We start from the raw sequence: 143,267 nt of genomic DNA, 5'->3' as shown, positions 1-143,267 counted from the left end.
ATATGACTCATCAAGATAACTATTATAGCGAATTCACAATGATCATGACAACAGATGGAGAAACTTTAGACATTAATATACAAGGCTACACATTGCCGATCGGTATGAAATATACTCTCAAGTCTCAACCTTGGTTTTGTCAAAGTAAACCAGGTTCCATGTTTCAGAAAATACGTACAATAACTAATCATATGTTGTGCTTACTGCTTAAAACCATATTCCCGGGGTTTCTCTCAATATTAGATAGATTAAATGAAACAGAAACAAAACTGTAGTGGAGTGAGTGGGTAGGGTAGGATTTGGATTTAGGGTTTTTCTAGTGAACACATATGGCTCATTGTTTCATGTAATGCAAGATATTCGAATGGCGGAGCAGTGTGGTCCAAAGCATGAAATAATAGTACAGTCTGACATATACAGAAATAGAGTTTTTTTTTTTTTTTTTTTTTTTTTGAACCAAACAGAAATAGAGTTAATTACACGATTGCCCATGGATTTAATTCACAAAGGTGACCCAGTGAGTGATGACGACCCTCCGCCCGCCCTTCAAAGTTGTGAATTTTTTGTGATGTCCAAAATTTGTCTAGTGCTGCTCAACTCCTCCTCATTTAGGGTGCCTCTGGGAGGGACCACTGCCCCAAAATTTACTTGTCCGTTGTCTCTAGGCCCCGTGGGGTACCCTACAGCAATGCAACAATCCTTATTCTTAAAGCTCTCCACTCGATTCGGTTTGGACAGGGTATACCTTAAAGATTATTGTTAGCACTAACATTACACCGACCCAGATGCTTAATATCGCTATATCAGCAGATATTTTTAATTCTGAGTTGTATAATTATATTTTGTGTTGCATTTTGGAGGATAAAGTGACACGGAGGTTCCTAAGATTAGCTGCAAAATTAAAGCAGCATTATATTCTTATACGGATATATGCACCGACTTGCTATTTGAGCCTATTTTCTTTCAAGAATATATCTGCCAACCTACTTTGACATCCTGTATTGGGTCTCAGTGTCTCTTTTCGTCTAATATCCACAGGAGCACAGGCATGCACTCCATGCCATAATCAGAGTTGTCATGTTTTTGAACAAAAATAGAGAATAAGAAAAGAGTTGTCTAAGTTTAAACATGAGAAACGGACTTCTGTACGTGTTTCTTTTTTTGGGGCACTAATCAGAGTTGAATGCAATAGTTTCTTTTTCTTTGGTATATATTCATGACATTTTGTTACGTGATACTTTCTAATTGTTATGAGTATGAATTCTTTATCAAAAGAGAACATAAAATCCTCAACTTTGTTCAATGATCATGTAATTACAAGCGTCATACAATATGGTAAGCATCACCTTGAGGAATATATGAGCACATATAATTAAGAGAGGTTAAAAATAAGCTACAAATAGACTCCTTTTCTCTCTCAGCTCTCCTCGACTCACCCTCCCCAAAACCAAACCTAGGTTCCCTCCTCAACCCTCTGCCAACCCATTCACCTCTTTTACTCCCTTCAATCCCTCCCCCTTCTCGGCGCCGCCCCCTCCCCCACGTCCCCCCCTCATCTCCCCCCGCCTCCCCGCCTCCCCTACCCTCTCTTAGCTTCTATAGCGCCTCTCATCCTCCCCTCCATAGCTCTTTCCCACCATTTTGTGAGTAACTCGTCCTTGGCTATGCCCCTACCCAGATCCGAGCCATCCCCGTTACAAGGTTCCTCGATTTTGGGTTGGTTTGTGGTTTGGGAAGGTTTCGTGGTTGGTTCCACTTCCAACAGCTTGTTTCCATGGTGGTAACGCTCCCCTCGACCGATTTGGTGGCTACGCATCCTTGCACTTTCAGATCCGGCGGATTTACTGCCTGGGTGTTCAAAACTGACGACGCTGCTGGCTTAAGTGTGGTCTTGGTTTGTGACCTGCTCACTGAGATGAGCTGACGGATGGTCCTTTCTCGGAGTAGTGTTTGACTCCATTGCCTCACCCTATGAATGTTGTGGTTGCGTGTTTGCGGTGGTTAGATGTTGTCTTCGCTTTATGCGTTGAGTTTGTGGTCTCGTTCTATTATGATGGTTTTATGTGGCCTCGCATTTATGCGTTGACCTATGCGGTCGTTGGTATAAGTTCGTTGCGTCTATCGTGTTTTTGTAACATATTTGCATTGATGACGTTTGTAGTGTTAGGACAATGTTTGTGGTAGGTGTATAAGGGTTGTTTGTTTTACTGTGCAAATTTACTCCATATCAGCACACTGGAGCTTATGTATCCAATTGACAACCTCTGTAATTGTTTGTGAAGTTTAATGAAATACCACTCTATTGTTTCATGTCAGAAAAATAAATAAATAAATAAAAGCTATAGAAGTAGCATGATAAAAGAGAAGAAAATCAAACAATAACCTTATAAAATCCATCAGAAAGTGAAAAATCTGAGAGTTTATCGAATGATAAATGATGTCGTAGGAATCCAAATATGAATTTACACATTTTCACTTGATCTTTTATACATTACACCATCTGATTTAAATATTATCATTCTTTTGGTTAAACTCATAATTGAAAACTAAGACGCTTTGAAAAATAGAAATATTTAAGCAATTTCTAGGCAATTTGTGGTGTGATATGTTGGCTGTAGCAATTACAGCTCATAAGGATATGAAGTAGGGTTACGTTTTGAAATAATAGTCAAGAAAAAACATAGCATGCAGGAAACATATATATCAATGCTTCATATCCAAATCTCATGCAATATGCCAGCACCACCACACGTCTGATTTCTTGGATGCCAAACATTAATTAGAATCTTTGTGCGCCACGAATGCAAATCCATAGTGGTCCATGCCACCCTATACAATTGGTCAAGGACGACATTGCATGTCCATCTGGAAATCTCCATTTCCATTTAACTAGTTCTGCATGCAATCTCCTGATTAGTCATATCATGTCCAACCTGAAGTTTGAATCGGTCCGATCAAAAACACAAAATGTATACCTAATTTTATTAAATATAATTATTAAGTAGTTGTGTATCGTTTTCTATCTTAATTCCTTGAGTTTTATGAAAGAGCAAGTGGCCAAGCTTACAATTCAGGCACCACAAGTGCAAGCAGCTGAAGTACGTACTGATCGATCTGAATCACTGAATGCCATGTTCATCGCTTGTCTGCCACAACTTTCAGCTAACTTTGTGGATTGCATGAATTGTGTTGCTATTGGTGTCTTGATAAAGCAATAATGACAGAATTCCCGACGAGGCCAGTAATGTGAAATAGCTTAACGTTCGTACTATGCTCGTCCTGTTCCTTGATAGTAATGCTTCAAAGTTCCCCAAAAAGAAAATTCTGGAAACAAAGTACGAATTTGGACTATAATATGCAACATTTGATATTCCTTTGCTTATATTATGTGTTAATAGATAGTGGCAGTAAAAAACATACTAAGAGTATGCACAAATGCCTTTCAAACTAAAAATCTTGTGAATTTACCATCCAGATACCCATGTTTAAGTGCGAAGGTATTTCCATTAGTTTAGACGTATCATTTGCAACTCATTTGAACCATATTTTAAGTACTTTTTTTCCACTGATTAGAGACCCCAATAAATGAATTTAGTTGACTAAAGTTTGTGAGACATATCTTCTACTTATTTGAAGATAAGATGTACATCTTTGAAAGCATAAGTTCTTCTTTTTTTTTTTTTTTTTTGAACAAACAATATTATCTATACTAAAAGGAAGGGGGTAGGCTTAGACTCAGAATGGGCTAGCAATAATGTGGTTCAAATTCGCCCTTGGCGAGAATCGAACATAAGACCTCTCACTTACAAGTGAAGAGAAACATCACTAGGCCGTTGTACTAAGTAGCAAAGCACAAGCTTTTTTAGTTGGCTAATTTCCTAGATTGTACACAATACGTATCCATAAATTCGTATTAGTGCTGAGTTTATTTATTTATTTTTTTTTTTTTTTTGAAAGAGGATTCGATAGTTTTATTGAAATTATCAAATAGAATACAAGTCTTGGTTCAGCACCTCCCAAATAGAATTCGGAGGTTCCTCAAACCAAACAACTGAGTCACTACGAGATAAACTTAGCTTGGCAAGGCGTGGCTTGCATAGCATCTCAATGAAGGCCAGAATTTATGGAACTCCAATTGGTAAGTAATGTTGCATTCATATAGGAAATCATGTATGAGAAGTTTGGGAAATGTGAGATCAAATATATATGCATAGTGTTTAGGAATCAGTTTGGTTTGGGTTGTAGGTTTCATAGAAAATCAGTTTAGTATATTTAATTGTGTTGGGTAAGTGGTCATTTACCATAGTGATGGAAATGTGTCAAGTCCTTATATGACGGCATGGGTTCAGACCTCGTTGGTGGCTAATCTAACATCTAATCTAACAAAATCTATCGTTTGACAAAAAAAAATTATGTTGGAAATAAAATAGATTGGAGAATGACGACAGATTGATTGTTGGGAAAAATCAAAGTGTATACTTTTATTATCGTTAGACCTCTTTATGTAGGGTGAAAGTAATTTGGAAAGAACCCCAAGTTTCTCTAATTTAAATCAATGATTTATGAGTAATTAACTAACAGTTTTATGCATTAGTTAAGAATACTGATAGCCACATAGACATAAGTATTTAGAACACTACTTTTTGGATGTCTGTGCATTAATGAAGTTTTGTGCACTGTCAATGATAGTTGCCTTGATAAAATCATGCTTGGAAAACCCATTAGGACAAAACCTAAGTAAGCCTTGAACCGAGTAGTCATCGTTGTCAAGTTTGAAGTAATGTGACTTCGATCTTCAAGAAATTGAACTTTGAGTAGAATATGACCCTGGAAACTGCAGAAGTTTATCAGGAGTTGACAATAGCTGTTTGTATTTCCGCTAAGAAAAAATAAACAAAATAAAATCTAGATTTAAAATAAACGAAATATTTTAAACTCCATGATAAATATAAATCATATATACAAGTAGTCTCATATGGCTTTCAATAGTCCTACAAAATGTGAACTTTTTTCGAGTATGATGTAACAATACAATTTCATTTGAAAAGTGGAGTTGCCTTTTTCAATTTGGCCAACCTTTTTACAATTTTTCGACATTAAGGGAAAAATATGACTAAATAACCCTTGATGATACGAGTTGCTACTATAATTCAAAATTATCGATTACCATCTATCTGTGATTCAATAATTCTCACTTGCATGCACATGCTTAATTTATAAATATCTCATTGCTTGTTTATCAATGCCTCCTCTGGACTTCCTTTGTCATGAAATGAATTACTATAGAGAATTAGATCATAATATCCAATAGAGTGTTATTTTCAATAGGGCTTGAACTGTATTAATCTCTACTTCTGGGAGTCCAAAACTTGGGACCTATTTATATATTTGTCATACTTCAGACATACAACATATATTAATTTACGTAACTTGTGAGACAAAAGAAGATGTATCAACACGCATTCATGATGTTCTTGAAACTATCTACCCCTAATGAGACAATCAACAAAATTGCAATAAATATCAGCACAGCTAAAATAAAACAACTTGAATCCCATTTCTATGAATGAATCATCTTTGTGTACACAATTAATTAATTGGTTGAAAAATAATCTCATCCGAACTGATCATGATGATGATGATGCATGTGATCAAGATGCATCTTCCAAGTAGAAATTAGCAATGAATAAAATGCTTAAAGCTTTTGGTAGGCCAGGATAAGTTATGTGCTCAAAATCAATCAGAAGTAGCATGAAATAGCCTATAAAATTTGAGAATTACGCTGGTAATAGCAAACGAATAATATAATGACCGTCATGTAGATACATCTAGGTCATTGGTCAAATAGTCCACAATTTGCTGTTGATTACCTAAAGGGTCAAAAAAAGTATATACATACAGATGAAGAACATGACCACAAGAGGAGTTTACCTGAAAGAAAAGTAGAATCCATAGACACCAAGGCATCCAATGCTCCAAAATCATGTGATAAATGGAAACTCTCAACAATTGTAGGATAGGAAACATGTGCTCTAAATGACCTTATGATCCTAAAACACCATCAAAACAAGAAATCATAGACAAACAAACACAATGTAATATTTTTAACCCTAAAAGCATCAAAGGGTTTCCTGATTTCCAAGCCTATATCCTAAAGGCTAATGCTACCATTAGAATGACAAACGTTTTCAAACGAAGTTACTGCTCGGAATTTGACCAAGTAATCTGGTTAGTAAGTAGTTGTTTTGAGATTAATTGCTAATGTGAACATGAACATAAGAAGTTGATATTTGAGTTGGTTCTCGACAATAATTGATCTTCTTTTTAGGGGTGTGTGGTGTGCTGTCCACACACCTTATTTTACTTTTCACACATCTTTTAATAATTTATGTCCGTTGATCTTCTTTAATTCATCAGATCCGATGACCAAAAATTAAAAAAATATGTAAGAAGTAAAATAGGATGTGTGGATATCACATTTTTTTTTTAATGCGCACGAGTGCGACATGGAAGGGATGGACTAAAATGCATCATAACAAATGGGTTGCGATGCATTGAACAAGCATACTCGCCCTTTAAGGACATGCCCTATAAAGTCATTAATTAATTGATCAACCTTCACTTTCGAACACCCCCCCCCCCGGCCCAAAAAAAATAAAGAGTAAATAATAATTAATTAGAAAATCTAGCTTTGCTAATGCATGCCCCATCTAAACCATACCACTAACTCAGAATGATAGTACTTGCGTTTAAATAATCATAACTCCATAATCTTCTCCTATAACAGATCTAGATCTTCGCTTTTAAAAGCACAATATTGATGTGATCAAGCAATAATAGTTTTTTATTTTTTAGTTTACTTTTTGTTATAGTTTTACATTTAGATTATTAAAATGTCCACTCATCTTGTATTTGATTTCAAATGCTTATCAATGAAGGGTTATTTTTTCTTATAATAAGTAAACCGTCTTACCTGCAATATTCAGTCAAACAATATATATAGGATAGTGCTACTAACACACTTATTTTTACCTCTTTGTTATTAACTTTTTATTTAAGTGTGATTGTATAAATCTTATATTAGATTTTATTCTAGTTATTCTTCCCTATTAGGACTTGTATTCCTTGGAGGAGAATGATTTCTTCATTCCCTTATTACTATAAATAAAGGCACTGCGTAGGGGCAATAACACATCCTCTACACAACCCTACAAACACATCTCTCTCTCTCTATTCTCTCTCTGTGCCGCCGACCCTCTCTCCCTATCAGTTAAATATAGGCCACAACATGTTATCAACACGCTCCTACCACTGCGCTTAGGAATCTGACGTGGAAGTTTTTTGCATCAAACTAGTTCATTAATATCATCATGCAATCAGGTTTTTTTAAAACAACAATTTTTATCTCGATATTTTTGCAGCCCTGATAGCATGAACATTCACTATAATGCATGACCCAACTTTACATTTTTCGAAATTTAGATTTCTATATAAATTGTGTATGCATTATATTGATAATTATTGAATTATGTGAATTTGATATTACCATGAATTGCATCAAATATATGTCCATGCATTAAAGTATTTATATGAATATGCATTGAATTAATCTGGAAATTGAAAAAATTATTAAAATATGGATCAGGGTTTCGTTCTAAGCCCCTCCATCATGTGAACCACAGCTGGCAAGCTGGCAAGCCGTCGAGCCATCAGCCCTAGGCCTGCAGCCTGAATGGCAGAGCCGAGCCGCGAGACCATAGAACCGAAGCCGAGGGCTACTGGTTTTGAAATCCAGGAAAAAAAAAAAAAACCAATGCCTTCAATGACATCTTTATCAACACAAGTGGACCTGCAGCCCAACCTCGACCTTAGGTCACCGTCACAACGGCCTGAAGCTCGTTCATCGACAAAGATTAACCGAAATTCCTTTGACTCTCGTCGGATTTTTTTTTGAGATTCCAATTTGAATTTCTAGGGTTTTTTTGTTGAAATGTTGAGATATCAAAATCTCCGTTTGTAATCAAGGTAAAAAAAAAAACCCAAAAATGGTACCCCCGAGTTTTCCCGTCCAAGATTTGGCCACCTGCAGTGGCAGCGCCTGTCATCTTCTCCGATGAAAACCCTTAGCTCTGCTAGGACTTCTTGGTCTAAGCTCGATACCAATTTTTGGGCCTGGCATCGACTTGGGCTGAAAGAAAAAAAAAAAAAAAAAAAACCTTTTTTTTTTTTGTTTGGGCTCACTATTGCAAGCCCAAACCATCATCTTGGCCCACTCATAACACCAACCCAATTGGGCCTCGGTGTCCCCGCTGCTGTGGAACCCAGCCAACGCGGCTGTTGTGGATTTCCTGCGCTGCGACACACCGGATCCTAGCCTCGCTGGTGCATCCGTGCTCTCTACTGCACACAATCAGTGCCCTCATAAGGGCCTATTTTAAGCCTAGCTTTCCTTGGTAGCCCTTTTGTTGCCTTGGGGTTGAAGCCTTTTGGCTTGATCAGCCTATTCTAGCCCAAATTTGGGCCTGGATCCCACGATATTAATTTGCTCAGCCTATATTTTTAGGCCATGAGCTTAATTGTTTATTTTTTTTAGACAATTTGGTTTTTATAATTTTTCACCCACACTCTAATTTTGGCTCGCAGTTCAAATAATTAATTCAATTATTATAATTCTAATACCTGAAGTTATATTTGCATATTTTCTTGTTGCATATTTTTGTATATGTTTGTGTTTGTCTGCAGGAACATATGAACCTGAAGTTTCTAGAAACATGCCTTGCTTGAAAACTTGAAGTTTTCTTTAAAAACATCACCCATGAAAACCCGAAGTTTTTTTTATGAAAATTTAAACCAATACGAATTTGAACAAACTCGACTTGACTGCTTTAGAGGTCTCTGGAAGAAACTACCTCCAGTGGGTCAAAGATGTGAAGCTCCACCTCACGGCAAATAATTTGCATCCTGCCATTGAAGATGAGATGGACAACATGGTTGGCAAAGTTGAGAAAGCCACTGCAATGATCTTCATCTGAAGACACGTTCATGATGCACTGCACACTGAGTACCTTGCTAGGGAAAATCCACGAGCAGTTTGGATCGCTTTGGCTGATCACTTTGATCACCAAAAGGACTTCTTCTTGCCTAAAGTAAGACATGACTCGCAGCATTTGCGCTTCCAAGATTTTAAGTCTGTGAATGAATATGATTCTGAAGTTTGTCGAATCCGATCACTTCTCAAGTTCTGTAACGAGGCCTTGACCGAAGAGGATCTCCTAGAGAAGACCTATTCGACCTTCTTTGCTATTAATATTATCTTGCAGCAACAATATAGGGCTCAGAAGTTTACTAAGTTTTCGAATTTAATCTCTATTTTACTTCTCGTCGAAAAGCAGAATTAGCTGTTGATGAAAAATCATCAAGCTCGACATACTAAGGTGACTGTTGTGCCTGAAGCATATTATAGCACAAACCAACGCCCAAAATGCCAACATAGGCGTGGTTGGGGTGGCCAGAAACCACCCCATTAAGGACAACAGAGCCAAGGCCCATCTAAGGGAGGAAACTAAGCCGAGAAGCGCTTTAACCTCGTTCCCAAGGCCCTAAACTTCAAGAATAAAGGCAAAGCACCTGAAACCATAGATGCAGACATGTGTTATTGTTGTCGTTCAAAGGATCATTGGTCCCGTGTTTGCCGTGCTCCCCAAAAGGTTGTAGCTGAATATCATTCTTGTCGTAAGAAGTTTGAATAAACTTTATGCAAATGGATGAACCAGAGAGTACTAAGATGGAGGTTTCTAACTTTCAAGATGTTGTTACCCCTATGGAAGGTTAGAATCTTAGACATAAACTATTTTCAGTTGCATTTAAAAATAATGGGGCCACATTCCACTATGTGGCCGAACCCATCCCTTGTTTTTTGGTTTAATTTTGAACATTTTTCCTTTATATTTGGATTATTTGTTGGTGATTTATTTTTGGATATTAAGTTTTTAATTAATTACTACCCTTGAATACTTAAATTATTTTGAATGGATATTTGTTTTAAGAACTTTTATGCATGTCACCGATTCAAATTAATTTTATTCTAGGTATGACTAGTGGAAAAGTTAGTTGTTTGGCAGATAGTGCAACCACACACACTGTTTTGCATGAACGCATCTATTTCACTAACTTCATACCTAAGAATGCACCTCTGACAACCTTCTCAGGCCCATTCAACTTGATCGAAGGATACGGTAAGGCACATATAATGTTGTCCAATGGTACAATCTTGACCATTGATGAGGCACTCTATTCTCCATGTTCCGGAAGAACGCTGTTGAGTTTCAAGGACATTAAAAACCTATGTAAAAATGGAGTTGAATTTCTGTGCATAACTTTCTACAAATATGGCTAAAAGCGTATTCTAGAGAAGATGGAGAGTATCCCGAGTGATCTGTATACTACGAGCTATAGAAAGCCACCATATGGCTGGCCCTACCTCAAGGACTGCGTACAAAATTACACTTTGGCATGATCATTTGGGACACCCTGGACGAACAACGATGCGCCCTATTCTCAAATCTTCACACGGGAATCCACTAACCCGAAGTTTAGGTTCAATTCAAGGAATCGCATGTCAAACATGCTCTATGGGAAAACTTATTATTAAGCCTTCTTATGACAAGATTCATACGAATCCTCCTATTTTTCTACAAAGGATTCAGGCGGACATTTGTGGATCGATTTACCTTACTTGCGGACCATTTAGATATTTTATAGTTTTGGTTGATGCCTCCACACATTGGTCACACGTGTGCTTGTTGTCCACAAGGAATGCTGCATTCTCTAAACTATTGGCTCAGGTTATCAAGCTTAGGGCTCACCACTTTAATTATCCGATCAAATTCATTCGATTGGGTAATGTTGGAAAATTCACGTCTAAAACTTTTGATGACTATTGCATGTCGGTTGGGGTTTCAGTTGAACATCTAGTACCCCACGTTCACACCAATAACGGCCTGGCAAAGGCATTCATTAAGTGCTTACAAATGATTGCTTGATCGTTGGTCATACATACCAAGCTCCTGATCGTTTCTTAAGGCCATGCAATATTGCATGCATCCATATTGGTTCACCTGAGGCTTGTTGCGACCCAACCACATAATGCCCTTCAGTTGCTTATCGGATACGAACCCGACATATCGTATCTGTGCATTTTTGGTTGTGTGGTCTATGTACCGTCCTTGCATACAAAAATGGGGCCTTAACAAAAGATGGGAATCTATGTTGGATATGATTCCCCTTCGATCATTCGTTACTTAGAACCTTTGACAAGCGATTTGTTTACCGCTCGTTTCACGGATTGTCACTTCTATGAAATAGCCTTTCCGTCGTTAGGGGGAAATAAGAACGTCAACATTCCTGAAGAACAACACAAATGATCATGGACAACTCCCATTTTGTCTCATTTAGATCCTCGCACCGCTTAGTCTAAAACTAAAGTGCAGTGCATATTAGATCTCCAGAGCATGCCAGAGATTTCACCAATCTAGCGCGAGTTACAAGATCACATATTTCAGCTGGGAATGTGCCTACAATGATGGATGTACCAAATGTACGACAAACTTCCCTCCTAGAGGCCTGGGACGCCACTTTGACCGATCCACGTACATTAACGGTTAGCCAATCATTTGCCCCTATACAAAAGTGTGGCAGACCACTCGATTCAAAGGATTCACACCCACGGTACAGGCCCCTGAAAAGCCTACTATGAATATGACTGTCGCCAACTCATGAGAAAATTCTAGATTAAGGAAACGTCCTTGAAGAGACGAATTGACCTCCCGAGAATCATGAGATTTTGGTCCATTATGCTAGCTTAGATGATGTTTGGTGTAGAAATGAAATGATCATCAACGATGCATTGGCATATGTAGTAGCTACTGGCTACTGAGATCATGCTAAGCGATTACATTGAACCCCGTTCCGTTGATGAATGTCGCGACATAAAACTGATTGGTTAAACTGGAAATAAGCAATCCAAGTCAAACTCGATTCGCTTGTGAAACATAAAGTGTTTGGACCTGTAGCTTCTACTCCTCCACATGTGAAGCCGGTTGGCTACAAGTGGATTTTCAATCGGAAGCATAATAAGAAGAACGAAATTGTGCATTACAAAGCTCGTCTTGTTGCGCAAGGCTTCTCACAACACCCCGAGATTTACTATGACGAAACTTATTCACCCATTATGGATGTGATTACTTTTCGCTACCTTATCAGTTTGGTAGTTTTCGAAAAACTGAGTATGCAGCTGATGGACGTAGTAACTACGTATCTCTATAGGGATCTTAATACGAAAATTTATATGAACGTTCTCGAATGACTTACATTGACTAAATCAAATATTTCTAAACCCCGGAACACAATCTCAATTCGGTTGAGGCATTCACTCTATGGTTTGAAGTAATCTAGAAGAATGTGATATAACCGTCTAAGTGAGTATTGGACTAGTCAAGGATATGTGAACAACGAACTATGCCCTTATGTGTTCATTAAGAAGTCACATTCTAGTTTTACGATTATTGCAGTATATGTCAATGACATAAATCTAATCAGAACTCTTCAAGAGCTCCAAAGAACTGCCATGCACTTGAAGTCGGAATTTGAGATGAAAGATCTAGGAACGACTTGATACAATCTCAGTATCGAGATAAAGCACCATTTGGATGGAATCTTAGTACATCAATCAAACTACACCCGAAAGGTGTTGCATCACTTTAACAAGGATAAAGCGAAGCCTTCGAGTACTCATATGGTCGTTCGATCGCTAGATGCAAAACAATATCCTTTCCATCCGAATGAGGATGATGAAGAGATTTTGGAGCCTGAAGTTCCTTATCTAAGTGCGATAGGCACTTTATTATACTTAGCTCAATGCACTAAACTCGACATCTCCTGTGTTGTTAATCTTTTGACAAAATACAATAATGCACCAAAACGCAGACACTGGACTGGTGTTAAAGACATCTTCTACTACCTTAAGGGTACCACAGATCTGGGCTTGTTTTATCCCTACAGATTCTCGAGTGATGTTGCACCCCCTTATCTCGAGTTAATTCTCTCCTTGTTGGTTATGCCAACACAGGATACTTATCTAATCAGCACAAGGCGCGCTCTCAAACAGGTTATGTCTTTACTGTTGGAGGCACCGCAATCTCTTAGAGGTCAACTAAACAGACCTTAGTTGCCACTTCGTCTAACCATGATCAAATTCTCGCCTTACACGAAGCAACTCGGGAATGCTTTTGGTTGAGAGCAATTGCGAGCCATATTCGAAACTCATGCAATCTTTACCTCGTTGTTGACATTCCAACGACGATCTATGAAGACAACACACCATGCATCGAACAGCTCAAGAAAGGTTACATCAAAGGAGACAACTTCAAGCACATTTCGCTGAAGTTCTTCTTCTCACATCAACAATAAGAGTATCAGAAGATTGAAATCACTCAAATCCATTCACAAGACAATCTAGCCGGCCTCTTCACTAAATCACTACTAAAGGCGACGTTTCATAAGCTTGTTCAAGGCATTGATATGCGTAAACTTTCTGAGTTGTAATATTGTTAGTTCTCTTTGGAATTATGTCAAACTCAGGATGGGTATCCTGAAGTATACTTGCTTGATCTTAATATACTATTTTTCCCTACGATTAGGAGCATATTTACCACTGGGTTTTTGCTATCTAACAAGGTTTTGACGAGGCACCCACCTTGTGTTGATCATTTCCCTGGTGACGTCCCGTAGACATTTCATTTGACTTTGCATTTCTCACGCATTTTTCCTTAGCCTATGGGTTTTGTCCCTACTCGGGTTTTTACCATAGCCATTGGGTTATTTGTGAGACTTACTTCCTTATGCAAGTTCCTACCTTACCTGAGACTAGTGTGTTCCCAAAATCAGTGTCGATGAGTCAACTTCCTTGACCCTACATGATGTCGAATCTACTTAAGTATTTACACATTCAAAGGGGAGTGTTAGAAACTTCTTATTTAAGTGTGATTGTGTAAATCCTAAATTAGATTTGACTCTAGTTATTCTTCCTTATTAGGACTTGTATTCCTTAGAGGAAAAGGATTTCTTCCTTCCCTTGTTACTATAAATAAAGACAGTGTGTAGGGGGAAAAACATATCCTCTACACAATCCTACAAACACATCTCTCTCTATTCTCTCTATGTGTCGCCGGCTTTCTGTCCTTGTCAGTTAAATATAGGCCACAACACTCTCATTTATGTTTGTTAATTTTTGGCCAGTAATTTCTTCAATTCATTCGATTTGAAGGTCGAAAATTGAAAGGGGTGTGTGGGAAGCAAAATGAGCGTGTGGATAACACCACCCTATAGATACACTGATAAAGAATAAAATTGCATGTCACTAGGTCAGTCAAGTCAACCAGTTTTAGAATTTTTGAGTTACCAGACAATCAACATCAAGTTTTGCCTGGTCAAGAAACAAAAATGTTACTTTTACCTTATTTTTATACCACATTTGTGCTATCATTCTAATATAGATATGATCTACATGTATTGGTGAGCTCTAACTCTATTAGAGATATTGTATATCTAATATGAAAAATGTAATAAGTGTAGCATTACTCATAAACAAAAAAGAAAATTTATTTCTCTGAACAAACTAGATATATATTTTTTTTAACAAACGATATTATCTACACTAAATATTTTTTTGGGTCAAGCGATAGCGTTAGTAAGTTAGATGTTGGATTAACCATCGACAGTGTTCAAACTCACACCGTCATGCAATGACACAATACATTTCCACTACTGTGATAAAGAGCCACTTACTTATCTACACTAAATATTGAATACAATGAAATTACAGAAAAAAACAAAAAAAACAAAAAACAAAAAAAGACCAAGCAGAATAATCTTTTGTAGATAGAAATAAAAATTGGGAAGGATAAAGTCTACGCAAAGTGAAGAACTAGTTGTGATGTGATTTATCGTAAGAGTAGAGTTAGACTTTTTAACTCAATTTATTCAGGTTTAGATAAATTAGTTAGAGCAGTGTATTTTTCTGTGTTTTTTCTTTACATTGCAGTTTGAATGTTCTTTCCCGTAAGTTATATCAGGTCATATATAATATTTTTTTTAATTTTTTAATTATATAAATAAAGAAATAAACTCAAATTTTATTATAAAAAAAAATTAAAAAAGGAAAGTGCCAAAGTTTAGACTCACATGGTGATGCAAATGCTCTTGCCAAACATCCATGTGGTCCCATTTCACATGGGAATGCTCCCCCCAACTCTTCCCTTACCATTAAAAGTCCAGATTGCATCCCACGATCCCCCAACGCACCTTGACCGTCCTTTTGAGTTCATAATTTTGCATAGGGGTTGGCTGAGCTTGTCCAACTCTTGTCGCCCAAACGCCGAGGCAAAATGCCTCAAAGGTGCTGCTATTGCTACCGACAGCTTAGCTTTCCTTTGTCCGTAATTCATGCAAATGAGAGAGAGAGAGAGAGAGAGAGAGAGTAACAAATTAAACAAAAACAAATTTAAGGCATACTGCACAACTCCCGCTTCTTCCTTCAATCATATCTATAAAGTACAACACACACCTTGCATTCCCACATCCCACAAATCATACACATTTCTCAAACCTCTCCGTAGCAGAAAGAGAGAAAAAAAAAAAAAAAAAAAAAAAAAAGAAGGGGGAAGAAAAAAAGAAAGGGAAAATTTTGCCTCAACCAGAAAGAAGAACTTGGTTCTTTTGGGTTTTGCTAGAGCAGATTACCGGATTTTGTTTCTTGAGGTTCAAGAATTCGTTTTTTCTTTTCAGTCGAAGATTGTTGGGAAAAATGGAAGGCAAGGCTCATGAGAATGATCTCAACCTCAAGGCAACAGAGCTGACACTAGGGTTGCCAGGGAGAGATGAAATTAGTGACCTTCCTAATCAAACCAAGAAGAGATCACCGCCAGCTGATTTAAAAAATGAAGAAGGAAACCCTGATGCTAAAAATGCCCAAAAGGGAACTGCTCCTCCTGCAAAGTAAGCCATTTTATCGATTGATCTTGTTGAAATGAATTTATATTATAAGAAATATATAGTATGAACTACATATTTGAGTTGTACTCATAAGTTTTGATGTGTTGGTATGACAGGGAACAAATAGTGGGGTGGCCACCAATCAGATCTTATAGGAAGAACAGCCTCCAGGTAAATAAGAATACTGAGGCTGAAACTGTTGCTGGGATTTATGTGAAAGTAAGCATGGATGGAGCACCTTACCTCAGAAAGATTGACCTTAGGGTTTACAAATGCTACCCAGAACTCCTCAAGGCCTTAGAAGTCATGTTTAAGTTTACTATAGGCCAATACTCAGAGAGGGAAGGCTACAAAGGATCAGAATATGCACCTACTTATGAGGACAAAGATGGTGATTGGATGCTGGTTGGAGATGTTCCATGGGAGTAAGTTCTCTCTCTTTCTCTCTCTCACTATATATATCTTTCTGTATATCGATATACGTACTCACAAGTCTTCTGTTGCTATTACAGTATGTTCATGTCATCCTGCAAGAAGTTGAGAATCATGAAAGGGTCAGAAGCCAGAGGCTTGGGGTGTGGTGTATGAAAAAGACAGGTCAACCCATAAGAGCAAGGGAGAAGAAAAGATAGATCATCTCTCTCTAGATCTCATGATATGGAGAGAAAATTAATCTCACAGCTTGGGTTATCGACAAACTAAAGATATTCAGATCTTATTGTCCTCAATTACTGACATTTCTTCTCTGGATTTGATTGGGATTGTAGACAGAAGCAGAAGATAATCTACTGAAGTAATTACAGATTTATTCCACAAAGTTTGGGTAGCAAGATTTGTTTGCGGTATGAGTGCATCTTTGGTCGATGCTATATCGTGTTGTTTCTGATGATTCAGTCAAACCAAACTGCATACAGAGAGGGATTTTGGTTCCAAATAGATTGTTCAAAAATGAACAAAATATGGCATGTTTCATGTTTGGGTTATGAATTATGTACTTTTGATATTTGGTATGGATATATAATAAAAAGCTACATTTTGAGTGTATATGTGGGTAGACTGCATGCAGATTTTGTACTCTTTTCTTGTAATACAAGTTGAAAAAGATTTCTAGATATGTGCAATAGTTTCACTGTTCGATTCCATTCCACTCCTTAAACATGATCAAATTGACAACTGCGTAAAGATTTTGCCGTTATAACAGATTTGGATGTTCGGGATAGCTAGGGTGCAGCAAAATCTTTGAAGGGCTATTGATGCATCTTATCCTATCTATTAATTATATTTTGATCACAAGCAACCATAAATTTCAATCTACCAAGAACTTCCTGGACATGATCAAGCAGATTTTAAGGCTGTATAGAAGAACAAATTTTTTAATTTGTTCGGTAGATATTCTCGTAATATTGATCCATAAGACTTGGGATGCAAATCATTTAAGAGAATGGAAAAGCAGTCAGCTCAATAAGAGTTTGAATAACCACAAATTGCTCCTTGTTTGGTCATCCAAAGATGCTGAAATTTAGATTTCATGTTTTTCTTGCACACCATAAATAGCCTAGAGATCAATTGATTATGAACATTCACCCTTGTACCTAAGATTCTGAGTTCGATTCTCCCTCCAACTAATATAATGAAATTAAGAACAACTCGTCTTTCAACCCAGTATATGAGCAAGGCAAACTTAATATAATGAAATTAAGAACAACTCGTCTTTCAACCCAGTATATGAGCAAGGCAAACTTACCAAGTCATATTGGGAATAGTACTCCCAATATGCACATGGCTCATGATGTTGGAAGTGTGGAAAATGGATTACCTTTTCTCCTGGCCTTTTAAGATATGGCTGTCTACAAATCTAAACCCTAATTACCAAAACATGTCAGCAAAGTCGGTGATTGAGTAAATTCATAAAACTGTCTCTTTTTGTCTGGAAATCTTAACAGGAAAAGAAAATTATTTTGGAACTACGTAAATATTGTATTAACTATATGTGTATCAGTACTTGGTCATTAGCAGGGGATGCATCTGACTGCTTTACATTCTTTGTTTATATTAGATGCAATTTAATAACAAAGTCACCTTTATTGAAGCATTACAACTTTAATTATATTTTAGATTTCGTATGTTTCAAAAAATTTTAACCTTCCCTTTTTATTTTATTTTTATTCGAATTGTCGCACATTCCATGTTACCATTTTCATTAAAACATGTTAATGCTGACTTTAGTTTATCTTAGTGTTAGTGTGAAAGATGTATCCAATACTAAATTAGATATGTCTGATAAATACTACAAGCCTACACAGATTACTCATATTCTGAAACATTATCATGCTCTTATCCCGAAATACATCCAGAACTCATACTTAATATATCAGCGGAAACAAAATTAAAATAAAGTAACCAACCCTACTCTCATGTAAGATTTAAACCAATATTAGACTACGGAAATGATTTTCAAACAACCTTGATCTACTTATGCACATATTTGATTATTTCCACCCCTTGATTCCCTTTTGCTCCGGATTATTCTTGTGGTGACCTCCATCATCCTAGTAGTTGCCCAAATTCTTCCGCCTAATTTCCCTAATTACATATATTGCAAATTTAAGTTATATCCACAAGCAAAGATAAGAGATTATTACGGCAGGATAGTATAAAAAGAAACTGTGGTTCAAACTTGTAAGAGAACTTTCTAACATAATATTATTACAAGCATATAGTTTTCGTTAACCCACACAAATCCAGTAATAGAGATGATACAAATAAACGGTAAGTGTAGCACTAAAATCGAAGGGGTTTCACATCGAACGCACATCTCATAGAAAAGTGGAACTCTTTGGATAAACATGTAGTCTTGTATTAATCGGAGATTTATCATTTTCTAGTCTTCTAACTATAGTAAATCACTTCATCATTTGTGTAATTATCTCATGATGTGAACCAAACCCTGAGAAATATATACCAGATACTAGGCCGTGGCCCTAAAACCTAACTAGTATAGTATTTTCGTTTTTGCTCAACCAATCCAATGGGAATTTTCTCAAAAAAGAAAGAAAAGGATCATTTTTCAGGAAGAAACTTTCAAGAAAAAAGAAGACAAAATTCCAGTCGGTGAGATTATTGCTTTCTTCATGCATGGACTGCTGTTCAGGGAGGGATTTCCATTTTTTTGCAAGCATATTATTGGCTCCTATATTGCTATACGTAGAGAATTAGAGTCAGTAACTAGAGCGATAGATGAAAAGGTCGAAGAGATTAGGCTAACTTGGAGGTAGGTAGCTTATCTTATATTAGTTTGTTTCATGCTTTTTCTGTGAGTTTTCATCTTACTGTGCTACATTTTAGTATTCTTTAATTTGCGTACTATAATTGTGGCTTTCTTTTCATTTGATTAATTCAGAAGTGGTTTCGTTGGGTGAAGTTGGTTTTCCCTATCATGAATTTTTGTTTATCAACGGCGAGAGGGGATTAATGCAAACTTGGGTCTACTTCTGAATTCTATGACTTGTTTGGAAATACTTTTAAAATAACTAAAAGCGTTTTTAATGAAATTAATCTTGGCATTTAAAGGGCTTTTTTAGGAACCACTTGGATTTTACAAGGATTGATTTCAAAACTTTTTTCACCAAAAACGGTTTCATGTCGTTCTAAAAACACTTCCAAACAAGTCTAAGTCATTGTGGATCTAGAATGCATATATTATATTAATAATATTGGACCTTTGGATTTCAATATATGTCAACAGCTTTCAGGAATGTTATGAACTTCATGGTTAAGACAAAGACTTCTTCCTCAAACAATTTGACAACTGGAGGCACTATATAAGTACTCCATCTTGTAGTTTAATTTTTGCTTGTAATTTTATGTTCCATTTGTTTCTGCACATTTCGTGCTCATAATGTGACATTATTCTACTTTTCTTGCGTATTGGCTGTACAATTTCAATTTTAGATTGTATTGCTTTTAGCATATGTATGTTTTAATTTGGTATGGATACGTTTAATTAGACATGAGTACAATAAAAATAAAAATAAATAATTGCAGTGCCTAGTAAAATGTATCCATTTCAAATTAAAACATACATATGCTAAAACCAATTATCCTCTTCAATAAAAACAATTTTTTTCTCCGGCTAGCATCAATATCATTTGCTAAAATTTCTATTCATTGACCTATAATATTGATTGACTCAATCCTAACACTGAGAATAATTTGTGACCAAATAAATTACCTCATTAAAGAAAAGCGTTGCGCATGTGTAAAATGTTCTTCTTTTCTTTTCCTTTTTTTTGTTTGCTACCCCACTCATAAAGGTGGGGCACCCTATTAACCTAAGGGGCTTAGGTAAAGATGTTATTATTGAATCAAGCGGATAACGCGTGATTCAAAACAGGCTTTTCGTGTGTGTAGGGAGTTTAGTTCATAAAATTCATGGTTTGCCCCAGTTTCAACTCTCCAGTCCCCACCCAAACAAGTGTTTTACTTGGGCAATATGTTAGCAGAACTCCTCCCAGTAATCGCTTCTAAAGGGCATTTTACGACGTTGGAACAATTTATGGACTTGTGTTCCAAATCTAGACTACAACGATAAAGCTTTTCATTTTTACTCAATTATCGTTGCTATAATAGACGAATAGCGAAGATTTAAATTAAATTGTCAAAAGCAAAAATAAACTTGGAATGTGTATTTGCTCAACAAGGTTCGAATTGCGGCAGCGGAACATACTGTTATCGAACTACTGAACCTGTGTATGGTTTCCAGAGCTTGACAATTCTGCTTTCTGTTCGTTGTCCATTAAATAACCTAGAAGCTTCATATCTTCCCTAAGCAAATCCAGTACAAGGTATATCCTTTCTGAACCAAAATGTGACATATCTCCCATAACAAACTCGTGGATTTCACATCCCAACTCAATCCAGCTCGACCCTCTATTCTTTCTAACCCCATGCTCTCTAATCAACGCTCTTACTTTTGCCACGCCATCCCACATTCCTGCAGCAGCATAGGTATTGGATAACAGAATATAATTGCCAGAATTGTCTGGCTCAATCTTGAATAATTCGGCTGCGGCAACTTCAGCCAGTTGGACATTGCGATGGACCCTGCACGCTGCAAGTAAAGCGCCCCATACAGCTGAAGGAGCTGCAAATGGCATCTTACATATAAGCTTGTACGCTTCTCTGAGGCATCCGCCACGACCAAGAAGGTCAACAACACATGCATAGTGTTTCACAGAAGGATGAATTCCATGTTCAAATGTCATTTGTTTAAAGTACCTCCTGCCCTCAGTGACTAGACCAGCATGGTTACAAGCACTCAGAACGCTAAGAAAACATATGCCATCTGGTTTTATGCCTTCCCTCTTCATCTCCTCAAACAAAGAAATGGCATCTTGACCCAGTCCATGGTTGGCAAAGGCTGAAATCATGGTGCTATAACAAAGCAAATCCTTTTTTCGGGCCATTTCAAATATTTGTACAGCCCTTTCAATGCTCCCACATTTTGCGTACATGTCTATCAAACTAGTGACCACTTGCAGATTCGACAGAGTTGATTGTCCCAAAAAATCACCCGCAATGGATTCTGCTGTACCAAGAACTCCTAATTGTGAGCAAGCCGAGATGATTCCCAATACAAAAGTCTCATCTGGTCCAACTCCTAGCTCCTTGAAGTGTTTATACATCTCCAAAGCTCTGCGAGGCTCCCCATTTTGCGCATAACCCGCAATTATGGTAGACCACGAAACCAAATTCTTCTCGGGCATCTGATCAAATAAGCTCCTCGCACTAGTAATATTGCCAGATTTTATATAACCATCCATCATGATAGTCCACGAAGCAACATTCTTATTTAGCATAATATTGAAGAAGTCTTCTGCAAGTTTGATATCCCCTGCTTTACATAACCCCGAAATCATCAGATTCCAAGTCCCAACCTCACGGATTGGCATTGCTTCAAATAAAGAGAGAGCATTACCAATTTCACCGGCATCGGTGTACCCAGAAATCATCACATTCCATGACACCAAGTCTTTGGTTGCCATTTTCTCAAAAAGAAACCTTGCCTCCGCCATGTCCCCAGACTTCACACATCCACATATCATGCTTGTCCATGAAACTATATTCCTCTCAGGCATCCAATCAAAAAGCTCCCTCGCAACATCAACTCTACCATTACCTCCATAGCCTGAAATCATCGAATTCCAAGAAACCACATCTTTTTCATTCATCTGGTCAAATACACCCCTAGCGACATCAACTTTGCCACATCTCATAAACAAGTCAATTACCGCATTTTGAACGGTCAAGTCAGAACCGAATCCAAATTTCAAGACAAACCCATAAATTGCTTCCCCATCTTGAACTCTACTCTGCCTAGCTAAAGCCTTGAGAACGGATGCAAAAGTAAAATTCAATGGCCCAACGGACTCACCATGCATTTGGGAAAACAGAGACAAAGCTTCTTCATATCTACGATTCTCGACATGCCCATGAATCAAGGCAGTCCAAAGAAAGGAATTTGGTTGAGTAATTTCATCGAACAGCTTGCGGGCATAGTCGATAGCTCCAAAGTGAGAGTACAACCTGAGGAGCTTGTTGAGGATAAGGTGGGACGAGAGGAACGAACCGGTGACTAGGAGATGGGCATGGATGGATTTCAGTGGTCTGAGAGTTTGGCATTTGTGTACAAGTTTCAGAAGCGAGTGATTCATTTCATGGCGCCAAATGGGAGGAAGAAATTCTAACTTGTAACGGTCACATAAAGTATTTAAGATTAATGGCCAGCTGGGAAAATGAATAATGGGCCTTGTGCATTGGGGCCACTGGATTGATTACAAGACCATAATCTAAATTACTCCAACCTAAATCTGCACTCGAGTGTCGTCAGTTAATTAACCTCTTCTTAAGTACTTTTTTCTTATTTTTCCCATACGAATTTAGTCATTTTGGAAGTGGTTTATTTGTACTCTAATTGGGGAACAAAATTAATTACCTATATATAACTACACTCCGTAGAAACACAGTTCAAATGATAGAAAGGAGGACCCCCGGGGTATACGTAGGAGGAACAAAATGCAAGACCACGAGTAGCATGTGTGCACGCTCTTAACCACTTGAGCTACAATGCCATTGGAGTTCAAACAATCGATATTGAAAACCGTAAAAGAGTAGATAATGGGATTCAAAACAACTTATAATTCTTCAAAAAACCTTGACCTCAAGGTCGCCAATCCTCCACCAAACGGGCATAAGCCAACAAAGAATCAGCTGCAACTCCATGTAAGCCTCTCATCTGTGTTTGTATTTAGAATACATGTAAAACTAAGGTATCTCACTATATTCAGTCCTCTGACATAAATTCCATGAGCGAAAATGTCCAACTCCTTCCCCTTCTTCAAGAATATCTGAATTCCTATTCATACCGAAGCTGATGACCCCCCGTTTCAAAAACAAACTTTTGAGACCTACCAGAAAGAAAATGAAAATGTACATAAGTTATGCTACAATACGCCGAGTTACATGAACCTAGCAAGTGACCACATGCCAGTGTCCGGGTATCAGGGGCAGTAGAACCAGCAAGGCAGATCTTCGACATAACTTCATTGTTCATGTTTCCACCCGTGAGCACCATGTTTTATCTGTAAGCAATTTCCGGGTAATTTACATGAAGTCCGAAGTTGAGAATCTCAAGCAGTTCCAGGCTTCTAGATAACAGAATGAACAAGTTGGACATACCAGCCCCTTTACCAGAATCCCCCTGTTTGTCAATGAACAATTTGTAGAACTTAAGAATCACTGAAGCAGCTGAGATTGTGATTATTACGAGGCTACAAACAAGTTCAGTTGAATAAAACAGCGCTGTCATGATTTTTGAGGTGTATTCCTCCCTGGTCTTCCGTCACTTGATTCCAGAGATTTCTCATGGTAATTCTTGTTATCTGATGATGAATAATCAGAAGTTTGGCTTCCGACAATCATCACTGACTGGCTCTCAGCAACGTTCGATTGTCTTTGGTTTCTGGACTTCTCAGGAGCTTTGCGGCTTGAGGACACATATGATATACCAAATCTCTGCCCATGAGTTAGTCCTTGGCAAACCCCCTGCACAGAGAGAAATTTTCAGTCTGACTTCAAAGTGATACTATTACTACCCAAACAAAAAAAATTTAATTATGTATTTTCTGTAGTTTTTAGTTTCCAATTAGAAACATTTAACTTTGCTATAATTCCAAAAATACCCCAGTTCTTCATCCCACTAAATTTAACAAAAACAGGGCTTCATTTTATAAGAGCCACAAGCACATTAAAAAAGAAAAGTCTGCAGAGCGAGCACGAACTAAAATCCAGTAAGACAGGCATAATAGATTCAAGAAGAGAAACGCCTGGTATGCAATTCTCACTTTTATCAATCCTGATATAGAGGTAGAATCCGACAAAGACGAGTCTGAAGGAATTCCATTGCGGACCCTTCCATATAAGCTACCATCATAAGTTTCTTGAGAATTACTTGGAACATCGGAAGCTTGAGATTCATTTCTAATGTTGCCAGTGTTACAATAAGCCCCAAAATATGAACAATGTTCCTGCACAAGAGCTATTTCAGGGGTTGCAGGCAATAAGTGGCCTTCGGTACTAAATATGTACCTGCAAATGTAAACATTTTCACCAAACAAGGCAAATATGAGACATTTTCACCAGATATGGAAAATATAGATATCTTAGCTCTTTTATTGAGATAAGTTCCCGCACTGAAGCATCATGAAAGGAATGTGCAGAACTTACATGTATGGCCCATTTTCAACAAGGTTATCTGGTCCCACAGCCAAATCAAAAAGAAGCCACAGGTATTTAACCTAATTATACTACAGGTTGTTAATATCGTGTAATAGAAGATGAAAAAGAAAACAAAAGAAAGATAAATGAATGTAAAAATCGAACACGATACAGTGATGCTAGTAGCAGCAGCCAGGATAAAGAGTAACCAAGACTCTCAACTCCCAATTAACCCACTACCATCAGATGGATATTTATCAATAATAATCTTACTCTACTGAGAGACTACATGAAGAAAAAAAAAACATTTGACTTCAAAGTTCTTACCGTTTCTGCCAGGAAAAAGCTCTCCATGTGATCTTCCTGCTTGTGGAACTCAACATCTGATATATGACAATATCCACAGGGGCATCGTGCACTGTGCTGCAAGCTGGCAATCATGTCTCGTCCAGCATCAAGATACCTACAAAGAAATACAAAAGATGACTAAAGCCTATACTGAAGTGTCCTTTTCTTTAAACTAACGTAAATGTCCTTTTTTCCATATTCCCTTTATAACAAAACCTGAAAAAGGGTCCCAAAATTAGAAGTATTTCTGAACTTACTTTGGATCTCTAGTTGCCTTATAGAGCCAATATGTGCTCTCCATTAATTCTGGACGCAGTGGATAACTTCTTTGTCCATGCTAAAAACAAATGTAGACTTAAATATTACAAATGGAGTTGATATAGTAAAGTGAAATTTAAAATCCATACTATAGAGAGAATTATTGATTGAGAAAATAATTCCAAGAAAGTCAAAACAATAAAAATATGAAACAAAAAACTGAGAGAGTGAGAAAGGACGGATGTGCTACCAGAGAAGCTAAGTTTAATTAATTTGTTAATAGGGACACTGGTCTAGAAATATTCATGGACTGCCTACTATTCGTGAATTCATATAACAGCTCCATACACCAGAGGCTTAACCAGGCCAAAAGTTCACGCCTCAAACTACAACCTGTCTGACCATCTAATATTGCCTGTGGGATAAGAAGAGAACTTTGGAAATTTTTACCTAACCATTCACAAATCAAAGGCAGACCACAAGTGCTGATAACCTTACGAAAAATTTTACCTAACATACCCCAAAATACAGCTATATAGTTTTCACTTATGAAAAATGGTTTTTAATTAGATGCATCAAATCATTCATAAAGACACAAGCAAGCTCCTATTCACAGTACTATTAGTAAAATAAGAATGACAAAATTGGTAGTAGGATAGGGGAAAAAACATTATTATGGTACCTGCACACTGAGCGTAGCAAGATTAAAGCCCTCCGGAGTAAAACCATATCTTTTCCACACACTAAAGAAGGCAGTATGAGTTCGAATAGCAGGATCAATATCTCCAGCTAAAACCTTCCAAAATATAAGGTAATCAGTCTCACTGAAACCTAATGGGCAATTTTGAATTATCCAGTCTCCACTGTAGAAATGTTAAATCTTTAACAACATGTTACAAACCTGAAGTCCGGGCCAGAATGCTTGCAAACTGTTAAATAATGGCCAGACAACAGCAGCAGAATCCATATTTACCTCTACATACCTACAAGCATAGGTAAAATTGGCGTGCTATTAAGTTAAGGAGAATAAAAACCTATAGAGAAATTAAAATAGTTACAGCATTTACCAAGGATCATTGTAAAGATGGTGCATAGCAGCAGCATAAGCTTCTTGAAATATGAAAAGATACTCTTCATCTCCAAACAATAAATAAGCCTGGAATGGTAAACAATGATAGTAGGAAAAAAAAAAAAAAAAAAAAAAGCCATGAATACACAAAAACCATGTAAACCCAATATAAAATAAAAACATACGAGTCTACAAAGGCATAACCACCAAATCAAGGCTTAGAAAAAACTAGGAAGGGGGACTACGGTTTTCCTGCTAAAATAACAATAAAAAACAAGGACTCCTCAACATCACTTATTGTAAAGGTCCTAAGGGGCTACACCAAACTATTGAAAATGACAAGTCAAAGCTCCCTGTAATCAAAACCACAAAACTGAAGAAAGTTGAGGTTCCACCATAAAACCAATTGGCAATATGGGGAGTAGCCCAACCTCTTATAAGCCCATGCAAAGTCCCTCCTCCCATCAATGTGGGACTCATTCTCAACACGCCCCCTCACGTGTGGCGAAATTTTCAAGCCTAACACGTGGACAACACAACGGGATGATGTGGAGGGTGTGTGGCCGTTTGGCTTCACACGTGGGACAACCTGGCTCTGATACCATGAAGAAAGTTGAGGTTCCACCATAAAACCAATTGGCAATATGGGAGTAGCCCAACCTCTTATAAGCCCATGCAAAGTCCCTCCTCGCATCAATGTGGGACTCATTCTCAACACTAATTTACATTAACAAGAATGCATTGTCTTCCAACAATCACAGTGATTACCTTGTCTCATGTCTCCCTCTCAACCCCAAAAAATACCAAAACTAGCACCGCAACTTTTTAGTCCTAGTTACCTTATCTTTCCAATTTAACTTCCAGGAGCTTTTGTAATCAGTCCTGACATAAGGATATCAAGTATCGACCTAGTGACTGAAAATGTGCTAATGCCCATTTCAAAAATATAAATGTAATAGCTACAGAAAAGTTTCACCTTTCCAAGTGAAGTTACACACCTTTAGAAGATACTCATAGAAAGAGTCAATACTAGTTCCTATTCCAGCATCCTGCATAGAAGCAGAGAAACGTAAGTATAGGTAATGCTCACGAAGAACATAGCAGAGAAGAGTGCTTGATGCCGGCACAGAAATCTAAAGAAAAAAGAAAATACCAACACATCATAAAAAAGTGACAAAAAAGAATAAACTACTAACTACCCTATAAATACATCTAATTCAGGCCTTTCGATGGTCAGACTAGACATTCAGATAGGATAAGAACCCCAGTTATGCATTTGGGACACAATTTAGGCAATTTAATGGGACAGTGGGATCCTTGCAGGTTCACAATCCCAAGTTAGTAGGATGACCAATCCCACTTAGTAATAATGGATATCCCAGAAGCATCGGCTTAGTGTGTTTAGTCCAGTACAATCATATCAGGTCCCCAAAAGATGGCCTAAGGGTCTGTCAAACTAACAACATCGAAATCAATAATGTGGTAGTAGAGATAATGCAAGGGTGAGTTAACTCTAAATCCATCGACTGCAAGTTGTTCAATAACAGTAGCTTGAGTTTCTCGACTTTGCCTTAGGATTAGTTAGTTCTATTTCTCTATAGCCGATTGGAGAAGGTTGATCAGTATCATTAATATAAAATCAAAACAAGGATATACAACGTTGTTTAAAATAGTAAGGTGAGGCCTACCCCGAATGTGTATACCAACTTCTATTTCTTAAAGTAGAGTTATTCACAACATAAATGCCCCAGTTTCAAGCCAAAGTAAAATTAACCACTATTATTATTGCGGTCAGCTTTTCAAACTCCAGATGAATTAACTTAAGTTATATATCTGATTTTCCCATACGGTATGATGATTAAGAACCTTTTATCTTGATACTACATCTACTGACTCAAAGTTGCATGTTTTGCAAAGTAATCATGTTAAAGGGAATGTTACCTTCTGTGTCCATTCACCTGTAAAAACATTAATGTGAGCACCAACTAAATTGAGCCTTGAACGACGCGCCCAAAGTCCACGCACTGCATTCTTGGTAACTTGTTCAAAAACTGCAATCCCCATAAGACGGAAAAAAGTAAACTCTCCCTTCAATGAGAAAGAAATCCAAAAACAGACAAAATGGAACCGACCAGTCAGAGATGAAATATAATGGAATGTAAGATGGTAAAGAACACTGTACTTCAAATATTGGCTCTAAAGATGAATTATAAGAAAGAAAGGTCACAGTTGCAACTTCAACACCAAACAAGATTGCAAGTAAAAGTGAGCAAAATGCATTTTGGTCTACAGGCGAAACCCAAGAGCATGCTTCTTAGAAGCCAGGGTTCAGAGGTAGCTACTACTTACTGGGATCTTTTGTCAAACGGCTGAGCACTCCAAATTCCAAAGTCAAGGTCCCACCACCAGCTGTCGATGTTATCTACACAAACTAAAACTGAAATTTAAAAACGTTTGCCCAAACTAACAAATAAATACTAGTCTTGATGATGGTTTATAAACAAAATTAATTGAGTTTGGTTAACAATTTAGACCTTCACTTAAACTTCAGCATGAACATGGCAAACTTACTTATCCAGAAAAAAAAGAAAAAAAAAAATGGCAGATCTACTCATTAGTTGTTGTAAAAAGTGTCACAGACACAGGAAAGAGTAAAGAAAATCGGACATAAAAGAGAAAATGTTGAGAGGCTTTGCCTTGCTTTCATGTTCATCAACTCCATGCATTAGATTGACAGATCCAAAAGGAATTCCTGCAATACAAGACCGTTTAATAAGGATATTCAAAATACCAGTACTATTCATACACTTCTGCAACTGGAAACAAAAAGTTTGACATTCAAGGTCCGGTAGACAATTGAACCTTTAAATAATGCATTTATAATTTAGTTAGCTACAGCATGCTTTCAATCAAGTTAGTTACAATCATCCCATATGGCTTGTTATGCCCTTTTAAGCCTTCTTGTCCATACCAAAATCAATTAGTGTTTTTTAAACATATGGCTTGTCATTCCATATGATCTTATCTATTACTATTTTTAACAGAAAAATAAAAGGCACTCATAATTGTATTCCCTGCAGGATCTCTACAAAAGAAATGTCATCATTTTCCTAAATTCATATATTTTGAGCAAACCTCTGAAACATTGGGAATGACAAAGACTACAAAACAATGAAGGTTCAGACAAAAGAATCTTGCAGAGTTTTGTGTGTACTAGATGAAAAGAATAATCCAGTAAGTATACCTGAAGGAGTATCAAATGCAGGTAACAATCTCCGGGCAAGATCCTCAGCTAAGGTAAGTAATTGATTGTCATAGGTTGGAATTTTCATGCCCTGAAATGGACGGATGTAGAAATAATTCAATAATGATCTTCAAATATATACATTCTATGACATTGCACTCCAACCGATTATAAATGAAAATAGATAACCAAATTTCTCCCCAGTAAACTTTGATAGAAAAATCAGATAAGTGATATTGCTATATGTATCTTACAAACTAAAACATCTCCTTTCTTGAAATATCAGACAAGTGATATCGCTATACGAATCTTACAAACTAAACCATCTCCTTTCTTCAATTTTATCCTTCTAATATTTATATGTTTTCTTTCTTTCTCCTAGAAAGTAGGAACATAGTTAAGCCAGAGTCAAAATTGAGCTCATAGCAGACATTCATCATATCAGCACTAAAAGAAATTAAAAAACTAATCTTACAGTGGTGCCATTAATGCTGAGCAGGCAGTCGGGCATTTACTTAGTATCATAGATAATCAAGAGAGTTAAGGTTGGTCCCAGTTTTACTTTTAATATTATATCAATGAACCCAGAATTTCCCATCCCTTCTGACGGGTAAATTTTCTTGCTAACTACTCATTGCTGGTTCTTCTTGAAATAGCGAACAAAAGAGAAACAAAACAGCCACAAACCAATTCTCTCATAACTCATTAGCATTACTCAGACCAGGTGACTGCCAGTTCTATAACCCCTACCTATGTTTATAACTTTGTATAATAATGTGTACTCGTATTTCCTTAAAAAGAAGGGCACTGTACACTGTTCACTGATGGCATATAAAAGGTGATTTATGGATGTGATAAAAAGGTGAAAGATTGAAACATAGAAGTACGCAACTAATTAGTACCGTGGAATAATCACTTGCTATAAGATGTGCAGAGAGTAAACCCCCAAGGACGCGGATGGTAGTCTCAAAAACAGATACCGTCTTATTCTGCATCAGTACAAAGATCCCTAGTTAGATTGACAATGTCGTCTACTATCTAGAATTATTTAATTTACAACCAATGCAATAGTAAAAGTACACATAAATTTATGATAACAGTTAGATAAGAGTCATAAGGAAACAAATTTCATAATTAGGGAAGACCAACATATAAAAAGGAGAATTTAAATAAAAATCAAAAGAGCAACACATCATATTAGAATGAGAACAGTCTGCCACTGTATCTCATGAGTCATGGTATGTTATTAAATACATACCATGTCAACAACTGCCACATTTCAAATCATGTAAAACAGCCTTATGTGGTGTTAATTAAAGTTAGGGATAACCTTTGATTTCAACCAGACAACCCATCAACCTAAAAGCCCTGTTGTCAAGTGAGCTAACTAATTATTCCACAAAAGGAAACACTTGAAGAATCTAACCAATTATTCCAAAAGAAAGAAAAGGAGTTCAATGTGAACCCCTATACATGAGCATCACTTGTGCATCCTGAGTTCAGATTACCAATGAAGAGGGAAAAAAGGAAAGAAAAATACTACTCACTATATCAAACTGTAGTGTTTTACCAATCCATTCAACAGAGGCGGCAAAGTGTTCTCGATCACCAAGTAAAGCTAGTGTGTCTAAGGAGTCAATCTGCAACAATGGTTCAGCAGAAGCATCACAAGTGTCTTAAACAATAAAGTATATGCAGTAGAGAGATTGGAAAATGAGAATTTGTGATTTGGATTACCAAAGTTAGGGCATAACCACCAAGCGAATCTTCACCTGCACAAGAATGAGGCCTTAACTCATCCAGAGGAAAAGCATGATCCATATATCCATTGAATGCATGATAAAACATTTCCCTGACCTACAATTGAAAATATATATTTCCAAATTGTTAGAACGCCACATTGTAAGTTGCAACAAATGACAAGTTAGCCCACCAACTTTTAGTGTTCTTTAGACATGGACCACAAAAATATTTAACAGAAAGAATCACAATTTATTACTTTGATACAGCACAATAAAAATACAAGGATAACATCCTACATTCTTAACATGTAGATTCTCAAAGGGAGAATCCGAAGAAAAAAGGATTCTAGTGTCTTTTTTATTTGCATACAAATGCAATGCAAGACTGAATTGAGAAAGTTGTTAAAAATGTGTAAAATTGAAGCAAACTGATTACAAAGTGGATATTCATAAGGCTAATAAAAAAGAACAATGCTTAGCTACTCAAGGATGAGTAGGAACGCCTACTAAAAACTCTTTGTGTTGGAATCACAAAGCTTTCTGCTTATGATCAGAACCGTTCATATTGTGAATCATACTGTAAAGACCTAAGTTTTAATTTATTTTTTGCAAAGGCGATCTTTATAAAGTGATTTATAGTATAAACAGTTCTAATCATAAATACAAAGTTCTGTGAATTGACAATGAACAATTTTGAGTAGGAACTCGTAGTCATTCTTTGAGTAGCCAAGCATTATACAATAGAAAATGTAAGAAATAATAACAATAATAAGTTCACCAAAAACCAGAAAAAAATTATAAAAAAATGAGAAGTCCTGATTATGATTCAGGATCCAGAAAATACACTAACAAGCAATCATGGGTGACCTTCCAAACTCAAAATCCAAACTTTTACAAATAGTAATTAAAAATCGAAACTTTCAGCAACTGGCTAGGTGAACTACATTATACTTAGATTAAATCATTATACACTCAAATCAATTAATTCAAAAATTGCAAACACCACCAATCCTTTGCAAATTGAACTCTGGATTGTTCCGAAAATCGGGTTTTTACAACCAAACGGTCCCGAAACCGCTTCAATCTCCCTAAACCCTAATTACGAGAAATGGATGGTGAATTGAGGATTTACCTCGTCCCGGAGCTGCTTGGCTTCGGCGGGAGTGACACTGTCGGCGAGAGCTGCGCGGATGAAAGAATCGGAATGGAGTGAGAGCAACAAGAAGAATGATAAGATTGGAATTGAAGATTTCAGAGCTTCCATTGCCGCAGCCAGTATGCGTTTCTGAATCGGTGTTAGCTGTCGGTCGGGTAAGGAAGGAAGGAAGAGTTGTACAGTTGCAGTAGTTAACTCTGTTACAATCGGGTTTTTTGGTGCTCTCGGAGCGCCGGTTTCGGTAAAATAAAGAAAGTGTAGATTTTCATAAATCAAACTTGGAAATAAAATAAAATAGAAGTTTTTATTGTACTGACATAAATTATATAGAGGTATTCATCAATTTCCCCTTTGAACTTGTGATCATTGGCCAATTTCCCCCCTCAACTTTAATTTTGGTCAATTTCCCCCTTCAACTCTCATAATTAGTCAATTTCTCCCCTCAACTTTAATTTGGCCAATTTCCCCCATCAACTTTCAAAATTAGTCAATTTGCACCTTACTGTTAATTTTTTTTTTTTTTAAATTTTCCATCTATTCTTTTCTTAATTTTCAATCTTTCTAATAACTTCCAACAAAGTACTAAAATTAACATAAACTCACATGCATAATATAAGGTAAAATGTACAAAAACATAATACAGTTAGTATGTGATATGGGTTGATTATAAGAAAAAGTTATGAATCGGGTTTAAAGCATGTAGAAGAAGAAATAATAACAAAAAGAAATAATAATCCTAAACTCATGGATCAGACCTATTTCAATAAAATGGGTTATTCTTAATAAGGAGTCGAAAATTATGAATAGACTAGCCATTTTTTCACTAAAGCTCGATTCTCCGAAATTTACCTGAACTTAGCTTTCACTTTTATAAAGAAAATTGTATTCACATACAAAAAGTTACACATCAATCCTTTTGGTTATCAATTTTGTATGGTCAAAAATCAAATAAAATTACTCCATACTGATTTATTATGACTAATAATACTATCTATGATAAATTGTAAAATTCTAAATTTTAATCTATTTGTAATAGGATAAAGATATAGGAACATGATTAACATACATCTTATTTAGTTTCTTACACACACTTGTTTAATTATGATCAAATTAAAAAATTAACAGTAGGGTGCAAATTGACTAATTATAAGAGTTGAGGAGGGGAAATTGGCTAAATTAAAGTTGAGGGCGGAAATTGACTAATTATGAGAGTTGAGGGGGGAAATTGGCCAAAATTAAAGTTGAGGGGGAAAATTGGCTAATGGTCACAAGTTCAAGGGGGAAATTGATGAATACCTCTAAATTATAAGTTAGAATGTCATTAAATGGCTGTCTGTGTATGAAAAATTAAACTAATAGGGACATTTTTATATCAAATTCAAAAGGCACACCTTAGCTCGGGTGGAAAGATGGTTTCGTTATTGTCTATATATAAAGAAGGGTAATGTTATATGTCACATCCAGCCCTGGGCTCCCACTACATTCTGGGCTCGACTCCACCGTAGCACGATATTGTCCGCTTTGGGCCCTTACTACACCCTCAAGGTTTTGTTTCTGAGAACTCACACGAGAACTTCCCAGTGGGTCACCCATCCTGGGATTGCTCTCGCGCGAACTCGCTTAACTTCGGAGTTCCTATGAAACCCAAAGTCATTGAGCTCCCTATATAAGGCTTACAGGATCCACTCCCCTGGGCGATGTGGGATGTCACAATCCACCCCTCTTAGGGGCCCGACGTCCTCGTCGGCACACATCCAGCCAGGGATTGGCTCTGATACCAAATTGTTACATCCCGGCCCGGGCGCCCACAACATCCCAAGCTCGACTTCACTGTAGCACGATATTATCCGTTTTGGGCCCCTACCACACCCTCACGGTTTTGTTTATGGGAACTCACACGAGAACTTTCCAGCGGGTCACCTATCCTGGAATTGCTCTTGTGCAAAATCGCTTAACTTCAAAGTTCCTATGGAACTCGAAGCCAGTGAGCTCCCAAAAGGCCTTGTGTTAGGTAGAGATGGGAATATACATATAAGGCTGGGCGATGTGGGATGTCACATTATAGAGATTAAATTTGGAGACTAAATTTGAAAACTAAATGATGTGTTATCAATAAGAATGAGCATGTTTATCAATGCTTAAGTAATAAACCAATTATCAACTTCCATGTTCTTTAGTTTTCAAAATTTTGTCTACAAATTTAATCTCTCTAGCATTATCCTATAGAAAATAATTATTTACTAAATTAGTAAAAATTAAAGGACTTGCCTCATAATTTTTTTTTTTTTTTTTTTGTCAATAACATTAGTATTGTAAGTTTAGATAATCATTTCCTTTGATTGCTATTTTAATTTTGTATAGTAGAGATTGAGGAAGTATATGTGGGATCTGAAGAAAGGTGAGGAGAGGATGGTAAAGAAATTTGAAAGGATGTAATGACATGGCAAAATGAAAACGAAACATTAAAAACTGAATACACAAAAATTAACATGGGCGCATACAATAATAAATTAAATTAAATGTTTACCAAACGATAGAATTTGGAACAAAGAGTCATATTTACATGCACGTCATCCTACCCTTTCAATGAGTTAGTGTAAGTAACTTCCACATATAGACTTTTCATCTTTATATATAAAGGGAGAAGGCAAATTTAGTAATATATTTATAATACCCATCCCTTCATACAACTTTTAAATAATTTAATTAAAACGGACAAACTAGTAACTTAATAATAAATAAATAAACCCTATAGCAAGTTACTAACCAATTTTTTTTTTTTTAACAAATAATATTATCTACACTAAAAAGCAAATAAGTGAGTTAAGTCTCACAATGAAGTAGCAATAATATGGTTAAATTTGCCTTTAGCGAGAATCGAACTTCATTGTAATCAAGTTTTTTTTTCTTCAAATAAAATTAAAATATCCAAAAAATAATAAAGATTAAGCTAAAAAAAAAATAAACAAATTTCCGCAAACACTAGCGTGTGACAAGAGGCTTTTAAATGACTAAAATCATTTTTAGATTAAAAAAAAACACTTAAAGAACTTTTTTCAAGATTAACTTGCATTATTACTAAAATTTGATTTCAAAAACATTTTCTCTAAAAGTGATTTTTTTTTTCTTCTAAAAAATGCTTTTATTCATCTCCCAAACAAGCCCGTAGTTTTCGAGACAAGCAATATATGATTTCAATTTCTCCCTTACAAAACAATACATGAGCACTATGCTATCATGCCACGGCCTACATTTGTCGTCGGCCGCATAAAGAGAAGCCGGATACGAACAAAACGCAAGAAAAAACAAGCCCAGGCAAGCACGTCATAGAGTAAAACGGTTTTTTAAAAGCAATCAAGTGTAAACACTAACGTACATAAACTAGGGCACCATCCAATTCCAATATGTATTTCTCAATCAGCACCAAGAAGTCCTTGCCGTACCATCCAGGGATTTCGTGATTCTCACTACATCACAAGTTTGTACAAATTCTCAAAATAAATCAAACCAAGCTCGGAGTGAGTAGGCATGGAGTTAAGACTAATTGTTACATAGAGCGGTAGGCACCGCCTTCCAACTTCATTGTCAAGACGGAGCTGTAAGAATTCCGCATAAGCAACTCAAGTGATCGAATCCTTAAAAGCAAAGGGTCTCATCGGCACCAAGCAACTTCCACTCATCCCTGCAAATATATAAGTAGTTATGAAAAGGAATTTACCAACCGCATTAAATCATTGATAAATCACATCAATTGTACAAAAAATGCTAGTATCAATCAGACTTTTGACCACTACGAAGAGCAAGTACAAAATTGGCTCTGAAATAAATAAAAGCAAGCACAGCACTCACGATATTGAACATAACCCATACCTGGTAGCCTTGTGTGACTTTTAAGATTCTACTCATTGAAGAAATCCACTTAGCATAGTATGGTTACTTAAAAATAAATGAAGAATATACAAACAATAATGGCCCATAGTTGAATTATACTCAGTTTTTCGGCTTGAATAATTAGCTCAAATCAATCGGGCTGAGATATACATCCAACTTCTGTAAGTTAGCCAAAAAATGCCCAGCCACTGCTCTTATGCCTATCTAACCGCAGACGTACATCAATTCAACCTAAATCAACACCTTAAGAGATTTCTAATGTGGCCCCATAATATGGCACATGAACACCATAAATCACAGGAAAAGGAATGCGGCCACTTCCTATCCTAACAGGCAATTTTGACCCTCTGTGTGCAAGAACACCAAATCCCCCGGTAATTGTGCACTGATAGCATATATTTATCATCCATGGTCCATGGAAACGCGTGGGTAGTAAGTGCTATATATGTGTGCTTGATGCAACAGGGCCAATACCTATACCCCAAGAGTCAGATAAAGCGCAGGTACTCATTTTAGCTCTTGTCAAAGAGCTCTGTAGCTGAAGCATGAAAAGAGGTGCATATTCTTATAAAAAATGAAAACAGATACTAAAACCAAGTAGCCGTAGGTTATACCAAGACCATTAGCAATTTCCAAGTTTTTTTCTTCACATAAGGAGATATATTACTAGACAGACTTTTAAAAGCATGGTAACAAATTTCCAAAAGAAAATACTAGACCTCATGAACAGATGCAAAACTTAAACACATCTAACATTAACAAGTAACTCGAACCTGCTGCTTTTTCTTCTTTGGCCTCCTCTTTCTACGGGGTTTATGAGCGTCAGAGTTGGAGCTCAAATTACTACTTTGACCCGCAGTTGAATTAGAGGATCCCCTAGCTTTGAACGAAGTTCCACTTCTGCCACTTGATGTATTGCTATTTGATGTATTGAAGGAAGTTCCACTTCTGCTATTTGATGTATCGCTTGATGTGGCCATTTCAGCAATGCTTTTTGAGGAATTTTTGCTTGATGAAGGACCAAACCTTGACTGAGCACGAACAGAACTTGGGCGAGAATTGCTGGACGGCCGGGGAGGAGGCATCAAAGCTCTAGCAGAAATCTGTCGCTATTTAAGAAATTCAGGTGAGGCAACAGAAATATAAACAATCGATAATACATATACTTAATCACAGCAGTACAATAGTCAACAGATGGGAAACCTGATTTCTCTCATCACTGGACATGCCAGAAGTTGCTTTTCCTGAAGCACTGGACACCGGTTCCCTGCAAAACAGATAGCGAATTTTGATGCAACTTCCATCAAAACGGACCATATTTTTAATAAATAGGCAAGGTACATGAAAAAAAAAACAACAGATTATACACTAATTCATATAGGTTCTGTTAACTTTTAGCTTTGCCAAGTAATATATAACCAGTGGGCTTGTGCTATAAGCTTTCTATTCCACTCCACCTTTTTATATAAATCTGTTTTTTTTTTTTTTTTGATGAACGGGAACTTACACTGCAAGTTCAACTAACCAATCAATGAGGGAATATCAACACAGTCCATTACAACAAATCAAACATATAACCCTATCTCAAAACAAAAAGTTCTCAAGAACAAATTATGACATCTCACTCTCAATTTTAATTATTAGTGTAAGAAACAATTTTACTGCTAAAAAAAACAATAAACTACAAACAGAACAAGTTGGAAAATACTTTGTACTCTTATCTGTCCATTCATCATCTGCATCTGCTTCATCACTAGAACTCCCATTTAGGAAGAAATCATCTTCGCTCATATCCAGAAGCCCATCATCCTCACTCCCTGTTTCTGTAGGAAGTCCAAAAATAGACAGCATTCATATCAGTGTAATAAAATAGTTCAATAATTTGTAACCCTCAGATCATGTTCATAATTGATAATTAAAAGAAGAAAAGGAAGGTAAAACAAGCCTCCTGGAGAGAAAAGATAAAGCATCTAGCTTGGCAGGAATGCGGAAAGAATAATTTGGCAAGTGCTTTTGTTTGATAGGTTATCTTGCAGCCATTATTAACTGTACGGTTAATTTCATCTGAAGACTAGACGTTTTGCTAGGTATTTATCCTACATTTTTTAAGCGGTATAGACCCTTTAATGAGCATTCAGAGAAGACTCAACGAAGTTAGGTTTTCACCCTCAAACAACTTTAGAATACTAAAAACTATGTATTGATGTATAACATCAGGTAGTTATTGCTTATATGGAGAATGTTTGACCTGATCTTATAAAGAATAACTCTACGAGAAAAAATTCTGGTGGAAGTAAAGCATAAAAGAAATACCTTCCAAATCCTTTCCGCTAGCTGCTGCAGCAACTATATTTGCCTTAATCTGCTTTCGCAACTTATTTCTCTTATCAATCACATCTGTATCTTCACCTCCAGTAAATAGAGAGACATACTTTTCGGTCTTGGGAAAGAACTGGTGGTCAAAAAATATCAGCCTTTTAGTTCAACATTATTGGAAACAAGTACCATGTTATTTCAAGAAACAATTTAAAGTCTATAACAAGTAAAGTAAAAAACATTCGGCTCTTCTCTAGTAAGGCAAGTGAAGTAGAAATTCACATTTCAAGTCCAATATCAGCTTAAGATACTCTGATGACAGAAAAAAAAAAAAAAACCAAATTCCCAATACAAATGCCATATCCCCGCATCCACATAAAAGGAAATAGACCAAGGACCATTGCATAACTTACCCTAACATATTCAAGATCTTCTTTCAATTTCGAAAGGTTCACAGAAACCTCTGCGTCTTGTGCCTGACCCGATGAAGCACGTTGGAGTTTCTCCAGGCGTCTTACTCTTCTCTCTATCTTTCTTCTTTCTACAAAAAGCACATGCTATTTTCACCATTCGAGTAAAACACAAACCACGGATGCAATTAAGCCGCAAATCATACAAGAATTCACCTATAAAATAACTAAAGTAACAAACAAAATCAGGTCATCCGTACCAAAAAACTTTATCTTCCTGTCACGCATAAATATTTTGCGTTCCACAGCGAGACGGGAATGAATCTCCTGTTGTTTCTTGAATCCTTCCAACTTCTTTTCCTGAGCCTCCCTAACTTCAGCTGGTAGATTCTTAGAACAATAATCGCCGTGTTAGGCCACACTTCACAATGATTATCACTTCATCAATAGATAAAACCAGAAAGTTTACTATTACAAATTTATAATCTTACAAAATCGACAGAATACTAATCCAAGCGGTATTGGGTCAGAAATTTTCCAATTACTTCAAATTCCTATGAAATTCAGAATACTGTATACAGTTTCCTCTCTCTATATAGATACACGCAACAGGGCTAGCAAAGAACTCCAAGGTGACTGAAGTTCAGTCACTGAACCCCCCAAACCACACAAACCCTCACCCTAAAATCGACCCCAACTGAAGCAAAATCGAAATGGAATAACGGAAAACTGAAAGTGGTGGAGATTGGGAAGAAAGAGCGAGGGAGTACCTTACGGAGCATGCGCTCGATGGAGCGAATCTGGTTTTTGAGGGTGACGGACTTGGGCTTCTTCTCCGGGCCCAAGGCCGACTTGGACCGACGTCCGGCGGGGTTCACCCGCCGCTTGCTGTAGCCACCGTGAGCCATGGCGTTGCCCCTCCAAATTATCGCTGTGAGGGCTTAATAAGACACACGGACGGTAGACAGCGAGCAGCAATTGTTTTGTTTAAGAGTTTTTCTCCTTATTTAAAAAAAATGAAAAAATATACAAAAGTTTTCCACACGTCGTTTGACCCAATTCCGTCACAAATTGGTTTTTTTTTTTTTTTTTTTTTTTTTTTATTTTTATCTAAAATAGTTTTTAAAATTGGCATAATTTCACTTTGATCTCTAAAGATTTAAAAGCAGTAGAAATGGTCCTGGGTTTGTTTACTCTCAATTAATTTTGTCTTTTGGTGAAAAATCTTTGTTAAATAAGACTGAACTGACAAAAATACCCGCAATTTAATACACAATAGGCCAAAATAATTGGGAAATACCCTAAAATAGGATAATTTCTTAATCTTGAGACAGAAATAGGACAAACTGGCGATGCACAAGCCATGCATACCATGCACAAGATCAAAATTATTAAAATAGCCACAATCAGGACTTAGTGAGGGATTTCAGATATTTCGCCACTATGCAATGAAAGTGGAGGTCAATGGGAAGTGGTCGACCGTTGACTACTACAAGGCACTTGCCGTTGGGGCCACTCGCCAGGTATAATTTAATTTGAAGTTAATTTGAAGTCTTTTGTGGGTCCTTCGTATTTTGTTATATGTTAACATTCTGTGTGTGGTTTGTCATAAATAAGAAGGACCTTAATGTTTAATTAGCTCAATGTTATCTTCGTATATTAATGGAATTCCTCTATTGTTTCCGATGTTGGTTTTTTTTACATACAATACAATAACCGGTACTGGACATTATATGTTCAAGTGATGCACATCGCATGTACACGTTATACACATGAAATGAACAGAACATTCACATACATTGTTGCATCAGGAAGCCTTAGAAGTACAAATGCCAACATAAGGCCCTTGAATGCTAAGTAATAAAATAAGGATTACATGCTCAAACAGAAACCATGTGATTGTAAAGTGCACTAAAATTAGACTAACAAGCTAAATACTACTAATGGCAACAAAAGGCCCTTGAATGCTAAGTAATAAAATTAAGAGTACATAATGAATACTGAAACAAAAATGCCAAATTTGTCTAAAATTACAATTACATACTAAGTACTAAAATTATGATTAGGATGGTAACCCAATTGTTTGGTTATAACAATAAAACTACTGAAATAAATGGTGTCCACATAATGATTCACACAAATTCATCGACCTCTGATGAACTTGATGGAAAGCTTTAGTATGAAAAAGGCAAGTTCTCAAGTTGTACGTGGTCAATTTCTAAGCCCGATGATAGGTAGTCAGCAAATTTGACTAAAAAAACTCTACAGTCCGACCTACTAGAAAATGACAACTCTAGGTTACAACACAGTACATATTGAAGACATTTACAATTAAGTTTGAGATAAGTACAAAAGGAACATACCCATTCTTCTGTTGGCTGCAGTTTGCCCTCGCCAAAATCTTAAACGGTTTATCCATCGCTTTTGAGGTTAGGTTCAAATCGCTTCATGCAGCCTGGAATCTCTTCACCTTTAGAAGTTGGGGTATTACAAAACACATATGAGTCAGTTGTTTCTTCATTTTTTACCACTATGACCTTAACCAATGTGAATCGTAAATCGTGATCGTGCAAAGTAGACGATAGACATCAGCCAACATCCAGTGGTCGTCATTCACATGACATAGGATGAATACTTGGTCAACATCATTCCATGCACGCGTGTAAATTCAAACTACAATTTACGAGGATTTATGTACTCACAGCTGACTGGGACGACAATGGCAACGCTTCTATGCGCGTGTGGTATCCTTTCTTCACATTCCCTTTAGGTTCAGATGAAGGCGCGGCCTCAACGTCTTGATCAGCATCCATAATACGTTTACTTTCGTCCTTCGGTGTTGCATCTGTACTAGCCTCAACATCATCAAACATGATGTTCCAATGAGGTGCCATCTTTTCTTCCTCGATTGGAGTAATCATGGTGGACAACAACCTGCATCTGACAAAATCGGTATTGCTTACGTAAGTACACCCAATTCGTAATACAAAATTCACTAAGTTTATTAAAACTCGAACAAACACATACCATTTTTTTAGCAAAAAAAACCACTTTTCAGCTTCTGATGAGACGGATTTAGGTAGGTGTCCCAACAGCAAATCTGGGGCAATAACTGAAGGTTTTCCGTGCGCACCTTCGCATAGTTTTTCGACCCGAAGGACGACGATGTTTCAAAAAACCAGATCTACAATATTTAAAGTGATAATGTCAATAAGTTGCAGCAAAAAACGAATGCAAAAGTACGTTCAACTTATAACAACAAAATAAAAGGGAAATTACGAAACCCCTTCAAATTATAGGAGTCCCTGATCTTACCCCTCGATTTCTTTATAGCTTTTTTTTTAACAACCTTGTGGTAGGTCAAAGCATTTATGAATATGCTTGGCATCAACACTTGGAATGATGCAGTTCCCTAGGGATATCTTTCCCATTTTTCTTCATCTTCTAGCAACTGAAGTAAGTGGTGGTCAATGGCTGACTCTTTCTCCTTGCCTAAAACAACAAAGTGGGCGAAGTACCTTAGACCAAACTTGTACCTATCTTCTAGAAGTTGGCACACGTTGAATTGCTCCTCCAATTGTTTCAAGGTTATCTTCTTCTTCCCCCTAAAATCGATGTCTCTAAGATGACATTCATCATCCTTATTTTTTAAGGGGAATTCTCCGAAACTGAGTCACATCACCAAACAAAATTCGTGGCTCCCGAAAGTCGCGACATATTCCCCAAAATGGAAGAAGACGGAATCATCACTCACTATATCCTTAATAACCCTAAAGATAGCATAGTGGGTGAGCTGCCTGAACTAGTCACCAATTCACATCAACCAAATAGCCAAAACACGAAATGTCATATCCTGGCCTGGGCCCTCACCACATCCTGAGCTTGACTCCACCGTAGCATGATATTGTCCACTTTGGGCCCCCACCATGCCCTCACGATTTTGTTTCTGGGACCTCACACAAGAGCTTCCCAGTGGGTCACCCATCCTGGGAATGCTCTTGCCCGAACTCGCATAACTTCGGAGTTCCGATGAACACTGAAGCCAGTGAACTCCCAAAAGGCATTGTGTTAGGAAGAGATGGGCATGTACATATAAGGCCTACATGATCCACTCCCCTGGGCGATGTGGGATGTCACACGAAGCCTCAATTTTGTTCAGTAAATCCTTTGTAAATCGGCCTCTAATATTACCTAGACACCTTGAGGCACATAACAGACAAGAAATGGTTGCAAGAAACACCTCATCCAGTGGACACACAAGTTCTATTAGAGATGCAAATTTGACTTTGGACCTGCAATATTTAGAACATAAGCAAATCAATTAAATAAGATAAGCATGCACACATGATATGCACATCATATGCATATTGTCTACCTAAATTAAACCAGTTCATCAACCAAATACAAGTATGGTGAACATCAACGCATGCACAGGATATGCACAATATATGCACATACTATCTACCAATTCATGAACAAAATTCAATTGAATATTTCCAGCTATATCAAAAGGATATGCACAGAATATACACATAGTATGCATAAATTCAACGAATTCATAACCCAAATTCAAGCGTGCCTAATATATAGACATGCACGGATTATGCACGCAGTATGCACAAATTGATGAACATGTTTCAATCAATTAATTTCCACCAACCTCTAAACCACATGCACAACAAAAATTAAAATCAAACAACTTAACTGTACAAAACACTAATTCACACCCAAAACCCAAAATTCCCAATTTTACAAAACCTAGGTTCAAATAATTAAATTTCATTTCAAACCGTACCTCTTTTTGGATTTTGTCATTGAAATCTTTTGAAAAGGATGTGCAAATGCTGGAGTGGAAACAACTATTTCAAAAAGATGTGCAAATGCATAGCACAACACCTTCTAAATATATAGAGTGGATGGAAAAGGTTGCGTCAGTTGGAAATTGGGGTGGAAAAGGGTCGCGTTGGCCGAAAATGGGGTGGAAAAGGTTGCGTTGGTCAGAAATGGGGTGGAAGAGGGTCGCACAGTTTGGGTAGAGCTAAGGGTTGGGTGCCACATAATTTTAAATAAGGAGGAAGAAATGCTGACTTGGTTTGACAAATTAACCCATATAAATACAAGGGCAATTAGGTCATTGCAAGGTGTAAGAAAAAATCCTATTTATGTCCAATTGTTGTGCATCGCGTGCGCATTGCATATGCATATTTGTCCTATTTCTGTCCCAAGATTAAGAAATTGTCCCATTTTGAGGCATTTCCCAAAATAATTTGACAAAAATTGAGAGTATTTTTGTCAAATTTTCCTTATCTAAAGGAGATTTTTCACGGAATGACCAAAATGATTGATGCCAATAAATTTAGGGGTCAGTTCTATCAATTTTGAATCTCACAAACCAAAGTGAAGAGTTATGTCAATCTTAGGGACCATTTTGGCTAAAAAGTCTTCATTCTGACCGTTTCCAGTCACATAGAGCTAAACATAGCCCTTCAGTAAATTTTTGTTTGTTTTCCAATCATGCTAAATTTTGCCTCTTGCAACATATAACTATTTTTAAATTTTAACACTCTTGATATTGTATTACTTTTTAAGTATATTGTTTAGGATAATACTTGGGTACACATGGTTCAATACCCAATTTGTTGACTTTCCTTTGTGGCCCATTAGATTTATGATGCGTATAAAATGAAACTATCACCCAAACACCTATTATCATGCTAACCAAATTGACACACCCCGACCCGGAATGTCCACTAAGACCCCAAATCAAGGCGTGCTAGCCGACACCTGAAATGTGACGAAGCCATAAAGTGTGATAATGTATAAAATGTGAATAAATTAAAATCTAAAAAGTGCCTAAGTACACGAGTGCGTGGTGAGCGGGTCTAGACCCATTTCACGCGTGATACAGAGCATAGGTATAGTACAATAAGGTAAGATAATGATTATACTATCCTAAGAAGACATCTGTACTGGAAAATGCCACAAATTCTCGTCGATACGAAACTCTGCTGCTAGAACCTGGAATGATGCAAAAATAGAAAATGTGAGTAAGTGAAACAAAACTTTTCAAACCAATTACCAAAGGCAGTAGCCCCTCACCGTAACACCTGTATAATTTCCCAGAAATAACGGGCGTGCTATAACTCAAAACCATAACCAAAATAACAGTGTCACAGTTATGCCATGTCACATATCTCAACAAGAATAAGTAACCCAGGTGAAATAAATCAATATGAAAGGGTATGTCAACTGGATCCACCTATTGTGGCTTATACGGCTGAATCAATAGCTCATCAAATATTCTTGCACACGAGTCGGAACCACCTCTAGTGGTTTGTACGACATGACTGGGTGTAAATAAGTATGCTCAAGTGCTACGATCACGTGAAGACTGTGCGAATAATCGCAGGTCACCTACGAGTTGGAACCACGTATAGTGGTCTGTACGATAGGCCTGTGCACCTACCTTGGATTCAAGGTGAGCGTAAGGTGCATAAGGTGAACATCACGCGAAGGACTATGCCCTAGCCACGAGCGGGAGCACTAACACCAGGGTGCAGGTTTATGAGCTTTAACTACATCTATTATAACATGTACAACTCATGGGCAACCTATACGACAGTATCGGAGTTGCTTATCATTGCAACCTGTACGACAAGGTCGGAGTTTCCTAAAGCATAAATATCGCCATGTCATAACCCCATCATTTCAAATAAAATGTAATCATAACCATACATCTCACATTTCACAGCATATACTCACCTGAACTTACCTGTGCGTTTTGCGCTCACCTTCGCACTTCAAAGCATTCACAATAATTAAGTGCCGGTAATATACCTATGGATATGCCATGATGCAATCTAAAACTCACCCATACTATAGCATTTCAAGTATATATAATATGGCGTAAAATGCACAATCTATAACGCTCTACTACCGAACTACTTATTTTTGGAAATAATTATCGGTGATAAGCTCAACTAGATAATTTAATTAACCTTCATTACTTATGTTTCTTTACTTCATTTCCTTGATTCCTCACATATTGATTTATGACCAACATCTAGCCACCAAATCATAAGGTTAAATCTCACATTTTCCACCAATGTCCCTCATATTGTTCAATTCCCCAAACAAGGCTATTGTCTCAATTATTATATGGCTGCATCTAACGTCTCGTTAGACTGCCTATGTACCCTAAACAGAGATCAAGCCATTCGTAGTTCACATTTCCAAAATTCAAACCAAATTCGAATATATTCATTTAATCCAACATATACTACAATCATATTAATATTCAAACCACAGCAGCTAGGTCTCAAAAGCATAATTAAAATAACGAAATTCACATAAAAATGCAATGTCGGCTCCCTGGTTGTGCTCCGTCGCACCTGCCGCCGCGGGTGGCGGTCGGCCGCCCCGGCTCGCTGGAAAACTGAACTATTTATAAAAATTCTCAAAAATTACATAAATGAAGATCTCAATGAGTAAGGCAACTTTCATACCTGTGACCAAGGCCAATTTGGTTGGGAAAAGCCCCAATTTTGCTAAAACCCGTCGGAAACCCTATATGTGGGTGTGCTCGATTCGACATCCAAAGTCACTCCAATGCCTCAAACATTGCTTGGGCTTTGCTCCTAAGGTTGAGGGGAGCCTAAAGGTGGTGGTAATTGGTTAAGTTAGCTTCAAGATTTGTGGATTGCCACCATACACCCACACTGACCACCGTCCGTTTTTCCTCCAAAATACCACCAAATTCTTTCTAATTTTGGGTGGAAATGGAAGAGGGAGGGCTAGGGTGGTGTTTCTAGGTAGTGGTTCAACACAATTCACCGGAAATTGGCCGGAAAATGAACGAATTTGGCCTTGATGCTTGGCCGGGTCGCGCGGGTCAAGGAGGAGGCTCAATTTCCCCTCCTTCTCACCTTCCTTCCTTTCCCTCCTTTTCCCATTTCTAATTTGTTCTCCTGCTTCCTCTCTTCTCCCCTGATTCGTCCCACCTCCCTTCTCTCTCCGGTTCCCTCTTCATTTCCTTTTTCCTCGCTGCCATCAGGCAGCCCCCCTTTTTTCCCTTTCTTTTCCAACCACCCTTGATAATAAATATAATAATAATATGAAATGAAATAATAAATAACAATCCATACTAACATACTTTTGAAATATAGTAAGGTAATAGTTCATACGCGTCATGAACTAGCGATCAACGAAAATCAATACCCTCGCCACTAAGGTATTCTCGTAAATTTACATTTTAAAATTTATAAAATCGTAAAATTAGGGATGGGTTGTCACACAAACACACCAATTCTCCTCTTTATCGAAATACAAACATCCATCTTCTCTCGTACCAAGACATAAACAGACATATTCACTCGTCGACGTCCAGATTTGAGTTAGGTGTCGTCATGACTTTCACAAGAGTAGGTTGGTATTCGGTGAAAAATGATGTTGCCATTGCTAAGAAAAAGAAAAGTGTTGGAGGGCAGGAACGATAGAGATTGGAGGAGGAGAAGTGAGTGGGGTCGATTGAGGAGACAAGGTTTTTGGAAGGTGTTGGAGAATATGAGGCTTTGGGCATTGAAACTATGACAAAAGAAAAGAGGATGAAGGATGAAGGCACTTGTTTTTTTTTTTTGGGGGGGGGGGGGGGGACGTTAGGGAAGAAAGGGACAAATTACATATAAAACCATATTATATGTCTATAATTTGGAGAGAGACAAAATTTTTGAATTTATTTCTTAAAGGAACAAACCTTATTCATGTGGGAGGCGATGTCATGGTTGTTATTTTAATTCTACTAAAATTTTGAAACTAATTTTGCAAAAATGCTAGAATTTTGAACCTATTCTTGTAAAAGTGTTGGAATTGATCTTGTTGAAGTGCAAAAATTTTGAAACCAATATTGCATAATTGATGGAATTTTGAAACTCATCTTGTAAGATTGCTGAAATTTTGAAACTAATATTGTAGAAGTGCAACCATTTTAAAACTGATATTGTTTAAGTACAAAAAAAATTTGAAACTGATCTTGTAGAAGTGCAGAAAAATTTGAAATTGATCTTGAAGACTGCATGAATTTTAATCTTACATAAATTAGTTTTTTTTTTAGATCTAAAATCAGTTTGAAGTTTTTATAGATGGTATAGTTTTGAACAAATCTATTAGGGGCATGGCTGAAATTTTAAAATACCCTAGTCAAAGTTATATGTATTTTGTTGTACATATTTGTGGAAGAGACCCCACTAGCATACCTTATTTTGAGTTTCTTCATTCCTTTTTATATTGTGTATTCCTCGAACCCCTACATCCTTGTGTCATGTATCGATTCTGGATGTATCTCAAATCAAAGCGTTACATATTCTATATTGTATAAGTTTTTAGGAAAATACCCTAAAATAGGACAACTTCTTAATATTGGGACAAAAATATGACAAACCGGCCATGTACAAGCCATGCACACCATGCACAAAACCAAAATTGCTAAAATCCCACATAAATACTAAAAATCCTCAGCTCATGTCATCATTTTTCTCATTTGGAAGAGAGGATGCCAAGAGAGCTCTGTAAGCTTTGGGTTTCTAGGTTGAGCTCAGATCTCTAATCTCCGATTTCGAATAGAGAGAAGTTGAGAGTGAAGCTTCGAGTGAGGGTTTCTTGTTTGCATCAATGTTCCATCCTTAAAGATATGATATATGTACTAAATTTTGTGTTTTGGCTAGAAAGTGCCATCCTTTTCGGCCAGTGAAGCTTCGGCAGCCATATTTCTATTAACATTAGGTTCGTCTGTCTCTCTCTCATCTCTTTCTCTCTCTAACTCGTTCATTGTCTCAATTTCTGCAACTAATTACTTGTTTGTTCAATCAAGTTTTTTGAATTTGTAGAGATAAGAAGTCAAACAAAAGAGGGCTGGGGAAGAGAGGGCTCAAAATGTGTTCTAGAAATCTTTATTTGTTTATGGGTTTTGTTATTTTAGATTTCTGGGTTTCGTTCTTAGAGTTTTGCGTTTTAATTTTTGTGGGTGGATTTGGCTTTGTGGGTTTGTTACAGAATGCTCAATATTTGTTAATTTTGTTATGAACTTGCAAATTTTTGTGAATTTGATCTGGAATAGGTGTTTGTTTGAAAATGTTTGTAAATTACAAGTCTTCGTTCAATATGAAAGAAATTGTACACGATATGTACACGATATGCACATGACATTCACATTTGTCATCTCCTTTTCCCTGTGCTTGTATATTGTTATTAGTATATACAAGATGTTGGATTTTGGGTTTCAAAGGGGTTTGGTGTGTGGTTGGGTTCTCGAGGGTTGTCTGAATTAAGAGTGATGACAGTTGGTTATTGTGCATGCATGGTTGGGTTGTAAAGTCTCAACCACCTCATCCATTTGGTTATTATGCATACACAAACAAGAAGCTTAAAAAAAATAGGCATAATTAGGAAATTGTGATAATTAATTACGAAAGTGTGCATGAATGACTTTTGAGTTGCATCAGAGGTGGTGTATTTATTCATGCTTGTCCAAGCAGAAACAACCTCATCTAGTTGCAAAACGATGAAGAAAGGCAGAGCAATGAAGAAAGGCACAATAACCTCAACTTTCATAAAATCTTTTTCGGACAAGTTTCTTATGGAAATACTGACCACCAAGGTTACTTCTTGCTTCTTTCGTTCCTTATATTCAGCAAACATGGTGTGTAAGAAGTTCAACCAACTCGCCGAACATGACCGCATCTTCAAACACATCAGCATTCAGAGATTTGAAAGGGTCAACTCACTGACTTCACAGAGGACACATAAAGAAGTGTACAAGTTTTTGGATCGGTGCAGGGAGTGCAACAATCCTAAGGCCTTGTACACATAAGGGATGCGATGGTACTTCCGATACGATAATTCTGAACTCGGAATTGAGTCTCTGAAGACGACGATCTCCAAGGGTCATCAAGCATCAACATACATATATAGTGCAATCTTGGTGTGGGCACCGGGGGGTGAAAAAGAGAGAGGCCTCAACCTTCTACATTCTCTCATAAATTGGTAAGTGTAATGAAATGTAGAGAAAGAGCTTGGCGGTTTTTTTGGTCAATTAGGGTGGATAGGGAAGTTAGAAGTAGAATAATAAAACTTCATGAGGACAATGTTGCCGCCAAAGCATGCAGCGATTGTGGAAGTGCACAAGGTCCTTTCACAGTCTAACCCTATTAGGATTTCTGGTGCCATGACAAATTCAGTAGCTGCAATTCGTGTAGATGGCATCAAGAAATGAACTTTTTTTGTGATATGTTAAATGTTTTTAATAGGGATTAGATTCGTGTCTTTTCCTTTACTTGTCTTCAAATTTAGTTCTCATATATTTTTGTTAGTAAATGGAAAAGGGAGAAGTTTTTGGTAACATTAACAATGTTTGCTTTCTTAAATGAAAAGAAGCACAGCATAAAGCATGAACAAAGCATGCTTAAGTCTCCAAAACCCGATGTCGTAGGTTCGAATCGTATAGGGCGTCTGATTTTGTGTCATTGTTAATTGCGTTATGTCAAAATTAGACTACAATAATTGAGCACAAACCCCAATTTGACCTCCTTTATGCATCTCGTGTGCATACAATGTATAGTTTTCTGGAAAAAAAATTGAAGCCAAAGCCAAGAAACATTTGACCTTAGCCATAGAACCCAAGAACTCACAAAATACAGGTAAAGCCAAAAAACCCAGCAGCCATAAAACATATGAACCCAAAAATTAATACTCATAAATATTGCACTTTGAAATCAAAACCCATAAACAAACCTTTAAAAAATTTTAAAAAATTATTCCCCAAATATCGTAAAGAAACCCGCATCACTCTTATTGGGCTTTAGCTCATGTTTTTTTTAATACATTGATATTTTTACACTAAGGAGAGGGGGGGTTTGGTTAAGCCACACAATGGGCAACCTAATTTGGTATCGAATTCGCCATCCACGAGATTCGAACCTAAGACCTCTCATTTCCAAGTGAAGAGTAATACCACCAGACCGTAATACTGAGTGGCTTGGCTCATGTTGATTCATCTAATCCCACATGCGACCTTTATGAGAGCTTTGTTGGATGAATTATTATCCATTACACACCAAGCTTTTGGGATTGTGAGATGGGAATTGTCTTGCCACCCAAAAGTTAGATGTGATCTGAATCTTGGGTCACCAGTTCGAAAACAGAGAGAGGGGATGGGTGAAAGGACGGCTATTGATGAGAGAGAAAGGGTTGCTGCCAGTGAGGTGGGTTGTTAAAGGGTGAGTGCATCGTTAGGGTTCTTTGACAGAAAGAGAGTAGAGAGAGAAATAAAAAAATGGGAGGAGATAACCCATTTATATATGAGGGCAATTAGGTCATTTCAAGGTGTAGGAAAATCCTATTTCTGTCTAGCAACTGTGCATGGCGCGTGCATGCTTTGTGCATATTCAAAAAATCTTATTTCTATCCAAAGATTAAGAAAATGTCCCATTTTGGGGTATTTCCTAAATTTTCATTACAATTATTAATCAAATTCCCAACTTGAATTAAAGTGTAAATATGATTGGTGTGGCATTATTGGGTGTGTACAAATTTAGTGCACAAATTTGATGCACCTAGCATTATTCTAAAGACAATATCAAGGTATAGTAACATGGCAAACAATGCTTGTTATTGTTAATCCAATATTCTAGGAGGGGGTGAATACTCAACCTCCAGATTTCCTTTATTGGACAAATTTCCATGAATTTGTTTGTTCCCTGCACCAGTGTTACAGTGTTTCACATCAGAAAAGAAGCTAATACTGCAAAACATGAGTGCTAATACCGGTTCTATGGTACAAGCTCGGAGAACATTTTCACTGTCAAAACATGAGTGCTTCTATTTAGCATGGGATTCAGACTTTCACGACCAAAATTTGGGTGAACGTTTCAACTTGAAATCATATAACACTCAACAGCAACGAAAACAATGGACCGGCGACCAAATGTAGAGTCTACAGAACGATAGGTTGTTCTCCTTCGAGTTCAGATATAACTATCAACGAATCTGTCAACTCAAGGGAGAGGGGTTCGGACTTGGGAACTGGATTGATAACCTGCACCGTGACATAAGATATGAATGAGATGTCTAAACCAATTTCAGAGCCGAATCAAATCAAGATGTTTTTACCTTCTTGTTGTTTTTCACATAACCTATCGCCACTTCTTTCCGCAGTTGTGCTCTTTCAGAAAGCTCAAAGAACGAAGGGTTCTCTCCGTCTTTAATATAGAGGCTGATATCCTGTCGGAACAAAAACAGGCAAAGTTTAAATATACGGTTTTAACGGATATCCAATCCAAATCCTGTAGCTGAAAATATAAAAAAGACAACGTCCAACCAGGATCAAAATCATAGCATATTAAAATTCAGGATTCAAGGTGCTTACCTTTACGTATATTTCATCACCCTCGGCATTAAGAATGTCTTTCCACACTTCATTTAGTTCACTGTTCTCAGCAACTGATATGCACAATCAAATAATGACTTGTTATTTTGGAATTTGACCATTATATATGTGGTGAGAACTAAGTCTAGTACAATGATTCAATACCTTGGGCTGTTACGAGGCTCATTACTTCCTCTGCGGCAATGTAAGTCAGGGACGGCTTAATTCTCATGATCTGCAGTGATTTTGGGGTGTATAATAATGTTAATATGGAAAAATATTTGATAGAAAAATCATATTCATTGAGAAAAGTCTGCTGCATCATACTTGTTTGCCCAAATTCGAGTCCACGATCTCTGCAACAAGATTCTGTACCTGCAGTACACCACTTTGTTACTTCCTTTGTCTGCTCTAGGTGACAATTATGACTAAGTTATTGTGAAAACTATTTAATTAATTAAACTCAGAGTTTGAAATTTTACCAAATTGGAAATGAGGTACTGATGTTTAAATGAACTTGACCTACCTTTACACCAAGTTTGTTGCAAATATTTTCAGCAAGAAGAAGAGAATACGCGGATTGCTTGTCTGCCCTGGTTGGATCTGAAGAGAGGGTACTTTAACACAATGCAACCAAAAGCTAATTTAAACATCATAAAACCAAGAAAAGAGAAGGGAGGGGGGAATTCAAGTGTGTTCACCTCCGAGAAGCCATTCTCTATCGGATATTACAACCACCGACAAGGGAACATCTTCGTTCTTCAATGAATTATGGAAATGCTCTATGGTATCTTGTAAGGTTTCAAAGTTCAATGGATTTCCAATCTGCAGCACATTGAAAAAAATGGAAGTTTTAAAGGGCAAAAAAGGAAACTTTCAGAGAAAACTAGTATCGAGAAAGAAACGAAATCCATAATGACACCAGAAGGTTCCACTCTCTAGGTTGAAAGAGTGAGGCAGTACCCGATGAGAAACCTTGATGTGTTTGAGTTTTCCGTGTTCAGAAACTTGTCTCGTCTTCATTCTGTCCTCTAACGGTACATCTGACAGAATTTCCTGCATATATAAAACAATGATTCCTGGTTGTGAAGACAAAAAATTCTAGTATTGCTTAGTCTCTATCATGCTTCCTTAAGATGAAGAAAATTGCAATAACATCCCAATTGATTTGTTGGCGATTTCGCCGCCTTCACATTACTTTTGGAGTACATTGCAGCCACTTAATATAACTACCTCTTCACAATTTTATCACACATGTACTTGCGTAAGTAACAATGTAGGTTTACTAATGCTTTACAGATCAGGGCAATTGATATATTAGCAATTTTCACCGCCTTCTGTTACTTTGGAGTACCTTGCATCCATTTAATATAACTACCTCTCCACGATTCCATCACACATGCACTTGCGTAATTAACAATACACCTTTACTAATTAGAACATTGTTTTACAGTTCAGTGAAATTGCTGAGTATAGGATCCACAAAGAGTTCCAAGCGAATTAGAACATACCACGACACTGCCAGGTCCAAGATAATTGTCATATTCTTCAATCATCTCTACGATGTCGGGGCGCCATCCAAGCAGAAGTATAAATTCTTTTGGTCCCAGATTATAATCTGAAGCCTGCATTAATAAGAACAAATTTATTCAGAGTTGGAGACCAAATCTATCAAGTCCTGGTGGCCTTCAAGCAATTATGTCTTAGTAAAGTCACACCTTAGAGCCTGGTTTCTTGGGACGCCTGACAATGTTCTCAAGTCGTGTTTTCACCAGTTGCAAGGAATGCGGGTGAGTACCACCGTTTGTTTCTAGATCATCCAAACTTTGATCAGCGCCTATTTCTTTGACAACATTCGAATAAGTAATATCTGGTGTCTTACTCCCATTAACAGGTGCAATGAATAATACCTACAAGATGAAAGTGCACAACGTTAGGAGCTCATAAATAAAAATGATGTTTAACCACGATCCATTCAGCCAGCAAAACAACATAAAGCAAATACCAAAGCAAATGAAGCAGTCACAGAGTGAATCGCTCAGGTTTCCATGATCATCTTAGTTTCTTTCTTCTATTTTGCAATTATCAAATTTTACCGCACTTTTGTCTAATTGTCTGCTCATGATAAATAAAAACAGGAACTGCGAAAGTAAACAATCTAATCAACCATCGGTGTGTAGAGAAATTTACAAAACAAAACTTTAACAAACATTGTGTTTATGAATCCATTTTTCACAAGTCAAAAGAAATCTCAAAGTTACTGGTGCTTGTTTTAGTTCAAATTAAAAATGTAAATTAAGTCCAAAACTTCTCATACTTTGTCAGTTTCCCGCAAGATTTCACTGTCATTGGGGTGGAAGTCTATCTTCCCGTTCCTATAAAGCCCACAAACAACTGCCTGAAAGGGATATCCAATCAGAGAAATTCCAAATCAGCCAGCCGCAATAAGTTCTTCACTAGCAGAATTACATTTGGCAGATGGTGTTACCTCTCGAAACCCATGTCGTAACCTCCTATACTTGATCCCCGCTAGACTTGGGAAACTGCAAAGATTAAATACATTTTCTGCACTGAGCAGAAATGATATCAATTAGTGTGCCATCTCAGAAATGATCGGAGAGATGGTTCCAGTTGCCTGATAACCAACATGATTTAGAAATAATCACCGTAGTAAAAAGAACAACACATGACTTGGGTTGACAGGTCTAATTTCTAGTTACCGCCTAAAGATTTCAAACTGATATTTGTAAAGATAGTAGGGCCTCAAGGTATCGATTTATTACCACAAATAAATGCACAACTGATAAAATGGGAGAAATTATCATTACAGCAATAACATTTCATCTGTAACTTTCCGATTGTTGGTCATTAATCACATGTCCTTTTGGTAATGCATAAAGTTAACTTTGAGGGTTCAAAAATAGAATTTCAAAAGCATCATCACGAGAAAATTAGTTATTTCTTCGAAAGAGACTTGTACCATACTTCGATAATTAAGCAGGTGCCTGTAGATCTTTATGAGTCCCTTTTGACGAGAGCATTGAACAAATAATTTTGATGCACCATCTTCTACAGGCTCTACTTTTAACCCTGAGATTGACTTTAAGAGCTTACACGTATTGGAATTTGAAACCTGCATCATTGGGGAGGGAAAATTTAACATGGTTTTAGCACACTTTGTAATAAAGTTTAGTACGAAGACACAGTGATTAGTGATATACCTCAACAATTGTGGGGACAGATTCCATGTTAGGAATAGGTTGAAGAGCCAGAACAGACAAAAAAGCATCAGTGTCAACTTCATACCTAAACAGATGAGGATGTGAAGTCAAAACACGTTTGAAAGAGAAGAAATTTGTAATATACTAGGAAATTCCAAAGAACCTTTAACAAAAATCTTGTATACTCTAAGATGATCTCTCACTTAGAAGTTAAAGTTGATCAAGTTCTCACCGGTCACCCTTCGTTGGCAGTATAATTATTGCACGTGCCTTGTTGGCAGCGGCTCTTTCAAATGATTTTGTTAAACTAAGGCTGCAACTGTAAGAGTAGAGCCTCAATGTAAGAATCAGAAGCACACAAAGTCTCTATTTTATTATCAAATCCAATTACCTATGACATCATTTATTACTTTGTTAATTTTTATATTCATTGCACCGAGGCCTTCCAAAATCAGACAGAGATGACTTAGATGATTTCTTATAGCCGCACCTCTTTGAAAGGATGTCAATATGAATAAGATCTTTGGCTAAATTGTCCGCGAGCTTGTCCATCTGCTTTCTTGGGAGATCGGACATAAGAAGAATTTTCTGCCTCCTGTGAACATGTAAGCAAGACAACAACACAAGCCAGTAATTTAACCACACAATCCTGATATAAGAACCTCTGTCCGAGTACAAGTATTAGATTACCTAGCTGTAGCAGTACCTAAGCGGACAGCAATTTCGTGATACTTGTTTAGTTGCTTCAGTATGAACTGAAGATGACTGTTCACTCCACAAATAATGATATGATCAGTCTCCAGAACTTGTATTTGTGCGCCCTCTCTCAGCCTGTACATATTGGTCTGTGCAAATCATGGCCATAAGGATGCCGTTTACATATAAGTTAGATGTACGATAATGTTCCATGATTCAAGAACTTACCCTGAACTGTTCAGTCATTGTGCTCAATAAGCGAGTGTAAACTAATATGCCCCATATTGTAAGAACAAAACCAATAACACGTTCAATGCGTGTTCTTTGCTGCAGTGTACATCGTACAATACATGTTATTTACAATCATTTAAGAAAATACAGAATGAGCGAAAGCTTATAGAATGAACCAAATGATAAAAGTAGAAAACGACATCACACTTTTAGATGTGTCGATGATGAACACAGACATGCCCAAGCCTCCCAGAAGCAGTCCTCCAAAGACTCCTTACTACCCCTGTGTAATTTGAAATGCATTCAGATTGTAAAGAAGCATGAGGAATAAATTCATTTAAAAATAATACCATTAATAAGACTGCTGAACCGTTACAATATCAAATAATTGTCAGCCGACATCATAACAGCTTCAAGTTTTTTGGAATAGTGTGATAACAACAAACTTTCTCATGATATCAAAGCAGGAAATCCTGGTCAAATCATGCAAGTGTAACCAATATAAGTTGAATTCCACAAGTTGGCCTTTAATGGTGAAAAGAGGCCAGCATTTGACGGGAGTGTTAGAATATAAAATAATTGTTGGTCTAAGATGCTGAGATCCTTGTAAAGAAGATGGATAGAAGAGACAAAACCATATTCTTTCAGCAATTCATTTGTGATAGACAACGATTAGACCCCAAATGCTTAAGCTGTTTGGGAATTGGTCAACAATGTATATCAATCTAACACCGTCCCTTACACAAAACCCGTTCTTGCTTTCCATGTTGCCAGGCAAACAGAAAGAAAAATATAGCTGAAACCCCACCCTGCACCAAAAAAGTAGTGAACGGATTGAAGGTTCCACATCCAGGACCTCCTGCTACCAAAGCTCTGATACGGTGATACCGTATTAGAAAACTTCAGCTGCTATGAAATGGGCCATCAATTTATATCAATCTAATAGTCTAGACACCAAGAAAAAGATTGCTATATAATGAACTACCATAAAGCAACATGAAGCAGAATATGCCAGAGAAGTAATTCGACCTGCTCTTAGAAAGGATTATAGGTTACCTAAACTTGTAGAATAGGAAGCCACCAATGACAACAAATGAGAAGCATGCTACCAGGAGCACCACAAAGAACCTAAAAACATTTACAAAAGAATTTAGCCAAACGAGAACGGTAACTTTGCAAAGCTCTATCCAAAATCTTCACTTACGTGGCAACATTTTTCTCAAGTTGGATGTTAAATAGATACAGTAACCGTGCAAAGCTCCATCTAATATCTTGAAATGAAGGAAAAGACACATCCAACGGACGAGGCACGGGTTTATTCAAAGAATTAGAAACACAGGCAAGGGGCAAGGTGGCAGCCCCGAAAGTTTGAATGATATAGGGAAGTTTTGCTTGGACAATCTTGATGAAAGTATTAAAAATACTTGACTGCACAAGTCTAATTGAGAAATAAAAGGACACCAATCCCATCATGACTTTAGTCAGGTGAACCTGCAAATACACCAAATTCCATCAAGAAATTTACTAAATACTAGTAGCGCCATGATATGAATAAAATGCAAGATCTGAAGCCAGCAGGTTTTCCCGGAATTAAAAGATTCAGAATATGATGAGTTTGTTCAAGTTATCATGGATACAAATAGTTGATAACAGAGAGTAAACGGGTGAATCCACTAAATAGAGGAACCTCGAAAGGGGTTTAAGCTGTTACCCGCTTTAATCAATTCTAATTCAGCAAAACTGATTTGTTCTTTTTTTCAGATTAAAAAACAATTATATCTAATGCAGATTCACCCATCTAATGCTCTCGTTAGAAATTGAACAGATAAATAAAAAAATTTCTATCTAATGCTCTCACCTGAGAAATATTAATTGGGTCTGCACTAAAGAGTTTGTCATTCGAATCGTCTTCAACATTTATATACACAGTGGAATCTAACTTATTTTCTGCCCCTTGAGAACTGGCCTCACATTTTCCTGTAAAAAGAATAAACATATGTAAGATATCCCTGGTGAGTGATCAAAATATAAAGCAGAATATCAATGCATTCACACATGATAAAGCATACAAACAATATTCTCACCTCTGTTGAAACTACATGCATGTAAAGACGGAGATTTGATCCACCAAAAGTGGCATGGCATTAATTTCCTGTTAAGTATCATATCAAAGTTAGCATCATATGGCTCATGTGCGCTAAAACTCAGGATAACTGTGCATCAATAGCCCCAATGTATGTATCATAACTAGGTTGCACAAATACAGACATCAACAACTGTACTCCAAATTACAATTTCTGTCAGTTACATAATATGGTATTTATCACAATATGCTTGAGATAGAAATCGGAAAGCTTTTCATTCATAACACCATATGCTGCTTGCAAAACTTAAATGTGATAACCGTGCATCTTGGTTCTGTAAATACCGAACAGATGATAAGGGCTTATGAAACAGAGCTCGACACGGAGAATTTATGTATATGGCATCGCACATTAACTGACCGTTTTCATCAGTAAACCATTATTGTCATCAAACTCCTACTCTACAGGAGGAACACATACTTTTAAATAGGCAACAGCATGAGAAAGGCATTTAGTACTAGTTAAAATAATAAGGTGGTTTAAGCAGACAATTTCCTCGAAGATATGCAGGAGTTTGAGCTGAAGTATTTAGAATATCAGAAACCGTGTATGTCAATCTGCAAGGAAAGGGCGTAATGAATCCAGATAAGTCCTCACGGAAAGTACTCATCTTTTGATCACTCTCTCTCCGCCATTAGAGCCGGTAACATTGTAGGTTCAATTCCTGCTGCAGGATGTGAAAGTTCTTCCTTAAGGCTAGGTTGGGTTCCTCGGGTGAGGGGTGCAAACGTTATCCCTCTACTTCAAGCCCTACTCCCAAATCGAAAAAACAATGAGTCTTGTTGTCGTACTTCCTCTCCATCCGGGTACTAACACAGAAACTAAACTTCCAGGCAACTTAACCAGCCCCTTTATCTACCAAACTTCAAACTCCAACAAGTTCACACTTGTATCAAAAGAATTCGGCACTACCCAACAGTTGAACACCCGAAATCTCTCAATTCGCATTACAATCAACAGTTGAGAATTTCAAGTACTACCCAGTTGACAAATACTTAGGAATCAGAGGAACATATAAAATCTACCAAGAAACAAAGCATGAAACTTGAAGGTTAACAACAACCAAGTACCACTACCAAGTGATGGGGTTCAAGTGAATTGGTTTTCAGGACCAAGAGTGCAAACCTGGACCAAAGTCGGACGCTAAAGAACCTAACGTTCGGATTCATACACGAAAATGCAACTCGAACTACAGTTCAAGGACGTTTGCTACAATTAGTCCATTAACCAATTAACGAAATAAACCCTTTAAAACCCATATGAATGCCAATGCCATCAAACAACCAAAAACTGGCATTATAAAAAACCCTCACTTGGTAATTGAAAAGATGAGGAAATGAAACTCTAAATACCTTTTTGGGGAAGAAAAACGGTTGGAGACGGGAACCCGACAAGGCAAAACGCAGAGCTGCAAGCTGTGCAGCTGACTACTCGGAAGAACCATGTCTGTGAGACTGTGACAGTCACAAGTGTTTTTCCGGAGTTTTGAGGTTTCACAAGAAAGAAGGAAACATTGGAGACGCAACAGAAACTTCAAACAACACAAATGGAAGTTGGAAAAAAGAAACAGAAATCTAGGATCTTTCGGGGAATCCAACGTGGACCACCTGCAGAGATTTTTCAATGGAAACAGGTATTATTTTTTAAGTTATTAATTTTTTAAAATATATATCTTACTATTTTTATAATAATACGTTGATGAATATTTCGGATACCAATTATACTGAAGAATCTCTCAACCACGTGGTCCCTCCCAAAAATGTCATTTGCTTTCCTATGCTTGCTTGCAACTACAGAGGACACTGAACAGTCGTTGTCAAACCTTTTGTCGTCGATTGATGATTAATTTCAGTACCATTAAAGCTTGTGGATGGAGATGTTCCAAACAAGAACACCAATAATCAATTATTTGATGATATTTCTATTTTGCGAGGATTACGATACCGTTGAGAAGATCAAAATTTTTAAATTAAATAATATGGTTGTAAATAATTGAATTATTAATTAAATACTGATTAACGTATTTATTTATTATTAATGACACATTATTTGATTTGTAATTTGATTTAAAAAAATTTGATATCTCTAAGACTGTCCTGAAAATTATCACCAATAGCGGTTTTTGATTTCTTATCCCGATTTCATCTGCAATCAAACAATATATCAACGTCTCACATGAATAACGTTGTATTTTTACCTGGGGGTACTTGATATTGTGGATCTCAACACATGAATAACCTCAAAATCAATTAATAATATTGAAAGTTATTCAAGTCAATGTTATGTGGTTGAAAAGGATAAAAGTATAATTTCATTTTCTAATATAAATCGACTTTATATGAACAAGTATTACCAATGAGACACGGTAATTTGATGGAAGGGATTTTCTTTTTCTTTTTTTTTTTTTTTGGAAAACCTTGACGGTATGAAGAAAATTTTACTGATAACAAAAAATTATAAGAGGTATCTCATAGTGATAAACTGACTTCTTTTTCCATGTAGTTCTGGTACTGCATGAGCCATGAGGCAGTATCATAGTTTTTACACAAGGATCAAATGATACACAAAATCATAATCACTGGCCCTAAGATATGCGTCTATGGGAGTTTGAATTCGGATTGGGAGCTCCAACTCTTTGCTCTCGCTTTCCACTAGACCAACCCTTTGAAATTTCTGTATTGTTATTTAAGAGAATGGTTGTAACTTGTAAGAGAATTTTTACAAACCATTGTTGTGCGTGAATGCGTGAGAATAGAGATCAGTGATTACTTGGTTAAGGGAAAGTGAGGATGGAGAACAAAGACAACACAAGAAGCAATGAAAGTGGGGCAAGTGGTGGAAGCTGAATCCAATTGTCATGGTGTGAAATCTATCATAGAAAACTACAAATACAATAAAAGATGAGTTGAACAGATCAACATGTACAATAAGTGCAATTCCACATTTGCTTCACGCACTTGCTTCACACAAGTGCTTATAAGGCTTTATACTGAAAAATATTTTTGCCGAGCCTAATAGTGTGAGTTTCTACCTAAGAAAGAGTTCAAGTGATTGATGAATTGAAGCCCACAACACTATTCAGCCTGGAATATGCCAAACCCACAAAGATATTCAGCTCGCAGATGGCGCTCTAGGCCTACTACTCGAATTAGTAAAGCACCCCACTTTGCCTACTACTCGAATTAGTAAAGCACCCCACTCTCAAAAGGTAGGTAGCAAAACCCACAAAGACATTCAACCCGGAAAACGCCCTAGGATAACAGCCTCTGGCTGCCCAGATCTGACAGATGATGACGTCTTTACCTAGCGTGCTGCCTGGTTTGACGACTCCTACAACCAGTTTTTTGCCCATCGCCCCAGAAACTTTCAAGTTTGAGTTTTGGCATCATAATTTTCCATCTGAGGACAAAGGAGAGCACAACACAACTTTGGAATGTTAGAATTGCCTTTTGATGCAAGTTGTTTTAAAGGCTTTATTTATTTTACTTTTTATAATAAGAAAAACAATTAGCAATGCCCTTCGAGCTTTAGACTTTACTAGGCAATGCTGCCTGCGCGTTGCAGCGGGATTAAAAACTGTGTTGATTATTATGCTTGAAAAATGCAGAGATAGTCGAAGAAAACAATAAGATAAATTTAGATATACAAAACACTGTAACATTCACTTCAGTTCATTGCTTTCACCCAATTTTCAACTGGGACCAGCATTTGTACACAAAAGATTAGAAAATGCTGGACCATGTACATGCATAAAATATTGGTCAACCTAGACTACACATTTTTGCCAGCATTTAGACAGAGCATTGGAAAATGTTGTACATTATTGGACTATGTAGGATTACCCTTCCTGGGATTTACCTATTCACATCATGGAATTACCTTTCGTGGGATTTACCGTTAACAACTTTTTCAAACTTCATCGTATAACCGAACTTATAGTAGATACATGCTAACAACTGAGCTGGTTAGACTCGACATTATAGGCTGAGGCAAGGAACTCAAATAATGCTGCAGTATCTGTCAATGTATGATAATCGATGCCTTCACCACTTTGCAACAGCCACTTTAACCGGAATTGGGGCCAAGTTATTTGCTAGGGACCTGAAAATAACCAACACTGCAGGGCTATGCATTCCATTCTATGCCATCGGACCTCGTAAAAGAATTGCAATTCATTCCATGTCACAGCTATATTTTCATCTCAAGCAATGCTCCTTTAACTACTGGCATCATGCCTCAATCCCAGATTCAACTCTTTTCCAAAAGTAATCAAGAAAATGAACACTTGCCCAAGAGATGAATTACTAGAAAACACAATAGTATATGCCACAACTCCTAATCACAAGAATTACAATGTGTCGTGACTGTAATCTTTCTCAACGCATAACAATTTACATAGAACAAAACACATACCCATTTCACCAAACTTGTACTATGGTGCTTATCATTGAGATTTAAACCACCCATCTCATTGCTCATTGATTTCTGTTGAAAACTCTTGAGGTTTGTGGGATAAACCATTTGCCATACCTTAACAGCCCCACTTTGATGACCCGTTACAAACCAGTTCATATCTAGCCAATTAGAAAATGAACTACTAGTAACAGAAAGAATTGAATCAGAAACAATCTTCATTAATGAAAGAATGACTGAGAAGGGATAGTAAAACCTTGACTGAGAAGTGGTATAGCTTGAGAACTGATCGGATACAGAGAATGGTTATTCATTCTATATGAATACTTTGATGACTTTCAAGTGCCTAACTCATTGATTCGAATTCAACATCTGATTCTACTATTTCCATGATATCCACATCCATTTTCACTTCTTCAAAGTCAATTTTCTCTTCTCCATAATCACCAAGTCTCAAGAATCACTCAATAATGAAGAAGCAAATGAAGTATAGACAACAAGACATGGTTGGAGCAAATCGTCGAACACCTGGTGTGCGAAATTACCACGGACATCACTAACCCAATCATGAATCCAGAAAATCAGAAGAAGCGACGGAGAAAGCACATAGATTTCAATTACTAATGGCTTCGTGCCACAACTTTCACTTCCCAAGCAAAATGGAAAAAATTTTAGAGTACACTACAAAAAATTAACCAGAAAGAACAATTCCATATTTTGCAGAATTTAGAATGAACCAAGAATTCACATGACCAAATCCTCAAGAAAGTGAAATTGAACCAAGAATTCAGAATGAAATCATACCCAAACTCCAAATATATCACCTTCCTGAATTTTTCATTGACGAGTAGGATCGAACAGGCAAGAACCCATTAACCAACTGAGTTCAAATCACGCTACGATTTCTGAAATCACAGATTACGCACGAAAGATGAAAAACCCAGATGTGATTTTGACGTTGCTGAGTAAAAATTGGGCACCAGAGGGACAATTGGGGTGAGCAGTGCAAGGCCTTGATTGAAGGGCTGAATAATGCTCCTTCTTGGAACCCAATGGTAGTAGAAATACCAGTAGCAGTCGCCGATTGGGATGAAGGGATTCCACTGGGTCCAAAAAAATTGCTTGACATCCCATCTTCTTTCCTTGTATTAAGAACTCGATGAAAATCTGAAAATTTCCCGACTTCAAGAACTGAAAAGAAAAACAAATTTCCACTTCTATTTGGCCTGAAGAAACAATTTTGATGACCCAGATATCACCGACAATATATGTTCATAGCCCAGAAGAAAAAATGAACCAAGAAGTTACGGGACGATCGCGAAAGCACTGAAGAACTTACAGAATTTCTATTGAAAATCTGAATAGAAAATAAAAAATCTAAAGAAAAACGGAACCACCAGAATCCACGGTGTGAGCCAGGCGAGTCCGGTACCATGTTAACTAGATTGAAATATTTGAGAATTGAAAAGAAAATCAAAAGAAAGATGAAGAGAAAAAAAGATGAACACAGAGAGTTTGGAGAGAGAGTTTACAGGGAGAAATATGAGACTTGTATTAACTTCAAATAATGAAAATTACACTCACTGTTTTATACTAGAAAACCTAATAACTCTAACCAAATACTAATAAACTTGCTAACTGTATTTCTAACTGAAACTTGTACTCTTAATAGTTATGAGTGGGTAGCAAATCACAAAATGGATATTGTACAGGGTGTGATACTGCAGATGAGAATATTGCTAACCAATAGCTAGTTCAAATCTAGTTTTTATCTTTCCTAACAGATCGAGATAAAAGCCAAAAAAATATAACAACTTTAATTCATCGCAATTCATCTTGCTCTTTCTGGGAGAGCGGGAAAAAACTTTCTTTACCAAGTCGTGTTAAGCTTGCCCTGTGCTTCTCGGATGGTAGAGCACTACACTCTCCATGAGAGAATAGGTGCGGGGTCGTATTAAGCACACCCTATGTTACTCGGGTTAGTAAGACGCCCCTCTGTCTCCAGGTGGGTGGCAAACCTACATATTGAACCAGTCCGGGATGTGATGGGATTCAACAGCCAGCGACTGCCCAGATCCTGCAGATGATGATGCCTTAACCTAGCGTGCTGCCCGGCTCAACTTCTTATCATACAACCATTTTTGCCCACTCGTCATAAATTTTTTCTATATTGAATTCTCTACAGCCCTTCATTGAAATGGAACGGCAACGTTTGCGATATCTTGCAAGCTTGATGTGGCTCTCTCTTGATTTTGAGTGTTTTTCTTCCTTTTTTTTTTTATTCTAATTTTCTTATGTGTATCACTAATTTGAACTTGGCACCTAATTCAACAGTCTGAAAGAGAATACTGCTAAACTAATAGCTAGTTGGTCGCATACCTCTTGAGTTTGATTTTTGGTTCCTAATGATTCTTTTCCTACCACTTGAATAATATTATTCCAGATTTTACCAGTAACACCTCACCGTGATAAAAATATTACGAGTAGAAACACATATCCTCAAGAAGTCAAATACATAATATTATTTACAGGTACATAACAATTACTTAGACAATAGCTCTAAAGAGTAAAACTATCACTTACCCTCACGTTCACAATAAGAATTCGACTATAACCTTTGTCTTTCCTAAATGAAATAAAAGCCAAAAGAAAAATAAAACTTAGTTCATCGCTGGTCAACTTGCTCTTACTGGGGGAGCCGATGATCCATCATCGGAGATGTCAAAAAACAAATCATCACTCTTACACAAGGCATAGACAATATCCACCATGGTTGGCCTTTTTGAAGAATCTTTATGCACACAAGCAATGGCAACAGTCACAACATTCACTATGCTCTCCATTGAGAACGACTCCAAGACAAGTTCACTGTCCACCCACTCCCTGAGTTTCCTTGCCTTCTCTTCCTCATTTCCCTCCAAAATACTACCAGCACTTGCCCACAAAACATTTCCATCTTCATCAACCGCCTCCTTCCCCGAAACAAGCTCTAATAAAACCACCCCAAAAGACAAAACATCCATTTTTGTCGATACCACCCCGTCAGCTAGATACTCGGGTGCAATGTAACCTTGAGTTCCAACAATGTGCATTGTTATGGCATTGCAACCGGTCTTTGCTAGCCCAAAATTTGCTATTTTCGCTCTCATGTTCGAATCTAATAGAATATTGCTGCTCTTGATGTCTTTGTGCACAACCCTCGGCCTAGTGTGCTCATGAATGTATAGGAGACCGTTTGCAACGTCGATAGCAACTCGCAGCCTTGTCTTCCAACTCAATTTTTCCCTCTGGTTATGATGCAACCATGAATAAAGAGAACCATTTTCGACATACTCGTAAATTAGATAGCAAGAATCATCCTCCTGATCTATGCAGAAGCCCTCTAGCTTCACCAAATTGCCATGGTTTACCTTCAAAATTCGAAAAAGCCATTGTTTTGTCAATTATAATTCAAAATTGTGCACATAATCACTTACTAATCATGTTTTAAAAGTAATCAAAATACCTTTGGAAAGTAGTTAAAATGTTTGCTAATAACAGTAAATTAAAGGAAAATAATTTTTATAGAAGTTATTTAAGTGAAAGTTACAAATCTTGGAAGTCATCAAAGTTTTTCAGTTCAAGCATGAGAAGCAATCTCACATGCACCCTAGTTGAAGTTCTTTTCTTTTCCGGACAACGCAATAAATATTATGAACTATTTTAATTAATGACATGTGTATTGAGTGTTGTTATTCTCATCCTAATGTCTTATCCCTCACCTACTTCTGAATGAAATTTTTAAATATCAGTTGGTCCATTTATAAAATAACAGATAAAGACCTTAAAAGGTAATATACAGGTTCTTTAAGTGGAGGGATTCCATGTTAGCCGTATATCACTCCTTGAATTTCCTTGTCCAAATTAGATTCATGTTATGGTTTGTAATTCGATTTTGGTTGTGATGGAGGGGTCACTATTCCAAAGCTCTAGCATGAGCAGGGTGATAAAATATGAACCTGCTAAGGTTTCATGGGTTCTAGAGTTTAAGCCATGAGAGAGAAGTGTTGAAGATGGCTTTGTATATTTGCTTGATGAAAACAATTACAAGATGAAACATATATATAGGGAAGAAAAAAAACATAAGCCTAATTTTGCCTAACTTACCTAACTTGCTTGACTAACCTAACTTGCCTAACTTTGAACAAGAAAATTGACTAGCCTACCATTATTCCAACATGTTTATTTCAAGCATTTTAACACTCCCCCTCAAGTTGGAGTGTGAATGTCGATGACACCCAACTTGCTAATTAAGATCTCAAATTGTGCCAAGCTTAGTGGTTTGGTGAACAAGTCTGCAGGTTGATTCGAGGTCCGTATGTAAGCTGTTTGCACCGCTTCAAGGTGTGGTTGTCGTGGCTTGTCCATGAATTAACCACATAAGTCAGGTCAGGTCGCGTGATGGTTAAGTAAATCAGCCTCCCTACGAGTCGCCTGTATGAAGAAGGATCATGTAGGAGCGTCCCATCAGTTTGTGTAAGGGACAGGTTTGCATCTTCTAGTATTTCCAATGCATATTTGCGTTGGCACAATGCAATCCCTTGTTTAGATCTTGCAACTTCTATCCCCAAAAAGTATTTGAGTTTTCCCAAATCCTTTAGTTTAAAATGTTTGGAAAGGAAGAGTTTAGTCTCTTCAATTTCTCTCAAATTGTTACATGTGAGTATCACGTCATCACATAAACTTTTAAGTTTAGTGAAGTAAGGACTTACACTCATATTGTTTTGGACGCAATCATGAATTTCGTTCTCAACATGGAACAGCTGAACTATATTCACATGTGAGAACCTCTCCTGCAGATCGGTCCACATTTGTCGAGCATCCTTGTAGTTGATGACACTCCCTGAAATTTCCTTTGTCATGAAGCCTAGTAGCCATGTCTTGACAAAGTTGTTGCAGCGATTCCATTGCTGCAGTTCCTCAAAATTATCCTCACTTGGTTTGTTGACGTCCCGTCAACAAAACCAAGTTTGTTCTTGACCGTTAAGGCCATACTCATGGATTAAACCCATGTGTTGTAGTTGTCTTCCACCAATGGTTGTGGTACGAGGATTGCACCAGGTTGATCCGAGTGGTGGAGATAGAGCGGGTGGTTGGGACTTTCCCATTTTGAATGAGAGGCCATGCCTAGAATGGTTGACCTTGTGGAAGATTGCACCAGCAATAATCTCAAGAAATCTTTTCTGATGTGGAAGATCAGTCAAAACTGCAACCACAGAGCATACTCGAAATTTCAAGAGACTTTACAACCAATGCTCTACCAAGATGTTCCCAGGTTGATCAGAGGGGTGTAATAAAAACGGGTTCGAGAGATCAGTAGCCATCTCTAATGGTTTTGTGTTGGTTCCTGAATCACTCATGATGACGATGTTGTTGATTGTGGTGCGGAAGCGTTGAAGATAGGTGGGGTATTCAGAGTCACCAGAAACGGCGCTCTGATACCATGATAAAATATGAACCTGCTAAGGTTTCATGGGTTCTAGAGTTTAAGCCATGAGAGAGAAGTGTTGAAGATGGCTTTGTATATTTGCTTGATGAAAACAATTACAAGATGAAACATATATATAGGGAAGAAAAAGAACATAAGCCTAATTTTGCCTAACTTACCTAACTTGCTTGACTAACCTAACTTGCCTAACTTTGAACAAGAAAATTGACTAACCTACCATTATTCCAACATATTTATTTCAAGCATTTTAACACAGGGTGACAATCAGTTCACAGAATAAGAAACCCAAAGAAGGCAAAAGTTGAGTGAGGAGCCTAGAGCCTAGAGCCTAGAGCTGTTGTCCAAAAATTTAGAAGAAAAAATTCCAAATTAATTGAACCAATTCCATAAAACGGGATTTAGAAAAATTCAAAAAAAGGACCTTTGCAATTTGAATCAAGGAGGAGGGACTCCAAAATCCGTTCTCCAAAAAAAAGTAGTACTTGAAAAAACAACAATCCCAATTCCTTAAACCCATACCTGAATTTGAAAGACAACACGCAAATATCTTCGATTTGTCTTTCAAGATTGGTGTTCGATTTTTCTAAGAGACAAGTTTATAATTGCATATGTGTTTTAGAGGTTATTTTAGGAATAATAGTGGATGGGGAAATACTATTTCAATTTTTTAACTTTTTATGGTGAGTAGAATTATAATGTAGATGAAAAAAATAGAATAATTGTGTGAGTCTACCAGCTCTCTATATATTTTAAACTGCTCTAACCTATATTCAATTCTGAACAAAACAAAAAAGATAAAAGCATATATTTTAAACTGCTCTAATCTATATCCAATGATTCTAGTCACTCAGTTTAAGTTGTTGGATAATCCAAACGGCCAGATATGTGTCAGGCACTCTTAAGAAAAATTGCTATTTGTGACCCTGTAACATGCTTACGAACATTACACCTCACTAATTAATAATAAAAAGAGAACAACCCTCATGAAGGCCATGATTTTGCTTAAGTAAGCAGTTTTGGTTAAACTGAAGGAAAAGAATCATTTAAATGAGCTGACATCGCCTATAGTTCCTTTTACATTTTACTCTTGTTGGCTTGATTAAGATTCGATGTCTTTGGCCAATGGAATCATTGACATACTTCAGTATTCCTGACAATGCTTCATATATATATCCGAAACAACGTTTGCTTAGACTTTCATACAACGTTTGTTTAGGTTTCATCTCGAACAGACGATGTTATTTTGGCCATGAACAAAATATTCCACTTAGAAAATAGTAAGTAAAATATCCTACGTTCCAGTAAAACAACACTAGCTTATCAATCCATATTTATATATATATATCAATTCACACTTGCCTAACCATTATTCACAAATTTAAATTTGCATTATGGATAGCTAGTTTGCTCAAGGAGTGTTTTTGGAGAATCTAAGTTAAAACTGCCTTAAAAACGGATTTAACTAGTCTGCTTAAGATGCTTTAATTGCAAAAATTGCCTAGGAAGGACATGTATGAGCAATCGAATAGTGGATTTTTTGTAGTGTAGCGGGGTTGAATGAGAGCGGAAATAATCTCTCAAAGGTAGTGATTTTTACACTTTTTTTCCTTGTACGCTCTTTTTTTTTTTAATTTTTGTCCGTTAATTCTCCTTTGATTTATCACAGGCTAAAGAGAGCCTAGTTTTGATAGTTTTGTAGAATAGTCCTTGTTTCCAAGTGAGCTTGTGAGGTTAACAAATGCTGAAGTGTGTGCTATGCAACAAGATGAAAACTTTACCAAATACCCAAAAATTAAGAAACAAAAACAGAGAAAAAGAAGGAAGAAGAAGAAGGTGAAAGAACCTTTTGTAAGATCTTGAGCTCCTCATAGGCGTTCCACTTCATCTTCTTAATGGCATAGTAATCTCCATTAATGGAACCTTTATACACAGACCCTTCAATCAAGCTACCATCGCTGAACCCGTCTGTGGCCTCTCTCAACTCTTCAATCCCAAACACTCTATACTTGTCCAAGCAATCCCAAACATCCGCCATCAAATTCACCTCCATTTCCTTCGACCTCTTTGACCCCTGCTTGCTCCTGTACAGAACCTTATTCTCCTCCTCATCTCCTTCCCCGCCAATCTTCTTCATCAGCAATCCGTCTCTGTAAATCGAAAACCCGATGACGAAAACCAGCAAAAGCCCGGTAATTCCCAGCCCAATTGCGAGCCCTGTGATCACTCCTTTCCTCTCTGTCTTCCCAGAGGGTGGAGCAGAAGGAGCAACAGTGGGTTGGGAGAGTACCGGAAGGCGAGTCACTGGCACGAAAACCGTGTCAGAAGGCTGGATGTTGTCGCCGTTTAAATCAGTTATGGAATGTTCTTGCACCCCAAACAATGAAGCAACGGTTGAGATGTTGTCAGAGGGCTGGAAAACGTACGAGATGAGGTAGTTGACTTGGTTTCCGACCTGGGTTCTGTTGGGGCACTTGCAGAAGATAGGAAAATAGGCGGTGACTCCGATGTTTAAGTTGGTGGCGACCAGATTAGGGTTTACGAGCTCGACGGACTGGTAGGTGGTGAGGTCTTGGAAGTTGTGGGTGGAGACCTGGTAGAAAGTGTCGCCGGCTTTGATGGTGTAGGAGATATTGGCGTAGGAAATGGAGATGGAGGAGTTGGGGGAGTTGCAAGAGCAGGAGAGGGGGACAAGGAGGGGCTGGCCGGGGACCAGGGGGGCGGTTGGGGAGGAGATGTTGCTGGGTTTGGAGATCATGAGGCGGCTGACTTGGAAAAGGTCGCCAACGGCAGCGAGGTCGAGGAAGTCGGGGAAGAGGGCACTGTAGAAGGCGTAGGTCTGGCAGGGGTAGTAGGTGGTTTGGTTGGCTGAGCAAGTGTAGCCTTCTGTGGTCGGACCTTGAGCTTCTGCATGGTGGAGGAGGTGGTGGCAGCTGAGGAAGAAGAAGAAGAGCAGGGCAGCGGAGACGTTCTGAGTTTTGGTTTTCATTTTTATCGGGTTCTTTCGTATTTTAATGTCTTATAATATAGAGTCATTTTTCAAAAAAAAAAAAGGATGTCTTAACAGTTAGACATGATTTAATGAAATTATATAGTTGAGATTAAATCACAGTCATAGAATCTCAACTACAAAATTTCATTAAAGTCAAATCTAACGGTTGTCTTATTTCTTTTTTTGAAAAATAAGAATCTCTTCGCTTAAAGCTTCCTCTATATATATATATATATATATATATATATAATTACCATTCTAAAAATCTTATTCTACACTCCAAATTTTCTATATTATGAAAGAAAAATACACTACACTTGTGAGGAGTGTAGAATGAAATTTTTTGAGTACCAATAACACTTCTATATATATATATATATGTATATGTATATGTATCGTAAATATATATGATTCTAGTCAATAGATGCTTATATATTTTGTATTATTCTCGTCAATTTCTTTGTTGTCCCACCTGGCAACTTTTTTTCAACTTACACAAATTTCTAGTCAACTAGGTTAATGGGTAAAGCCACAGCCAGGGCCATCACTCCATAATCCTATACACCTGTTTTCTTCAGATCAAGTGGATATAAAAGATTGGATTTCTGATCAGAGCATTAAGGCGCACTCTACTGATAGTATCACTGAACTATGAGGGCGGCTAAGCCTGTATAATACCGAGTAGGTCCGACATACGAACGTTTGTCTGAACAAATGAGTTCAGACAATGTTCGTATGTCATAGGCGTTTGAGTAGTTGGATGTCAGTAAGTATTCAATACTAACCTTAAACCATTTATCTAACTTGTGAGAAAATTCGAGTCATGAATTAATGTTTGACGGTAGAAACTTAGAAAGAAGCCAAAGATAGGTTGCCGTGTGGGAGAGGTCGCACTGCAGAAATCTTAGTGGCGAGACCTAACATTTCCATGATCCATCCAGTGTTTGACTAATGCTCCATGGTATGATTTAAAAGTCATGGTACAGTGTTGACTTACCTGGCAACACACATGACGAGAAGGGGGAATATAAAACCAATTATACGACAATTTGCCTTGTTTGATGGGCAGGATTCGTTTGAATTGAATAATTCATTGGATTTAATGAATGATGAATGAAGAAGTGAATGTTTTGTCCGTTAAAAGATGAACTAGTCATGAAAATAACTTGTCTATTTCATCCTATCATTTTGAGGGAATTTGGAGGAATAAGTTTTCGTCACAACTAATTCATTTTCTACCATTACTTGGACAAACTATGCAAGGGTGTATCGACTTCTTCATTCAACATTCTAGCGAGGTATCCAATATGAGTGAACCCTATACACAAAATGAGCCGGGAGTTTTCATAAATAGGCTCCTTTAATAGCCTCGTTTTGAAGAGAAAAACCTAGGACCTATATATTGCTGCACTCGACCGTTATTGACATTAGTCGAGAAATTTTTTTCTATAATACCTTTTGGTATGTTTGAAGATATTGCCTCCTCCAAACTTCTCTTTGAATAGCTAATGCGGTCGGCGGCACTCTCATTTATTGTGCAATTTTTGCCATACCAAACTAAGGGTTGCTCAACAAGCATCAAGCCCCAAAATCAAAAGCATCGGTTAGAGAACAAGGAAAAAAAATCTGAAGAAGAAGAAGAGTAGGAAAAAAATAAATAAGTAAATAAACAGCAACTTACCAGCCGCACCCACAAGAAGCAAAAAACATCGAGCAACAAGAAATGTAAAATACCTCAAAAGTGAATTACCATTCAAATGTGAAGAAAATAAATTTATGAAAACAACCACTAATTCAAATGGAAGAGCCCGTCCAAAATTTACAAGCGAGAATGAATTTGGATAAGCACAACTAATAATAATAAATAAAATCCCTCAATAAAAGGCCGTGCTAGGAAAAAAACAAAAAAGAAAAAAAAAACCTCCAAAGAGGAGGATAAATTCGGAATTCAATATGTAGAATTTTAATTTGCAGAAATATAGTAATCAAAACAACGTAAAATTTAAACAGCTTAATAACAGTTTATAGTTGAGATAGAGTTGGTCCTCACACAAGCTCTCAAATAAAACTGAATTTATTAATCGTTTCATATGATTCAATTAAGATTATTATATGAAAATATGGTCTATCATATTCTTCTCTTATTTGAGAATTGAAAGATATTTTATTTTGTAGTCAATCTTAATTTCTATTTATTCATTTTCTTCCCCAATGAATAGTAATATATTTATTAATAATAAAATAATAAAAAACTCAATTTATTATACTTTAGGTGGAGTAAGTAACACTCAGGATAGAATCATAGAAGGCAGAAATGAATGGAATAAGTCCGCGTAATAAAATCGTGGCGAGTCAGCTTGCTTCGTCCCACTCCAAGATTCCCTCCTCCTCTTCCTATTTTATCTCACCTTCACACCTTCTTCTCACACCCAGGAGGAGCAGTCGCAGACCCTTTCGCTATTTTCTCTCTACGTAAGCTCTCTCTCTCCCTCTCCTATCTATATTTACCTGTGTACTCTCCTTGCACTGTTGACTTTTAGTCGTCGAATCCAAGTTTTTTGTGTTATTTCTTCCTTTCTTTCTTCATCTCACTTTGCTCGGTGCTTTGATTCATTTATTTTTCGTTGCGTAGAGTGGAAATCTTTGAATTGAATTGAATTGAATTGAATTACATGTTCGTTTGAATTCTTGAACTAGTGTGCGATTGATGGAATGGCCATATAGAACAACTTAAAAAGATTCCAACTTTAATCCACCTTGCCCGAATTCTCGGCTACCTTTTTAGTAGATTGGATCAAGGCGATGGGTATTAAATTTGGTTGTGCAAGTGTAAATTGAATTGAGTAATTTCCTTGACCGAAAGAGGCCTCAAGACTTTCTGTAGCCGAAACTCTTACAGGTGCTATGTGGTAGTATCGAATGTGTGAGTTTACTATATGCCAATTCCAAGTTATGTAGAATTTGAGGTGGCAGATTGACTTGAAGAAATTTCAGGCAGCTGTTGTCGATGTTGATCAAAATAATCAAAGTAGCATCATTTTTCATGTTAAGTAGAATTTGAGGTTGCGGATTGCTTGTTTCTGTTGTCTGGAATATATCATACTTCTGCTGTATTCGATTGATGAAGGAATGACATGCTAAAACTCATTTGTTTCATTTAAAAGGAAAAAACAACAAAATATAGTTTCTTTTTTCTTTTTCGTTCTAGGAGATTTGCTGTTTTTTTATGACCAGTGCTACTGACCGTTTGAGTTCTGAGCTACTGCATAATTTCATTTGTCCTTTGACATCACATATTGACAATATCTTCCATGCAATCTACTCTGTAGTAAAAGATTGTCAACGCTTTTAGCCATGGGCAGTTCTAAAGATGGTCCAGTGAAGGAGATGCCTCTCGGGGTAGATGCAACAACTGAGGAAGAATATGCATCTCAGTCTAGGTTACTTCAAGACTTCACTAGTATTTCCAGCATTGACAAGGCATGGATTTTTAAATCTGATAGCGGTACGATTTCTCATTCTTCTAACATGCACGTTCTTATCCTTACATACATGCAACCGATTCATATATATATGTACATTACATACGTAAGGAAATACATAAACACATGTACTTCCTCTCTAATTGAAAGCCAAATAATTTTTCCTAATGAGGACATGCACATTACACTTTGTTTCAGGAATTGGGTCTCAGGCAATGTTTTCAATTAGTCAACCGAATCTTTTGGCAAACAAGAGGAAGAAATTCATTCTATCCTCTCATATTTCAAGAGAAAGTAACAATTCTGTAAACTTCCAATGGTCCCCGTTCCCGGTTGAGATGACAGGAGTATCTGTATTTGTTCCATCCCCGTCCGGTGCAAAGCTTTTTGTAGTTCGGAATCCTGAGAACGAATCTCCCTGCCAATTTGAAATTTGGGGCCAAGGTCAATTGGAGAAAGAATTCCACATTCCCCAATCTGTTCATGGTTCAGTTTATGCTGATGGATGGTAAACATCGTGAATGCAGTCTTTCCAATTATCGCCATACATGATATTTGATGCTAGTCTTGTGTACTAGACGTTTTGTGCTTTATGCCTTTAGTGATAGTAGTAGAATTACGCCTCTGTTTTGATCATTAATCTTTTCATATATCTAGATTTCCTCCAGCATAAAAGAGTTCAAATTTTCAATGATACAGGTTTCAGGGAATTTCTTGGAACGCTGATGAAACTCTCATTGCTTATGTTGCTGAGGAACCAGCTCCCTCCAAGCCCACATTTACAGGTCAGGGGTACAAGAAAGGTAGTTCCACGGATAAGGACTTTGGTAACTGGAAAGGTCAAGGGGATTGGAAGGAAGAATGGGGGGAAACCTATGCTGGAAAAAGGCAGCCTGCACTTTTTGTCATCAATATTAACAGGTCTTTAACAATTGGTTTAGTTTCTATTAGTACCAGGATTAGAAGTAAGGAGATTTCTTGTTTAAATGCCCGGCTAACTTTAATTATCCTATGCTGTACAGTGGAGAGGCACAAGCTGTCAAAGGAATTGAAAAGTCTTTGAGTGTTGGTCAAGTTGTATGGGCGCCACCAGTTAAAGGCTCGCATCAACCTTTGGTTTTTGTTGGGTGGTCAGAAGGTATCAGAAAGCTTGGTATCAAGTACTGCTTTAACAGGCCCTGTGCATTGTATGTGGTCAAAGCACCAAATTTTGAATCAGAAGCCAATGGATCTGAACTCAAGTGAGTTGCTTTGTGCAATACTTATTGTTACTTTTTGTTTTTTTGGATCTTCTGCTTGTTAATTGTTTTGGAAATTCATTGTGCTTCTACATTTGATATAACTATAAATTTCTTTCACTGTTCTAGAGCTAGTTCAACTGAAGATCTTCCTGCTGTAAAGCTGACTCAAAGCATAAGTAGTGCTTTCTATCCACGGTTCAGGTAACTTTTTCCCCCATCAGACACTTAGTTATGTGTTCGTGTGCACTTGACCAGGGTCTGTAACATCGTGCGGTACTCAAATTTAGTCCATGATATAAGTTTTTGACTTTTATAGCCTCTCTTTTAATTTCAAAACGGAAATTGATATCTTAATATTCATTGAAGTTTGATGAACATTTGAATCGGAATTGTACTGATTGTTTCATATTATCCAATAGATGGTTGATTGTTTCAAACATCATTACGATTACTGATTCTGATTGTATTTGAAACATGATCAATGTAATTTTGGCAGCCCAGATGGAAAATTCCTTTTGTTTTTATCGGCTAGAAGTTCTGTGGATTCTGGGGCACATTCTGCAACAGATTCTCTTCACAGAATAGACTGGCCAGTGGATGGAGTGCTATCCTCATCTGCAAAAATTGTTGATGTGGTGAGCTCTCTGACTTTTATCTTTCTGTTTACTAATCAACTTTTATTTCCTGATTGGTAATTTAAACTACTCAGTTCATTCCGTGTGCATGTAAATTATGGACAAAGGTTCATTTGTTAGCACGTGCTTATAAGTAAGCATTAAGCATTTCCTTGTAAAGGTGTAAACTCATACGGGTTTGCATTCCACAACTGTTAGGATTAAAGATCGTGGTTCGCTTACTTGTTTTGGTTGGATGCTGTTTTGCTGTTTGCTAGTTGCTACCATATACCAGTGGAATGTTCTGTAGTTGATTTGTAAATTCGATGTTGTTATCATACACACTGAGGATGAAATTCAATATATAGAAATTTCCTTTGACCTGTTTTCTTCCCTTTTTTTTATTCTGGTGTGCGGTACTTTTGTGCATGGGTAGTGAAACCTTGAACTCTAGGTTAATTGTCTTCAGCAAAAGGTTTTCATTTCATGAAGGTGATATCACACAACATAATAATATAAGTTTAGGAAATATTTTATGAATTTTTCTCTCTTTTATCTCTCTCCCTGCTTATATAACTACACTTAATACATTTCTTTTTTGAAGATTCCTGTTGTTATGTGTGCTGAGGATGGTTGCTTCCCTGGGCTTTACTGGTCAAGTATCCTTAGTAATCCATGGCTTTCTGATGGATGCACAATGATCATATCTTCTATCTGGGGTAGCTGTCAAGTGATACTTTCTGTGAATGTTTTGAGGTAACTATAATGACTAATCATATGACACTCGTATCTCCATAAGGTCGTTACCTTTTTAACTTTTTATAACTGACCTATGAAAGTTATATGGAAGTACAGTGGCGAAGTATCACGTATCAGCTCTGCTGATTCAAATTCATGGGATGTTCTTACACTGGATGGGGACAATATCATTGCTGGTAAAGAAGTTGCCATTTTTTACTGATAATTACTCGGAAAAATTTACTGATCAATAACGAAATTTCACTTTATCTTTGATTTCTGAAGTGTCTAGCAGTCCAGTAGATGTACCTCATATCAATTATGGTTACCTTGTTGATAAAGAAAGTACAAGTACCGCATGGAGTTGGTTAAATGTATCAAGCCCCCCAAGTGAATGCTCTGAGAAGGTCCATTAATCTGCTTTTCTATATTTCCACATATCAAGATTATCTTCAAGGCTTACATCTGTTCAACTTATGTTTCAACTTGCCATAGGTTAAATCTTTGCTTTCCTCTCTGCAATTCAGTATACTGAAGGTTCCTGTCAGGGATGTTTCTGGTAGCGTACCAAAAGGTATTATAAACCAATTATTTCTTGTGTGTCAATAAAATTGATTTTAACATCCTGTACATGCTTAAAACCTTTCAGGAGCTACCAAACCAATTGAAGCCATATTTGTGTCTTCCAAAACTAAAAGAAATGATTCGTTTGACCCATTAATTGTAATCCTCCATGGAGGCCCGCACTCTTTTTCATTGTCAAGCTTTTCAAAGTCCTCAGCATTTCTCTCTTCAGTTGGGTTCAGTTTGTTACTTGTAAATTATAGGTAAGCTCTTATGCTCCTTTTTGTCCTTTCATTCTGACTTTTCCTATCAGGGTCAACAAAATTGTGCTCCAATCTTGTTCAGATATTATGAGATTGGCCTACGGATATGAAAAGAAGTAACCATTTCTTTTAACTTCATCGGCTTTTATCTTGCATTGTTCTGACATGTTAGTTTATCTCAGAGGTTCGCTGGGATTTGGTGAAGAAGCACTTCAGTCCCTTCCAGGGAAAATTGGGTCCCAGGTGCTTACCTATATATATTTACCTTTAATCTGTTCTACAGCAGTGTTATTTTTTGTTATCCGAGATGGCATTGTTCCTTAGGGGAGCGTATTCTATAGCTCCTGTTTATTTATGTAGAGCCCCATGTTGGGCCATTTAATACTACTTTGGTATCATACAGATAGACATACACTCTCTGGCATAACTATCTGTATATGCTTATGTATGCTAAGAATTTACGTTGTTAATATATTTGTGTAACTAGTATTTACTTTATGTATCTGCTTTTGTATTTGTAGACCCTAATATCTGAGTTTATTCACTACAGGACGTGGATGATGTGCTGGTGGCTATCGATCATGTCATTGACAAGGGGCTTGCCAGTCCATCAAAAATTGCAGTTCTTGGTGGTTCTCATGGCGGCTTTCTGACTACTCACTTGATTGGCCAGGTCTGGTAGTTTTGTAAAAAGCATGACTGTTATTTTTTAGTTGCTTTGAGGCTTCTCGCTTTAAGCTTTTTTCTTTTTTTGTGGGGTACTAAAAAAACTTTTTTATTTTATTTTTGAAGCATCTATTACTTATGCCCGCTTGGTAGACGATCATTTTTTAGTTATACTCGAGAGTTGAACATATTTATGCTGCAGGCACCAGATAAGTTTGTTGTGGCAGCAGCGAGGAACCCCGCCTGTAATCTCGCATTAATGATCGGTACGACAGACATCCCAGATTGGTGCTATGTGGAGGCCTATGGAAGTGAGGGTAGAAATAACTACACAGAAGCTCCTTCTGCTGAGCATCTGACTCTCTTGCACAGCAAATCTCCTATTTCACACGTCTCAAAGGTGCTTGTTTAAGCTTTTTCTCTGCTACTATATTATTTACTTACTCTTGATTTTGAAGCTTATACTATAAATTTCCTTTTTGCGAAGAAATTCAATAATTTAAAAAGATTTTATATAGTAAGAAGTTTGCTATTTGTAACTTTTTGAAGGATCTATCCGCAGGTCAAAACACCCACCCTTTTTCTTTTGGGTGCTCAGGATCTTCGTGTTCCAGTTTCTACTGGATTTCAAGTAAGTTAACATGTTCTCCTAATGAAATACACCTTTTCTCCTTAATAGTTTAACAACGAAACAACTGCTTGGATAATTATTGTTTTAGTTTTCGTCTTTTAAATTGTTTTCCTTCCTCCCAAGGGGGTGTGATGATTTTGATTCATAGACGTTTGCATAATTGGAATGATGGGAGTAGAAAAGTGATTTGGATGTTTATTATTCGTAGTATGCTCGGGCGCTTAAGGAAAAAGGAGTTCCTGTCAAAGTCATTGTGTTTCCACAGGATACTCATGGAATTGAGAGGTAAGCTTATGATCCAAATGTGCTTTGTGCATCGTAGTCACTAGTCACTACAAGCGAGGTCCTAAAGTTTCATGCTCGGATTTCCATCTTATACGAATTTGTGTGTTTGCAGGCCACAATCGGACTTCGAGAGCTTTCTCAACATTGGTGTCTGGTTCAAGAAGTATTTATCGTAAACGAGCAGGCATTTCTTCCCTGCTTTTACCCCCGTAGTTCGACGTCAAGAGCTTTCTTAAGATGGTTGCTTTTATGGCACAGTACAAATCAATCTACAATTTACAGTCAAGTAGGTTGAATCCACCTTGAATCTGGATGAAAAACTATTGAATCCGGCTTGCGTTTGCTCGGCATATGTAATCTGGATGAAAAATTATTCTACTTGAAAATTTATGATTATTGAAATCAATAATACAACTTCAACCGAACGATTACGTATTACTATTAATATTGTTTTGCTTTAATGCCATGTTTGGACCTGTTTTTTCAATTTAGCCCATGTGTTTGTATGTGTTAGTGAATGTAGGGTAATTTGTTAAACAGTCTTTAAGTGAGTATAAACGTCTTTTTCTCACCCTTGTGAGATAACAGGGGCATGAATTTTCCTTGGCTTCATACTACACATTACATTTTTTATTTTGTATAGCTTTTTCAATCTACATTTGTCTTAGATTCTAATTAATTTATAGAATGAAAAGACTGGATAAATGACGTTTGGATTGCAAAGCCTCACCACAATATGTAGAGAACAATTTAATTTCCAATTCCCCCCTACCTTGAATTAATACTTATATAATAAGCATTAAGTACAACTACTTAGTACTACAATCTAGTGATATTTTTTTTCACTTGTAAGTGAGAGGTTTTAGGTTCGATTTAATGAAAAACGAATTTGAATCACATTATTACTAGCTCATTGTGAGGTTAAGCTCAGCTCCTCCTTTTTAATGTAAATAATATCATTTCTTCAACGAATAATAATAATAAGAACAAGTACAAATTGATTATTGAAGTCATAGTCTTTTTTTCCTTGTCTTTATTTTTATTTTTATTTATTTTTTTAATATCAATGAAGTCATAGTCATTAGCAACTAAAATGGGCCTATACACACAGAGACACAAAAGACCACTATCACCCTTTAAGCTTTCCCTCCAATCATAAACCCTAACTTTGCAAACCTTCAGCCGCCGGTCCTTTACTTAGGCTTGGGCCGGTGGCAGTCCCTCTCCCCTCTTTCTAGCATCCCTTCATCCTAACCTCTCCACCCCTTTCTTCAAAAGGTTTTTACTAGAGAAACCTTTTGAACATGAACGACCAGGAATGTAGCTCTTATTTTGAATAGTATTTTCAGTCTACACCACAGAAGCAAACAACTTCCAACGGCAACATTGCTTGCGCTTAGCAGACAATCTGATCCTATCATTCTTCCCTACCTTACACTCATATAACCTTAGGAAGTCATATTTGTGTCTAGCCTGCTTTTTTAACACATTTTTACTTGGAAATTTCATCCCAACATCAAATTGTGGGTTTTCCATATTAGTCAACATTAAACTCTTTGCATCTACAACTATGTCATTCTTCATTAAAGTTCAGTGGCAAATGTAGTTGAGTTATACTGCTTCTCATCCCTGTTCAAATCCTCAACTTGTATATCTGCTTCCCTTTTCTTTTCTTTTTTTTTTTTGGTTTCTCACTGCGTCCAATAAAACTCTATGGTGTATCTGCATTGTCATTGAAATTGTCATCTTCAAGAATTGCATCATTACGCTCATTGTATAAGGAACTGTCTGTATCAGAATCACCATAGAATAGTAATATATTTATTTTCTTTTTATTCATTTTCTTCCCAATGAATAGTAATATATTTATTAATAATAAAATAATAAAAAACTCAATTTATTATACGTTAGGTGGAGCAACACTCAGGTTAGAAGGCAGAAATGAATGGAATAAGTCCGCGTTATAAAATCGTGGCGAGTCAGCTTGATTCGTCCCACTCCAAGATTCCCTCCTCCTCTTCCTATTTTATCTCACCTTCACACCTTCTCACTCCCAGGAGGAGCAGTCGCAGACCCTTTCGCTATTTTCTCTCTACGTAAGCTCTCTCTCTCCCTCTCCTATCTATATTTACCTGTGTACTCTCCTTGCACTGTTGACTTTTAGTCGTCGAATCCAAGTTTTTGTGTTATTTCTTCCTTTCTTTCGTCATCTCACTTTGCTCGGTGCTTTGATTCATTTATTTTTCGTTTCGTAGAGTGGAAATCTTTGAATTGAATTGAATTACATGTTCGTTTGAATTCTTGAACTAGTGTGCGATTGATGGAATGGCCATATAGAACAACTTAAAAAGATTCCAACTTTAATCCACCTTGCCCGAATTCTCGGCTACCTTTTTAGTAGATTGGATCAAGGCGATGGGTATTAAATTTGGTTGTGCAAGTGTAAATTGAATTGAGTAATTTCCTTGACCGAAAGAGGCCTCAAGACTTTCTGTAGCCGAAACTCTTACAGGTGCTATGTGGTAGTATCGAATGTGTGAGTTTACTATATGCCAATTCCAAGTTATGTAGAATTTGAGGTGGCAGATTGACTTGAAGAAATTTCAGGCAGCTGTTGTCGATGTTGATCAAAATAATCAAAAGTAGCATCATTTTTCATGTTAAGTAGAATTTGAGGTTGCGGATTGCTTGTTTCTGTTGTCTGGAATATATCATACTTCTGCTGTATTCGATTGATGAAGGAATGACATGCTAAAACTCATTTGTTTCATTTAAAAGGAAAAAACAACAAAATATAGTTTCTTTTTTCTTTTTCGTTCTAGGAGATTTGCTGTTTTTTTATGACCAGTGCTACTGACCGTTTGAGTTCTGAGCTACTGCATAATTTCATTTGTCCTTTGACATCACATATTGACAATATCTTCCATGCAATCTACTCTGTAGTAAAAGATTGTCAACGCTTTTAGCCATGGGCAGTTCTAAAGATGGTCCAGTGAAGGAGATGCCTCTCGGGGTAGATGCAACAACTGAGGAAGAATATGCATCTCAGTCTAGGTTACTTCAAGACTTCACTAGTATTTCCAGCATTGACAAGGCATGGATTTTTAAGTCTGATAGCGGTACGATTTCTCATTCTTCTAACATGCACGTTCTTATCCTTACATACATGCAACAGATTCATATATATATGTACATTACATACGTAAGGAAATACATAAACACATGTACTTCCTCTCTAATTGAAAGCCAAATAATTTTTCCTAATGAGGACCTGCACATTACACTTTGTTTCAGGAATTGGGTCTCAGGCAATGTTTTCAATTAGTCAACTGAATCTTTTGGCAAACAAGAGGAAGAAATTCATTCTATCCTCTCATATTTCAAGAGAAAGTAACAATTCTGTAAACTTCCAATGGTCCCCGTTCCCGGTTGAGATGACAGGAGTATCTGTATTTGTTCCATCCCCGTCCGGTGCAAAGCTTTTTGTAGTTCGGAATCCTGAGAACGAATCTCCCTGCCAATTTGAAATTTGGGGCCGAGGTCAATTGGAGAAAGAATTCCACATTCCCCAATCTGTTCATGGTTCAGTTTATGCTGATGGATGGTAAACATCGTGAATGCAGTCTTTCCAATTATCGCCATACATGATATTTGATGCTAGTCTTGTGTACTAGACGTTTTGTGCTTTATGCCTTTAGTGATAGTAGTAGAATTACGCCTCTGTTTTGATCATTAATCTTTTCATATATCTAGATTTCCTCCAGCATAAAAGAGTTCAAATTTTCAATGATACAGGTTTCAGGGAATTTCTTGGAACGTTGATGAAACTCTCATTGCTTATGTTGCTGAGGAACCAGCTCCCTCCAAGCCCACATTTACAGGTCAGGGCTACAAGAAAGGTAGTTCCACGGATAAGGACTTTGGTAACTGGAAAGGTCAAGGGGATTGGAAGGAAGAATGGGGGGAAACCTATGCTGGAAAAAGGCAGCCTGCACTTTTTGTCATCAATATTAACAGGTCTTTAACAATTGGTTTAGTTTCTATTAGTACCAGGATTAGAAGTAAGGAGATTTCTTGTTTAAATGCCCGGCTAACTTTAATTATCCTATGCTGTACAGTGGAGAGGCACAAGCTGTCAAAGGAATTGAAAAGTCTTTGAGTGTTGGTCAAGTTGTATGGGCGCCACCAGTTAAAGGCTCGCATCAACCTTTGGTTTTTGTTGGGTGGTCAGAAGGTATCAGAAAGCTTGGTATCAAGTTCTGCTTTAACAGGCCCTGTGCATTGTATGTGGTCAAGGCACCAAATTTTGAATCAGAAGCCAATGGATCTGAACTCAAGTGAGTTGCTTTGTGCAATACTTATTGTTACTTTTTGTTTTTTTTGGATCTTCTGCTTGTTAATTGTTTTGGAAATTCATTGTGCTTCTACATTTGATATAACTATAACTTTCTTTCACTGTTCTAGAGCTAGTTCAACTGAAGATCTTCCTGCTGTAAAGCTGACTCAAAGCATAAGTAGTGCTTTCTATCCACGGTTCAGGTAACTTTTTCCCCCATCAGACACTTAGTTATGTGTTCGTGTGCACTTTACCAGGGTCTGTAACATCATGCGGTACTCAAATTTAGTCCATGATATAAGTTTTTGACTTTTATAGCCTCTCTTTTAATTTCAAAACGGAAATTGATATCTTAATATTAATTGAAGTTTGATGAACATTTGAATTGGAATTGTACTGATTGTTTCATATTATCCAATAGATGGTTGATTGTTTCAAACATCATTACGATTACTGATTCTGATTGTATTTGAAACATGATCAATGTAATTTTGGCAGCCCAGATGGAAAATTCCTTTTGTTTTTATCGGCTAGAAGTTCTGTGGATTCTGGGGCACATTCTGCAACAGATTCTCTTCACAGAATAGACTGGCCAGTGGATGGAGTGCTATCCTCATCTGCAAAAATTGTTGATGTGGTGAGCTCTCTGGCTTTTATCTTTCTGTTTACTAATCAACTTTTATCTCCTGATTGATAATTTAAACTACTCAGTTCATTCCGTGTGCATGTAAATTATGGACCAAGGTTCATTTGTTAGCATGTGCTTATAAGTAAGCATTAAGCATTTCCTTGTAAAGGTGTAAACTCATACGGGTTTGCATTCCAGAACTGTTAGGATTAAAGATCGTGGTTCGCTTACTTGTTTTGGTTGGATGCTGTTTTGCTATTTGCTAGTTGCTACCATATACCAGTGGAATGTTCTGTAGTTGATTTGTAAATTCAATGTTGTTATCATACACACTGAGGATGAAATTCAATATATAGAAATTTCCTTTGACCTGTTTTCTTCCCTTTTTTTAATTCTGGTGTGCGGTACTTTTGTGCATGGGTAGCGAAACCTTGAACTCTAGGTTAATTGTCTTCAGCAAAAGGTTTTCATTTCATGAAGGTGATATCACACAACATAATAATATAAGTTTAGGAAATTTTTTATGAATTTTTCTCTCTTTATCTCTCTCCCTGCTTATATAACTACACTTAAATACACTTCTTTTTTGAAGATTCCTGTTGTTATGTGTGCTGAGGATGGTTGCTTCCCTGGGCTTTACTGGTCAAGTATCCTTAGTAATCCATGGCTTTCTGATGGATGCACAATGATCATATCTTCTATCTGGGGTAGCTGTCAAGTGATACTTTCTGTGAATGTTTTGAGGTAAATATAATGACTAATCATATGACACTCGTATCTCCATAGGGTCGTTACCTTTTTAACTTTTTATAACTGACCTATGAAAGTTATATGGAAGTACAGTGGCGAAGTATCACGTATCAGCTCTGCTGATTCAAATTCATGGGATGTTCTTACACTGGATGGGGACAATATCATTGCTGGTAAAGAAGTTGCCATTTTTTACTGATAATTACTCGGAAAAATTTACTGATCAATAACGAAATTTCACTTTATCTTTGATTTCTGAAGTGTCTAGCAGTCCAGTAGATGTACCTCATATCAATTATGGTTACCTTGTTGATAAAGAAAGTACAAGTACCGCATGGAGTTGGTTAAATGTATCAAGCCCCCCAAGTGAATGCTCTGAGAAGGTCTATTAATCTGCTTTTCTATATTTCCACATATCAAGATTATCTTCAAAGCTTACATCTGTTCAACTCATGTTTCAACTTGCCATAGGTTAAATCTTTGCTTTCCTCTCTGCAATTCAGTATACTGAAGGTTCCTGTCAGGGATGTTTCTGGTAGCGTAACAAAAGGTATTATAAACCAATTATTTCTTGTGTGTCAAAAAAATTGATTTTAACATCCTGTATATGCTTAAAACCTTTCAGGTGCTGCCAAACCAATTGAAGCCATATTTGTGTCTTCCAAAACTAAAAGAAATGATTCGCTTGACCCATTAATTGTAATCCTCCATGGAGGCCCGCACTCTGTTTCATTGTCAAGCTTTTCAAAGTCCTTAGCATTTCTCTCTTCAGTTGGGTTCAGTTTGTTAATTGTAAATTATAGGTAAGCTCATATTCTCCTTTTTGTCCTTTCATTCTGACTTTTCCTATCAGGGTCAACAAAATTGTGCTCCAATCTTGTTCAGATATTATGAGATTGGCCTACGGATATGAAAAGAAGTAACCATTTCTTTTAACTTCGTTGGCTTTTATCTTGTTCTGACATGTTAGTTTATCTCAGAGGTTCGCTGGGGTTTGGTGAAGAAGCACTTCAGTCCCTTCTAGGGAAAATTGGGTCCCAGGTGCTTACCTATATATATTTACCTTTAATCTGTTCTACAGCAATGTTAGTTTTGTTATCCGAGATGGCATTGTTCCTTAGGGGAGCGTATTCTATAGCTCCTGTTTATTTATGTAGAGCCCCATGTTGGGCCATTTAATACTACTTTGGTATCATACAGATAGACGTACACTCTCCGGCATAAATATATCTGTATATGCTTATGTATGCTAAGAATTTACGTTGTTAATATATTTGTGTAACTAGTATTTACTTTATGTATCTGCTTTTGTATTTGTAGACCCTAATATCTGAGTTTATTCACTACAGGACGTGGATGATGTGCTGGTGGCTATCGATCACGTCATTGACAAGGGGCTTGCCAGTCCATCAAAAATTGCAGTTCTTGGTGGTTCTCATGGCGGCTTTCTGACTACTCACTTAATTGGCCAGGTCTGGTAGTTTTGTAAAAAGCATGACTGTTATTTTTTAGCTGCTTTGAGGCTTCTCGCTTTAAGCTTTTTTCTTTTTTTGTGGGGTACTAAAAAAACTTTTTTATTTTATTTTTGAAGCATCTATTACTTATGCCCGCTTGGTAGACGATCATTTTTTAGTTATACTCGAGAGTTGAACATATTTATGCTGCAGGCACCAGATAAGTTTGTTGTGGCAGCAGCGAGGAACCCCGTCTGTAATCTCGCATTAATGATCGGTACGACAGACATCCCAGATTGGTGCTATGTGGAGGCCTATGGAAGTGAGGGTAGAAATAACTACACAGAAGCTCCTTCTGCTGAGCATCTGACTCTCTTGCACAGCAAATCTCCTATTTCACACGTCTCAAAGGTGCTTGTTTAAGCTTTTTCTCTGCTACTATATTATTTACTTACTCTTGATTTTGAAGCTTATACTATAAATTTCCTTTTTGTGAAGAAATTCAATAATTTAAAAAGATTTTATATAGTAAGAAGTTTGCTATTTGTAACTTTTTAAAGGATCTATCCGCAGGTCAAAACACCCACCCTTTTTCTTTTGGGTGCTCAGGATCTTCGTGTTCCAGTTTCTACTGGATTTCAAGTAAGTTAACATGTTCTCCTAATGAAATACACCTTTTCTCCTTAATAGTTTAACAACGAAACAAGTGCTTGGATAATTATTGCTTTAGTTTTCGTCTTTTAAATTGTTTTCCTTCCTCCCAAGAGGGTGTGATGATTTTGATTCATAGACGTTTGCATAATTGGAATGATGGGAGTAGAAAAGTGATTTGGATGTTTATTATTCGTAGTATGCTCGGGCGCTTAAGGAAAAAGGAGTTCCTGTCAAAGTCATTGTGTTTCCACAGGATACTCATGGAATTGAGAGGTAAGCTTATGATCCAAATGTGCTTTGTGCATCGTAGTCACTAGTTACTACAAGCGAGGTCCTAAAGTTTCATGCTCGGATTTCCATCTTATACGAATTTGTGTGTTTGCAGGCCACAATCGGACTTCGAGAGCTTTCTCAACATTGGTGTCTGGTTCAAGAAGTATTTATCGTAAATGAGCAGGCATTTCTTCCCTGCTTTTACCCCCGTAGTTCGACGTCAAGAGCTTTCTTAAGATGGTTGCTTTTATGGCACAGTATAAATCAATCTACAATTTACAGTTAAGTAGGTTGAATCCACCTTGAATCTGGATGAAAAACTATTGAATCCGGCTTGCGTTTGCTCGGCATATGTAATCTGGATGAAAAATTATTCTACTTGAAAATTTATGATTATTGAAACCAATAATACAACTTCAACCGAACGATTACGTATTACTATTAATATTTATTGGCTTTAATGCTATGTTTGGACCTGTTTTTTCAATTTAGCCCATGTGTTTGTATGTGTTAGTGAATATAGGGTAATTTGTTAAACAGTCTTTAAGTGAGTATAAACGTCTCTTTCTCACCCTTGTGAAACTTTTGAACATGAACGACCAGGAATGTAGCTCTTATTTTGAATAGTATTTTCACTCTACACCACAGAAGCAAACAACTTCCAACCGCAACATTGCTTGCGCTTAGCAGACAATCTGATCCTATCATTCTTCCCTACCTTACACTCATATAACCTTAGGAAGTCATATTTGTGTCTAGCCTGCTTTTTTAACACATTTTTACTTGGAAATTTCATCCCAACATCAAATTGTGGGTTTTCCATATTAGTCAACATTAAACTCTTTGCATCTACAACTATGTCATTCTTCATTAAAGTTCAGTGGCAAATGTAGTTGAGTTATACTGCTTCTCATCCCTGTTCAAATCCTCAACTTGTATATCTGCTTCCCTTTTCTTTTCTTTTTTTTTTGGTTTCTCACTGCGTCCAATAAAACTCTATGGTGTATCTGCATTGTCATTGAAATTGTCATCTTCAAGAATTGCATCATTATGCTCATCGTATAAGGAACTGTCTGTATCAGAATCACCAGTGTCATTATCATTATCACTTCCCTCATAAAGGTAATTCTCTGTATCAAATTTTTGCTCATCATCACGGCATCACCATCATATTCACACTCCTCAGTTTGTATGGGTACATCATAATAATATTGAGGCTCACCATGATACAAAGCACTTTTCTCTTCTTGAAATAAGAATTCATTGCTAAGACCATTTAGGCAATACCTATTTTCATCAACCTGACTAAACAATTCCGTAGGGAATTCCTTGAAAGATTCTTTATAATTTATTTGAGCTTGTGACAATGGTGGTTGGGTTAAGTCCTCGATAACTTGAGGAAAATCTGCACACATAAAATGAAATACGTTTTATTATTAAAGAAAGACATCAACCGATTACACAATGCTACCTTTATCAAAAGAAGAAAAAAGCATATAATTCAAAGGAGCTAACTTTGGTATTCATGGTTTTATACGAAAATTTGCAACCAATAAAAACCAAGTAAAGTGAAATCCCTATTTTCCTTCAGTCTACCAAACTATCTCAATTCATTATGAAAGCACACAATATATCCAACAAATCAAACCCTAGCCCCCAACAATATTGAAAAATGAAGACGATTGCCACCTTGGTTGTTTGGTTCAATTGATCTGCTTGCCATCTTCTCTGGAGTAGTCACCAAAATCTCAGTCGGCAACCCCATAATCTTTAAATTTTTGACCTAATGGATGTTGAAACCCTAAATCGCATGGTATTCAAGTGAATTGAACGAAGTGTCAATTTTTGAATATATGCATTATATCTATTTAGTGGGTTTACAATAAAATTACTTTTTTGTCCTCTCACGTGCCTGCCACATGTCAATTTTAACGATTCTTTAACGGATTTTCTTGAATTGGCCAACAGATATAAACACAATGATCATTTTGGCCAAACTGAAAACACAGAAACTAAATTGGCCAATAGAGTAAAACACACATACCTTTTTGACATTTAAGCCTAATAATGAATACCTAAGAAACCCAAAAATATTTGCAATAATCATATTAACCAAGTAACAACAAGATGAAATATTCCAAAATTTATTTAAACTTTCAAGCAATGCTTCTTTTTTCGATATGGAATTCATACTTGAACAATAATCTCTCATTCATTTGACCAAATACCAATATAAAATCTAAGGTCAATTACAATTTACACTTTTCAAGTTTGAAGTGATTTTCAACCACAGGGTTCTAATTTTCTCACCTTGTGCTTTGAAGTTTGGAAATTGTATTAACTTACACATTTTGTCTCTTTGAATATATAACCCTTCATTAAATTGATGAGTTTGTTTTTCTTAATGTGGTGCAGTTGTGGCATATACGTTAGCCATACAAGAATCAATGCAAGTCACATAACCAATTCCTGAGGTTTTAGCTCCTGAGCTTCGAAAATCTACAAGAGTGAGAAAACCAGCAATTTCAGACGATTTTGTGTTATATTTGAGTGAAGCAGATATCAACGTAACATTGGTGAGCCTTCTACATATAAGGAGGCTGTAAGTGGACTGCAACGAGAAGAATGGATGAAAGCCATGGAAAGTGAGCTTGAATCCATGGAAAATAATAAGGTATGGGAACTGGCAGTATTACCAAATGGAGCAAAACAATTGGATTTAAGTGGGTGTTTAAGACCAAGAAGGACTCCAAAGGGGAAATTAGAGATTTAAGGCTAGACTTGTAGCCAAGAGATATACTCAGTGACAACTTTGAGATGAAAGATATTGGCAAAATACTAAAGAGGTTCAATATGTCAGCATGCAGTGGTTGTGATGTGCCAGTGACTAAAGGAGATAAACTGAGCAAGCTGCAAAGCCCTAGAACTGAAGCTAAAAAGCTTGAGATGAATGACAAATCGTATGCCTCAGTTGTTGGTTGTCTAATGTATGCATAAGTGTGCACTAGACCTGACATTGCTTTTGCATTGAGCTTGTTAGGGAGATATCAATCGAATCCTGGACATGTTCATTGGATTGCAGCAGAGAAGGTGTTAAGGTATTTGCAGAAAACAAAAGATTATAAGTTAGTATACAAGAGAAATGACAACCTCGAGTTGGTTGGTTACTGTGACTCAGATTATGCTGGGTGTCAAGATGCATTGAAGTCTACCTCAAGCTACATTTTTATGATGGCTGGAGATGCAATCTTGTGGAAGAGTGTGAAATAGAAGAACATAGCTACCTCTACTATGATGGCAGAATACATGGCTTGTTTTGAGGCCACTTCTTAGGCAGTTTAGTTTGGTAAGTTCATAGAAAGAATGAAAGTCCTGAACATTGTCACGAATCCATTACAGATATTTTGTGACAACACTGCAGCAGTTTTGTGTTCCAAGAACAATAAGAGGTCTTATGGAACTAAGCACATGCATATCAAGTACAAGTTAATTAGAGAAAAGATCAAGCAAGGGTTTATAAAGATCAATTACATTGATACAGTATCAATGCTTGCAGATCCCTTGAACAAGCCACTTCCAGTCAAGGCTTTCAAACAGCATGTGGAAAATATGGGACTGACCTCGAACTTTGATATGATGAATTAGTGGGAGTAGAAAACTGTTTCTAGCTACAGTGCAAATAAGTGAGTTAAACTCACTAAGTTTTTAAAGATGTAGTTTCGTTCCGAGTTTGGGTTGAATAAAGGTTGTTTTCAATAATTGTGTTCAAGTAATGCATGCATGCATATGTATATTTTGTCTGCATTTTATCCTTTTGAATTGCAGAAAGTTGAAGAGTTTTCTGGAGTGATGGAAAAGTTTGCATTGGCAAACATATAGGCTGTTCAAAAGCCTAAGGTGTAACTTATTAAAGTTACAATACGGTGGACCTAAGATGATATGGAGCAAGACAGTTCTTGAGTTAAGGTTTCATCTCTAGATCATAATTTGATGATTTTCATGTGAATGTTTAGCTCAGTGTATGTGATTATGAAGGTTCTGAGATGAGACATCTTTACAACCTTGTTAATCCTACATTGAGAAAACTTTTTGACAAAAATTTGAATAAAGGATGAGGTTGAATCGCAGGCATATGGCCATTAAAGAAACACTGATTGCCGATACATATTTAAAACATGATCATTACAATTAGTAGACCAAGTGGGAGAATGTTAGATTTTATTCAATATAAATCAACTATTAACTGGATGTGAACCGCCGCTTGTTTTGCCAACCAAAATATATTGGGCCTTCTGGCGATTTCAAGAATATGATGCGCGTGAACTGCCGCTTGTTTTTTTGTTCAAGCAACGAACAAGAAACGAGTAGCTAGCAAGCCGATATCTCTCTAAGTTTATAATTCCAATTTGGAATAACATAATAATTCACTTCCTTTGTCATATTCTTTTTTTATTTTTTTAATATATATAAATATACAAATTGGCACCTGTGGCGTTACGTATTATGTATGCATTCAACTTTCAAAAATTGTATTATTAATTCGTAATGCAAGTAAGGTTCTTACATAGTGATTCGTGACTGATTGACTCATCCAGCAATAATACAACAATCGTCGTGTTTAACTGTGCATGTTGAGATTCTTGTTCGGATTCCTATGTCGTTTGTGAAAGATTTGATTTTTCATATTCCAAACAAAAGGGCCTACTGGTTCTTTCATCTTATTTATTAGCCCAATTAAATCCACGATTAAGGAAGCGATTAACAAATGAATAATAATTTAATTCGAGTCGTATCACAAACGATGCGACAAAATATGACAACTAGTACAGTTTGGATCTGTGAATCATCGTTGAATCTGTCAGTATGCAACATATACGAATTCTGAAACTAGTTTTTCATTAATCATACATAAGTAGCAGTACATACTACACTATCTCAACTACTGTACAGCACCTAAAATCTTAACCCAACTAATACATCATTAACCACGCCTTAATTAATTAAACAACTGCCAATGTTTCTGCGTTTAAACTTTAATTTCCACACAACACACCCACCTAACATCCAATTAATGTACACCGCCAACATCAAACGACAGCGTTATGCCACGAAATGACATGGTTTTCCAACCCAGCCCTCAACTCTTCCCAAAGCCTAACCTCCCGCTCCAACTCAACCCCGCCGCCCTCCACCATCTTCACTTCCCCAACCGCCAAACTCGGTGCAATCTCCATTACCTCAACCGCCATTACCACCCTCATCATCGCTCCCTTCCCTACTCCCACATTCACACCCGTCTTCCCTCTCTCCACCCTGTACCCCAGCTTCTCCCCAACCTCCCGCACCTTTTCCACCACCGCCTCCGCCGCCGATTCCGCCGTGAACCGCCTCCCCCTCCGTGTCTCCGCCTCGAAAAGCCCGGAGAGATCCAACCCTGACGACATCGATATTATATCGAACGCATTCATCCCGCAGGGAACGACGTCGCATTTCTTTGCCTCCGCCGCCGCTTCCTCGAAAAGCCCTAAATCAATACATCTTTTAAACCACGGCTTCTCCATCAACGCCTCGATCCCCAACCTCGTGTTCGGGTTCGGGTCGAGCAGCTGGTATATGATCCGACCCGCCGGCTTCGAAATCCAAGCCGGAATCTCGTACTCCCGCCTCTGAACCTTCTTATACATAGCGATCAAATTGCTGTCGTCGAAAGGCAGGCGACCGGCGAGCAGGACGAAGAGGATGACGCCGCACGACCACGCGTCGGCTTTGGAGCCGTCGTAGCCGCGCCGGTAAACCACCTCGGGCGCCGTGTACGCGGGGGTCCCACAGGCGGTGTGGAGCAGCCCGTTTTTGAGCTGGTCGGGTAAAGCGGAGAGTCCAAAATCCGAGACTTTTAAGTTGCCGTTCTTGTCCAGCAGAAGGTTCTGGGGCTTCACGTCGCGGTGGGCGACGCCGTTTTGGTGGCAGAAGTGCAACGCAGAGACGAGCTGCTGGAAGTATCGGCGGGCAAGGGACTCCGGAAATTTACCGTGGCGCGAGATTTTGGCGAACAACTCGCCACCCGTGGCGAGCTCCACGACGAGGTAAATTTTGGACTTGGTGGCGAGGACTTCGTGGATTTTGAGGACATTGGGGTGTTGCTGGAGGCGGCGCATGACGGAGATTTCTCGGAGGATGCGGGGCTCCATGGCGGCGTCGGTTTGGGACTTGTCGATGATTTTGATGGCGACGGCGGTGTTGTCGATGAGGGATTGGGCTTTGTAGACCTTAGCGAAGCTGCCTCGACCCAACAGCCGGCCGAGTTGATATTTGCCGAGAAGGGTGGTGGGGGTGGCGGCGTCGGGTGAGGTGGGAGGTGGGGTTGGTGGGACCCCGGGGCCCATGGCTCGTGGGTTGGAGGAAGCTATTGCAGCAGCAGCAACCCAGGGACACTGAGGGACAATTGCTGCTGCTTTGCGCGTTAGGTTTTATAGCATATTTCTCGGGAGACTACTAGCTGGCTTCTTAACTTTGTTTTCCCATAATACCCTTGTATTTTTTGGTTTTTTGAAATTTGTTTTTCACTTCCCGTTGTAGACTCCAGTCAACCTCTTACCCACCCGCCAACACATAATTTATCCCCTTCCTTCTTATTTTTATTTGTATTATAATTTAATGACAATAGTAAGTAGGTAAATTTATCATCGAAATAAATACTAAGTAGGAAAAAGTAGACCAGACAGATATATAAAAGATTATTTTTCAATTGAATTGCATAACATTTTCGGTTACATTTTTCATCTGTGTTTTCTTATACGTAGAATGAGTCATCACCATTATATGCTTAAGTAGTTTTAGATAAGTTTTCGAGTCATACTCATCTCAGCATGATTGAGCTGTAGTTTAAGTAATTAAGAGCATCTTGTGTGTTTGATTCTTCCTCACATCTTGTTTGTAAAGAAGAAAATATATTTTTACGGTAACTAGCTCAAAACCAAGACATGCAATCATAAACATTGATGTACGTGCTTACAATGTTGAGAATGAAAACTAAAAGAAAACTGTAGAACGATGAATTGGGTGTAATAAATCTTAACGGATTTATCATTGTTAAAAAACTGATAGAACCAATTCAAAACCAATTGTCAATGAATAGACATATCCAATACCTTCGAAACAAATTCAAGGTTTACGTTCTCAAATGTGCGATACTCTTAGCACAACTCGTCACACACATAATGAGTCCATAGACAACACATCTTAAGTGATGTAGGGGTACATCTAGCTATTGTGCACAACACATTACTATGGGAGCAAATTTTCGTCTCGGATTGATTTCACGAAAACCTACAAATACAAAGAAAAGAGATAAACGAAGTTACGACTAACACCAGTATTAGTGTGTTTTTAGCCAAAGGGTCTTCGATGCCCAAAGTAAAAAGACTGTAGAAAGTAATAAGAGTATGGTAAAAGTTATTGATTACTAGAATAAAGCGGTTGGCCTTGACTATTTAGAGAATGTAGAAATTACCCTATTGTCTAGGTTCATTGAACATATTAGCAGAGTGTTACTTAGTCTCAGTGTTATAAAAGTCTCTGCCTAGCGCTACCTATGACCCGTTAGATGCTAAGCAGCTGGCTACCGCCACAATTAATCCATAGACGTTTAAAAAAAATAAGAAAAGGCCATTGCCCACCTCTTCACTAGCACTTAACGCTTTTTAAAACTTTGCATAGTTTGCACACTTATAAAAGAATATTCATTTGAGATTCCTGGAATATGCTCCGGAGAATTTTGTCATGCTAAGATACTGATAGGCAAGGTATTTACATATCAAGATAATCTGTGGAAGTCGCGTAGCGACTTGTACGATTTGCAATGATACGGTCCGAGGAGTAGTTGATTGTGGACTTCTAGTGCCTTCGTAGAATGTGGACCAATAGTCTGCGTATTTCATCAAAAACAAAGTTATCTTATTTGATAAATAGCATATGTTGTACACATAACGTATTCTCATTAATTTGAATATTTTATGTTTCACAACCGAGGAATAGTTTACTCTAATAATAGAAATCGATATATGAAACACTAATATGAAGCCTCCATGCTCTAATGTACGATAGCGGATGGCGCTACCGGTTAAAAAAAAAAAAATCAAAACGGGCAAATTGAGCATGTAGGATTCAAAAGAAAGTAACCGATCGTGACTTGGGGGGCCACAAGCATGATGCAAAGCGTGATGTGAGAACAAATATACGTCGATGTAAACGGCTAAAAGCACTTCCACTAATAGTTAAGCGTACAATGCCAAGAATTATTATTAGTGCCGACTCATGAATCCAAGCTTAAAGCCCTAAGGCCATCTCCAACCGATGGCTGGCCAGAGGGCACGTTTTAGTTCTGGCCCTCCAAGATTCTTCAAGATATTAATATTTTAATGAACAGTATAGGGTTATATTTGCTTCCATCTCCAACCGAGGGTCAAAGGGCCAGATGGCTCGTTTTAGGCCTATCACAAAAAACCGTCTCCAACCGAGGGCCATAGAGCCAAACATAATTTATTATTTAAAAACTCCAACTTAAATGTTGTTTAAGTTTTATGTTGTTAAATGTTTTTTTTTAACAAATATGAAAAACTAGAAATATTTTTAATAATTTGTTAAATGTTGTTAAAAACTACAAATTTTGTAAAATAAAAGTTATAAGAAAAATAGAATTTAAAAAAAATGAAAAATAGAAGTTATAGGAAAATTTTCATAAATAAAAAATAATAATAAAACTGTAAAAAAAAATTTCAAATCAATCACAGTAATACATTTATACTAAATAATATGAATGTATTCCTGTTGGTTTTAACCAACATGATTGATTTGAATTTTGGTCAGCCCTGGGTTGGTTGGCTGGCTGCATACAGCCAGCCCTCTAGCCCTCTTCGATTCTATGGGGCCCTCTCAGATTTCATAGCCCTTTGACCTAGCCCTATGTTGGATACGGTTTTCGGGCTATTTTCGGCCATCTAGACCCTTCGGTTGGAGATGGCCTAAATTTATAATTTATCCTTCTCCATTGAAATCAAAGTAATTGGCTTTTTTCTATTTAAATATCTATATTTAGGGTAATGCTAGTGAGACTATTATTTTGTTAAAATGTGTGAATTTCGTGTATTGATCGAGATTCCTTTTCTTAAGGTTCTTTTTTTTTTTTTTTTTTTTTTTGGGATTAGAGTTATACAATTATATATAATTATGTTAGTGAGAAAAATAATATTGAAGCATTCATGAATTCTAAATTTTTTAAAAGTTTTTTAGTACAACGATATATTTAACACTAAAGAGAGGTGGAGTTCGGCTAAGCCACACAATGGGCAACTTAATTTGATATCGATATATTTAACACTAAAGAGAGGTGGAGTTCGACTAAGCCACACAATGAGCAACTTAATTTGATATCGAATTCACCATTTACGAGATTCGAACATAAGATCTCTCACTTATAAGTGAAAAGGAATATCACTAGAATATAGTACTGAATGGTAATTTTTTTTTAAATTCTTTAAATTATGAAATCTTAGTTTATTGCTACAATATATGATTTAAAAAGATGATTTATTAGCATTTTCACATGCTTTTTTATGTATCACGGACTGAAAATGAAAGGCACCACCTTCAACAATTTACTTGGATCATAATCATAGATCATTCATATGTCAACGGTCCATATTTGTGCAAGTGCGTCTTGGCCTCTGAGCTCCAGGGACAGTCAAATTAGGTGGCATAAGACCTTTCCTTTTGTCGTTTTGTCGGAAAGTTTCACGGGTCTGGTGGTGCCTGCTCAGCTTAATATTCAACTTAATTAATTGCGTGGTCAAATTCTTTTTTCTAACGGAAAAGGGCTTTTACGTAATTTCAATGATAAAGAAGTAGCCTGGAAGGCGATGAGTTTGGGCACGTTGGGTTTACCTAGGAGTCTGCGGCTGCTTCCGCAACTGAAACGTCGACGTAGCTCCCTGGAAATTGGTGTCAGATCATATGCATACTAGGGGTGAGCAAATGGGTAGAGGAACCGCGGATAGGGACGGGTAGTGTAGGTTCGGGGCGGGTACGGGCCGGGTCCTTTTTTTTTTGGGAACAAACGGGGCGGGGGGGGCCGGGGCGGGCCGGGGCATGGTTATTTACAGGGTGGGCCGGTTCCTAAACCTTAGAAAAACGGGGCCTCGGACCGGCCCGTTTCATATTATAATCAACGGTTGAGATTGAATGATAACCTATCATTCAATCTGAACCGTTAATTTGTAACCTAGGTTTCCAAATCAGTTTCAGACTTCAGTGTTCAGTCTCGATCTCTCCAACACTCCAACCCTCTCTCAAATTTGCGACGCCGCTCCTCCGTCCACCTTCTCCGACACGACTCCGACCAGCCACAAGCAAGCCACACACACAAACAAGCACACGCACCCTGCTACTCATTCTCTCACTCCCACGCCCCACCTCTCTACCGTCACTCCCTCGAGCCTCGACTCCCTCAACGGCTATTGTCTAGTAGTGTCTACCATCGGCGTCGAGTTGGCCACCAAGACTTTCTGGGGTGGGAAAGTCGAACCTGCTTTCCAGGTTCACCAGGAACGAGTTTAATTCGGAGTCCAAGTCTACCATTGGCGTCGCCGTCGAGTTCGCCACTAAGACTTTGACCGTTGATTCCAAGCTCATCAAGGCTCAGATTTGGGACACTGCTGGCCAAGAAAGGTGATATTTTTTCTCCTATTTCTTTTTTCGTCTCAGTATTCTCTATATTTTTAGTTTTTCTGATTTGAGTTTGATTATCTAGCTGATTATTGAAAAATATTTGATATATATAATATATTGGTTTGAGTTTTGATTGGTTTGAGTTCTGTGATCAGACAAACAATCTAGTTGGATTAGGTATGTATGCAATAAAACTACAGTTCATTGTTTGTCCATATAGTTGGAAACTTGGAATATGGTAGAGATCTTCAGATGAATGAATCTGTGCAGTTTTTGAATACATACATATATATATATATATGTAGTTTTGAATCTGTGCAGTTTTTTAATACATATATATATGTGCAGTTTTGAATCTGCACATATATATGTTCTGTTGTTGGATATATACATGTGCAGTTTTGAATCTGTGCAGTTTTTGAATCTGTGCAGAACTGCAGTTTTTGCTTCTTCTGTGTTGTGCAATGTGCATTTCTGTGTGGTGTGCATTTATGTGTTGTGTGTTGAGCTTAGCTGTGTGTGTTTTGAAAACAGTGAACGTGCTTCCCCCATTAGTTGCTTGTCTCTTTGTATGTTAGATAGACATTGAAGTTGAAGCTCCAGATCACGTTTAGCAGTAAGATTTGTCGAATATTTGGCATTATTGTTGTTATTATGTTTCATTGGCTTTTTTTACATTTAACTTGTCCATGCGATGTCTTATATTTTTTTTGTTGCAGGCATCGTGATCATAATGGGGAGTCATTTTATGGATTGGAAATTCTGGATGAAAGGGTGAATATTTGCTCGTTCTATTTCAGTTTTTGTGAACCGTATAAGCAATTCTACTTTAGCACATAACCTCATTCTGCTATTTGGTTCTACAAGCTTCTTCCTTTTCGATCGGCACTGGAACCACACCTCATTTTGCTTCAATCTTAGTATGCCCATAACCAGATTAAAAAAAAAAAAAAAAAAAAAAAGTTATTGGACCCGTGGACCCGTCCTGAACCGGCCCGTTTGATACGGGCTGGGTTAGGTCCGGTTTCCAAACTTAAAATCCCTACACCCGGCCCGGCCCGGCCTGTTACATTTTAAAACGGGTAGGTCCGGTTCTTCCAAATTTGGGCCCGGTCCGGCCCGTGCCCAGCCCTAATGCATACAATTGATTAAGTAAAATATGATTCAACTCTGTTTTGCATATTGTTTTCACGTTTTAATCGAGCGGTTATGATTTGCATATTTTTATTGACAATATAATGTGATAATATTCATTTATTCAACACTACTAAAAGATTGACATAATAATTTACAATCGATTTAATAATCAATTTGTTTCAGCGTTACAAAACCATATTATTCATGTTAGTGAATTAGGTTGCTTATTGTGTGATTTAGCAAACTCCCAATTTTTTTAGTGTAAAAGTATCGATGTACTTAAAAAAAAAAAAAAAAAAAAAAAAGGAGGTTTCATGTTAGACTCACTTGTGTAACTTGTTCGATACCTAATTGGACTAACGCATTATGTGACTTAATTTAAATCTCATTATCAATATTAACACATTGTTATATAAAAATAATAATACTCATCACAATTAAACAAATTGTCATTACATCTTTCGAGAAAGATTCCAGATATCCAATTCCAGCACACTTATACAGAGGCTAATATGATAACAAATGCCTTAGCTAATGTAGGTCATAAATATGATCGAACTTGTATTTGGTTCTGTAATTTTTTTAAGGAAGTTATATTAAGAATTAATTTTGATATTATAGTTTAAAGATCCGCATATACTATTCTTTGTCATTTGTTTTAAGTCAATAAAAATGCCATTAATTATCTCATGGCATATTTGGAATGATACCCACGCAAATTCTCTGCAAAGAATAATAGAGTTCTATACAACTTTCTAAAATATTACAAACCCCTTATCCCCACCCCACACCCACCCACCCACCCACCCAACTAACGGCGTGTGAGCCTTTGGCTATGTCATTTTCTATATAATATATTCAACAAGAGTAATGTTAGAGAAACTAAAATTGTAAATAAAATTTTGTAAACTAAACGTCATGGAAGTTGATGATTGAATTATTACCTAAGTGTTGGTAAACGTGTTCATTCCTATTGGTGACACATTATTTAGTTTGTAAATTTAGTCTACAAATTTAATCTCTCTAGCATATTCCTCTTCACTTGTAATTGAGAGGTCTTAGGTTCGATTCTCGCCAATGCGATTTTGAATCATATTATTGCTCCTTATTGTGAAGCTAAGCCTACCCACTTAGTTTATATAATATCATTTATTAAAAAAAATTATATATATTTTTTCGATAATAACTTAATATATTTTTTGGACAACACTGTATATACTAATATTTAGTCTACATAAGTGAGAGATGAATATCATTTTGATATATTTGACATGTCCAACACTATGTAAATGGTGTTTGTGCTAATAATGGCGTTGTTTATACTTGTGGTAGTCAATTAGAGATTTTATTTTTATGTATGTTTGTGCAACTTATCTCCGGATCTATGATTTAATCATTGGAGAATGTATTCATATGATACTCTTTGTATTTGTTCTCGTATTACGAGGAACAAATATACAAATGTACCCGGATGTTTCTTACAAAATGGACTTATTTTATAAAGCAATAAATGATCAGTGATTATTATGTCGTCATTATATATGCGTAATTATGTCATTGTTGAATCATCAATATATTTTATTTGGTTGCAATTAGCAATGGTGGTGTAAGGTTAGCGCTTGTAGTGGTAGCTAGTGGCGGTGACTTTGTTCTACAAGGATAAATAAGCGTAAAGGTTAAACAATAGAATTTTTAGAAAACGAATAACGGTATTACATAATTTGAAATGAGAATTGTTATTGATACTCTAAAAATCTCATTTTGCACCTTAAACTTTCTATAATTAGAAAGAAAAAATACATTTCTGAGGAGTGTGAAATGAGATTTTGAAGTGTTAATAACAGTTTTATTTGAAATATTCATTAAAAGCTCAACTCCGTTTTTTATTAAAATAACTTTTAAAGACAAGCAACATGCTGCTTTTAAGAACTTCTGTCTAGAAATCACTGCCTTCAAAGTAAGCAGAGTATTTTTCTTTTATCAAATATTTTTTTATTACTTAACTGTAAATTAAAACAATTTTTTATTAAAAAAAATATAATACCAGATGGTGGGGCTTCGTCTCTTGTAAGTCTTATCTCCCTTCACCCAACCCCACCCGACTGAAAAGGAATTGGGTGGGTTGGTCTGTCTTGTCTTAGGCGGAAATGGTTTGAAAAAAATCTCAAACCGAGTCTATAGGTAGGCCACTGATTTGGAAGTTTGGAACTGAAACTGAGCGGAGTCCCCCAATGCCCACTCTGAGACTATCAAAAAGGAGCGGGCCAAATATTCACTTCTAATAAAGGTGATATTATTTATAAATTTGAGATTTAATTATAAAAAACTTTAGTATTAATTAGAGTAGAGTTTGTGTGACATCTCACATCGTTCAGGGGAGTGATCCTTAAATGTATATTCCCATCCCTACCTAGCACGAGGCATTTTGGGAGCTCACTGACTTCGGGTTCCGTAGGAACTCCGAAGTTAAGCGAGAAGGGGGCTAGAGCAATCCCATGATGGGTGACCCACTGGGAAGTTGCTCGTGAGTTCCCAAAAACAAAACCGTGAGGGAATGGTAAGCCCAAAGCGGACAATATCGTGCTACGGTGGTGGAGCGGGCCCGGAAAATGGTCCCGCCCGGGCCGGGATGTGACAGTTTGAATATTTAAACTTTTTTTTTTTTTTTTTTCAGATGCATAATTGATGTGGAATACTTTAACGCGCTCTTAAAACAAAATAATCAGTAATCAGTGATTATTTTATTCTTAGTTAATTAAACACAAGTATTGTCCCCATGTTAGTAACTTTGAAAGTGCCATTTAGGACACTTCAAATTATGGGCCATTCCTACCACTAATTTCGTTTAATTAGACCCATGTCGACATCATTGTCTTAGCATTATATCATTGAATCTTATTAAATTAAAACCTAAGCCAACACCAGTTTTGTCCATAATCAAAAGATTTAGCTCAGATATTTTCCTGTACGAAAGTTGACTTCAAAAATTAAAAAACTAAATTGTCGCTAATGGCAATGTGACTATAACTAAATGCTTTGTGCTTGATATCAACTATGGTACTCCCTCAATTTTTCTAGTTATATAAGAAGTTTAATTGCCAATGTAGTCACGTCAGTTTGCACGACAGTATGCTTGTTTTTTTGCATTAAAATAGTTTAGAATATTTTATTACAATAGTTTGAATCTCACTGCTCATATATATTGGTTACGTTAGTTGGAGCATCTCCAATTTTAAAATTGTATATTTGAATTTGTAAAGACTTTTTCACATATGATTTGAATATCTGGAGATGTAAAATTTATATTAGCTCGAAGGATGTAAATATCGGTTAGAACATTGTTTAACTTTTGATTCCTCCCATGCGACTACTCCTTGGTTTTAACAAATGTCCAGTTCTTTTCTCCTTTTTCACAAACGCCGACTCCGTTCAATTTTCTTCTATTCAATTACTCTCTATAGACAAAAAGTTAATTCTCTTACTAGAGTCGTTGATGCTTTTAATCTTCCTAAATCATTATTATCCGGGAATCCAGATCTTCGTCGGAATCTTTTTGTGAGGATTCCAAGGAATCGTCAATCCTATCCGTTCATCGTACATCGTACAGTCAAAAATTATTTTAAATATTTTTATTTAAAATTAAACACAAATAATACTTGACAAAAACTGACCGTACGATGTTCGATGAACGGATACGATTTACAAATTTCCAGAATCCTCATCAAAATGATCTGGAGAGGATTCTGTTGGATTATTAGGTATACACCAGTTTTAATTTTAGCTTTTGGCAATTATTTAATGGGTTGTTGGTGCTTAGTGAGTCATGTTTCTGTACTTCAAACTAAATAATTTTTTTAACACAAAAAAAAAAAAAAAAAAAAGAAAAAGAAAGACAATTGGCAAACTAAAGGAGCAGCTACATTAGCATTTTAGCAGAAGCTCTTGCTAATTGTTCAACAGCTAAGCTTTGTTCTTAAAAAAAATGTGAATACTAAAAATAGCCTTTCATCGTTGTTTAACTTTTGGTTCCACTCCATATACATTACGCAGGTGAATTGAGAAGAATTTGGTTATAGGAAGTATTACTGATATAGCAAGAAGGGAGGTGATGCTTTCATGGTTAAAATATCTTTTAATTAAGAAAGTATTATTAAACTCAAGTTGGAAGTTAAATAATCTGGTTTAAACCCTAGCCAATCAACTTGTAACAATGACAGTGTGCCTTTCCTTGTTAGTCCACAGCAAAGAGAGCATTAGATTTGCAAAATCTCTATGAAGTTCAATACAAAACCTGATCCATGTCTAAAAGACGTTATTAACGACGCATGCAGCATCTGATTTAAGCCAAATCTCTATCAAGTTTAATACAAAACCCAATCCAAGTCTAAAACACGTTATTAGCGATGCATGCAGCATCTGATTTAAGCAAAATCTCTGTCAAGTTTAATACAAAACCCCATCCATGTCTAAAACACGTTGTTGACGATGCATGCACGCAGCATCTTTGGATGAGGCACTCAACAGCTTCTTTGTAATTAACAATTTCTATCACTTTAAATATTTTCTATCAAATTAATAATTGCGAGGTACAACAAGACACTTGCTACACAAATATTCGGGTAGACCTAAGGTGATGTGTGGTGGATTAACTAGTTATTTGTCTAACGATATTTCTTTTCTTAGTGTCCATCACTCAAGAATAAATATAATTTGGGTGAAATTCCAATTTGATTCTATAGTTAACAATTACTGCAATTTAAAGACAATTATTTACTTTAGTCCAAAAAAATTAATAGCGTTTTGGAGTTGGAAAAACATCCCACACGTCCTTCTCCCCATGCCCTCGGTTTTTCCCATCTCTCTCAGCATCACCTCCCATCTTCCACCAAATCTGTAGTCAACCATATGTGCATTTAATCTCAGTTAAGCTTTAGTAAGATATCGATAACATTTGTAAGAAAAACAAAATATGTGAAAAAATAATAATGATTTTCTGGGTTTTTGGTCGACTACCATAAGTCCTCATTTAGTTGGCAGTAAGGCCATCTCATGCCGAAGATGCTAAATATAGTCCCGTTCAAAATTATTTCTTGTAAGAAATTATTTTTAAATAAACAGTGTCAGGTCATATTCATATATCATCTCCAACTGAAGACACTAAACATAGCTCCCTCAATAATTTATTATTTTTAAGTTTATTCCTTATCTTTATTGGTTAATTAATCTCAATAATTTTTCGGATGAGATTTTTGAGTAACACATGTCACTAAATGAGCAACTATCCATATCTATTATCTTTATGTAATCTTAATAATTTTTTGAATAGCATTTAAGCTTGTAAATTTTTTTCGAATTTTGCATTTAATGTTGTTTAAGTTTCATTAACTCCGCGCAATAATCCTATAATTGAAATTGTGTTGTTATATGTTTATTTGGTATTGTGACGTATTTGTATTTTATTAAGAGAAGCATCCAAATAAAATGAGGAAAACTAATGAAAATGGCTTGAAAACTTTGAGTTTTAACAAAAATGACAAAATAAATCGTAAAGTGAATAGTACTAGGATTGATTTTTTAGTGTAAAAATATGGTTTTTCGTTAAAGTGAATAGTACTGGGAGCTTTTCGTTAAAGTTCCCGATAAAATGACCCACTTGTTCTAATTGTTTAATTGATTTGGAGCAAGGCATGCATATGGCAACATGCAGTTGACCTCTTGAAGAAAACTATGCAAATGTTCTAACACCTTCATCCGCACATTGATATGTTGGGCCCATGAAACGGGTTGGAAGGGTGGCTAGAGTAGTAGAGTTAGCCAGCCCGATGGCCATTTGATTATTATTCGGCCTTGTGAGCTCCACAAATTTATTGCCCATCCCTTTATTGCAAATGGATTTTTGAGCCAAACAGGCCATTTTTTTTTTGTTTTAGGACCTTTAGTGCTCTTCATTAGAGATGGTCTAGACCATCTCTTTATTTATACAACTACAATTGAAATTCTTCCTATAAAATATCTACTACAAGCTAGGAAACAAAATAAATTAAGAGAAACTAGAAAACAATCTCCTACTCAAACATGGAGAAACTGCCCAGTTTAAAGGTCATCCACGTGCAGGGCTTAAAACACCTCCAAATCAAGCCCAAGACAACTTGATTTAAGGGTTGAGACATCCTTAACATAATTGCAAAAGGGCCCATTGCCATAAAACACCAACTTGGACGCCAAATAATCCAAATGCGCCATAAACATCACTTTGACAGACTCACAAACATCCTTCAATTGGAATCACTCCAAAACTTGATCACTTTTTGCTCAAGAGGAAGTCACAAGTCTTACATTAGAAATATAAATCAAAGTATCAAAATTTCATCATAATAAATATCAAAACATTCTAAGAATAAGGTAAAATATAAAATATAAAATTGACTGATCCTGACTAAACTACTTAAGCCTGAGATGAAAGCCCATTGCAAGCACCTATGTCACTCGATAATTATCAAACTAACAACAATCTTTTTATGTCTGTGATGATCCCATATAGCGCATTCTGCTTCTAATAGGTCATGAACTAGATCAGAATAATTCTCAATGAGTCCATAAGAAGTGATCCCACTTTTTTCATCGGGTCGGAGTTCGAAATCAAGATATTGGGAATGGACTTGTCACCCAATTCATAACCTTTCAAACACAACCAATATCTATCTGAACCCCCTTTACTTGTAAGAGTATATCTTGGATCTACCGATTATGTTATGGCAGAAGCCCCACTCATGGCATCCTGGTTGAATTGGGAGAAGCTGTAGGTATTATTTACATAATCTTCTTTTGTCCAAAAAATGATTCATCGAAATAATAAGTCACCATTGATATAATTGCCAAATGTTTGAGAATTCCTTTATTCAATTAGTGGGAAGAGGATTGTAACATGAGAGAAGCATGGGAGTTAACCTCTTTCAAATATACAACACAGATTCTGGCAATGCAATGTAGTTGGACTCTCGTGTCGATGCGACTCAAATTTTCTTAATAATCAGTTTTATCTTTGAAAAACTAAAGCATAAGCATAAGCATAATCAGATTCTGGCAATGCAATGTAGTTGGACTCTCCCACATTCAGAAAACAAAAGCATAAGCATTTTCACTATCATTCTAATTTTCTGAAAGATAACTATCTCGGTTTCATATATAAATTGATATAGAATCTTTGAAAAAGACCTTCCTTCATAAGAAGGAAAAAAACTCAATATCTTTTGGAATATGATACTACACCGTTGCTCAATACTTTATGGGATCAACAATATTATACAAGTGGATTCATAATTCTCTTGCATTCGATTATGGAAGATGGAGGATCGGTCATTACGAGCACATTTTGGTCTCCAAAACGCCAAAAAGAGCTAGTTTGCACTACAACCTTCCTCAAAAGTGAGGTAGGAGATCAATTTAATGAATCAACAATGGCTGTAACCGCAACGAATAATGAATTCTTGGGACCTATTTCTCAAAAGGTACCCCTTTTTCGCTCGAATGTTGCATTGAAGCAAGTTCTTCCACTGACGAGTTCAGTTCAGGTAGCCATTCATTCATTCTTTGTGCACCCGCTTCACTATTGTCCTATTTGTGCTTGAAAAACGGCCCCATCGGCCCGCTTCTTTTAATGGACATTCTTAGCGGCCATGAAGATCGTTGTATATATGCTTAACTTCGGTTGCCGAAGCTAAAGGTATGGAGTACATTATGGTAGTATCAGTCACCTGGGCAAACCAACCCTCTTCCAAGAAAAATTGTGCCATGCCCGCGATCCATATAGAGCGAAAGAGCTACCTAGTGATCACTTACATTTCTTAACGTACTTTATTATGATCACCTAACTTGAATTTTCTTGTTTGCTCTCCTCTTTCACATAAGTTCCCAGCTAGAGGATGTTAGCAGTCTTTCCTTTATTTTGGCTGCTTGTAGGCTAATTCAGTTGCTTATTAGATATCTTTAAAGACTTCCATACCATCGAAGATATCTGCCTAAAGTTCAGACATATTACCTTCAGTTATTTGTGGAGGATGAAAATTATTTCACTGACGCATTGGCCACACTAGCTTCGATGATCATTAGATGGTATTGATATCTAACCAATATGCCGAAGAATAGGATTGAAATCCCTAGTTTCAATAACCACATGAGTAATAATTTTCTCCACAATTCAAATGAAATCATTTAGGAAGAGAGAATGAATGACAAATCCACAATTCATGATTTTGTACTTTAAGAAAAAGAAAATGTCATTGATGAGACACATATCCATAAAAAGACAGAGGTACATGAAAGCAAAGGAATCTCCATAAATTATGCATGTACTAATGAATTGTGGGATCAAAATGAAATAATCATTGATGACATGTTTGCATTCGCAGTAGCCACTGGAATCATATTAAGTGATGATATTGAGCCCCACTTTGTTGATAAATGCAAATAGAGACAAGATTGGCCTAAGTGGAAAAATGGAATCCAGACAGAATTAAATTCCTTGGAAAGGCGAAGTGTTTTTGGACCGGCAATCCAAACTCTGCCTGATCCAAATCTCATGGGTTACAAATGGGTATTAGGAAGTCTGGTATAAACTACACGATTATAAGGCCCGATGGGTTGAGAAACGACCTTCCAACCGGAAATCTTGTAATGGAGCCAGAGGTAACACCTCGTCACACCTTGAGAACTCTCCCCATTTAATCTTGTTAAGTATGAAAACCCGAGCTAATTTAACCTAATGTTGTCTACGATCCCTCTTGATAGGACACTCTCTCGGAAGGCAGCATCTCTAGAGACCTTTACTGAATCCTGAAGTGTCTTACAAGGTTGTGGAGATAGTTTCGTGGCTTGTTGCCCCTAAGCATTCGTATGAGGATCTTTTTGGTTCCATCAAGCAACGATGATCTCACTCAGTGTTGTTCCGGAATCAAGACAAAAAACATGTTGATCAGTGGGTAGCACGAAATGGAGGATGAGGAACTTAGTAGCGGCCAGAAATAGTAGTGGAGTCGTTGACGGAGGAACTGAGACAAACTTTTATTTAATTTTTTATATTAATGGTTTGCGGTGTCGGTTAGGTCCGACAATAGGTTATTATTTTAATTGTTTAGTTGTAACTTGATATCGATTAGAACCACCATAATATCAGAATTTAATGTCACTTCTAACCGACGCAAGGGTTGATGTCACTTTTAAGCGATGTTGTTGTTCCTTTTTTTATTTTATATTACTTTGCTTCTTGGTGGTGGATTAAGGGGACTAACCGACGTCAATACGGTTTTCGTGACGCTTGCAACGGTGTCGGTTCCCCTATTCGACATTGCATGATTTGATGTTGGATTTTTACCAAAAATCCGACAGTACTTGAGGTTTCTTGTAGGGTTTTGCATCGCCAATGAGAAAAAACTAGATTACAAGATATAAAACACGACTCGTTGCACAATACTTTTCACAAAGACCTGGAATTGATTATGAGGGGACATACTCTCTTGTAATATACGCAAATACTTACTTAATAAGTTTAATGGTTTCAGAAAAATTTGACATGCGACTTATGGATGTCTTCACTACGTATCTATATGGAGAATTAGATACTCACATATACATGAATGTCCCAGAAGGACTTAAGTTGCCTGAAACAACTAACAAACCACGAGGTATGCTCTCAATCAAATTAAAGCGATCATTGTATAGGCTGAAATAATCTGGACGAATGTGGTATAATCATCTCAGTGAGTATTTGATCAAAGAAAGATATACCAACAATGTCATTTGTCCTTGTATGTTCATTAAGAAATCCAATTCTGGATTTGTTATAGCGGCAATATATGTCGATGATATGAACCTAGTTGGAATCCCTGAAGAGCTCAATAAAACTGTTGAATATCTAAAAAGAGAATTTGAAATAAAAGACCTTGGACAAGCAAAATATTGTCTCGGCCTGCAGATCGAGCATTGTGCTAATGAAATTTTGGTCCACTAATTAGTTTACATTGAAAAAATCCTGAAGCAATTTGGCATGGACAAGGCTTATCCACTCAGCACGCCAATGGTCGTTCGTTCTTTGGACATTAAGAAAGATCTTTTCCGTCCAAAAGAAGATGATGAAAGGGTCATTGGTCTAGAAGTACCATATCTGAGTGCAATAGGTGCTTTATTGTATTTAGCACAATGTACTAGACCAGATATAGCTTTTTCAATTAACTTGTTAGCAAGGTATAACTCTGCTCTAACAATTCGTCATTGGAAAGGAGTCATAGATGTTTGGCGATACCTTCATGGGACAACATATATAGGTCTCTTCTAATTAGAGAAATCCACAAATGACCAGATCCTTGTTGGATATGTAGATGCTGATTTTCTCTCTGATCTGCATAAAACTCGCTCATAAACTGGATATGTGTTCACTAAGGAGATACAACAATCTCATGACGCTCAACAAAGCAAACATTAGTTGCTACATCTTTAAATCACTCAGAAATACTTGCTTTAAATGAAGCAAGTCGTGAATGTTCTTAGTTAAGATCAATGATCCATTATATCCGAAATTCATGTGGTTTAACTTCAAAGATAAACACTCCAACTGTCATCCATGAAGATAATGCAGCCTGTGTTGCCCAAATGAAGGAAAGATTCATCAAGGGTGATAAGACTAAACACATATCTCCAAAGTTTTTCAATGCACATGAGCTTCAAAAGGCTAAAGTTATTGAAGTCAGACAAATCCATTCTAATGAAAATCTGGCAGACCTGTTCACTTAATCTCTACCAAAGTGCACATTTAAGAAGCTAGTGCAGAGTATCAGATTACGTCAGCTTACCAATCAGCTAAATTTGAAGAATGCAGAATCAGGGGGAGATACATATCAGGGGGTGCATCCATGATACATGCATGTTGTACTCTTTTTCCTTCGACTAGGATTTTTCCCATTGGGTTTTTCCAATCAAGGTTTTAACGAGGCAACATAAGCATACTTAACACTATATCAACAATCCAGGTAAAGTTGTACTCCTTTTCCTTTGTTATGGTTTTTTCCAAGCAAGGTTTTAACGAGGCAACTGATGTTGATATGTGGGCATTCAAGGGGAAGTGTTATAAAATTAGTGGATGAATAATGAATGCCCACACAAAGTAATGGAGACATGGGAATAGTGGTTGTGTGATACTTTCAAAATGTAATCATTTTTGTTTGGATGGTTGTCATGGGAGTTGCTCTGTAAATAGAGCACTCTGTGTGTTATTAAAATGCACATTGCGAAAGAAGGAATCAAAGAAATAATATCAGTATCCCTGCCTCTCTTTATTTGCTATCCTTTTGTGTTGTAGCTACTAAAGTTAGAGTATAATATTTTACACCCGCTTCGCTCCTGTTCCTAACAAAGGTTATCTCTTTAACTTTTGCCTATTTATAACATGAGGGAAATTTTGTGGGAGAGATTATTGGGATCCAGGTTATGAGACTGGCGTATGGGCCCTCGTTTGGTTAGAGGTAATGGGCTGGAAATGAATGAAATAAGTTACCCATTATTATTTTAATTCGGTAAGCAAAGCCCATAAAAATGAGGAGATTAAATAGCCCGGCCCAATGTCACGGACACTCAAGCACCCAGAAACAGTCCACGTATCCAATTCGATGAGGTGATTAAATCTCTCTCTCTGAGTTGAGAAGGTCGATCATTTTTATAGGGTTTGTGAGCAGAAGATTCAGACTTGAGCGAGTGAAAGAGGTGAAGTTCGATTCATCTGATTGAAGAGGGAAACATGTCGAATGTGGGAACATCAAAGGGAATTCTGGAGATCGGAAAATTTGGGCTGTACGTCGCCATCCCCGTCGTTCTTATGTACACCTTCGCCAACAACTCTAAGAATCTCCGGAGATTCATGGGCAATGTAATCTCTCTCTCATTGAAATTGTATTAGTTTTTCTTCAATATATAAATTGAAAAAAAATGAAAGAAAGAAATTAGATACCGGCAAGATTTGATTGAAATCTGAATTGGGTTTATTGGTTATAGTGTTTTAGTGTGATTAAATTGAAGGATTCAAAGTTGAGGTGATAAGAAATCTGGCATTGCATGATGATTAGTGAGAAGTTTGCTGAAATCTGATGTGGGTTTATAATATAAGTATGTTTCAGTGGGATTAAGCATAGTTGAGAGGTAATCATAAATGGATTTAATTATGACTTAAGCTGTTGTGTTTTGGTCTTCAGCATTCGTATGTAGTGTATCCACCGGAGGCACCGAGACCTCCATCACCGGAGGAAATGAGGGAGATGGCACGAGAGCTAGCTCGGAAGAAGGCTGCCCGTTGAGGCTTTAGGTGCTTTGTGGGTTGGTTGTAACTTGTAAGTGCTTTGCTGCTGTACAGAAAATGCTATGTTGTTGTTTGGATTTCGGTTTAAATAATGGCAATGCTGAGTGGTTAGTAAGTGGATTAGCTCTTGGAATGCAAGTATGGCCTCTAGTTTTAGTGATGGCTGTGGTCTCCGCTGTTTGTAAAATATGAATGTGATGATTCCACAACAAGAGCATGAATGGAACCGCTACTTCTTGCCATCGTTTGCTTGCTATCGTATCTTCGAAGTATCACCGTGTACTGCTAACTTTGATTAGGTTAAGCTTGAATGTAGTTTCGGATGGTTGAAGTTCTCGTGTTTACTGTTGATTCCATGCTTTAATGGTCGATTGAGATTAGTTGTTTTTGTGGACTTGCAAACTCGAGCCATTGTTGTTCCATTTTTCATTCGAAATGCCTTTTGTTCAGAGTTGTATGAATCCCTGAGAAAACCTTTCTCCAACCTGTAATTTGGGATTTGATGTAAATTACCAGCCATTGGGAGCCGATCCTTGGGTCATCCAAGAGTTGTCTAGTTGAGAAGCTGATTCCTCGGGACGTCTATTTGCCGGGCGGCCACCAAGAAGGCTGTTGCAGATGCTGTAACAAAAATTCCTAAGAAAATATCCCGAGATATCCTCATCATCCTGGTTGGATTTGGGCTTTTGGATTCTTGGCCACAGCCAACTCATGAATCGAAATTCCGCCGGACCGCTGGCCATCGCAGAAAATGTCTTTGGTCCACTGATAGACGAAATGTTATTTTATTTTATTATTTTTATTCCATGCAAGCGATTAGAGGAGAAGGGACTCGAATTTAGTATTTTGAGTATACAAGCGAATTCTCTTAACTAACCGAGATATAAACTTGACTTTATAAATACGTAAATTTGCATTTTTGTCACACCTTTTTATCACATCAGTAATAATTAATGTCATAAAATCAACGACTTTTTGTGCAACCGTCCTCAGTAGGTGGAATTTTCCATGATGCGTGGTTTACCAGTAAATACAAATTTCCCGGAAAAAATACAAGAGCAAGAGACAGAAGGCTTGACTTGTCTAAAGTCTTGTTCCCTGCAGCAATATTGCCATTTTCCAACTGGAGCACAAGTGTAAATATAATGATGCACTGCACTTTTGGAGCACAACTGGAGCACTTTTGCCATTTTCTATGTTTAGCGGCCACAATCAGAGAGATAAAAGAAGCTGGGAGCCGTTGTTTGAAACCAAATTCATCTTCTGGGTCAGTTGGATCGGTGGTCAGGAGAAGTATGCTTCAGTAGTTGTAGCCTTCATCTTATAGGAGATCGTCTTTCTGTTGGAATAAAGCATCCTTTGGCACAGAATATTACCATGGCATTGGAGCTTATACCTATTGGTACCATCTTGGCCGTGCTAACAAACCAGGTCATTAAAACAGCTAACGCCGCGAAAGACCTTTTTGACAAGGAGAGTTTCAAGGCCCTTTCGAAGCACTTGCTTGACATTGGATCGGTCTTGAAAGAACTACAGCGTCAAGAATTGAATGATTCTCAAGCTGCCCGGCTTGCTTTGGAGTCCCTCGAAGCAGATGTTAAAAGGGCAAATAATCTGGTTGACAAGTATAAAAACCGAGCACGTTTCTACCTGCTTGTCAAGTGCCGGCACATTGTCAAGGAGGTACAAGACGTTACTAGGGATATTGGAAGGTCTTTGGCTGCTCTGTCCGTTGCAAACACCGATGTCTTATTGGGGATATCTGATCAGGTGGATAGGTTACAGAATGAAATGCAGAGAGTGGAAATTGAGGCCTCACAGTCTCAGCTCCAAGTTTTCGACAAGCTAAAACAAGGTCTTGATGATCAGACACTTGACCAAGGTTTTGCAAACGATATGCTTGCAGAAATAGCGATGGCAGTTGGGGTGCCTTTAGAGCCCTCAGAGATAAGCAAAGAGCTTGCAGATTTCAGAAAGGAGAAAGAAGAAGCTGCCAACAGGAAAGAAAGAGCTGAAGTTTTCTTCTTAGATCAGGTTATTGAGCTGCTTTCTCGAGCTGATGCTGCAAGGGATTATGAAGAAGTCAAGAAACAATACAAGCAACGCGTGCAGGCCATACAGAGATATGACTCGAGCGAAGAATATATTCCACCACTTAAGCCTTTTATATGCTGTATTACAAAAACTGTGATGGCTGAACCAGTCAGTCTTTGCACCGGTACTACATGTGAGAGAGCTGCAATCATATCTTGGTTTGAAAGTGGTGAGAGAACTGACCCCGAAACTCATGAGGTTCTTCAAGATACTTCCTGGAGGTGTAACATCCCACTGAGACAATCAATAGAAGAGTGGAGAGAGCTAAATTATTGTCTCAAGATTCGAACTGCCAAGGCAAAGTTGTTATCGGGCTTTGAGACGTCAATATTAGGGGCCTTAAGCCAAATGCAAGATCTTATGACAGAGAGTTCTATTAACAAGGACTGGCTCACCATTGAAGGGCTCACCGACATTATAATCTCTATACTCGGAAACTCTCACGACAGAGATTTGAAAAGGAGGATTTTGATCACCTTAAAGGATATTGTCGGAGGGCATGCAAGAAACAAGGTAAGCATCGTTGATACTCCTTTCAAATATGGAAAACAACTAAAAGAAGTGAAAACTGAAAAGAAGAAAGAATAGTAGAGATCTAATGCTCTTCCTTTAATTCATTTAATTTATCCTCCCTCTGTTCGGATTTTTGAAGTATACAATCTATTATTTCGGAGTTTTGTTCTCTTTTGCGGCCTGAAAATATATGAAATGTTTTGCTATATTCTAAATCTTTTTTCAATCAATTCTTTTAGGAGAAAGTGGTTGAATCCCAGGGGTGGGATCACATCGTTCCCTGCTTAGGGCGCGACTCAAGCATCTCAAGGGCTGCAATTGAGTTGCTATATGAATTGTTGCAAGACAGAACTGGTTGGAATGTGTCTGTATGCAGGAAACTCTCTGAACAATGCAGTACAATTCTTTTCCTTGTTTACACCCTTTTAAAGGGTAATGTGAGGGAGTCAGCTGAGATTGCAGAGAAAATCTTGCTGAATCTTTTCGACATAGATGAGGAAAACATTTCTCGTGCAGCAAAATCTGGCTGGTATAAGCCACTTGTTGATCGCATAGTTGAAGGTAAGACGATTCATTTCCTAGAACCTACATAACATATTGTTTTTATACATTCTATTCCTTCAGTCACATAACAAAAAATGAAAAGAGGGATGTAATAAAGAAAAATTCTTCCATGCTACGAGCATTGGATGACCTGGATTGCTTGGGATTATTGCTTTAGTATGGTCCGGTGAATTCAGGCCATCCAATGCTCGTAGCATTAAATGCTATGTGATAAACATATTTCCTGATTTGCCTATTTTAATTTTAACGATAGATTACTCATAAAATTTTCAGGGCCGGAAACTTCAAGGGTATCAATGGTGAGAACACTTGTTAACATGGAATTGGTAGACTCAAATTTGAAGCTCCTTGGTGAGGAAGGGATTATACCTCCTTTGCTCGAAATGGTGTCTGGAAATATTGAATCAAAACTATTGTCCTTATCCGCCCTGGCTGAATTATCAGGTTGCAGTGCCAACAAAGAACTGATTGCTGCTTCTGGTGGGGTAAGTCTTGTTCTAAAGCTAGCGTTCACTCCGCATGTGCAAGCAATCATTGTTGTTAAATGTTATGAAATCCTGGAAAAATTTACATCTGACACTGATGGGGCCAAATTCTTTGTCGATGAAAACGGGTGCCAACTAGAGTTAGGGCCAATTGTCACCAATTTGACTGCATTACAACAAAATCATAACTTGGCCTACAATGTCAGAAGGCCTGCCTTGCGCTCACTTCTTGGAATCTGCAAGTTTGATGCGGGGCTGGTTAAAAAGGCTGTTCTCACTCCTAATGCCATGTCTCTAGTCCTTCCTCTCCTTGATGACTCTGACTCGGAGATTCGGGAGATTGCCATAAATTTGCTTTTCCTCTTCTCGCAGCACGAGACTGAGGGGGTTGTGGAATACCTTCTCAGGCCAAGAAGGCTGGAGGCTTTAGTGGGATTCCTTGAGAATGATGACAAGGATGATGCACAGATGGCTGCTGCTGGATTATTGGCGAATCTACCAAAATCGGAAAGATCACTAACTATGAAGTTAATCGAACTGGACGGACATACTGCGCTTATAAACATTTTAAGAACAGGGACTCTGAAGGCAAAAGAAAATGCTCTAGGTGCTCTTTTCAGGTTTACGGATCCCACAAACCTGGAATCACAGCGTACACTGGTTGAAGGAGGCGCATACCCTTTGCTCGTAAACTTTCTCAGGTCCAGCTCAGTGACTGCAAGGGCAAGAGCTGCAGCTCTGATTGGTAATCTTTCCACAAGCACTCCAAAGCTCACCATTGTCTCCAAACCCTCGGGCTGCTGGTCCTGTTTCAAGCCATCGAACGCTCCACTATGCTCAGCGCACGGTGGTATCTGCAGTGTGACTTCCACATTCTGTCTTTTGGAAGGAAAAGCTTTGCCTGACTTGGTTAGGCTGTTATCAGGAGAGGTGTATGAAACTGCCATTGAAGCAATTCAAACTCTTTCGACATTGGTTGTCGAAGCTTCTCCTCAAAGAGGAGCCAGCGTCTTGCATGAGGCTGATGCCATAAAGCCGATGTTGGAGATCTTGTCTTGGGGAACAGATTCTCTACAAGAAGACGCGTTGAGTCTCCTCGAAAAGGTTTTCATGTCAAAGGAAATGGTTGATGTGTATGGATCAGCAGCTAGATTAAGTCTTGCTGGTCTAACTAGCACGAACATCCATGAGGATGGTCACCATAGGAGGAAGGCTGCCAGGGTTTTGTTACTCCTTGAACGTTATTCGAAATCATCAACTTCTTTTACTCCGGGACTGATGTAAGGCTAACAAGTTTTGGTTATCAGATCAGAAGAACAAATGTACTTCAACTCTGTTTGTGAATATACAAGGATTGTGTTGGAAAATTTAGTGCACCAATTGTCACTAGCAAAAATATTTATCATACTATTCAGTGATTAGATTTTCTCTTGCAGCAAGTGTCATTAGCAAAAATTTGTCATACAACGGACCCCAAAAAGTATCTAATCACTAAAAGTATAAATAGCGCGGATCCCCATGGATTGAATACAAAGGACCCTAAAAAAATAAAACTTAAGGCCTCTCACTTAGACCGTGGTACTAAGTCTAAGTGGCTTTTTAATCTTGCTTTGGATGAGTAAAAATTTTGGACAACGTCGAAGTTTTAGCTTTCTGCAAAAGATCTCTAACTTCCGTGAATTATTCTAAGGTAAGGCTAGCCAAACGAAAATAATCTTATCAAACGTGGCCTAAGGGGTCACAGGGGAAATTTGACGGTAAAAGGGGTCAATTGGCTACAATTTTTTACTTTCCAAAAGGTATGTTCTTGCAGAATTTCTTTGTTTGAGTGCGGATAAATGTTCTTACTTTTTAAGCTACAAGTGTACCTTGCAGTTGTATGAAAACTTAACGTGGCCAGAAATTCCATTATTTACATGTAAACTTAAAGTTCAAAGAAAAAAATTAGTAATATATTATTTCTTTATACATTTTTTTGTCACTTATTTCATTATACTTATAAGTTGACAAAATAAGAAAGAAACTTCAAATATTTTAGAAAATTAAATTCCATTATACTTCTGTCGCTTTTTAAAAGCTACCAAGAAAGGGATTTTGTGACATGTTTTAGTCGTATGCAAGTGGCAATTGGGATAAGATGACTAACATTAACACTTGTTGATTGGATTATTCTTGCTTGTTCTTCACTTTCGACTTTTTGGTATCCTTTTTTCCTACGTAGAAATAAATGCAGGCATAAGGTTTCTTCGGGTAGTTGAAGGGTAGTGTTCATTTTCTAGGTGAACCTCAGTTGTGATTAACGTATTAACCATCATTTAAAAATCGTTTTTGTTAGAAGACAATTGAATTAGTGATCTTTTAATCATTTATATATATCAAATAAATAGATAGCTCAAAATGAAAATGTATATTGTTATAACAATTGGATTTGTACTATCCATAAATGATCGCCAAATTTGAATTATTTTTTTGTGAAAATAATCTGATGATTGAACAATTGAACAGTTACGATTATACCACTTGTAGAATTAAAACACAGTTGTCAAGATTAACCATCAAAGTGATGCACTCATAGAGGGGACACAAAAGTACTGTCATAACTCATAAATATTGGCACTTACATCAATTTTGTCAAATAATTGCCTATGAATAGGAAGATTACCACAATGTCTCGTTAATTAGTCAACTTTTTATGTATCTTTCCAAACCGGTGCAGCTATCATCAATTAATATAGACATGGGCATCTACACTACTACTGTTCTTACTAAACAGTAGTCTTAGTATTAATTCACATAAAAATGTTTAATTGGTTAATTATCGAGGTTAGCCATCGACTTCCTAATATTCAAATGAAAAAGATAGGACTTAAATTATGTAGTGAGGGAGTGGATTAAGCCTCACAATGAGCTATCAATAATATGGTTCAAATTCTCCTTTAGAAGAATCGAACTTAAAGCTTTCATTTCCAAGTGAGGAGGAATAATACTAGCATTAATATGAGTCATTTTTTTTAATTACATTAGAAGGGTTTCAAACTCAGAACCTAACGTATTCTTATAATTTGTATATCTTTTGTTAAAAATTCTTAATTAATTAGCATAAAAAATTTTCAATCTTCTTGCATCATAATAATTGGATGATTTTTTTCTTTTGCAGATATGATCTTTAAATGATAATAAAAGAACAAACAGTTCTAATTATAATGTTGAATGCTAAAGAATAATTATGAAATATATTAGATGCGTAACCATTCTGACCAATTATTTTCCTTTCATTAGTTCTTTCTTTTATTGCTTGAAATATTCTTAGTTTATGAAGTTTTTTGGGAAATCGAACACTGGCGTCCAGGTGCTAGAGTTAATTCAATATCGTCAAGTTTTTCTTTAGTTGCTTAATTCCGCACCTCACAGATGATTTTTCAAACGGTTATGGTTAGGATATGTAGCTGCTTCGAGTAGATCAAGGTGATTCTGTGCATTGCCTGTGTGTACATGATCAAGGTGATTCTGTGCATTGCCTGTGTGTACATGATCCATAGGCATACACACTTACTATTAAGGATCGACATATATATAAGTTGTTACATATATACACCGACCACAAAACAAAGAAGGTGTACAACTTGGTCACTTAGACTTAGGTGTTTGCATTTGCATACTCATTCTTAGGTCACGTCATATTTTCCAAATCTTTGGTTTCTTTTAATTGTGTGGTGGTAAGGAAACTATTCTTTAATGTGCTGATGATGATATATTATAGGAAGAGAAGAAGACAGATGCAACCCATCCAGTGCAACAATTAATATTAGTGTGTGTGTGTATGCTGAATTATATTGTTGACCTTTTCCATTTCAACCCTGCCTCATCATATAGGCATATCGTATACCAAAAGAAAAACTTGAGTAGTGACCATCTTATCTTATCATGTGACAGATTAAACGTAAAACATTGTTCAATTTTATATATTTTTTCTCTTTATTTACAAATAAAATATTTTAACAAATGATGTCAATATCATGAACTGATATTTTTATTGAAATCAAATATAAAGAAAGAAAAAATTTAGGTCCCTAACCACTAATGATGTTTGATTGAAACCGTATTGGTTTCAAATTTTCAACTGAAGTTCTTTAACTTTTGTCAGATTTTTAAGATTAATCAATTTCCACGTCTTCTTCTTTTACTCAAGAAACTCATTTATTCATTTTCTTTTCTGTTCTTGATTCTTGTTTGTGCTCCAAGAAGAAGAAAGACCCAAGAAAGAGAAGGAGACTCACCCTATGCATCTTGCCACTGCTAGTACTAAAAAACGCCGCCCCTTCAAGGGAAGCTCTCATATTGCCAATAGGTGCAAAGGCGAACCCTTCTCCTTAAGACACCTACTCTTGTCAATCAAACCAATAACCTTGGTTGTTACTTTTGCAACGAATTAGTTTGTTTTGAGTCAAATTTTGTCTTTATATTTCCTTCCAGTACTTGGATTATTGACATTGAATCTTCTATCCATGTTGTTAATTCCTTGCAGAACTTTATAAGCCATAAAACACCAAATAAATATCAAGTTCAAGTCCTAGGGAATGGCAAAAGTGTTCCAGTCCATGTAACATGTACTGCTAGGCTTTATATAGAGTCTAGTTCTTGTTTAGAGTTAAAAGCTGTTTATATACCTTCCATGAGGAGGAATTTGATTTCTGTTTCCAAACTTGTTAAGTCGAAGTTTAAAGTTAGTATGCATGAATGTGCTTTCCATTTGTTTTTAAATTCTATTCTTGTTGGGAATGGTTTGTTATTGATGAAATGTTTCAATTAACTCATGAAAATGAAAAATTGGCTCTTAATGTTGAGATCATAGGTAAAAAACGTTCTCTCATAAGAGATAGTTCATCAAGGTTATTACACAAACGTCTAGGTCATATATCTAGAGAAAGAATGCAACACCTAGTCAAGGAGAAAATCCTTCCTCCATTAGACTTTTCAGATTATGGTGATTGCATTGAGTGCATTAAGGGAAATATATTACTAACTCAAGGAAATTAGGGTCAACTAGAAGTACTCATCTTTTAAAAATCATCCATACAGACATGTATGGTCATTTTTCAATTGAAACCCTAAATGGTCATATGTATTTCATCACTTTCATTGATGAGTCACTACTCAAGGTTTTGTTATCTCTACCTAATTCCAACTAAATCTAGTGCTTTTGAGGTTTTCAAAGTCTTTAAAACTGAAGTATAAAACCAACTTAACGTAAAAATTAAAGTGGTTTGATCCAAAAGGGTGGAGAAATATTATAGCAAGTATGATGAGCAAGGAAGGAATTCTGCACCTTTTGCATATTACAAGATTGTGGGATATTCGCTGAGTACACAAACCTTGGGACCCCAGGATAGAATGGGGTACTTGAACAAAGAAATAGGACTTTGAAAGGTATTGTGAGAAGTATGATTTGTAACACTGATATTCTTCCAAGATTTCTATGGGGTGATGAGATTAAGGCTAACAACTACATCCTTAAAGAGTTCCAATCAAGTTAGTTTCTAAAACACCATTTGAGTTGTGAAATAAAAGAAAACTAAGTTTGAATCACTTACACATATGAGGTTGCAAAACTGAAGCAAGAATTTACAATCTAGAGTTCTCTAAATTGGGTTACATGATAATCAGTTGTTTTTTCATTAGCTATGTAAAAACATCTATAGATTTTCGGTTTTATAGTCCCAAGCACACCACCATAATTGTAGATAGTGGAAAAGCTAAGTTTATTAAGTGTGATGATTTGGTGAAAGAGTGAACAAGAACTTTATTTTTTAAGAAGAAGGAGAAGTTGAGACTGACCGGTCAATCCCACCACTCTTGAACTAATAATCACCATTCCTCTACTTCAAACTCTACCACAAGCTGAGCATGTTGTTGAGCCAATGAATCAAGAAATTGGGCACAAAGAAGCTTCACATGAAGAAGTCAATGTTGAACCTGTTGACAAGGCACATGAGCAAGAAAAAGTTAGGAGATCTCAAGGACAAAGAAGGCCAACCACATTATGGATTATTTTAAATATGAAACCCTTTGACTTAAAGAAGCGATCACTAGTTTAGAGTTTGAGAAATGGATTGAAGCTATGCAAAGTGAGTTAGAGTCTGTGGAAAATAATAAAGTGTGGGAGCTTGTTGAACTAAGACAAGAAGTTAAACCTTTTGGATATCAGTGGGTGATTAAAACTAAGAAGGATTCTAAAGGCAGCATTGAAAAACACAAGGCAAGATTGGTAGTTAAAGGTTTCACACAACAAGAAGGTGTAGATTACAATGAAGCCCTTTCCTTAGTTTTGAAAAAAGATGCATTTAGAATCATCATGGCCTTGGTAGCACACTTTGATCTATGCTTGCACCAAATAGACGTGAAAACTGCATTCCTCAATGTTGATTTGGATGAAAGATATCCATGAAGTAACCTAAAGGTTTTGTGGAGAAGGGGAAAAAACACTTTGTGTGTAAGTTGAAGAGATCAATCTTTAGATTAAAACAAGATTCAAGACAATATATTTGATATTTGATAAGGTTATCAATTCATATGGTTTCAAAGAAAACAAAATTGATGCATGCATATATGTTAAATTTAGCGGGAGTAATTAAGTTGATGACATACTACTTGGCAGTAGTGATAAGGAGTTATTACATGAGACCAAAAATATCCTGTTAAAGAATTTCGATTTGAAGGATTTGGAGAGGCTTCTTTTCGTAGAGATATAAACCATGGTTAGTTAGGTTTGTCTCAGAAGGCTTATATTGAGAACGTGTTGAAGATATTTAATATGTTGACAAGTAATGGTGTTGAAGTTCCAATGTCCAAGGGACACACAAATTGAGTAAGAAAGATTGTCCAAGAAATGATATAAAAAATGAGGAGACGAAGAACAAGCCCTATGCTTCAGTTGTAGAAAGCATCATGTATGCTTAAGTTTCTACTCGCCTAGACCTAGTATTTCATGTTAGTATTCTAGGTAGGTACCAATCTAATCCTGGATTGGCACTTTGAAAAGCTACAAAGAAAATTCTACGTTATTTACAAGGAGCCAAAGACCACATGCCTGTTTTACAGAAGAGTGATGAGATAGAATTAGTAAGTTATTTTGATTCTGACTTTGCTAGATATACATATGACTTAATGTCAACTTTTAGTTTCGTGTTTATGTTTGAGGTTGTGCAGAAGCTTGGAAGAGTGTCAAACAAAAGACAATGGTTGTCTAGACAAATGCATGCAGAGTTTATGGCATGTGTTCAAAGCAACAATGCATGACATTTAGTTGAGAAATTTTACATTAGGTTTGCAGGTTGTTGACAATATATCAAGACCTATTCAATTGTACCGTGACAACAAGGAAGCCGTTTTCCTAACCAGGAATAACAAGATATCTTCAAGATTCAAGCATATTAACGAAAGTTTTTGAAGGTTAGGGACAGGGTGCAAGAAGGAATCACTACTATTGATTATATTAGCACTAAAGACACGATAGCAGACTCATTAAACAAAGCTATCCCTGACACAGGTTTTCTAAAACATGTCACGAGTATGAGAGTTCTATCAAGTTTTGAAGATGCCTTAGATTAGTGGGAGCTGGAGTTATTTTTGTTTGTTAGTTATATTTTTCAATTTTTAAACTTTTCCTTTCATTGAGATTTCATGGATATGCACTAAAGATGAATGTGTCTTATTACTACAAACCTATTTCATAACAGTTAGCTAATTTTTGTTATATCAAGATTGTCTTTTCGACATAAGGGCTTATTTAAGCATTAAGGAAGATTATGATGGTAAAAAGGACCATATATGTGTTAAGTGTGATACTCACCCTTAAGCTCCCTTATCATATGTGTGTGTGTGTGTACATATATGGTCCTTTATATATATATATATATAGTGTAAAAAGAACCATATATATGTATATGCACACGCGTGCGCGCACACACACACACATATTTGTCCATGACTTGTTCGTACTTTATGTGAATATCATTGCTTGTATGTGATTGTAGAGGTATGTATTTGCTATATTGGATATCATGGTCTATAATCCTACGGGCTAATGATATTTGACACTAAGTTTGAATAAATATTGTAATCAAATAATCATCCAAAGTTGCATGCATAGGAAATCGATTCTTGATCTTAAATAGAGCATTTGAATAGGTATTCACCCAAGTGGGAGAATGTAAGACTTTGTGTGCTTACATCTATTTAGAAGCCCCATTGATTAAGAATACAAGATAGGAAGTAAAGCTACAATCAATGGGAATATCTATCCTATTAGATCATGAATTATGGAAATGCTAAAGAAACAAGGGCTTTCCTTATGGGAAATAAACCTAATACTCTCTCATCTATAAATATATGGCTTAGATCCCCATTTTCATACACAATATTCAAGCACAAAACTCTACCTCATATAGGAGTGTATAAGGCGTGTAAAGAGAGCGAAAGATCTTTGCTTGTTGGTGTTGTTTGTAGTTCATCTTTTGCTTTGTTCAATAACATCTTAGGATTAGTACTTTTAGTATGCATATTATAGAAGACTTACATATTGCTTTCTAAATAAATAAAAAAGGAATGGGTCATGAATTTAGTAGAAATTCCCTATAACGTAATTAACTAGTTTAGCTAGGTACTTAACTACTTCTCGAAAGCATATATATATGGTCAAGCTACCTAAATCATTGGTTAGATAATCTATGAAACTAGGTTTTCAAGTACATTTTTCTCCTGTCCTTTTGGAATACCACTTGAAAAACCCAAGCTAGGTGGAGATGAATATAAAGAAAAAACATTAGTCACGGGCCTTTTCTTTGGTCCTTTGGCATCCACGATCTTTCTTGGTCTCGTCCCTCTCTCCTCTTTCTCTTACTTTTTTCATTATCACCGTGAAGCTCTAATGGTAGAGATAGCCAATGTCTTTTGGTCCACGCACATAACCAATATAAAATTTTGGCTCCAGTTATCACCAATGTCTTTTGGTCCAAAAGACAGAATTTCGCCCCTACTCTTGTGCTTGTAATTTGGTAGGCATCCGTCTCCTAGGATTCAACAATCTATAATCTGAAGTCAAAGCACTTCTAACACGCCCGATCTCGATGTCTTCCAAACACCAAAGTAGGCATGTGTTGGCCGACACCCGAGGGTGACGAAGCCATATTAACATGCATGAAAGTTATGAAGAAATGACGAACGTAAATAAAAACTCGTAAATTTAACTAATATGAATATGCAATTATGGGAACATGTTCAGAGTATACAACTAATCAAGAATACTTTAGAAGGAATATTATGAAAAGTTACAAACAAAGGAATGGGTCCCACGCTGAGAGGAATCGAAGATACCCATGCGGTAGTGCCTTGACGTCGGGATTGTACGCCTTGATTCTAAGTCCTGAAGGGAGCTTAAAACAAAACATGAGTGGACCAAGTATGTGTGTGTGTGTGTGTGTGTGTGTGTATGTAATACTAAAACTGTTATTCTTCAACGTACTAACCCCTAGTTAGAAAACTCATATAACATAATAAGTAATAGGTTTTTCCGAAAACCCTAGCATGCCATAAAACCTTTGTAAAACATATATCATATATAAATGCTTAGTAGTGGTTTTACAATCGCCCGAAGGTCCTACGCCTGACCAAAGCCATATTTAAATATTTTCTGACCGAAACCACTACATCACTCGACCGAAGCCATATATAAATATCATTCGCCCGTAGAATAACCACTAAGTAAGCACATAAAATCATGAACATAATCTTTCCAAAATATATATCATGGGAGCTCAATAGCTCAATAGCTCAAACATTATATCATAAATCCATGTTCATAAATACCTCAGTAAACATAAATTTGATAGAGCATGATATTTCATAAAGAGTAAATCCAATTTTCTCATAAACGTTTCATAAAACGTAGTCATAAAATCATGCTTTTCCTATATGCATTTTTAATAATAAAATCATGCATTTTGGAAGGGGTTAACTGACAGATACTCTGTCGTCGAAGAGCCATGCAAACTAAAGAAGATAGAAACGCCACTAACAGCGCACCTAAGCACATAAAGTGACCAATTAATAAAACTCTACTAAAATGATTGAATCTGGGAAAACGGACATCGTAAACGAATTTAGGACGTCGAAAAACCTAAAGGGGGGCCTCGGGCAAATTTTGTAAAAATCAATAAGAATATTCTAGGAAATATTCTAGAGAATATTCCTTGACGAAATATTCCCTAACAGAATATTCTCTGACAGAATATTCCTTAACAGAATATTTCATTCGGGTTTGGGTCAGGTCGAAACAAGATTTTGGGTCGAGTCAGATCTGGTTCTGGTTTGGGGGTCAGGTCGACCCGGTTTCAGGCCATAGGCTGACTGGATTCTACAAATTTGGCAGGAAAACAATATGGAGTCCGACTAGCTCTATTTCACAACCACCACCAGCATGCCATATATGGATTTGAAGCAATGAAGGAGGGGAACAGAAATATCTAGCTATGGCCGAAAATGCCTACAAATCTCGTGGGTTTTCGCGATAAAACTGGGTTTCTTACATTTTTTGTTCCTGTACAATTCCAACGTTTTAAAAAGCCTAGTTTAGGTTATAAATAAACCACTATGACAAAAAAGAAAGGATCTTAAGCGTCCCAAAGCTTACTACAAGTCGGGAAGTCGAGAAACTTGTCGGAGAAGGTAATGAACAGTGGCGTAGACATTGTCGGGGCATTGGGACTCCATGGTCTTGGCTTGAGGTTGAGATCGTGACTGGGAATGTAATATCTTGAAAAATTTAAGTATATGAAATTGATATTCATATTTATGAATATGTGGGCAAAGTGGGGAAATGAATCACTAAATGGTTAATAATATTTCAGTGGGGAAATGTGAGATCCTATTCCTGATTTTGATTATTAAATTAAGTATTTTGTAGTTGTATTAGTGGTTACGACGTATTTAGATTTACGGCGGATATTTGTTCGATAAGTGAAAAGACGAAAATGCCCTAGTTGGCTCAATGTAATTATACAATGACATACTTTATTCTCAGATATTTTATCATATTCTTGATATATTTGGATAGAGGACGATCCTACGAGCGTGAAGGAAAAAACCGTTCGTCCATTGGAACGAGAAATGAATAGTTACTGATGTTAGAAGTTCTTAAATAAAATAGAAATTTAATATTTTTGGGTTATCATTAAATTGGGAAGGGATCAATTAGAACAAATAAAAAAAAAAGAAAAGGGAGGAGGAGGATGGACGAATGGGGATGATGGGAAAAAAGGAAAAAATAAACGAAAAAGGGAAGTAGGAAGAAGAAGGGGGTTGCCAATCGGGGAGAAAGAAGAGAGGGTGGGACCAATGCTAGATAGGAGAAAGGAGAGGTAAGAAAAGGAGAGGAACCGCGGGGGGTAACAACCTAGCCAAACCGGGTCATCCCTTGACCCGGAGCCCGACTCGGCGAAAGCCATGGTTTCTGATGCCTTTTCAGGCGATTTCTCTGGAGATTAGAAGCCACACACCACTTGGAATTGATCTAGCACCCTTCCTTTTCCAATTTCATCCAAAAACCGAGTTAAATTGGTTTGATTTTGTGATAAACTCACCGGCGGGTTCGTGGGGATTCCTCCATTTTTGAACGTAGTACAGTCGACCACCACCATCAAACTACTTCTCATGAGGTCTGGAACAAAGCCTAAACAACTATAGAAGCGGTGAAGCACCGGAGGTGACAGATCGAAGCCACCCATTTCTAAGGTTTCCGGTGAGTTCGAGTGAAATTGGGGCCTTTCTAGGCCAAATTGGCTTTGGTCATAAGTATGAAACTTGCTCTACTCATTGAGATATACAATTTTGTAAAATTTTATAATTTTTGGAGTTAGTTGAATTTTCCGGGGAGTCGGGACGGCCGGTTGCCATGTGCGGCGGCACATGGGCTGAGGCACCTCTTGACCATCCTAAGCTAAATTTTGATGCCTTGATTCCAAATTTGACATCCAATTTAACGAAATTCCATTGTTTGAGTATAATTTCGCTAAGTTCCAACACTTGAATATTATAGCAATCGACGATTCGACTGTTGGATCGTCACCAAACTTTGATACATTATAGTACATAATATTTGAGGACCATAGAAACTTACGGATATGGAATCCAACGTACGAATCTTACCGAATTGGGTTTGTAAGTTCGTAAAATAAAACGTTTACCGCCACTGAAAATTGTCATTGGCGGAGATCTGATCGTCAAATCATGGTAAGATTTTAGTATGATGTTCTATGATCATATTGCGGACCTTTGGAAGTTACGGATCCAAAATCTGATGTGCAGATCTTCTGGATCGAATTACAGAGAGTTGAGGACCCTACCAATGATTGAGAGTTGACTTTTGGTCAACATGTCTCAAACGTTCTAAATACTAAAATTAGTACTACAAGAGACTAAGTGAAGTCTAGTGGGCCTACATTGGTTAGAAAATGACTTGAATATTTTCGGAAATGAATTAAAAATGAATTGTGAACTATGATTGGCTTGATCCCTCCAAAGGGTATGTAGGCAGTCTAATGAGAAGTTAGATGCAACCATAAAATAATTGAGATTAAATTTTAGTGGAAAATCATCAAAGAAAGAAATGTTAGAATGGTTGTTAACCTAAAGGGTAACGATGACATTTTTTTTGGCCTACCATTAAATGTATTTCCGAAAAAAAAAAATTGGCAGGGCAAGGCGTTACAGGGAAACTCTTAAGGTGGTGGTCTAGTGTGTGTGGTTGTTGCTTGGAGAAAGGGAGAGAATAGCAGAGAGAGATGTGAGAGAGTTAGCCATGAGAGAGTTTGAGAGTGAGGGCTTACAGGGAGAGAAAGGAGAAAATAAAGGGAAAAAGAGAGAGGGAACCGTGGACCAAAAATAGGGGTGGACCCACATAGCACACCAAACAAGGCCAAAAAGCAAACATTTAAAATAAATACCCCAACCAAAGTGAAATTACAAAATTGCCCTCAATGTTTTGTAAAATCCGGGACGGGTCGTTACAATCTACCCCCGTTAAGAAAATTTGATCCCTAAAATTTGAAATAATTTGCTATACATAAATACTCGAAGATAGGAAGAAGAATATATATAAAGAAGAAATCAAGTCAGAGCGCATAAAAGAAAGTGCCACTCCGTCGTGATCAGGTTGCAATGATTCCTTTTTCATGCCTTCAAACTCGTACTTTCTTCCCCCATCAGTATAATAGTAGTATCAAAACTATATAAAAATATAAAGTCGAAAAAATATATAATAACGTAAGGTCAAAAGCATGTTCGCATAATGAGATAATGTCAAAATAGATATGTACTAACATAGAAGCCGAAAACTTGTACCGAGTTTAAAATTGAAATTGGAAATGACTCATCCAAACATTTGTAACGTCAAAAATACAAATACATAACTATAATAATGTAAGTTAAAATACGCACTGAAAATTAAAATCGAAAATGAAAATAGGCCTCGCCTAAGCATTTGTAACGTCACGTACTCCGACAATAGATGTGTGTATCTTTGAGTTGAGCCCAAACAATAATTAATTCGTAACTACTACCGTAGACGGGTTTACCTGCCCACTTGCTTAACGAACCAAACGAATAAACCATCAATATTACAATTTACAGCCCGCAACATCAACAACACATTGTTGTCTCGATAAACAAGTAGTAACTCCCGAGGGTACAAAATTACCATTTTGTCTAAACCCCAAGGCGACATCATCTGAAGCACACAGTTTCCCATATCAAAAATTTGATCATTCGAATACCAGTTGGCAATACTCTTTTGTCTAGCAAGTGTTGCCTGTAGAATCTTTCATACATGTCTCAAGTAGTACCATACCCATATTGAAAATAATAACTGTTGTCGTAACAACTCCAAAAGAGATCGGTGCAATTTCTAATCACGCAGAAACCACAGAATGGATAAACACAACACGTCTTCCAAGGTTTGGATTGTTCGTTCAGACTGGTCAACAGTCTGAGAATGAAATGTGGTACTGGATAACAACTTAGTACCATGACCTTCCAAAAGGCTTCACACGACTTGGAAGTGAGACGTGAATCCCGATGAGGTACAATAGTGACGGCACACCCTAAAACTGAACAATGTGATTCACAAAGCCTAACTGAGTTGATTCATTGAAAATCTCTCGAATTTAGCGAAAAGCTATGTCAAGAAGGCTAAAAGAACACTCAAGAATTTAAGGGTCAAAACAAGTCCATCAAATCTAGAGACAAGATAACTGGATTAAATGCGTAACTTTGATGCAAAAACACGTGTGAGTACCTAATTTGATTCTATGGTGGCAAGTCGAGATGGTCGAGCGTAGACTTAACTCGAGTGGTATCCTCCAAACACCATTCTATGTGAAGACACACTACAACTTCTTTGGTAAAAAAAATGATGCAACACTTCTTGCTGTAGAGAAAACGTCGCTAGATTTTACAGTAAGGGAAATTGTTACCAGCTCTAGATCATGAATAAGATAATTCTTTTCGTGAGGTTTGAGATGTCTGGGAGCATAGGAGATGACCTTCCCATGCTACATCAGAAAATAACCCCAATGTGACAAGGATGCAAAACAAGAGACATAAAACTCACCACCAATGTCAAGAAAAGCAAGGATGGAAGCATGAGTAAGACGATATTCCAAACTCCAAAAGTTTTGTTCCCAACCTTCGTCCCACATAAATTTCTACAAAGAAAAGGTGTCATTAGGGTTTCAAGTAATATGGTAACCATTGGCTCAAGGTTGTAGATAAGATGGTTCACTTCATGCGGTTCTAACTGTCAAGAAGCACATGCGTTACTCAATCTTGTTGCATCAGTGTACAACCAAACATTCAATAAAACATCACCGTAGAATTTGAAATTTATTGATGTCATCGGAAAGTGTAAGAACAAGGATCAAATGAGACTATAACTTCGTTCTTAGAAACTTCGTTCACCTTCAACATCTCAAACAAAATTGACTAATCCAAAAATGAAATAAGGCTAAGCTCAAAGAATCATTAAGAACTACCTCATGAGGGTCCATATGAATTCCCTCAGCAGAAACAACAAGCTTGAGGACATTGATTCGATACCACCAAACTAACACTTGCTAAACTATGCTTACAACTGATGTTTCCTCACTTTCTCTAACATGAACTTTGGATGTTTCAAGTAATTTCCATATAGATATGACTCTGTCCGCCATTCCTGGGAAACGCATGTTGTAGAGTAACATCACCGTTTCAGATCTTCAACTGGTTTTAACCAGACTTCCTCTCACTGAGATTTTTTTTCTTTCTTTCTATTTCATGCCACTTTAATGTAAATCTGACTCTGCCTGCCATTCATAGGGAATGCATGTTGTAGAGTATCGGTCCGTTGTTGAAAGTTATCCATTAATCAGTTTCATCGCTGAAGCGGCACAATCCCAAAATGAATTTCATACTTCAGATAAGGGTGTGGCAATTCAAATGATATCAAGGCCGACAACTACAAGAGTAAGAGGCGATCCTAAGTATGCTCTCAACAAACCATGCTCTAATACCAAATTGACACGCCCGACCCCGATATCCTCTAAACACCAAGGCAAACACGTGATGGCCGACACCCGTGGGTGACAAAGCCATATTAACATGCATGAAAGTTATGAAGAAAGAACAAACGTAAATAAAAACACGTAAATTTAACTAATATGCATATGCAATTGTGGGAACGTATTCAGATCATACAACTAATCAAGAATACTGGAGAAGGAATATTATGAAAAGTTACAAGCAAAGGAATGGGTCCTATACCGAGAGGACTTGAAGATACCCATGCGGGAGTGCCTTGACGATGGGATTGTACGCCTCGATTCTAAGTCTTGGAGGGGGCGCAAAACAAAACATTAGTGGACCAAGTTTATATATATGTAACACTAAAATAGTTATTCTTCAACGTACTAAGCCCCAGTTAGAAAACTCATATAGCATAATAAGTAATAGGTTTTTCCAAAAACCCTAGCATGCCATAAAACCTTTGTAAAACATATATCATATATAAATGCTTAGTAGTGGCTTCACAATCGCCTGAAGGCCTTACATTGCTTGATTGAAGCAATATATAAATATCTTCCAACTGAAGCCACTACATCACCCGATTGAAGCCATATATAATTATCTTCCGACCGAAGCCACTACATTGCCCGACCGAAGCCATATATAAATATCTTCTGATCGAAGCCACTACATCATTCGACCAAAACTATATATAAATATCATTTGCCCATAAGCACATAGTATGAATAACCATTAAGTAACCACATAAAATTATGAACATAATCTTTCCAAAATATATATCATCAGAGCTCAATAGCTCAAACATCATATCATAAATCCATGTTCATAAATACCTTAGTAAACATAAATTCGATAAAGCATGATATTTCATAAAGCGTAAATCCAATTTACTCATAAACGTTTCATAAAACGTAGTCATGAAATCATGTTTTTCATGTATGCATTTTTAATAATATAATCATGCATTTTGGAAGGGGTCCACTCCCAAATACTTCGTCGTCGAAGAGTTGTGCAAACTAAAGAAGATGGAAACGCCACTAACAACTCACTTAAGCACATAAAGGGACCAATCAATAAAACTCTACTAAAATGATTGAATTTAGGAAAACAGACATCGTAAATGGATTGAGGATGTCAAAAAACCTAAGGGGGGGACCTCGGGAAAATTTCATAAAAGTCAACAAAAAGTCAATAAAAATATTCAAGGGAATATTCTAGAGAATTTTCCCTGACGAAGTATTCCCCAACGGAATATTCCATCCGGGTTCGGGTTGGGTTGTAACAGGGTTTTGGGACGGGTCCGATCTAGGTTGTGGGTCGGGTTGACCTGGTTTCAGGCCATAGGTTGGCCAAATTCTGTAAATTTGGCAGGGAAACAATATGGAGTTCGACTAGCTCCATTTCACAACTACCTCCAACATGCCATATATATGCATTTGAAGCTACAGAGGAAGGGCATATAAATATACCAATATTTGGTCTAGTTGTGGCCGGAAAGTGACCGAAAAATGCCTACAAATCTTATGGGTTTTCGTCAAAAAACTGGATTTCTTACATTCTTTGTTCATGTACAATTGCAACATTTAAAAAGCAAAATCTAGGTTATAAATAAACCACCATGACGAAAAAGAAAGGATCTTAAGCGTCTCGAAGCTTACCCGAAGTCGGGAAGTCGAGAAACTCGTTGGAGAAGGTAATGAACAATGGCGTAGCCACTGTCGGGGCATCGAGACTCCACGATCTTGGCCTGAGTTCGAGATCGTGACTAGGAAGGTCTTATGGTGGTGGTCTAGTTTGTGTGGTTGTTGCTCGGAGAAAGGGAGAGAATAGCAAAGAGAGATGAGAAAGGGTTAGCCATGAGAGAGTTTGAGAGTGAGGGCTTACGGGGAGAGAAATGAGAGAAAAGAGGGAAAAAGAGAGGGAACCAGGGACTAAAAACAGGGGTGGGCCCCACATGGCACACCAAACAAGAACAAAAAGCAAACATTTAAAATAAATACCCCAGCCAAAGTGAAATTATAAAATTGCCCTCGACATTTCGTACAATTCGGAACGGGTCGTTACAACTTCAATCTTCGGACTCTGGTGAACTTTATATATTCCATACTCTCAAAACACGACTCGAAATTTGACAAACGAAGAATGAGAGAAATAGAGTGGGGAAACCCTATTTCTCAAGAGTAAAAATTAACTCTAATTTTCTATTCTTAATGATAATGGTTTCATGAGTTTATATAGAATCCAAGTACTTCTTGTTAAGGAGATGTAACTTTTCATCTATAAGTCTACATCATTTGACAAGGAAATGCACCTAAATAACATAACCTTTCTAAGAAATATGGTTAACACGATTTTTCATTCAATTATTAAAATTCTATATTACAATATTTTATATTATAATATACAATTTCCAACAATCCCCAACATGAATGAAAAATCAGGAAGAATTTGAGAAAACAAGCAGACAAGAAATGCATTGGGAGAGGTGTCTTTTGGACTTGAGTTTACCCTAGTGAATACTTATCGGGTTTACTTGGTGACGTAGTGGATGTGGAAGATCTTAAACTGTTCACCGCAGTATTAAACCAAGACAATAAGCAACACACATCACTATCCTAATATATTACTTTTCATATGGTTAGGCTCATTTTGGTCCTGAACAAATGCCAGATTCATAAGAGCTTTATAGAATTTAGTCATTTCATACTCATAAAAGTGCCCAACTTCTACACTCACATAGGTGACCACTGATTAAGAATAGTTTGCTATATTCCTCTTATTTATAAGATATCACTGTCATTAAGTATAAATATACATCCTAAAACTTCTGTAGACAACACACTTCTTCCACCATAGGAATGAGGTATATAGTGTGTTAACTTCTTTGAATCATGCCCAACCAGTTTGCCTATTGAACTTAGACCATGGGATCTCCAATGTACTAAGTTAGGTTTCCTCCCGGCTGATTCATTAGTTATGTTGGCTTTAGCCTCATTCCCATCGATGATCAACTTACTCTCTAGTCAAACCTTTAATAATTGGTACCACTAAGGTTGACTATCTTTAATGGTGTGCACAATCTATCTTATGAAATTATATTTCATATGAGAGTAGTTGTTTCTCAATTTTAAGTCCTCAAAAGTATATATATGTTGGGACTTTTATAGGTAATTCGCTAACACTAGGAAGTAGACTTCCCCCGCATTTAAGGTATTTGTAAGTTGGTCTCTAACCTTGTCATACCTTAAACAATTACTCATTACAAGAGATGACATTTTGATTGGTCAAAAGCACCGAATTCCTTTTCATGAATGTGTTTAGTAAAAAAAAATTAAATACCAAACTCGCATCCGTAGGCAAATCCTATCAAAAGAGCGCCTTAAAGGCAAACTCAAAAAGGGAAAATGCATAGTGCCCACAAGCGTACTTATCTTCGCATATTAGAGATCAAGAACTTCCCATGACTATATACAAGGACAAGACATTCTGACTATTGTTATATTTTTGTTTGCCTTCTTGTTACATCAGAACAACTATATGCATGAAGCATCGCTTCAAGCATTTGTGGAAGTCTTTGCAGTTTCGGCAACAAACATCATATGATGGCTTTTCACCCAAAGATACGTGCATCTACTCAAATAACGAAGCCAAAATGATGTTATTCAAAGGGCACCATCACAACTACCGAAGGTTACAATTTAAGAAAGAACTATCATCTCCATAACCAATAACTGAATTGTTACAGTTTGAATGAACCAAATCCATGACCCTACGATGGAAACAATCGTGCCTTTCCGTACGAACTTAGTTCAAATCATACATGGGTTCTCAATTTGTTTCCTTATTTGGCCAGAGATACAAATTGTAAACTGATCAAAGCATATTAGGAGAGTCGCATACAGTTTCATTGAGTAACCAACTTTTCAATTTGAAAAGTCGTAACTACGTAATTATAATTTCAAAGTTTAATTCCAGACAATTTCCATTCATTCTAAAACTCAAGTATTTAATCTTGAATCTAACGTAGACAAAATTGACACAACGAGTATCATATATGTTTATCTAACCGTGTGTCTTAAACTAGATCAATAAAAGGAAGCCACATAGAATCATAACTTCCTTTTCTCCAAATGTATTTATATCAACATATATACATACATACATACATACATATATATATATATATATATACATACATATATATATATATATATATATATATATATATATGTGTGTGTGTGTGTGTGCGCGCGCGTGTGTGTGTGTGTGTGTGTATGTACATCGATCTTAGGAACTTGTGTGCAAATATATTAGAGAAGTGTTTCTTTCTTCCAAATGATGGCTAGACTCATTAAATATCTTATGATGTCAGTTTTTCTACATTATGAGATTTCTCACATCCATATCTTCTAATTGTTCCATAAAGTTTCTGTCTTTAGATTGTTGGAGCAATATTAGAAAATATGAAAATAACGCATGAATTACAATAATAATAATCATAAAGAAATTCACAACATCAATTATGTATCAGATTAATATAAACAACAAAAGAGAAAGTTAGAACTACTAACAAACTTGGAGATTGAGGCTTGCATAAATGCAATGTCCTAAAGACAAATTTCGCCTGCTGTTGTGCTTGTAGTTCGATAGGCGTCCATCTCCTAGGATTCAATAATCTATAATCCGAAGTCAAAGCACTCAATCTTCAAACTTTGGCAAACTTTATATATTCCGTACTCTCAAAACATGACTTGAAATTTGACAAATGAAGAATGAGAGAAATAGAGTGCGGAAACCTTATTTCTCAAGAGTAAAATTTAACTCTAATTTTCTATTCTTAATGATAATGGTTTCATGAGTTTATATAGAATCCAAGTACTTATTGTTAAAGAGATGTAACATTTCATCTATAAGTCTACATCATGTCACAAGGAAATGCACCTAAATAACATAACCTTTCTAAAAAAATATGATTAACAATATTTTTCATTCAATTATTAAATATATATATTACAATATTTTATATTATAATATTAAATTTTCAACAATTACAATTATGGATTTAGCTGGTATGATGCAGTGGCGAAGCCATGTGAGGGCGAGGAGTGGCGGCTACCATTCTCCTTGCCGGAAAACAGGACTGGATTTCTGGGTCCACCCCTCCCTTCGCCGGAAAACCCACTGGTTCAGTCAGGGGTGGATCTCTTAAGAGACCTGGGTGGTCCCGGGAGCACCGAAAGTCTAGATAATATGCTATAAGGACCTCCAAGGACCACCCAAGTCTGGGCACAAGGTGGAGGATAAGAGGAGCGGGGCTACAGAGTTCTGGTGTTTTGCAAATTAGAAGAATGAAGAAGAAGACTATTTATCATTTAAGTAAAACGATGTGTTTTACATAGGGCTCGGGTTTGAAAACACACTTTAGTAAAACGGTGCGTTTGGTGCACTTCTTTAATATATAGTTTTCACAATTTTTTTTTTTTTTTTTGAAAAAACAAAAACAAAATGGTTCAAATTTGAAACAGAGAACCATTCCTTATCCCCACCCCACCCCACCGAAGGCCACCCATTAGCACAACACTGGTCTCCTCTCCAGTGTCCACAGATCAAATAGTTCAATTTCAATATTGGATGGTTTCAATCATATACGGATGTTTTTGCTCTAGTTGACAATAAATCTATCATGACGCATTTTTTAGTATGAAATCTCGTTGGGGAAATATTTAGTCTTTGTAATTTGTAATGTTGTGTGTACAAAGATTGTGAATGAAAAGTTGTTTATTGTTTAATTTTTCAATATTATTTTATGTCGAATAATTTTTGGAACTTTAGATTTGGACCACCTAGTCTTACAATCCTAGATCCGCCACTGGGTTCAGTGATTCAGAGCTCCCCCGCGGTCTGATGATGTGTGGGTTTTGCTGCGCGCAGTAGCAGAATGCATTGTTTTTTAATTAATTTTAATTTATTTTTATTTTTTAAATCATCTAGGCCAAAACAATGTCGTTTTGGTCCTGGAAAAAAAAATGAAAAAAATAATTGAAACGGCGCTGTTTCGTAGATACTACTTGACTTCGCCCCTCCCCCAATCAATTCCTGGCTTTGCCACTGGTACGATGTGACTTTCTTTCAGTGGCAGGAGGATGTAGAGGAAACTCAATGCCCCATGTTTTACAATAGAAATTCACAATTGAAATAAGAAAATAGGAACTCTGGATGAGTTTTTTAATTTTCTTCCAATAATGTGTAATTGTTGAGTGATTTTACCAACTATATGCCAACTACAAGGAGGTGTGAAGAAAACATATTTCAAGCATTAAATGTATCGAGCTAAGTTTGCTCAACAAAAAGAAAATCCATTTTGGATTTTAAAGGTTTAGAGTCTAAAGGCTGGCATAACCCCACATTTTAAATTGTTTCCTCCAAGTTTGACTACAAGGCTCCTTGACTTATATGTGAAGAGGCTAGGGGCCCTTAAGGCATATTCCATAAATAAATATATAAAAGTGGTTGATGCTTACATTTCTCTTTTGGAGATGAACTCGTTTTCTCATTTGCAAACAATGTATTTTTATCATAAATTTTTTTATAATTGATACTGTTTAATTCTTTAAGATTCATTTGAAGATCATCTCTATAAAAGATAATTCGAATATAAGTTTATTTAGTCATCCAATGTATCAAATAAATTATTGATGAAGTGACGAAGTAACATATTCACGATGAATCATCCAATTATTTGATATATTTGAGTGACTAAAGAAACTTCGGTTCCAATGAGTTTTGTAAGATGATCTTCAAATGAATTTTCAGAAATTGAATGATTCTGATTATAAAATTCCTACAATGAAGATACGCTCCTTGAAAGTATGGGAATGAGCTCATTCCCCAAAGGGAGAACACAAGTGTTATCCATAAATAAATTAAAAAAGCTTAAAAGTTTGGAAAAATTTAGGGAGAGTGTTTGCTCACCACCCTTGAGCGATAATGAGCATTACCACCATTTAACTATCGTTGTTGGATGAATGTCATTTCATTTGTGTGCTACACAAATCTCAAAATTTATATTCATCATCATTAGTTAATATGGTGGTAAGTATTACCATCACTAACCAACTAGTACTACAGCCTAGTTGTATTCATGATGATGGTGAGGACGTAGTATATTAGTGTTGAGCTCGAAACCTAATTAGTGGTTGGCCCATTGTGTGACATGACACAATCCTCCTCCCTCCTTCCCTTCCTTGAAAGTAGAATATCACTTGTATCAGAAATCATCACATTTATATTTTACATCACCACTTAAGGGTGGTGAATGCTGTCAAATGTATGTCCCATGATAAGATTAGTCTTTTTTTAAGGAAACCGATAATATACCAATAGACAGGAAAAGTAGATTAATATATAGTATATATCTTGATCATTTTCTTAGGTAAAAAGGTATCATTAGGTCCCAACAACATATAGGTCGATCAAGTTAACCCGGATACAAAACATCACCGATTGTGACAGAATTCAGAATAAGACAACAAGATATACCCGATCAAAGAAGCAAATATTAGGATCATTTCGTGCAAGTCTTAGTTTCTTGTCTACCATCGCTAACATAAACAAAAAAAGGCAAAAGTAGAGCCGACTTTATGTGCTTGCATTTCCCAAACCCTAAGTTTTTACACCTGTATTATGCATACGCATGCACGTTCCTACCCAGCTGCCATATTTGTTTTTTCCAATACGTAAATTACAAGAGCGAGCGGGAGTTGGTCTCTGGGTTGGATGGTTTTTGGTGAGAAGTTTTGTGCATTAAATTAGAGATGAAATGATTTAAGTTTGTTGAGTGGCCCTGTCATAAGAACAGGCCACGCAATGGTAAAGAGAGAGGGATAGAGGTATCGGTGACTTACAGGAAGGTCAAAGGTTGCAATTACTTCAATGTATCTGCCACCAGCCTTCTAACTCAAATCCATTGGGGCTTCTTCCTTTGACCTTTCTTTTACACACCACGCTTCGGCGATTGTGGTATTCCCAGAAAGCCCTTTGGTTATGGATAAAATACAGAATTGACCTAGCTCAAATGATAAACTTGATAGTATGTATATAGTCAGCCTTATATTTATAGATATTCGTATGTCTATTTATGAGTATAGTTATATATTTATTGAATTTGATCCCACGTACCCACGTAGGCAGAGTTATTTATTAGATTAGTTAGTAAAATACGAAACTGATAAAATATATGCACGTGTATTGTTCAGCAACTTAAAAAAAAAAAAAAAATAGTGAAAACTTCATTGATTATTTAAAATTTAAAACTTTTTGTCTTAAAATATTTATTTAGCCTATTAATTTCAATAATATATATATGTATTTATATAAAATAATACATGAATTTTACACAAATAATTTAAGAGAGTAGGTGTGACATCCCGTCCCGAAAATATCGGAAATGTGCTTAGGAAATGACCCTTTTACCCCTAGTTGGTTTTCGTATTATTGTTTTTGGTTACTTTGTGTGGTGTTGGCAAGCTGAGAGCCACACACACACACTGTCTCTCTCTCTCTCTCTCTCTGTGGGTTCCCCGAGCTCCATTCCTTCCTCTTCTCTCTGTAACGTACGGACAACACACAAAAGCACCCAAATCTTAGTAGATCGTGGGAACCAAAGACACCATTCAACTCGTGAGGTCGAGGCGAGCACAACCATACCATTTTCAGGTGAGGAATACTTCGTTTTCACGTCGTTTCAACAATGGCCGAATTGAGTACTGTTCATGCAAAAATTATACATTGAGTTTTTGGACTTTTGAAGCTTGTAGATGTGTTGGTGAGGTTCCCAGGAGCGTCGGAGTAGCTCGTTGGACGAATTTGGACGTCGGGAAGGCCTGGTTCGAAGTTGGCCGGTTTTTGAGTTTTGAGACAGGTATGATCGCGTAACTTTTAGCCTTTAAAAGTGGTCCAACGTGATTCTACTAGTTTAGGGCTTTCTTTTGGTCCAAGAATCATAGGAATTGGTTGAGAAACGAGGGAGATTAGTGAGTTTAAACTTTTCCCAGTTTTCCGGCGACCGGAGTCCGGCGAGAGTCGATCGGAGAAGAAAGAGGAATATTCCGTTAGGTTTAACGGAATATTCCTAACGGCAGTGACGGCATCCGGTTAGATTTAACGGAATATTCCGTCAGTTTGACGGAATATTCCTGACGGCGTCTGTTGACACCGTCAGTGTGCCTGGCACGTGGCCGCGCGTGGGGGCGCGTAGGTCCGTGCCTGTGCTGGCGCGTGGGGGCGCGTGCGGGGTCCAAAATTTTTTCTAAAAATATGGTTGTGATCCTGAGGTTGTGTAGAGCACGTGGGTATATTCATTTGTCCATTTTGAGCAATGTATGAGAAGTTATTACGAGAAACGGGTTATGTGCTTTAAAGTTAACGTTTTTATAGTTGTTTCGCATCTAGGTGACACGTACCCAGAGGACGAGCGTGCACACGCGAGACAGGGGGGCTACGACCCTTCTACATACCAGTGAGTGGGCTTTTGTTTTCCGTATATACCTATATACATTTATATTCCCAGAAATTGAATTAAAAAGGGTTATTTGCCTTATGCCATGCACTTTATTATTTATCGTTTATGCATCTTTGCATGCATTATTTGTGGCATACATATACATATGCATATGTCATATATATTTATGTGTGGGTGCTGTGGAGGCATAGGTAAGTGCCAGGTAAGCGTTAATTAACGATTGCATTACATAGTGTTTAGAGATGCTTAGAGAGCTCATAACCTGCACCCCCGGTGTTAGTGCTCCCGCCCAGAGTAGGGCACAGTCCTTCACGTGTTGTTCACCTCCCGCACCATACGCTCAGCTTGGATCCAAGCTAGGTGCATAGGCCTGTCGTACAGACCACTTTAGGTGGTTCCGACTCGTAGGTGACCCGCGATTATTCGCACAGCCTTCACGTGATCGTAGCACTAGAGCGTATATATGTATTACACCCAGGCCTGTCGTACAGACCACATAGAGTGGTTCCGACTCGTGGGCAGGTTCAGTTGTTGAGTTTGAGATTGAGCTCTATATGCAGCCGTACAGGTCACGTTAGGTGACTCCGGCTGCCAGATGTTATGTTATTGATATGATTCATACCTGAGCACATACATTTCATTACGAGGTTTTGACATGGCATATCTTGAGCATGATTGGCATACCCTTGAGCATGTTGGGCATATCTATACATACGTACATATGGTTATTTTCTGGGAAGTATACAGGTTTTACGGTGAGGGGTTAGAATGTATTTTTTGAAATGGTTTTCAAAGAGCTTTGTTTTTGCCCACTCACGCTTTTGTTTTGCGCCCCTCCAGGTTCTAGTTGCTTAGCCGTTGCGGTGGTTTCCCTTGAGAGTTTTCCGGCGTTCTGACAGACACTCCACATTGTAGGGTCGCCTTCGGGCGTACTACTGTTGTCGTTTTATTTGGACTGCTATAGACCTGCTCTGAATTTGTATAGCACTAACTAGCACTTATTCTAGTACTTGTATGCTAGTTTTGTTTTAATTATTCGTGCCTTTTTATTACTACTTACTAGCTTCTGCACGTGCACATGGCTACGTCACCTTTGAGTGACGGCCAGCACGCTCCGATCTCGGTCGGGGTGTGTCAGTTTGGTATCAGAGCCAGGTTTTGGCAGTCCTGTGTCCTTGTGAGTATTCTAATGATTTTGGTGTCTTCTGTCAGAACTATGCCGCCTCGTCGGGAACCCCGTCGCTCTTCTGAGCCTAGTTTCCCCGATATTACTCAGTTGGGGGAAGCTTTTGCTACAGCCCTTCAGGCAGTGATGCGCCCTCCCCAGAGGACTCCTCTGGAGACTATGTACAATTTGAAGCTGGATAAGTTTAAGGGCAGTGAGGGACCCGAGAGCGTAGAGCGCTGGCTAGAACACATAGAGAAGACCTTCCGGGTGCTGCATAATCAGGGGAACTTGCCTATGGAGAGGTGGGTCGAGACGACCGCTTGGTTTCTGGATACGGAGTCGGCCGCTTGGTGGGAGCAGGAGCTTCGTAGGTTGACTCCGGATCAGAGGGTTGATTGGAATGTTTTTACGAGGTTGTTTAGGAGAAGGTATGTCCCCCCTGAGTACATCGACCGTAAGAAACAGGAGTTTTCCGAACTGAAACAGCGGAAGATGTCAGCGAATGAGTACTACCGTAAGTTTACGGACTTGTCCCGTTATCACCCTGATGTCGCTGGTAATCCGGCGGAGATGCTCCGTCTTTTCCGTCTGGGCACCAGGAAGAAGTGGCGTTCTATGGCGTCAACGGTCCACAGTGAGACTTACCGGGACTTCTATGAGATACTGTTGAGGATC

General features: G+C 37.1%; 11 protein-coding genes and 1 long non-coding RNA gene across 15 annotated transcripts; 6 read left to right on the top strand and 6 right to left on the bottom strand.

Annotated features, from left to right (window-relative positions):
- Positions 1-15,346: 15,346 nt before the first annotated feature.
- On the top strand, positions 15,347-17,164 carry LOC137731970 (auxin-induced protein 22D). The gene is made up of 3 exons (XM_068471241.2): positions 15,347-16,053; positions 16,167-16,475; positions 16,563-17,164. The coding sequence occupies exons 1-3, from the start codon at positions 15,863-15,865 to the stop codon at positions 16,636-16,638; spliced, it is 576 nt and encodes a 191-aa protein (XP_068327342.2). The 5' UTR covers positions 15,347-15,862; the 3' UTR covers positions 16,639-17,164.
- Positions 17,165-20,625: 3,461 nt separating this feature from the next.
- On the bottom strand, positions 20,626-23,015 carry LOC137732444 (pentatricopeptide repeat-containing protein At5g56310-like). Its single transcript, XM_068471751.2, has one exon. It carries the CDS (start codon positions 22,761-22,763, stop codon positions 20,787-20,789), a length of 1,977 nt encoding a protein of 658 aa, XP_068327852.2. The 5' UTR covers positions 22,764-23,015; the 3' UTR covers positions 20,626-20,786.
- Positions 23,016-23,202: 187 nt separating this feature from the next.
- LOC137731456 (Glycosyl hydrolase family 47 protein) lies at positions 23,203-32,914 on the bottom strand. Of its 2 annotated transcripts, XR_011068264.2 has the most exons (18): positions 32,619-32,897; positions 31,482-31,601; positions 31,292-31,384; positions 30,647-30,733; positions 29,745-29,835; positions 29,197-29,252; positions 28,850-28,922; positions 28,442-28,551; positions 27,499-27,549; positions 26,499-26,587; positions 26,333-26,414; positions 26,114-26,227; positions 25,431-25,510; positions 25,153-25,288; positions 24,835-24,905; positions 24,453-24,696; positions 23,788-24,153; positions 23,203-23,690 (listed from the first exon to the last, which is right to left on the bottom strand). XR_011068264.2 is itself a non-coding variant. In XM_068470564.2 (17 exons), exons 1-17 carry the CDS (start codon positions 32,748-32,750, stop codon positions 23,914-23,916), a joined length of 1,869 nt encoding a protein of 622 aa, XP_068326665.2. In that variant the 5' UTR covers positions 32,751-32,914; the 3' UTR covers positions 23,203-23,913. The 2 variants fall into 2 exon arrangements, 1 of the variants encoding a protein (XP_068326665.2); XM_068470564.2 differs by having other exon boundaries at positions 23,203-24,153; positions 32,619-32,914.
- A 3,101-nt stretch (positions 32,915-36,015) lies between these two features.
- LOC137731405 (uncharacterized) lies at positions 36,016-40,302 on the bottom strand. Of its 2 annotated transcripts, none has more exons than XM_068470514.2 (8): positions 40,030-40,302; positions 39,520-39,649; positions 39,263-39,390; positions 38,847-38,985; positions 38,242-38,356; positions 37,737-37,800; positions 37,307-37,636; positions 36,016-36,324 (listed from the first exon to the last, which is right to left on the bottom strand). In XM_068470514.2, the coding sequence occupies exons 1-8, from the start codon at positions 40,165-40,167 to the stop codon at positions 36,319-36,321; spliced, it is 1,050 nt and encodes a 349-aa protein (XP_068326615.1). In that variant the 5' UTR covers positions 40,168-40,302; the 3' UTR covers positions 36,016-36,318. The 2 variants fall into 2 exon arrangements, with proteins under 2 accessions (XP_068326615.1, XP_068326614.1); XM_068470513.2 differs by having other exon boundaries at positions 37,307-37,642; positions 40,030-40,300.
- An 11,614-nt stretch (positions 40,303-51,916) lies between these two features.
- On the bottom strand, positions 51,917-60,690 carry LOC137731586 (putative ion channel POLLUX-like 2). Its single transcript, XM_068470740.2, has 24 exons — positions 60,321-60,690; positions 58,909-58,976; positions 58,683-58,801; positions 58,029-58,315; positions 57,881-57,952; positions 57,032-57,107; positions 56,822-56,920; positions 56,588-56,742; positions 56,388-56,492; positions 56,130-56,216; positions 55,898-55,982; positions 55,662-55,809; positions 55,165-55,241; positions 54,994-55,074; positions 54,395-54,586; positions 54,188-54,301; positions 53,640-53,732; positions 53,378-53,501; positions 53,203-53,279; positions 53,004-53,051; positions 52,842-52,911; positions 52,677-52,750; positions 52,421-52,531; positions 51,917-52,346 (listed from the first exon to the last, which is right to left on the bottom strand). Exons 1-24 carry the CDS (start codon positions 60,410-60,412, stop codon positions 52,245-52,247), a joined length of 2,556 nt encoding a protein of 851 aa, XP_068326841.2. The 5' UTR covers positions 60,413-60,690; the 3' UTR covers positions 51,917-52,244.
- Positions 60,691-65,847: 5,157 nt separating this feature from the next.
- On the bottom strand, positions 65,848-71,885 carry LOC137731852 (serine/threonine receptor-like kinase NFP). Its single transcript, XM_068471096.2, has 2 exons — positions 70,713-71,885; positions 65,848-66,791 (listed from the first exon to the last, which is right to left on the bottom strand). The coding sequence occupies exons 1-2, from the start codon at positions 71,853-71,855 to the stop codon at positions 66,057-66,059; spliced, it is 1,878 nt and encodes a 625-aa protein (XP_068327197.2). The 5' UTR covers positions 71,856-71,885; the 3' UTR covers positions 65,848-66,056.
- A 2,263-nt stretch (positions 71,886-74,148) lies between these two features.
- LOC137731566 (acylamino-acid-releasing enzyme) lies at positions 74,149-80,767 on the top strand. Of its 2 annotated transcripts, none has more exons than XM_068470704.2 (18): positions 74,149-74,330; positions 75,188-75,363; positions 75,539-75,848; positions 76,040-76,261; positions 76,363-76,581; positions 76,708-76,782; positions 77,078-77,216; positions 77,800-77,951; positions 78,051-78,130; positions 78,219-78,340; positions 78,429-78,507; positions 78,583-78,760; positions 78,943-79,003; positions 79,311-79,433; positions 79,629-79,826; positions 79,989-80,057; positions 80,266-80,342; positions 80,455-80,767. In XM_068470704.2, exons 1-18 carry the CDS (start codon positions 74,173-74,175, stop codon positions 80,516-80,518), a joined length of 2,502 nt encoding a protein of 833 aa, XP_068326805.2. In that variant the 5' UTR covers positions 74,149-74,172; the 3' UTR covers positions 80,519-80,767. The 2 variants fall into 2 exon arrangements, with proteins under 2 accessions (XP_068326805.2, XP_088543846.1); XM_088687720.1 differs by having other exon boundaries at positions 80,266-80,368; positions 80,410-80,767.
- Positions 80,768-82,246: 1,479 nt separating this feature from the next.
- On the top strand, positions 82,247-88,903 carry LOC137731020 (acylamino-acid-releasing enzyme). The gene is made up of 18 exons (XM_068470061.2): positions 82,247-82,438; positions 83,286-83,461; positions 83,637-83,946; positions 84,138-84,359; positions 84,461-84,679; positions 84,807-84,881; positions 85,177-85,315; positions 85,899-86,050; positions 86,150-86,229; positions 86,318-86,439; positions 86,528-86,606; positions 86,682-86,859; positions 87,037-87,097; positions 87,406-87,528; positions 87,724-87,921; positions 88,084-88,152; positions 88,361-88,437; positions 88,550-88,903. Exons 1-18 carry the CDS (start codon positions 82,284-82,286, stop codon positions 88,611-88,613), a joined length of 2,499 nt encoding a protein of 832 aa, XP_068326162.2. The 5' UTR covers positions 82,247-82,283; the 3' UTR covers positions 88,614-88,903.
- Positions 88,904-93,316: 4,413 nt separating this feature from the next.
- Positions 93,317-94,895, bottom strand: LOC137731096 (CBL-interacting serine/threonine-protein kinase 4). The gene has a single exon (XM_068470172.2). It carries the CDS (start codon positions 94,818-94,820, stop codon positions 93,525-93,527), a length of 1,296 nt encoding a protein of 431 aa, XP_068326273.2. The 5' UTR covers positions 94,821-94,895; the 3' UTR covers positions 93,317-93,524.
- A 17,043-nt stretch (positions 94,896-111,938) lies between these two features.
- LOC137732504 (uncharacterized) lies at positions 111,939-112,878 on the top strand. The gene is made up of 2 exons (XM_068471821.2): positions 111,939-112,210; positions 112,533-112,878. Exons 1-2 carry the CDS (start codon positions 112,082-112,084, stop codon positions 112,632-112,634), a joined length of 231 nt encoding a protein of 76 aa, XP_068327922.2. The 5' UTR covers positions 111,939-112,081; the 3' UTR covers positions 112,635-112,878.
- A 143-nt stretch (positions 112,879-113,021) lies between these two features.
- LOC137732317 (U-box domain-containing protein 43-like) lies at positions 113,022-117,663 on the top strand. The gene is made up of 3 exons (XM_068471626.2): positions 113,022-115,243; positions 115,483-115,804; positions 116,081-117,663. The coding sequence occupies exons 1-3, from the start codon at positions 114,014-114,016 to the stop codon at positions 117,574-117,576; spliced, it is 3,048 nt and encodes a 1,015-aa protein (XP_068327727.2). The 5' UTR covers positions 113,022-114,013; the 3' UTR covers positions 117,577-117,663.
- Positions 117,664-140,457: 22,794 nt separating this feature from the next.
- Positions 140,458-142,414, top strand: LOC148690016 (uncharacterized). Its single transcript, XR_015958043.1, has 3 exons — positions 140,458-140,824; positions 141,355-141,421; positions 142,265-142,414. It is a non-coding gene; the product is annotated as an uncharacterized LOC148690016 (long non-coding RNA).
- Positions 142,415-143,267: the final 853 nt, after the last annotated feature.

This window comes from Pyrus communis, chromosome 16 (assembly GCF_041283825.1).
Source record: "Pyrus communis isolate YQ-2024b chromosome 16, ASM4128382v1, whole genome shotgun sequence".
Taxonomy (NCBI): Eukaryota; Viridiplantae; Streptophyta; class Magnoliopsida; order Rosales; family Rosaceae; genus Pyrus; species Pyrus communis.
The sequence above is the reverse complement of the archived record's forward strand: the minus strand, read 5'-3'. Positions and strand labels throughout refer to the sequence as shown.

Coding starts and splice junctions, on each gene's coding strand:
- LOC137731456 (XM_068470564.2), bottom strand. CDS start 32,750: ATGGAAGCTCTGAAATCTTCAATTCCAATCTTATCATTCTTCTTGTTG. Junction 31,385..31,481: donor GTGGTTATGCCCTAACTTTG/GTAATCCAAATC, acceptor CCATTGTTGCAG/ATTGACTCCTTAGACACACT. Junction 26,415..26,498: donor CATCTTTACAATGATCCTTG/GTAAATGCTGTA, acceptor CTATGCTTGTAG/GTATGTAGAGGTAAATATGG.
- LOC137731566 (XM_068470704.2), top strand. CDS start 74,173: ATGAATGGAATAAGTCCGCGTAATAAAATCGTGGCGAGTCAGCTTGCT. Junction 77,217..77,799: donor CTGCAAAAATTGTTGATGTG/GTGAGCTCTCTG, acceptor TCTTTTTTGAAG/ATTCCTGTTGTTATGTGTGC. Junction 77,952..78,050: donor CTTTCTGTGAATGTTTTGAG/GTAACTATAATG, acceptor ATGGAAGTACAG/TGGCGAAGTATCACGTATCA.
- LOC137731405 (XM_068470513.2), bottom strand. CDS start 40,167: ATGGCTCACGGTGGCTACAGCAAGCGGCGGGTGAACCCCGCCGGACGT. Junction 38,357..38,846: donor TAGCGGAAAGGATTTGGAAG/GTATTTCTTTTA, acceptor GACTTCCTACAG/AAACAGGGAGTGAGGATGAT. Junction 37,643..37,736: donor CCAGTGATGAGAGAAATCAG/GTTTCCCATCTG, acceptor TTTCTTAAATAG/CGACAGATTTCTGCTAGAGC.
- LOC137731970 (XM_068471241.2), top strand. CDS start 15,863: ATGGAAGGCAAGGCTCATGAGAATGATCTCAACCTCAAGGCAACAGAG. Junction 16,054..16,166: donor GGAACTGCTCCTCCTGCAAA/GTAAGCCATTTT, acceptor TTGGTATGACAG/GGAACAAATAGTGGGGTGGC. Junction 16,476..16,562: donor GTTGGAGATGTTCCATGGGA/GTAAGTTCTCTC, acceptor TTGCTATTACAG/TATGTTCATGTCATCCTGCA.
- LOC137731852 (XM_068471096.2), bottom strand. CDS start 71,855: ATGAAAACCAAAACTCAGAACGTCTCCGCTGCCCTGCTCTTCTTCTTC. Junction 66,792..70,712: donor AGCTCAAGATCTTACAAAAG/GTTCTTTCACCT, acceptor CGAATTTTGAAG/GTAAACCATGGCAATTTGGT.
- LOC137732317 (XM_068471626.2), top strand. CDS start 114,014: ATGGCATTGGAGCTTATACCTATTGGTACCATCTTGGCCGTGCTAACA. Junction 115,244..115,482: donor GAGGGCATGCAAGAAACAAG/GTAAGCATCGTT, acceptor CAATTCTTTTAG/GAGAAAGTGGTTGAATCCCA. Junction 115,805..116,080: donor TGTTGATCGCATAGTTGAAG/GTAAGACGATTC, acceptor TAAAATTTTCAG/GGCCGGAAACTTCAAGGGTA.
- LOC137732504 (XM_068471821.2), top strand. CDS start 112,082: ATGTCGAATGTGGGAACATCAAAGGGAATTCTGGAGATCGGAAAATTT. Junction 112,211..112,532: donor TCCGGAGATTCATGGGCAAT/GTAATCTCTCTC, acceptor TTTGGTCTTCAG/CATTCGTATGTAGTGTATCC.
- LOC137732444 (XM_068471751.2), bottom strand. CDS start 22,763: ATGAATCACTCGCTTCTGAAACTTGTACACAAATGCCAAACTCTCAGA.
- LOC137731586 (XM_068470740.2), bottom strand. CDS start 60,412: ATGGTTCTTCCGAGTAGTCAGCTGCACAGCTTGCAGCTCTGCGTTTTG. Junction 57,108..57,880: donor TTCCTATTCTACAAGTTTAG/GTAACCTATAAT, acceptor CAAATTACACAG/GGGTAGTAAGGAGTCTTTGG. Junction 54,587..54,993: donor TCTTGCGGGAAACTGACAAA/GTATGAGAAGTT, acceptor TTCATCTTGTAG/GTATTATTCATTGCACCTGT.
- LOC137731096 (XM_068470172.2), bottom strand. CDS start 94,820: ATGGGCCCCGGGGTCCCACCAACCCCACCTCCCACCTCACCCGACGCC.
- LOC137731020 (XM_068470061.2), top strand. CDS start 82,284: ATGAATGGAATAAGTCCGCGTTATAAAATCGTGGCGAGTCAGCTTGAT. Junction 84,360..84,460: donor TTTGTCATCAATATTAACAG/GTCTTTAACAAT, acceptor TATGCTGTACAG/TGGAGAGGCACAAGCTGTCA. Junction 84,882..85,176: donor GCTTTCTATCCACGGTTCAG/GTAACTTTTTCC, acceptor TAATTTTGGCAG/CCCAGATGGAAAATTCCTTT.